This window comes from Notolepis coatsorum (assembly GCF_963971535.1).
Source record: "Notolepis coatsorum genome assembly, chromosome: 3".
Taxonomy (NCBI): domain Eukaryota; kingdom Metazoa; phylum Chordata; class Actinopteri; order Aulopiformes; family Paralepididae; genus Notolepis; species Notolepis coatsorum.
This window is the reverse complement of record NC_140167.1, coordinates 10671033-10815211: the sequence shown is the minus strand read 5'-3', so window position 1 is coordinate 10815211 and position 144179 is coordinate 10671033. Positions and strand designations below refer to the sequence as shown.

The 144179-nt window shown below is 43.8% G+C and overlaps 5 protein-coding genes across 5 annotated transcripts; 2 read left to right on the top strand and 3 right to left on the bottom strand.

Annotated features, from left to right (window-relative positions):
* The first annotated feature begins 261 nt into the window (after nt 1-261).
* On the top strand, nt 262-23488 carry LOC311225350 (guanine nucleotide-binding protein G(I)/G(S)/G(O) subunit gamma-2). The gene is made up of 3 exons (XM_084310599.1): nt 262-356; nt 18829-18953; nt 22213-23488. The coding sequence occupies exons 2-3, from the start codon at nt 18867-18869 to the stop codon at nt 22339-22341; spliced, it is 216 nt and encodes a 71-aa protein (XP_084166725.1). The 5' UTR covers nt 262-356; nt 18829-18866; the 3' UTR covers nt 22342-23488.
* A 6627-nt stretch (nt 23489-30115) lies between these two features.
* On the top strand, nt 30116-33850 carry dusp23b (dual specificity phosphatase 23b; the record flags this gene model as incomplete). Its single annotated transcript, XM_084310602.1, has 3 exons — nt 30116-30469; nt 32623-32909; nt 33665-33850. The coding sequence occupies exons 1-3, from the start codon at nt 30337-30339 to the stop codon at nt 33848-33850; spliced, it is 606 nt and encodes a 201-aa protein (XP_084166728.1). The 5' UTR covers nt 30116-30336.
* A 660-nt stretch (nt 33851-34510) lies between these two features.
* Nucleotides 34511-69204, bottom strand: afdnb (afadin, adherens junction formation factor b). Its single transcript, XM_084310601.1, has 23 exons — nt 69080-69204; nt 63775-63967; nt 62829-62923; nt 62048-62163; nt 61822-61931; nt 60523-60603; nt 57954-58147; nt 55386-55531; nt 54604-54698; nt 51102-51373; nt 50244-50387; nt 49051-49249; nt 48116-48207; nt 46179-46265; nt 45950-46015; nt 44740-44813; nt 44494-44612; nt 42186-42386; nt 41456-41529; nt 40605-40745; nt 40000-40247; nt 38694-39480; nt 34511-36311 (listed from the first exon to the last, which is right to left on the bottom strand). Exons 1-23 carry the CDS (start codon nt 69173-69175, stop codon nt 35970-35972), a joined length of 3972 nt encoding a protein of 1323 aa, XP_084166727.1. The 5' UTR covers nt 69176-69204; the 3' UTR covers nt 34511-35969.
* Nucleotides 69205-75575: 6371 nt separating this feature from the next.
* txlnbb (taxilin beta b) lies at nt 75576-116667 on the bottom strand (the record flags this gene model as incomplete). The annotated part of the gene is made up of 15 exons (XM_084311085.1): nt 116434-116667; nt 106488-106579; nt 104828-104887; nt 104441-104551; nt 101561-101755; nt 99802-99921; nt 95089-95163; nt 94223-94315; nt 93911-94006; nt 92499-93005; nt 86456-86583; nt 83389-83503; nt 79342-79464; nt 76746-76883; nt 75576-75683 (listed from the first exon to the last, which is right to left on the bottom strand). Exons 1-15 carry the CDS (start codon nt 116663-116665, stop codon nt 75576-75578), a joined length of 2193 nt encoding a protein of 730 aa, XP_084167211.1. The 5' UTR covers nt 116666-116667.
* A 9441-nt stretch (nt 116668-126108) lies between these two features.
* hivep2b (HIVEP zinc finger 2b) lies at nt 126109-139053 on the bottom strand (the record flags this gene model as incomplete). Its single annotated transcript, XM_084311084.1, has 7 exons — nt 126109-126579; nt 127727-128559; nt 128723-128821; nt 132881-133056; nt 134517-134674; nt 135166-138753; nt 138946-139053. The coding sequence occupies 7 exons, from the start codon at nt 139051-139053 to the stop codon at nt 126109-126111; spliced, it is 5433 nt and encodes a 1810-aa protein (XP_084167210.1).
* Nucleotides 139054-144179: the final 5126 nt, after the last annotated feature.

The window sequence follows — 144179 nt, the reverse complement described above, 5'->3', positions numbered from 1 at the left end:
CTGTACGCAGGCCGTGACATTCTGACACACAGTGATCAGATCAGAGGAGAGAGAGGCTACGCAGCACAGCAGGCCCTCGCTGTAATTTAGCTGGAATGCAGGAATGGAAGCGAGCAGAGCTTGTGCCTGTGTTCTCAATGGTCCGCCCTCTGCCTCTCTCTCTCTCTCTTCTCTCTCTCTCTCTCTCTCTCTCTCTCTCTCTCACACTCACACTCACACACACTCACTCACTCTCTTCCTCCCCGTTTGTCTCTCTCTTTCCACAGAGTGGGGAGGCAGACACAAAGTGCTGACTGACTGACTGAACTGCGGCACAGACACACCGGGGAAAGAGTGCAGGGGAGTGAGCAGACAAGGTAAGTACAGGCAGAGGGAGAGAGAGAGAGTAGGCAGCATGGCAGCGTGCACCATAATACATTGAGGGGGGGCATGGGGGCGAGTCTCTCACTTTGACAAGATAGATCACAATAACAAACAATGCACCACAACGCAGTGTGAGATCTCACCATTTCTTCTTTCAGACAGTGACAGTGTGTGTCATTTTGTTTAGTTTTTCTTTCTTTCTTTTTTTTTTACTCAGAAAGGTCGCTACAGAATCGCGTGGGGTTGAGAGATGACTATCTGGACCGTTTGGCGTGAGAGATTAAGAGACGGTAGCCCGCCGCAAAATAGTTGTTGACGGGACTCGGATTAGGCCTCTACGTCCGTAGTTTGAATTATAATAATTGATAATTGATGATCAATGATTGATTATGATAATTGTATATTATTATCAGCTCGAGTGTCACTTGTCATCGGCGCGTCGACTCCGCGTTCAACGTGTTGGGAGGTGATCTTTTTGGCAGCTGTCAGAAGAACAGGACAGGAAGCGTGGCGTCGCAGAGTCATGTGTTGCTTATTGTACACATCCTCCCCCCAGAACAGACTTCAAACGTTACTCCTGTGATGATCTGGGACGCGGTGAGACTGCCCCCAGAAGCTAAGTGGTTGTCACATGACTTAATTACTACCATCACTGGACATGCATTAATACTACAACTCTGTACATGCATCACCACCAGTATATTGTATAATATTACACTACTGCACTTTACTGTTACATTCACACTCACAGGTTGGATGCCAAACCTCTTTTCGTTTCGTACTGTACTTGTGCTGAATAATGACAATAAACGATTTTCAGTCAACGCTGAAATCGACGGGTCGTGACTGAATCGTGACATTTCTTTCCCCGGACGACTTCCTGAAGATACAGAGGCCACGTGTTCCTGTTCAGAAAACACACCCGGGTTCGAGCCCTGGACTTCCACGATAGGTGGCGAACATCTTACCGGTCAGCCAAAGAGGGTGACTCTCCCTGGCAAAAGGGAGATGTTCATCCTCCAGGCAGGCCGCTCTCTCCATTAGATGATGATAAGAATATCATTTTGTTGTAAAGGAAAAGAACAAGATACAATCTGAGTCCATGACGTCCGTTTCTTACTCTGTGTTTGAGGAAACGTCACGTATCTACTCTCATGCTTTCAGGATGATATCGATGGCATCTAAAACCAGACATTCTCTTGTGTTTCGTTTCGTTTTTTTCTTTTACATCCCAGTACTTTTCCTCTGTTGACGCAAGCACACAACACACACAGCTGAGTACCGAAAACACAAAGAATAAGGGCTTCTGGATGGCCAACAGTCATTAGAGAGACTGGTAGAATCGCTATAGACTTGCTAGCTTGTCCTAAATGGCTAATTTATTTGCAGCTGGTATGCAGCTGGTAGCATTAACAGCCAAGAATGACTCAGTTGGCAATCCGACGACACCGACGTGCCAACAGAAACGCAGAATCGACGCCGATGCACCGATGATGTAAATGCACTTTTCCTTTCATGTCACGGCATTCCGCTGAGCTTCAGTAAGTGGAGCACAAAAGTGTCGTCCACCTGCCCGTCTGGCCCTGCCGAAAACGTTTAGTCCACCTGCCCGTCTGGCCCTGCCGAAAACGTTTAGTCCACCTGCCCGTCTGGCCCTGCCGAAAACGTTTAGTCCACCTGCCCGTCTGGCCCTGCCGAAAACGTTTAGTCCACCTGCCCGTCTGGCCCTGCCGAAAAAGTGTCGTCCACCTGCCCGTCTGGCCCTGCCGAAAAAGTGTCGTCCACCTGCCCGCAGGGCCCTGCCGAAAAAGTGTCCGCTGGGCGGCACAATAACAACGATTAAGTGGAACGTACTGCAGGAACTGTTGATTCAGGTCTCAGACCCGTGTCTCAGCATGTCTTTGCGAATCCTCCCAGAATTGGCTTCTATTCACTTCCCAATTATGCGTCAGACTGCAGTAAATATCCATTTGACTCACAGATATACCTTTTTCAACCTGCTCACCTCTAATTCTAAAGGTTCACCACCAAGATCGATAAAATAACATTTGTTCTTCCTATGCTTTGTTAAACATAAAGTTCCTCTGTACTTAATCGTTATGCGTGCCCCCGTGTTAGTGACCTTATACTGGGGGGGGGGGTGACAGTGGCTATGGAGTGGTCGTCTGGTAATCAGAAGGTTCCCGGTTTGATTCCGGCTCCTCCCGAGCAGCGTGTCGAAGCGTCCTTGAGCAAGACACCTAATTGCTCCCGATGAGCAGGTTGGCACCTTGCATGGTCGCCTCCGCCGTGGGCTTGTGAGTGAATGGTTGAACGAGAGGCATAAGTTGTAAAGCGCTTGGGATGAAAGCTACTATATAAATGCAGTCCATTTGCCATTTATTTTGGCTACATTTCAACAAGCGTGACCTGACCTCTGACCCTGACCTGACCTCTGCATGCCGCGCCTCGCTGTGTACGCTGTTAGCAGCACCAAAAGGTGTCTCTGGGTGTTAGAACCATTCGTGTTTCCCAAAACACGAGCGTGCTAGATGTTCCCAGGCGCCCGGAGGGGTATGCAGGCGGGTTGTGGAGCGTGCGGATGATGAATCCAGCGTTGTAGCTCGGCCAACTGTGTGTTGACTGGGGCAGTGATTGAGCGGGGGAACGCACGCACGCGAGCACAACCAACCAGACAACAAACAAACAAATCGTCAGAGCACACATGCGCGGAGCCGCGGACACACAAAGAGCGCAATAGAGGTGGTCCGTCTGGGCACCTCGTAGTATACCTGCGCCAAGATCGAAGTCTGTTCTGAGTGGATTTTTCTTTTAACCTCATAACTCTTGTTACTTGGAAATGAAACACAACACAGTATGCCGTTAGTTACGATGCTCATTTCACGTTACAGTAACAATACCTGCAATGCTCTCCAACCGACTCTGAAGCTGAAGGTTCTTCCTTCTTTTGCTGCATTTAAAAGTATGATCTCCGACCACTGCGTGTCGACTTGTGACCGCCTTAGCTGATGTTTTATTGTCTATTCTTAATTATTGTGCCTAATGTGTATGAAATCGCTGATAAACTGTGTTTTGTTTCGTCCGCTCGTCGTCGCTGTGACATGAGGGTAACCTCAGTGTCTCACAAAGTTTGAAATGAAGATGTGAGCCCCCTGCGCGAAACATCGATTAAAATCGATTGTTTGCATCTCCTTGTCTGAGCGTTGTCTGTGAAGAGAGTGAAGTCCTATACTTTTCCTCTAGACACCCCAGAAACCTTAGACAGTGACATCCATCCCTATCAATATTTCTGGCGATTCAGTGGCCCGTTTTGTCGTCTCTCGTGGGAGAAGAACTTGATTATACTATACAAGATTTACCCATAAATATTTATTCCTACCATATATATACTGTATCTATCCACATCTGTCTGTACATACCTGCATATAATCCTTTCTACATATCTGTAGATAGTGATACTATATCTATAGCTGTCCATATCCCTTACCTACTCTTACTAGTTACACTGCCGGCCAGTATGACTTACTCTACCATAGTGTCTCTATACCTGTATCACATATTAATACTACAACTCTGTACATACATCTGATTAGCACTATTACTCAGTAGTACTCATTTGTATATTTTATACCCAGTTGAATCACCTGTACATTGTATATTACTATTGCACTTTACTGTTACATTTGCACTCTGGTTGGATGCCAAACCTCTTTTCATTGTGCTGTACTTGTGCTGAATAATGACAATACATTTGAATCTAATCTAAAGACCAAAAGAATCGCAAGACATACACAGACATACATACATTGACGTCAGAATAATCAGGGGCGTCCATTTGGTATGGCAAGGTATGGCACTCGCCATACCTTGGCAAATAAAAATGTAAATTTTTTTTTTTTTTTTTTTTTACAATTTTTTATGTTGATTTAGAATTCGAATGTCAACATTATGAACGAAGCTTCGAACTATTCGGTACAGCCCTAGCATGTTTTGATATTGTCAATTATCTCACTTTTACTAGGTGACTTTTACTGTGACTAACTGAAATATGCCCAAAAAAAAGGAAAATGGACATAGGGACGTTTTTTTTATCAAAGGGCAGCAGACACAAGTGATACAGGGACACAGGTAAGGTCTGGCTTAGTGATTATAATAGTGCAGTTCAGCATTCAGTAACCCATACTTTTTGTGAATGTGTTTTTGATACTACATTCTGTTGAACACACACCTCAAAACCGTACCTAAGGAAAATTGGCTCAATTGCAAGAAAAGTAATAGACAGTTATGATATTACATTCTGCATAATTCGTATGCAAAATATTGTGGTTCCCTGCTTTAGTCTGTTGACACATTTCTATACTAAATGCTTGTGTAGTCCTAGTCATACCTAAATGTCATATAACTGAATTGTATAGAAACAACTCACCAAAAGTGACTATTGCACAACTGATTTGACAAAAAAAATCTACCCCCCCCCCCCCCATACCTTGTCTTTTACTGAAAGGACGCCACTGCGTCAGATAGTAGATTCCAGGGAGATAGTGTATAGACACATGAAAGTGCATTGCACAGCTCTCATTAAAACACAATGTGAGGAGAGAGAGGAGCTAACATATGGCTTACGCAGAGGGGCACCATATTACAGCGGTCCCCCCCATGCCCACACACACACAAATATCAATACAATGGACCCTGTAATCCGCAGGAAGGGTTTATCGATCCTAAACTGAGGCACAGCTGATCAATCTACCCCAGATGCTTCACACTGGTGGGTCCGATCTCCCTCCAGGTCTGGGTGGTGTTCAAAGTCTCTCCTGGATCGTACAGTATTTAAGTGTTGCACCAAGGTAAACATTTATGTTTCAGGCATTTTAGCAGACCCTCTTATCCAGCGCAGCTGTAGAGTAAACTCCAGCAGGTCTAGTATCACCAGCCAAAGCAAGCAGCCAAGAATAAGAAAGGTACACAGTGGGCAAGTACACAGTGCCCAGTCAATAGCTTGAGAATAAGAGCTAATATATACAATGAATTTAAGTACACATTTAGTCCATAAACATTACTGTCGCTCATGTGCGTAGATTCCAGACAGAGCGGGGGTGACACTGAAGATGTAACTCGAAATGTTTGCCACACCTGTGATATATTTCTTTTTTTGTAGCCTCGATCTTCACTTAGATATTTTGTTAGCAGTATCAGGGTTATTTGTACTTGTTTCAGATAGTATTTCCAAATCATTTTAGTGTTTAACCTGCTCTTTACAAAACATGTTTTCATGGTATTTCCAAAAGATTATCAACATATTTATCCATTTTTGGTCACTGCTCCAAAATTTAACCAAGGGGATTAATAAAGGAATATCTTATTTTATAGTAGTGACTGGAAAATTATTGAAATACCATAACCACTGGAATCATGATTTAACTTGTATTATACTTGGAGTATACTGTAACTTGGAGTGTTATTTCAGTACAAACGTGGTACCATGATGATACATAACCTTTACCATGGCAATGGTACATTATTTATACAATGGCATGGTACCATGGTAAAACTGAAATTACCATCAAACTACAAGGCTGGAGTACTGGATGTTTGTAGTTTTTTCTTCCAACATGGCTGCCTGTAACCGTTGGTAACCGATTTTGAAAGAAAATGCCTATTTATGTGCAGTGGTAGAGTCGGTTAACCCTTTCACTACCACACTACAGAAGGTTAATCTTCTGTAGTGTGATAGTGAAAGAGTTTACCTTCTGTAGTGTGGTAGTGAACGGTTAACCTTCAGTGTGGTAGTGAAAGGTTAACCTTCTGTAGTGTGGTAGTGAAAGCGTTAACCCTTTGTAGTGTGGTAGTGAAAGCGTTAACCCTTTGTAGTGTGGTAGTGAAAGGGTTAAGCTAAACTGGAAAAGCATAGTACTGTTCCACTTGTTTATAAGATCCACTAATAAAAGACCAATTCATAAAATGTTTGTTGATATATTTCAGCCATCATTTTGTGAAAGGCCTCCATTGAGAAAGTGTACTGTAAATTGTCAATCACGAAAAAGGCATAGTAAATTGACAAAAAAATTGTTAAAACAGGCAAACCATTCCGAAGCTCATCGTAAGCTGTATTCTATGGCAAAACCCCCACCCACCTGGCACTCCGAGCAGATGAAATCAAACAGTAAGGATTATTTGCAAAACGATGGCCGAAGAACAAAACCTACTTTCTGAAAAATTCACATTCTTTAAGGATACCCAATACAATAAACAGTTTTTGGACTATATTACTATATTATGTGTCAACAATACCGACCGGTATTAGTGCCTCGCAAAGTGCAGATATGAGGTTTTTCCCCACACCTTTTTTTTGAGGCAGATAGTAGATTTTGTTCTTTGAATTGAATAAGGTCTGCCTGAACCAGATGTCACTACTGTATATATGGCCCTATAAGGTGAAACACGGGTGTGAGAACAACCAGGATCCCCAGATCTATCACTGTAAAACTGTGTTTATGTTACTGTGCCCTGTTGATACTGCGTCGTCTGCTGCATATAGTAAGTCCTCCTGGAGATATTATCACCTGGCTTCCACAGACACAGGTTCAACGTCTCCTGAGGACATGTCTCAGTTCTGTGGAGTGAGAAACAGGTTACCTGATTCTGTGCAAACCTGTGTGTTGTTGTTGATGTTGTTCCAATTACTTCACAATATTGCTTTGAATAATATACAGTATAGACATGTTAATAATAATGATGGCGGCTGGGTGGCGCAGCGGACATTGCGCTCGTCGCCAACGCAAGAGACACCGGTATCGAATCCGGCTGTCGGCGTTGCCTCCGGCTTGGGCCGGGCGTCACACTGGCTCAATTGGCAGAGTCAGCGAGGAGGAGAGTCGACGGGTGGTAATCTGGTCGTGGTAAACAGCGACTCCTACAGGTCGGTCAGGGCGCCTGCACAGCAGAGACAGGAAAATGGCGGGGGGCAGTGTGAGCCTCCTACACGTTACTCCTCGCCAATGAGAGTCCGCGCTGGCAGGTGAAAAAATGTGACTGGCTGCCTCCACATGTATCGGAGGGGACATGTGATGGGCTTCTATCCTCCCTACGACCGGCCAGTGGGGGGGCACATGCGAGCAACGATCAGGACAGGGGAGGGAGAATTGGCACGAGAGGTAAATTGGGATGGGAGAAAATCACAGAAAAAGGAGGAGAAAAAATAGAAAAAAAAAGACATGTTAATAATGCCAGTATCAGTAGATACACCATACAGATATTTTCCTCCAGTACTGAGAAGCAGGTAAATATGGGTGTAAACAAGATTAGGTTTACCGTCTTCTCCAGAGTCAGACAAGAAGATAGATACCAGTTTCCTCTCTGTGCGTTCAGTAGAAAGCTATCCGGCTGCGAGCTAGCCTAGCTTAGCACAAATTAATGGAAGCGGATACAGACCGCTAGCCTAGCTGTTGGTCAAAAACACTTGGTGGCCCATATCCGCTTGCTTCTATTGTAAGTCCTTGTATCAAGAGCTCAGTCGATCAACTACAGCAGGGCTATTCAACTGGCGGCCCCGATGATTCTGACCGGCCCGCCAAAGATTACATGATAATAAAAAAAAATAAAAAAAAATATATTTTTCTTTAATATTTTTTTCTTTTTTTTTTTATACTTTTTTCTTTTCATGTCAACGTTAACACGCACAATTGAGCCAAAAGTCACTCAATTAATGACAGATTTCATTGATAAATTGAGGGAAAACTTTGCAAGTCGATTTGATGAATGTCCAGAGAATTGATGCATTTTGTGAGCAACCCATTTGCCATTTTAGCTGTTATTTCCACAAAAGGACAAGAGTTCCTTGCATCACTTCACATTGATGGTCTCCTGCAACTTGAAATAATTGATATGCAAGCATCATCTGCTCTGAAGCAGGCACTTGAGAATGAATCCACCACAACATTTTGGATAAAGTGTATTCATGTCAAGACATTCACCAAAATAAAAACGCTGGCAATATCTGTGCTAACAATGTTTGGCTGAACATACACCTGTGAATCCAGTTTCTCTCACATGAATGCCATTAAAACAAGCAACCGTGCCTCCTTGACAAATGAGCATTTGCATCACTGTTTGCGGGTAGCCCTCACTTCCTATGAACCCTCTTTCTCTGCCATTGCCCAGTCAAAGAAGTGCAATCGCTCTCATTAGATGTGTGTATGTAGGCTAGGCCTGTCTGCCCCCCACCCCCCTGATGTTTGAGAGTTAAGAGTGGACAATAAGTGCTAATAAGATGCTGTGATTTGCTGTTGTTGCACAGACATGAAGCACTTTTTCATAAGCTCAGCTGCACTATAAATGTGTTTTTTTGTTCAAGTGTTGATCTTAGAATGTTCAGATGCACATCATGCACTTGTTTGTTTTTTATTTTATTTTTATATTGAAATGTTGAAGAGGAGATGTTGCAGTTGTTGCACAGTCATAAATGAAGCACTTTTTGCAGGAGATGTTGCAGATGTGGCACATAAATGAAGCACTTTTTTTGAAAAGTATACTACTTTTGCAATGTAGTTAAATAAAAGTTGTGAAAATGTGGTTGCGTGTTGTGTCAAGTGTACATATATTCATAGCACGGGGAGGCGCCGTGGCAGTCCGGCCCCTGGCCCCTTGGGTTTCTGACAATGTGGCCCCCTGAACAATTTAGTTGAATAGCCCTGAACTACAGTATAGAATGGCTGCTGGCGGGACAAAACCTCATAACTCCAAAAACCCAACTTTTCAGCAGATGAAAAAAACGAACACAGATTTGAGGGCGAATAGAGTTAGGAGGTTTAGACAGATGATCGGTTTAATGCTTTCCCATTGTTTAAACTTTGTAAAACCCACACACACATATGGAGGATGATCTACGGGGTTGATTTATATAAAAAAAAATTAAATGGAGTTATGAGGTTTTGTCCCGCCAGCAGCGCTCTGTTACATTTGGACAACTGACTGGACCTTTAACCCTTTCAGGTGTACAAATACAATCACACCTGTGATTTAAGAACTGAACATTCTAACGATGTCACAATCTAGTCTACTGTTCATCAGAATCTATTCGGGTCCGACGCCATGATGTATATTCATGTTCGGGGGCCAAACGCTCCTCTTCAGACAGAGGGGGATACTAGGAGCACATACCCCAAACTGTTTTTTATTACTCAGATCTATTCAAACAACAAGGGACAACAGCACCGAGTCGTGTTGAAAAGACCAGAGCCTCAGCCAACGCAGGAGGCTTGGCCCCGGAAACTGTTTATTGGAAGGTCGATACGTCACGACTTAACAGCCGAATAGGGTTCTAAGATTCGGAGGGAAATGTTCCACGGAAGAGTGTTAAATCATGAATGGAATCTCAAGAGTCCCCGGTGCTTATGATCAGAGCCAGACTAATAAATAAGGCAATCACTCCACAAGTGAAAAGGGAGATTAAAAAAAAGACTCCCTGAACTATCCCTGCAGGAATCAAGAACGTCGTACTGTTAGCTCACCATCTCTGACACTGCTGGGAGTCAGCGCAGGCCACATTCCACCTGTAATGGGAAATATTAAAGGGACAAACGATGAGCCGTTTACATTAATGATTCTGAGTCATTATTAATAATAATAGGAACGTTTATTTCATCCGTGGCCACAAATGAAAGATCCGTTTACAATCAGAGACAACATGTTAATACAGTAGTGTCTGACCATAGAATGATCAAGAACTCTGGTCAGACATACAATTAAATACATGAAAATGACGTAGAAGAAACAAAATGGCTGGTTAGAGACATTAATAATACGACTATATTATGGCTATGGCCTGGAAGCAAAACAGCTTCGTCTAACTGTTCCCATAACCTTGGGTTATGGCTCTGAAGAAACACTGGAAGCAACAACAAAAAGGTTATGGCTTGGGAGATATTAGTACATTGGAGTCTTCTTAAAGAGACATACACACATTAACCAGTCAAGCTGGTCACACTGAAAGTCAAGCTGTATAACATGATATCTCAACACAGATCTATAAGGACATGATAATATATTCCATGACACACCCTTTACCAACCACACACTAGACTGTCCTGATATTCATTACAGTAAAACGTTGATGTGGCGTTGCCCTACACAGGCTTGTTCTTGCCACTCACTCGTTGAAAACAACAAGAGCTGTAGTGAAGCTACCATTGTTCTTTGAGACCTTGTGCTTTGCCAAATTATGACAATTTCGGTTGTAGTGATTGTAAAATCAATTGACAATACAGTAAACGTCATGTCTAAGCCCTTTCTTTTAAGTTACAGTAATCGCAGTAGCTGAAAATAGCAACATCCCCGTTCATTTTGACAAGCTAACCCCCGTTTCCGTGAGATGTTCCGTCATACATGGCAATGGAATAGTGAAACTGGGCAAATCTTTATAAAGGAACACATCAACATTATGGGAAATGCGCTCACCGTCTTCTCCAGAGTCGGACAAGAAGATAGATACCAATGTCCTCTCTGTGCGTTCAGTAGAAAGATATCCGACTGCGAGCTAGCCTAGCTTAGCACAAATGAATGGAAGTGGATACGGATCAGCTAGCCTAGCTTAAAACTCCAGAAGAGGTGTTTTTGGCCGACAGGTATAGGCGAGCTAAACTACATTTACATTTACATTTAGTAATTTAGCTGAACGCTTTTATCCAAAGCGACTTACAAGTTCTGTACGACAAGTCATCAGGAAGGGCACAACTCTATCAGCTGAGTAACAATGTTCATCAAAGTGTTGAGTGCTACTACAGTGTAGGTTAGTTTATTAGGACAAGTGCATGACAAGGTTAGTTAGGGTTAGATTTTTTATTATTCTTTTCTTTTTCAGATAATGGTTGAAGAAGTGCGTCTTTAGTCGACGGCGAACGATTGGACGGGTTTCGGCTGTCCTAACTGGGGTGGGGTGGGTATAGTAGTTCATTCCACCATTGTGGGGGCAAGGACTGAGAAAAGGCAGTAGCTTACAGCCGGATAGCTTTCTACTGAACACACAGAGAGGAGATTGGTATCGATCTCCTTCATCTGACGCTGGAGAAGACGGCGAGCCGCGCATAAATCCCATACTTTTGGCGGTTCAAGCAGCTTGGGAAACAGGCTGTGACAGTATAGACTCCCCCGGTGATGACCGGCCTCGCGTTGTGTCCTCTCTTTGAGGCGCTCAGTGGGCACAGACGTGCGCCACCGCCGCGGGCCATCAATAACCCAGTGCCTCACTGAGATCAGTCTCTCACGCCCACTGACTCACACTGCAGTGCAAGCGGACGAGTCGTCGGGGGGCATGGATGGGATTAAGTGCCTGGGTGGGAGGAGACCGTTTTAGAAAGCAGCTCTCATAAGGTTGCTCTCTGTAGCCTGTTAACGGTTTGTTAAGACACACTATTAGAGGTTGGGTATTATGTGGAAATTGTTGCATTGAGGCTGTGAGTGTGTGTTGCCACTGTTTCAAGTTTCTTTAATAGTTGTCATACAGAAGTACAGAATACTTTCATACAAAATGCTTCTTACTGTTACGCTCCAGAGACTGTGCTAGACAAGATAGTATCAAATAACATAATATAGCATGTAATTTAGAAGTAGAAAATGAGGTCACAGTGTTCAGTATAGACATATGTACAATGTTCGATGCAGAATAGACGTAACTGAGTTACCATATAATTACCATATAATATACAATACTGTATAATGTATAATGTATGACATTATGTGACATAATGATGTGTTGCTTTGTTTGTTTTTTACTGGTGCTGCTTTTAATTATGTTGCATTAGTGATGATGCTTGAGCATAGAGGTTATTAAACAAGACATTATCAAAAGACCCATTAAGTTTTAAGTTTGTTTATTTATTTTTTTACCCAGGGACAGTGCACATTAACATCTTCAGTTTCCGCATCAATGTAAATGTGCCAGATTTGAGCTAATTAGCTAGCACTCGACTTAAGGATATCCCTAATTATTACTTATATATGCAGTACAAGAATGGTTTTTAATACACGTAAAGGCTGTTAATGCTCTATAATATCAACAACTAGATTTAGAATTAGCCCCCTTTTATTTTCCCAATTAAAGTTTTATGGAGGTTTTACTCTTCACTGAGGGTCGAGGTGAGGTGGTGTTGTTTCTTTTGTAAAGCACTGTAGGCCTGTGAACCTCTTTGAGTCATGCAACTGGGGAACTATGTTACTATTTCTTTCACTATTTGGGCACTTTTACACAATTCCTGTGAGTCTATGGAACACCTCTGTAATATATATATATTTTTTATTCATTGTTTTGTATTTCTAATCAAGTCCTCAAAAACTGCATTTTTCTACCTCAAGATCTCGAGCTGTTTTGAGCCTGGGCTCCTAAACCACTGTGCAGCGTAGTGTTCGCCTGAACATTAACATGCAGCAGTGTCTTTATGACATCACATATAGGCACATTTTCAAACGACTCAGTTCAGTGAGGGTGAATATTGTGAGAGGAGAATTGGAAGAATGCGCCAATATGAGAATTTTGAGACATAGATCATATTAATATAAGTTCACATAGCTAGGAAACAATGCTAAACACTCAAAAAGGCCATTTATAAGATAGTTCCCCTTTAAAGGAACACGTCGCCAACGTCATTGGAAATACGCTTACCGTCTTCTGCAGAGTCAGACAAGAAGATAGATACCAATTTCCTCTCGGGCTGCCAGCTAGCCTAGCTTAGACAAATTAGACAAATGAATGGAAGCGGATACGGATCAGCTAGCCTATAGCTTAAATCCCCGGGGGAAGGTGTTTTTCACCAACAGCTTGGCTAGCTGGTCCGTATCCGCTTCCATTCATTTGTGCTAAGCTAGGCTATCTTTCTACTGAACGCACAGAGGAAATTGGTATCTTATCTTGTCTGACTCTGGAGAAGACAGTAAGCGTATTTCCCATGTTTCCCATAAAATGTGATTAGTTTAGTTTATTTTATTTTTTCCGCACAGTATAAAAACAAGAAAAAGAAAAACACAATAACGACAACTATAAAGTACAAAACATATACAGTACAGGAAGAGGCAGAAAAGCCCAGAAGGCTTATAAGAAACCTCCACCTATAATAATAAATATAATTATATTACATATAGCAAGTTGGAAAACAAGATCAATGTAAGGACATGGGAGTATGTGAGAGTAAGAAGTATGTATAAGTGTGTGTGTGTGTGTGTGTGTGTGTGTGTGTGTGTGTGTGTGTGTGTGTGCGCGTGTGTGTGAAAGTGTAAGTTAAAACACAACACACTGATTACAATATAATAATCAGATGTTCCTTCAAACCTTTTTTGTACGTTCCATTGGTTATTCTTGTTTTGTTTTCTTACATATTATCTGTTCCATTATTCAAAATCCAATTAAATTCAAAAAGTTTGCAATTCAAGCAATTTTTTTTTTTTTTTAATAAATCCATGTCTAAACCCTGTCCGACGAGACGGGTCCTGGGTCTACTTCCTGGAATTTCTTAATGATGAGCGAGCAGCAAAATGGGGGTTGTATTACTGTAACGCCAGAAAGGCAAAGACAGTCTATTCATCTTACAGTTCAGCTTGCTTCAGACTCTTGCCTAGTTGCCAAGGACATTGATAAAGATGAACACGTGTGTTACAATGACATACAAACACACACACACAAATACACTCACGCACAAGGAACTGCTGAGGTTTTTTTTCTTTTACGTTTGCCGTCGGAGACAAGAGCAACTCCTCTGCCTCGTATCAAAGGCAGACTGCATCGATTTATTGATTTATCGTCCTTCACACTAAGCAGAGGCTGCTACTTTGCCTTTACGCAAACCTATAAATAAAGGCAAACCCTGTGACCTTGTGGCATTCAGAATATCCCTAGTCAGTGTGCAGCAAAGCAGTAGCTTCTTATTTTACACAAATAATGTTACATTTACATCGGTTTCATGCATGCAGTAGATTAGATTAGATTCAAATGTATTGTCATTATACAGTCATTATACAGCACAAGTACAGTACAACGAAAAGAAGGTTTGGCATCCAACCAGAGTGTAAATGTAACAGTAAAGTGCAATTACAGGATTTGTAATTAATTAATCTAATTAATCGCCTTTTAATCGCATAACAATTTTAGGCCTGATATTTTATATTCTATAATCAGATTTCAAATTGCATGTGTCCGGATGGCAGAATTCAGTACTGTATCTACAAAACCTTCTGTTTAATCATCTTCCCTTTATTCATTTGCTTAGATTTTTCAGGTCTGGTCAATTTTAGCATGGTGTTATTCACAGTATAAAAAAAAACAAAAAATCAAAATTTTATTGATATTCTCATTTGGTTCATTACAATTTACTCAAGCCTAGTAACAGACACCTCAATGGGGAGCGACGACGCCTCTCTCGCGGACAAACTCAACTCCTTCTACGCTCGGTTCGGTGTAGACAGTGTCGCCGCTAGCCCTCTGGCTAGTGACGTCACTGGCGCGCCGGCTGTTGTGGAGGGGGGGGGGGGGCAACCGCGGGGGCGCTCTCTCGTTGTCGGAACACAGTGTGAGAAGAGCATTTATGCAGGTGAACACCAGGAAGGCTGCTGGCCCAGATGGTATAACAGGACGCATACTTAAGTCCTGTGCCAACCAGCTTGCCCCCATATTTAATCAATCCCTGGCGGAGTCAGTGGTCCCTGCCTGCTTCAAGATGTCTACCATCATCCCTGTACCGAATAAACCCTCCCCAACATGTCCAAATGACTACAGACCGGTGGCACTCACCTCTGTGGTCATGAAATGTTTCGAGAGGCTGGTCAAGGACCACATTTGTGCCTCCCTCCCCAGTGATATGGACCCTATGCAATTTGCATACAGGACAAACAGGTCCACTGACGACGCGGTCTCCCAGGTACTGCACAGCACTCTCTCCCACCTTGACCGTCAGAAGGGGGGCTATGTGAGACTGTTGTTCATTGACTACAGTTCAGCGTTCAACACCATAGTCCCCACCAGACTGGTGGACAAGCTGATCGAGCTGGGTCTGAGCTCCGCCCTGAGCGCCTGGGTACTGGATTTTCTGAGTGAAAGACCCCAGGCGGTCAGGGTGGGGGGTCAGACCTCCAACACCATCACCCTGAGCATCGGGTCCCCCCAGGGCTGTGTTCTAAGCCCCCTGCTGTACTCACTCTACACACACGACTGTGTGGCCAAGTTCAGCTCCAACTCCATAGTGAAGTTCGCAGACGACACAGTGGTGGTGGGGCTGATCTCGGACAACGACGAGAAGGCCTACCGGGAGGAGGTTGAGGTACTGGAACGCTGGTGCCAGGACAACAGCCTGCTCCTGAACATTGGTAAAACCAAGGAGCTGATCGTGGATTATAGGAGAGGACAGCAGGAGACACACACACCACTGATGATTAACGGGGCTACCGTGGACAGGGTGAGCAGCTTTAAGTACCTGGGGGTCCACATCTCAGAGGATCTGACATGGTCAACACACATAGACACAGTAGTAATGAAAGCGAAGCAGCGCCTCTACCACCTGAGACAGTTAAGGAAGTTCAGAGTATCGGGGAAGATACTCCAGTCCTTCTACTCAGGAGCTGTAGAGAGCATCTTGACCGGAAACATCACTGCCTGGTATGGAAACAGCACGGCACAGGACAAGAAGGCCCTACAGAGAGTGGTGCGCTCAGCCGAGCGTACCACGGGTATTGCGCTACCTCCCCTGCAGGTTCTATACAACAAGAGGTGCAAATCCAGAGCCTGCAGAATAATGAAAGACCCCCACCACCCCAATAACAGCCTGTTCCAGCTGCTGAGGTCAGGCAGACGCCTGCGAACCCCAGCTACTAGGACAGAGAGGCTTAGGCTCAGCTTCTTCCCCCAGGCCATCAGAGCCTTGAACAATGAACATTGAGTGCCACAGAACACTGAACTATCCACACACAAGCACACACGAGCACACACACGACACGCACACTGTGCACGCTCACACACTAGCAGCCACTTTAACACGAGCGGGCACACACTCACGCCGCACACACGCACACTTATGGCCAAGAGGAAAGGCCACTTTAAACTAGTATAACAACAGGAACAGTGTATTGCACTACTAAAGCTACCTAGCATGTCCTATATTCTCTGTAAATACTATACGTACAGATACCGAGATGTCACACCATGTTACCTGTTTATTGCACAATGTTGTTTTTTTATTGGATTCTATTATATGTTGTACCACTGTTTTTTTATTGGATTCTATTATATGTTGTACCACTGTATTGCACATCGTCGCGGGCAAGACCACCCGCATTTCATTGTATACTTGTATGCCGTGACAATTAAAACTCTTGACTTGACTTGAGACACAGTATTTCTGACACTGGGAATACATTCCCTGAGATCCATAGATGTCCCTAGAATCAGATACCAAGAACATGCAAATGGACCATTTAAAAAAAAAGTGTGTAAATGTTTATTCTACGTTCTTATGGAATGAATGAGATAAAAAAAGAAAATAGATTTTTTTTAAATTAAATTCCCTTTTTTTTATTATAATTTTTTTGTAAATTTTCATAACGCAATAATTTGCTGTGTAATTAATTAATCAAATTAACGTGATAAACTGACAGCCCTAATATTAATATGTACAGTGATACAGGTGTAAAGACAATACAGTAGCAATGGACGTCCTATTGACCCCCCCCCCCCCCTCCTTCACTGTCATGTGCTGTCCAGCAACTGACACCATTGATTGATTGATTGATTGATTGAAAACTTTATTAACAGATTGCAGAATGGGTACAATACAGTACAGCTCAATACACACAATTGTTAAGGGGATGCAGACCAGAGAAAGACTTTCGTCTTGTTTCCACCAGGGTCCCCCATTTTCAATTCATCAGGACATATATGACATACATGACATACAGATAGTCAGTACTGCTACATCTATACATTTATGACATACCAGATTTGCAAATACAGTACTGTTTGTGATACAGAAGGAGTCAAGAAAAGGGAGTATATACATTTGACGTAGAAACTGTACATTGGAGGAGGTTGGGTGGGGGGGGTTGGGTACACTGGGATATTGACAACCATACTGGGTAATTTACATTGGAGGTGGTTGGGGGGGGGGGGGCACACTGTATAAGCAAGCAAAACTGTACATTGAGGGGGGGGAGACTCTGTACAAACAAACAAAATTGTACATTGGACTATTGACAAAACCATACTAGGTAAATGACTGTACATTGGAGGGGGTTGGGTTAAGATATTTACAGGGGCCAGTGTTGAATTGCAGTCTCCCGTAGGTGTCTCTTGAGAGAGGTTTTGAAAGTGGGTAGTGATCCACATTCCTTTACAGCTTTGGGTAGGGCGTTCCACATTGATGTGGCATAATTGCGAAACGTGTTTAGTCCCTTATTTGAGCCGAATCTGGGTTTAACATGATTTGTGGAGCTCCCTCTGGTGTTGTGATCGTGGTATTCACTGACCTTTGGGAAGTATTTTGCCATGTACATGGGTACCTTGGTCGTGTAGTGTATCTTGTAGACCAGGCCCATTGCAAGTTGCTGTACTCTGTCATCTACTCTAAGCCATCCTAGGTTGTCAAAGTGGGCAGGGGTGAGGTGGGTTCTAGGAGTAAGGTCAAGCAGTAGTCTGACCAGTTTGTTTTGAGATGTTTGTAATTTTGTTTTTAGCGCCTTTGAGGTGCTTTGGTACCATGAGGTGCAAGCATAGTCGTAGTACCCCTGAATGAGTGCTCCTGCCAGAGTCTTCAGGGTATTCTTGTTTACCAGAGAGGAGATCCGGTACAAGAATCGAGTTCGTTGGTTGACTTTTTTTATTACATTGGATGCCATTTTGTCACAGGAGAGATTAGCCTCTAGGATGGAACCCAGGTAGGTAATTTCATCTTTCCTTGTGACAATATTGTCACCCACTGTAACTGAGAAGCCGTCGGTCTTGCTGAGTTTGTTATTTGAACCGAAGAGAATGGACTCTGTTTTGCCCATGTGTAATGATAGTTTGTTATCAGCGAGCCATATGCAGATTCTGCCTAGTTCCGAGCTGAGGGTTTTTTCAACCTGTAACTTGTTCTTGTCAGAGACCAGCAGGGCTGAGTCGTCCGCAAACAGGAACAAGTTGCAGTCACAAGCTGACGACATGTCATTTGCATAAATTAGGAACAGTAGCGGTCCTAGTATGCTTCCTTGTGGAACACCACAGCTCACTGTGAGGGGGGGGGATAGGGTACCATAACCGATGTGGTTTGTGGTTTGCATGCGCGAGCGTGTGCGTGTGTGGGTTTGTGTGTGTATTCACACATTATGATGATGATGATAATGATGATGACGACGAACAGGACTGCCTGTTGCTTACTCACCGTCCCCTTTGTATAAGCTGATTCCCATGAATTTGAATATGTTGGATGTTGAAATCTCTCCTATCTTTTCTTTTAGAAACACGCTTTCACACGAGATCGAACCGACGAGCCTCGATGGCAAGCAATAACACAGCCAGCATCGCGCAGGCCAGGAAGCTGGTGGAGCAGCTGAAGATGGAGGCCAACATTGACAGGATAAAAGTAAGCTAACGTCAGCATGATGAAGCTTACATGGTTTTGAGGAGGAGGGGGGGGGGGTTTGTTTACATAATTTGCAGAGCCTGCAATTACTTTACAAAACATATCTACTACACGTGTAATTCTCTAAATCCTTTTGAGGCACTGTGAAACCAACATAAGCATAGAATATGTTTATAAACAATATTGTGGGCACTGCCTTTGTAAACAACAGTAAAATAGTAGGTTTCCATGTAGGTTTCTAGCTAAACCAAATTTACCTCTGAGAACAGTTTGTTTATTCAATTGTGAAAATATAGCATACTTTTATCCCACCACTTCTCTGTCTCTCCCAATTTCAAACCTTTATTTCAACTCGAAAGGCAAATGAGATTTCCCCCATTTACAGTCACGTCAAGTGTACAAACAGAAATGAGCACACAAAAAGGCATATCAAATTACACAGCATATAAAACAATAACAATAAGACAAGATGAGGCAAAAAGCGAGGCTAACAAATCAATTAAAACACGTACAACTTGATTGACAAAGGTTGGAGATCAATGTTTTAAACTGCAACAAAGGGGAGAATCTGATGAGTTAAGGACTGTTGGAGTTCATTCCGTGAGCTAGAGGGGCATCATAGCAAAATGCAGATTTACCCTGTTCAGAGCAAACTAGAGGGACCTTAACTCATTGGGGGCCATACCCAAGATAAGTCGGGTTATCTCACCATGCGTTGAGCGCCATACCCAAGATTTCTCGGGTTTTGATCCTTTGATATTTTTCCTTTGATCCCCGTTCTATACGGTCAGCCGGAGCCCTCTAGCTGTGCCTGACTCATCTGCCTACGTTGGAATTGCAATGACGATCGAATCTCACCAGGTGGCAGTATCGCCTACCTTTTGAACTCTGATAGTCTAGTTCAGACAGTGTCTGTCCTGATCCCTTTCTGTCCTGACTCGCTCTGAGGGGGAGGAGCTCTTGCAGAGCAATTGCTAGGAGATCTTCTCTCCTCAAAACCTATAGTTTCCCGTATACCAGCCAGTGCAGATGGGGAAAGCTGGTGGCGCTCAAAGAGTTAAGGACCAGCCAATCACTAGAACGGGTTCCATAGGTTCCAATATTCCATTCCAATAATGATGTAATATAAGGAGGTAGCTTACCAGTAAGGGCCTTAAAAATTAAATGAACAAATACCAGTGTTTGTTGCACCTCTTCATCAGAGGACCAATACAATGCACCATTAAATCTTTATGGAGGCAGGAATATACACTACACAGATACATGTCTCGTGAGACAAACCTGTGCCAGGATTGGCTCAGTATCCTCAGACTTCAACACGTTGAAATGCAATCGTTGGTAGTTTCAAAATGAAGTGATGATTTGTATTTTATTACTATCTCGAGGACTGAACTCTAATATCATCTATAAGTGGAAAAACATATCCCATACTATGCAGTACTTTATCCTTATTACTCCCAAATCCCATTACAGTGAGTCCTGCTGCGTTGAAGGGACCTGGGCTGGATGTTGTTCTTGGCTGTGTTAGGAAGGAAACCCTATTATAAGAATTCTGAGAAGAAGCTATCGGTCAAAACCTATAAATACAAAATACACTGATGACACATGCAGAGGTGCGTTGCTCATGGGACGGGGTTGCACGCCGGGCAACCAGCTTTTGTGAGCAGAAGCGCGTGCACGCACATGCACGGATGTGCGCGTGCATGCACGTGCACTCAAGAACGCGCTGCACTCAAGAACGCGCTGCACTCGACTCGTCGCGTGTACCTGGCTACCTTGCATAAGCATAACAATAGCGCATGGAATGCAACCCATTTCATGGCAATCACATTCACAGGTTTGGTGTGAACGGTGCTCTGCCTGAGTCAGACCATCGTTCACACCAAACCTGAGGGGAGGGGGCAGGGAGCTCTGTGTCTATTCCATCATATCCAACCATCCACTACACACTACACAGTAAAATACTTATGCACAAAAGTAATTCCATGCAGCACTGCAGAATGTGAAAGGGGATTCAGCGCCATGAATCAAATTATCACCCCAACCCGCTCACGGTTGGTTAATGGTTTCACTTTACTTTACTTTATCTTTGATGTTCATTAAAATAAACGGGCCACCTCGAAGGTTCTGGGATCCAACAACATACGTGACAACTTAAACTAGAAAAGTAAATACAAACTAAATTAACAATGTAAATACAATTACATTTAAAACCTTGTTTGTGTTTCCACCATATCTGTTGACAATATAATTTCTTTATATATTGAAGGCTACATCTTGTGCGCATGCGAGGGAACATTTATGCGCATGTGCACATGACGTCAATAAAACGTATAGTGCAACCAGCTTTGAAATCACCAACGCAACCCTGGACACATGGAACTGATTTTGCCCCAAATGAACTAGCAAAGGGGATGAATACTTACCCCATGTAAAGATGTCTGATGCGTTTGAAATTATTTATGTATTTTTTGTTTACATACATTTCTAGAATTGTATTTTCACTTTGATAGAGTGCAGTACTTTGGAAGGAACGTAAATAAACAAATGAAAGAATAACTTATACATGTATCTATATCTATATATATATCCACACCAGGGCTAGATCCACAAAGAATGGATTGCACGGTACTAATTGCACCCTTACTTACAATTCATTATGAATTGAAAATGGGGGACCCTGATGTAAACAAGACGAAAGTCTTTCTCTGGTCTGCATCCCCTTAACAATTGTGTGTATTGAGCCGTACTGTATTGTACCCATTCTGCAATCTGTTAATAAAATTTGAATTCAATCAATCATTGATTGAACATTTTCAATTCATAATGAATTGTAAGTAAGGGTGCAATTAGCACAGTGCAATCAATCCATTCTTTGTGGATCTAGCTAGTCTTATTAGTTATACCACTGGCTAGTATGGTTTACTACCATAGTGTATTCATACTTGTACCACTGTATATCATAATAATACAGTACATACATACATTAGTTTAGCATATTTACTCTGTACCATCTTCATATATACTCCACATGTTCACGTGTTACACTGTATACTGCTATGCACTTCACTGCTACTTCGCACTCTGATTAGATGCCAACTTCATTCCGTTGTGGAATCGAATCAAAACCTCATCTAATTAGTTTCAGCTGCGTGTATATCAGTGTATGGCCGTTATCAGCAGTATTTACTGGTGTCTAACTTCGTCTTTGTGTGTGTGTGTGTGTGTGTGTGTGTGTTTACATACATGATGATCACAGGTGTCAAAAGCAGCGGCAGACCTAATGTCGTACTGCGAAGCTCACGCCAAAGAGGACCCGCTGCTGTCACCGGTGCCTGCGTCAGATAATCCGTTCAGGGAGAAGAAATTCTTCTGCGCCATCCTGTAAAACACACTGTGTGGCCCTTTAGCAGCAGCCTGCTCGTTTTGTGGGACTTGAACGAGGACGTTCAAAAATAACGTAGAATTATTCTATAGTGCGAGGGCATGGCGATTGCCGCGCCCCATTCTCGAATAGCACCAACGGTGCAGTTAAAAAATAATAATAATAATAATACAAAAAAATTATAATACAAAGTAAAAATGTAACCATTTAAAGGGGTTTGATTGCTTTTGAGGGGTGTGTTGTTGCGGCATGTTGAAGGAGCTTAAGTTGTAGATGACGCGAGGGGTGAATGAGAAGAATGACGATGATGATGAACCAGAGACGTGATGGACAACCAATTAACCAACCAAGTCTTCAGGTTGTGATGTGTACAAAAAAGAAGAAAAAAAAAGGACAAAATGAAAATAAAAAAATATTTTGTGGTTCTTTCGGAACTTCCAAATGTTCTGTTAAATGGTTTGTTGGTGGGTCGAGCACAGTAGCTCCGAGAACACGACTGAGCCCATCACTAGACCCTATACCTGGTTATTGGAATGTTTTTATTTTATCGGTTGTTGTTTATTTTATGTTCATTTCAACTTTACCTATGACTTAGATAGCTTTCTATAACTATATGTGATTACTGAAATGGCTCTATTAACTTTTTTTTTTACACAGGTTAGTGAAAGCTTTTTTATTGAGAAGTTTGAACATTCGATTCTGTGATACTCTTTACATCTTTCTGAAAACAAGTCTCTGTGTATAAACATCTATCTGGCAAATGTGATACAGTTTGTCTCCTTCACATACAAACCCTCTTTCTACTATTTGTATAAAATGACTAGCAAGTAAACGGTGCCGTGCTGTGAGTTCTGAATGTTTGTGTTTGTATCATTAACTATTGCATGAAATGGACAAACAAGCTCTTCTTTTTTTTCTTTGACCTTTTTGTGGAGACTGTATGAAAATGGCCGCCTCCATATGGAAGTGCCAAAAATATTAAAAAAGAACAATGATTCAATATGGACTCAACAAGGGCATCTCTCGAATGCGAGGCTTTGGCTGGTGTCTATTTTAGGCTCTGTGCATTGTAGGCTATTCGTTTAGGTAGATAGGAGTTTGAAACAGCAGTTACTTGTGTTAATAATAAAGCATTAGCCTCACCTACATCATGTTGCAGACACTATCCACTTTTTTTAAGGGATTAAAGGGACAGTCCCATTTTTAAGAAGCCTGGACTTGGGAGTCAGTTCAGTTCATCTTAAAACCACTTGTTTGTGGTGAAGGCTAGGGGTAGGGGTTACGGCTTTATCCACATTTAAAGGAACACCCCAACATTTTGGGTAATAATGCCATCTTCCCCAGAATCAGATTGATTGAAATTTGTATTAACAGATTGCAGAATGGGTACAATACAGTACAGCGCAATACACACAATTGTTAAGGGGATGCAGACCAGAGAAAGACTTTCATCTTGTTTACATCAGGGTCCCCCATTTTCAATTCATCATAACATATATGACATACAGATAGACTACTGCTACATCTATACATTTATGACATACCAGATTTACAAATACAGTACTGTTTGTGATACAAAAAGAGTCTAAAAAAGAGAGTATATACATTTGACGAAGAAACTGTACATTGGAGGTTGGGTATAGGTGGGGGGGACTGTGTACATTGGAGGTGGTTGGGTGGGGGGGGGGGGGTAGGCGGGGTGCTGAGAATATGTATATGAATTTAATCTGTGTGCTAGTTTTGGAGTTGTTGGAAGTTGTATTTCTTCACTTTTGACGGAGCTATGCTACTGCTTCCAGTCCTTGTGCTAAGCTATAGGCTAGTTGCTCCCTACTGACTCCAGTCCTTGTGCTAAGCTAGGCTAGTTTCTCCCTACTGACTCCAGTCCTTGTGCTAAGCTAGTTGCTCCCTACTGACTCCAGTCCTTGTGCTAAGCTAGGCTAGTTTCTCCCTACTGACTCCAGTCCTTGTGCTAAGCTAGGCTAGTTTCTCCCTACTGATTCCAGTCCTTGTGCTACGCTAGTTGCTCCCTACTGCTTCCAGTCCTTGTGCTAAGCTAGGCTAGTTGCTCCCTACTGCTTCCAGTCCTTGTGCTAAGCTAGTTGCTCCCTACTGCTTGAATGAATGAATGAAAACTTTATTTAACAGATTGCAGAATGGGTACAATACAGCACGGCTCAATACACACAATTGTTAAGGGGATGCAGACCAGAGAAAGACGTTTGTCTTGTTTACATCAGGGTCCCCCATTTTCAATTCATAGTGACATTTATGACATACACAACATACATGACATTTATGGCATAGGGACATACATGACTGCTTCCTGTCCTTGTGCTAAGCTAGGCTAGCATGCACCTGGGTTTCTCTCTGGGGCTACTGGACACACAGAGATAAGGCTGATATCAATATTGTTGACTGACTCCTTTAAGCTAAGTGATATTCTTGCTTCATGCCTCCCATTGACTTCCACTAGTGTGCTTAGCATGATGTTAACTAGGCCTGACTGATATGGGAAAATATCATGATAATGTGATTTCTGCAGGGGTCTGTACTAACTAGCCCCTTTCGTGACTGTGCTTCACTAGGGTCTGTACCAAAAAATAAGAAAATAAAAAGATTACGTCTGCAGAATATGATTTGTAGACCTGGCATATCTGCACCACCACAGTACTTAATTTGGAATAGCATTTTCACACACATTTCAAATATAGCCTCCTGGGATTTGGATGTTGCACTATTGCAATATCTACTTCTACTAACATATTGCGATTTCAATAAAATGTCAATGTATTGTTCAGCCCTAATGTTAACACATGTCTGCTTCCAATAAACCTGTATTCTGTTGCTATTCTGTTGCCAGGGGAACAGCTGTGGTCCCGTTTATTTACTATAAACACTGACTCGGCAACTATATTAACAAACATTGCAATAGGAAATACAAAGGGGCCTATTTAGAATGTTTATGTTGTCTTGTCAAGTTAGAAAAGGTCTATTATCTCAAAAACCAACTCTGGTCTGCTGCAAGTGGACTGATTTTGTGACAAATATTGGCTTCTAGAAATGTGGACTGTCCCTAACGTTTACGTGAGAGTAGACCATCACCATCATGTTATCCTGCAAGTAGACCAACATCGTTTAGTAAGAATGTCCGTTTTAGTCATCTAAAAAGGTGTGTATATTTTCTGAACATCTATCTCCAATCAAAGGAGGCCTAACAGTTTGGCTACAGGACATAATGCACCCCCTACGGGCGTCCATGTGTAATGACAATGGGCACAGTATACTGTGAATTGACTTGATGCCATAGAATTATTATTATTATTATAATTATTTTGAATTGAATGATCCTGGAAATGCCAACCACTGTTGCTGCTGAGTACATTCTCTTGAGGAAACAGGGATGAAATTAAAACACACTAAAATATAAATGCATTATATATATTATAATATCTCACATGGATACGTCACTGGTGTATCATCACCCAAATGTGTTGGTGGATAACACTGGTTGTCAAGGATGAGGGGTGCATATATTGTGCTCATCAAAATGGATAAGTTCCACTGAAAGGCAGTAAATAGTCATTATTTTATGTAATATAGAAAAAATAAAAATGTTATGCGAGAAGTGGGATTCGAACCCACGCCTCCAGAGGAGACTGCAACTTGAACACAGTGCGACCACTCGGCCATCCTGACATAGGTCGAGCTTCACATTTTATATTATATTTATCTGAAATCATAACACGAATTTGTATTATAAATAATATATAATAGCATTTTGTTCTAAGCAATACATTACGTGAGAGTTCCACACCATCATTCTCATACGTAGCAATTACCTCTCAGAATTATGAAAGCTATGGAGTTCTAAAATGTTTACATGGCGTAATTTCACTTTGGCAAACTGCTGTTCTCAGATCAGATCATTTTGACCCATTACATGAAATCCCATAAACCCTCTCTTCTTGTACGTTCCCAAACTGATCCAGAAGCAGTCGCGAGGAGCCACGGAAGGCCCCATGTGACGTCACACACTAGTTTAGCACGAGTGCAGTCGCCGCCCACAGCAAGGTCACCAGGTGTCCCGGTGTGGCTAGAAGGCATCTGCATTTCGTTGATTATGTCACCTTAAAATTAGTTTATAAACTTAACCCGTAGCCTAACCCCAACCTCACTGGAGACATCACGCGCAACATTAACCTAAATAGAGATGGCATTTTACACCCTACGTGATCGTCGATGTGTTCAACCTAGGATGGCTTGGAGTAGACGACAGAGTACAGCAACTTGAATGGGCCTGGTCTACAAGATACACTACACGACCAAGGTACCCATGTACATGTCAAAATACTTCCCAAAGGTCAGTGAATACCACGATCACAACAGAGGGAGTTCCACAAATCATGTTAAATCCAGATTCGGCTCAAAGGGACTAAACACGTTTAGCAATTATGCCACATCAATGTGGAACGCCCTACCCAAAGCTGTAAAGGAATGTAAATCACTACCCACTTTCAAAACCACTCAAAAAACACCTACGGGAGACTACAATTCGAAACTGGACCCTACAAATGTCCTAACCTAGTTGTACAGTAAATGACCAAGTATGGCTTTGTCAGTATTGCAATGTACAGCCCCCCCCCCCCCCCACACCCAACCTCCTCCAATGTAGTTTCTACGTCAAATGTATATACACTCTTTTTCTGGACACTTTTTGTATCACAAACAGTACTGTATTTGCAAATCTGGTATGTCATAAATGTATAGATGTAGCAGTACTGTCTATCTGTATGTCGTGTGTGTCATATATGTTATGATGAATTGAAAATGGGGGACCCTGATGTAAACAAGACGAAAGTCTTTCTCTGGTCTCCATCCCCTTAACAATTGTGTGTATTGAGCTGTACTGTACCCATTCTGCAATCTGTTAATAAACTTTTCAATCAATCAATGTTATGATGATGCATGTCAACAAAAGGCGTGTGGTCAGGGTATCGGTCGGCAGAGGAGCCCCGCCCCTCTCTCTCTCCTGGGACAGTTGACCGCAGCTGACGGACCACTGCATTCACTCTATACACCTTTTTTGGAAAACTGTAAGTTTACGGTTTTACCTGAAACTGGCATTGCATGCGGGCAACACATAACTCTAGCTAGGTTATTATTACCAGCCACTCTGCTACATTACACCTCATTTAACTTAGCTGACGTTAGTAATACTGTCGACGTTAGTAATAGTTAAATAAGAACGATATTCCATTTGTTCCATCCAGTTTAATAATAAAGGAAGATAACTATATACAAACAAGTTTCGGACGACTGCAGGTGTATTTACAAATAGCGTCTCAGCTTCCTAAATGTCCTAACCCAACCCCCTCCAATGTACAGTAAATGATCCAAGTATGGTTGTCAATATTCCAATGTACAGTTTTGCTTGTACAGTTGTACAGTGCCCGCCCCACCCAACCTCCCCCAATGTACAGTTTTACATGAATGAATGAATGAATGAATGAAAACTTTATTAACAGATTGCAGAATGGGTACAGTGCAGTACAGCTCAATACATACAATTGTTAAGGGGATGCAGACCAGAGAAAGACTTTCGTCTTGTTTACACCAGGGTCCCCCATTTCCAATTCATCGTAACATATATGACATACATGACATACAGATAGACAGTACTGCTACATCTATACATTTATGACATACCAGATTTGCAATTACAGTACTGTATTTGTGATACAAAAAGAGTCCAGAAAGAAAAGAGTATATACATTAGGCGTAGAAACTGTACATTGGATTGGGTAGGTGGGGGTGGGACTGTACATTGGAGGTGGTTGGGGGGGGGGGGGGGGGGGGTTGGGTAGGAGTGGGGGGGGGGGGGGTTGGGTAGGAGGGGTGGGTGGGGACTGTACATTGGAGGTGGTTGGGTGGGGTGGGGGGGGGGGTGGGTAGGAGGGGTGGGTGGGGGACACTGTACAACTGTACAAACAACACTGTACATTGGATTATTGACAAGACCATACTTGGTAATTTACTGTACATTGGAGGGGGTTGTGTTCGGACATTTACAGGGGCCAGTTTCGAGTTGCAGTCTCCCTTAGGTGTTTTTTGAGAGTGTTTTTGAAAGTGGGTAGTGATTCACATTCCTTTACAGCTTTGGGTAGGGCGTTCCACATTGATGTGGCATAATTGCGAAACGTGTTTAGTCCCTTGTTTGAGCCGAATCTGGGTTTAACATGATTTGTGGAGCTCCCTCTGGTGTTGTGATCGTGGTATTCACTGACCTTTGGGAAGTATTTAGTCATGTACATGGGTACCTTGGTCGTGTAGTGTATCTTGTAGACCAGGCCCATTGCAAGTTGCTGTACTCTGTCGTCTACTCTAAGCCATCCTAGGTTGTCAAAGTGGGCAGGGGTGAGGTGGGTTCTAGGAGTAAGGTCAAGCAGTAGTCTGACCAGTTTGTTTTGAGATGTTTGTAATTTTGTTTTTAGCGCCTTTGAGGTGCTTTGGTACCATGAGGTGCAAGCATAGTCGTAGTACCCTTGAATGAGTGCTCCTGCTAGAGTCTTCAGGGTATTCTTGTTTACCAGTGAGGAGATCCGGTACAAGAAACGAGTTCGTTGGTTGACTTTTTTTATTACATTGGATGCCATTTTGTCACAGGAAAGATTTGCCTCTAGGATGGAACCCAGGTAGGTAATATCTTCTTTCCTTGTGACAATATTGTCACCCACTGTAACTGAGAAGCCGTCGGTCTTGCTGAGTTTGTTATTTGAACCGAATGTATATACTCTTTTCTGGACTCTTTTTGTATCACAATGGTTGTTGTCATAAATGTATAGATGTAGCAGTACTGTATATCTGTATGTCATATGTCCTGATGAATTGAAAATGGGGGACCCTGATGTAAACAAGACGAAAGTCTTTCTCTGGTCTGCATCCCCTTAACAATTGTGTGTATTGAGCCGTGCTGTATTGTACCCATTCTGCAATCTGTTAATAAAGTTTTCAATCAATCAATCAATCCTGTTCCGGCCGCTGCGGGAGGCGCTTCCGTCTTCTGCCAGGAAGATTGGCCATCAGGGCAGACCCTCGCGAAGTGATGCCGGCGGCCACACTTCCCACACGTTTTACCATGTGCGCGGCACTCGGCACGTCTGGTTTTCCACGTGGGTTGTTCGCCGTGGCCCACCTCGCCGCACTGGATGCACGCCCCTTTGGGCAGCTTGGCCTTGGGTTTCTCCTTGGCCTTCGGTTTCTCTAGCACGGCCCGTTGTCGCACCCGCGGTCGGTCCGAATTCCTGATCCTGCCCTTGTATCGCTTTGCAGACTCCTTAGCGTCGATATACTGGAACATGTCCTTCAGTGGCATGTTCTGGTTCTTCTCACCGAGCAGCACGAGCTGTATTTCGGTGTCTGCGATGCCACGGGCGATCACGTCGCGTAGGATCTCGTCCGTGAAGTCGTGGACGACTTGGTCGTCGCACCCCGTCCTGGTGCATACCATCTGGTAATTGCACGTGTCCGCCTGCTCCTCGCGCGTTCCGGCCAGTGCTATGGAGGGACGCTTTAGATTCTCCATTTTTACCATTTTCGCTAACACGTTAACAGTGTCCTGGTCCTTGCGAGATATCTATGCTTGCGACAAGGTGCCGTGTTTATTTACAAATAGCGTCTCAGCTTCCTGTTCCGGTCGCTATTCCCAAACTGATCCAGAAGCAGTCGCGAGGAGCCACGGAACGCCCCGTGTGACGTCACACACTAGTTCAGCACGAGCGCAGAGTCGCCGCCCACAGCAAGGTCACCGGCTTCCGGACGGTGTGGCTAGAAGGCATCGGCATGTCGTTGATTATGTCACCTTAAAATTAGTTTATAAACTTAACCCGTAGCCTAACCCCAACCCTAACCTCACTGGAGGCATCACGCGCAACATTAACCCAAATAGAGATGGCATTTTACACCCTACGTGATCGTCGATGTTCGATGTTATGATGCATGTCAACAAAAGGCGTGTTCCTTCTAAGCACGGTCAGGGTATCGGTCGGCAGAGGAGCCCCGCCTCTCTCTCTCTCCTCTGGGACAGCTGACGCACCACTTCATTCACTTTATACACCTTTTTTGGAAAACTGTAAGTTAAGTTTACGGTTTTACCTGAAACTGGCATTGCATGCGGGCAACACATAACTCTAGCTAATATTACCAGCCACTCGGCTACATTACACCTCATTTAGCTGACGTTAGTAATACTGTCGACGTTAGTAATAGTAGTACTGTCTACCTGTATGTCATAAATGTTATGATGAATTGAAAATGGGGGACCCTGATGTAAACAAGACGAAAGTCTTTCAGTGGTCTGCATCCCCTTAACAATTGTGTGTATTTGAGCTGTACTGTACCCATTCTGCAATCTGTTAATAAAATGTTCAATCAATTCAATCAATCAGCTTCTGGACTAGTGACGATAGTAAACTAGCTTCTGGACTAGTGACGTTAGTAAACTAGCTTCTGGACTAGTGACGTTAGTAAAGCTAGCTTCTGGACTAGTGACGTTAGTAAACTAGCTTCTAGACTAGTGACGTTAGTAAACTAGCTTCTGGACTAGTGACGTTAGTAAACTAGCTTCTGGACTACTAGTGACGTTAGTAAACGAGCTTCTGGACTAGTGACGTTAGTAAGCTAGTTTCTGGACTAGTGATGTTAGTAAACTAGCTTCTGGACTAGTGACGTTAGTAAACTAGCTTCTGGACTAGTGACGTTAGTAAACTAGCTTCTGGACTAGTGACGTTAGTAAGCTAGCTTCTGGACTAGTGACATTAGTAAGCTAGCTTCTGGACTAGTGAATGAATGAATGAATGAAAACTTTATTAACAGATTGCAGAATGGGTACAGTACAGTACAGCTCAATACATACAATTGTTAAGGGGATGCAGACCAGAGAAAGACTTTCGTCTTGTTTACATCAGGGTCCCCCATTTTCAATTCATCGTAACATATATGACATACATGACATACAGATAGACAGTACTGCTCCATCTATACATTTATGACATACCAGATTTGCAATTACAGTACTGTTTGTGATACAAAAAGAGTCCAGAAAGAAAAGAGTATATACATTAGGCGTGGAAACTGTACATTGGATTGGGTAGGTGGGGGTGGGGGGGGACTGTACATTGGAGGTGGTTGGGTGGGTGGGGGGGGGGGGGGGGTTGGTTAGGGGGGGGGGGGGGGGGGTTCGTTAGGAGTGGGGGGGGGGGGGGGTTGGGTAGGAGGGGTGGGTGGGGGACACTGTACAACTGTACAAACAACACTGTACATTGGATTATTGACAAGACCATACTTGGTGACGTCAAAGTGACGTTAGTAAGCTAGCTTCTGGACTAGTGACGTTAGTATAAGATAGCTTCTGGACTAGTGACGTTAGTATAAACTAGCTTCTGGACTAGTGACGTTAGTATAAGCTAGCTACTGGACTAGTGACGTTAGTATAAGCTAGCTTCTGGACTAGTGACGTTAGTATAAGCTAGCTTCTGGACTAGTGACACTAGTAAGCTAGCTTCTGGACTAGTGGCGTTAGTAAGCTAGCTTCTGGACTAGTGACGTTAGTAAACTAGCTTCTGGACTAGTGATGTTAGTAAGCTAGCTTCTGGACTAGTAACGTTAGTAAGCTAGCTTCTGGACTAGTGACGTTAGTAAGCTAGCTTCTGGACTAGTGACGTTAGTAAGCTAGCTTCTGGACTAGTGATGTTAGTAAGGCTAGCTTCTGGACTAGTGACGTTAGTAAGCTAGCTTCTGGACTAGTGACGTTAGTAAAGCTAGCTACTGGACTAGTGACGTTAGTAAAACTAGCTTCTGGACTAGTGACGTTAGTAAAGCTAGCTTCTGGACTAGTGACGTTAGTAAGCTAGCTTCTGGACTAGTGACGTTAGTAAAGCTAGCTTCTGGACTAGTGACGTTAGTAAACTAGCTTCTGGACTAGTGACGTTAGTAAGCTAGCTTCTGGACTAGTGACGTTAGTAAAACTAGCTTCTGGACTAGTGACGTTAGTAAGCTAGCTTCTGGACTAGTGACGTTAGTAAAGCTAGCTTCTGGACTAGTGACGTTAGTAAGCTAGCTTCTGGACTAGTGACGTTAGTAAAGCTAGCTTCTGGACTAGTGACGTTAGTAAGCTAGCTTCTGGACTAGTGACGTTAGCTCTGGGCTTTTCAAGGTGTAATATATTATTTATTTATCTATTTACTTTAGTGCTTTGCATGACGCAAACCTATTTTTCCTTCTCAGCTCGACAAAAGTACATCATGGCCTCTTCTGAACCGTCCAACTTTTCCTGGGTTGAACCAGGCAAGGTGGCTGGGTTGGCACTTCCGTGCTCTCCTGCTCACTACAGGTACCTACTGGACAATGGCATCCAACACCTGGTGTGTCTGTGCGAGAGGAAACCCAAAGACTATGACACCTGCCCAGACGTACAACTGCACCATATCAAGATTCCAGACTTCACTGCCCCATCTCCACAGCAAATTGACAAATTCTTATCCATTGTGGAGGAAGCCAATGCTAAGGGCGAGGTAAGGGCCCTTTAACACTTTAGTTTGATAGTCCCCTGCAAACTCTGTATGTCATGTATGTCATATATGTTATGATGAATTGAAAATGGGGGACCCTGATGTAAACAAGACGAAAGTCTTTCTCTGGTCTGCATCCCCTTAACAATTGTGTGTATTGAGCTGTACTGTTGTACCCATTCTGCAATCTGTTAATACAATTTTCAATCAATCAAAACTCTAAATCTTATCAATAGTGTGTCAACATGGTGTCATCACTTATTGCAAAGCAGTAACTTGTCATTTATCCTACAAAGTTGTTTAAGAACCTATCCCTATCCTATCCCTTAAAGGGGCACTTAACCAAATATCAATGCTGATTTATTTTTCACATAATTTCACACACATCCCAAAACTCTAAAACAGTTTTATTGGTTTGTATTTATTTGTTATTGAGAGTAAATTAGTTTCAATATGGCCAGCAGTGATATAGACATAGAATAATTGTGTTGTGTTGATTACAGCATCATGAAATTATGTAATTTTTTTTTTTTTTTAAAGATAGCAATACCATATGGTTATCCGCTACCTTATCGTTTCATTGAGCTGTAATTAACAAAACACAAGATTCAATGTCATCACTGGTGGCCATATTCTACATTGTTTTATTTTTTGAATAACAATGTATGAATGAAGTGCCCCTTTAACCCTAACCTTAAGTGTTACCTACAAATGTGTCTGTTAGAACAACCGAAACCAACGATTTCTTTCCTCTTCAGGGTGTAGCAACTCATTGCATGCATGGCCACGGGAGAACAGGGACCATGCTCGCCTGCTACCTGGTGAAGAGCAAGGAGATGTCCGGGATAGATGCCATCAACGAGATCCGGAGACTACGCACCGGCTCAATTGAAACTCACGAGCAAGAGAAAGCAGTGGTACAGTTTTATCAACGCACCAAATAACTCGTTTTCAGCGGGAACATATCGGCCGTGGCATTCTTTAAGGGTACACTATGTAGTTTTGGGACCCACAATTCTGTTTACAAACATATTCTATGCTTTGCAAATGTATACAAATCCCCCCCCCCCCTTGCATAGTGTACCTTTAAGGAGGAGGAAGTGACTATACCGTATGTCTTACAGTTCCCTCGATGTGGAGCAACATTGAGTGTTAAAGTTGTGCAATAAGAAAAAATATTTGAATGTGCCTCGATGAAACAAGCGTTATATATTTTATTATTTTCTTGTCGCCAAAAGGCAAGACAACAAAACAACAATAGAAGTACCTATAATCACAGTACTGTAACCAGTAAACGCACAACTACCCAGACAATATTCCTGCAATACTACCTTTTCTATGATGCCATGTCATTTAGCTACCATGTCATTTGCTACCATACACTGTATATAGCCTGTTAAATGATATATCGCTCCCTGTATCCTTTGAGGCTGTTGTTTACAAGGCATTCACTTTTATTGATGCAGTTGACACGGGAGAAAAGAGGCGCTGGCGCTCCTTAAATGTGAGGTTTTCAGGAGCGTGTCCTCTCTTGAATTTCTCCTGGTTTCTGTAAATAGATAATAAAAAAAAAAAATCAAACATAATAGTAACATTTCCATAAATACTTGGAATTTCATTGTTAGAGTTTCTGTTGACAAATATGCGAGTCTATGATTCTGAAACAAAATAGGATTTGTAGGGTGTTAGATTTATTTGTCGAGAGCTTTATTTGTTTTACTCTGGGATTTCTTTTATACACTTTTAAAATTGAATACACTCAATAATCTATTAAGGTGTGTCTTAAAACTGGAATCAGTTAGTTTGGCTTCTGTGTTTTTTAAGTGATCATCATGAGTTTAAAGGAACATGCCAACAGTGTGCAGAATGTGACTCCTCCAGAGCCAGACAAGACGATGGATGCCAATTTCCTCTCTGTACGTTCAGTAGAAAACTATCCGGTTGCAAGCTAGCCTAGCTTAGCACAAATGAATGGCAGCGAATACTAGGGATGGGTACCTTTCACATTTGAACCGATACCGGTACCGGTACCTGTGAATCGATACCGGTACCCAACGGTACCTTTTTTCGGTACTTTAGTCTCAAGAAATGTAATTTACCTACCTCAGTCGTAAAAAAAAAAATCCAAACTTCAAATAACTACAATTTCGACAGTTTTCGGCTTGTCATTGCTCCGACTGCTTTGTTGTTGAATCAAGTCAAATCCTAGGTAAGCATATATTGTGCGTGTGAACGTTGACATGAAAAAAAAAAAGTTAAAAAAAAAAAGATTTATTTTTTTCCCGGTTTCTCACTTCATTCGATACTCGGTAGTACCGACGTGTTTTGGTTCGGTGCCTCAAAAGTACCGAATTCGGTACCCATCCCTAGCGAATACGGACCACCAGGCTAGAGGTCAGTATCCACTTCCATTCATTTTGTGCTAAGCTAGGCTATCCTGCAGCCAGATATCTTTCTACTGAACACACAGAGGAAATAGGTATCCATCTTCTTGTCTGACTCTGGACAGTAAGCACATTTCACATAATAATGTTGTTGTTGTTAATGTTCCTTTAAACAGCCAAATAGTTTAAACTCACTCTTTTGATGCCAATTCATGAACATCTTCCTCAAAGGCACTTGACTTTTGATCTGTCAAAAACACAATTGGAAAAATGATCAGTAAAAATAAAATAATAATAGATAAGACTGCTACTTATTCTTTCTGAAGGAATTTCTAAATAAAAATTACTAGTACTTTTTAAAGGAACACGCCAACATGGGAAATGTGCTTAGCTTGTAGCCGGATAGCTTTCTACTGAACGCACAGAGAGGAAATTGGTATCCATCTTGTTGTCTGATTCCAGAGAAAACGGTAATCGCATTTCCCATAATATTGGCGTGTTCCTTTTTAATATTAGCTAATGCATTGTACATTTGCTGTCCTCAACTAAAGGAATTTTTTGTTGACTTAACGGTCTAATGCATTAGTTGATTAAACGGTCAAATCTGTAAATGTGTGTTTTCCCACATGCAATCATGGAGAAGGACATTCAGTGCCTACCAGAGATGTGCTTATAATTCTTAAGGGGGAAAAAGCATAAAAATCGGGGTAATCGACTTGAAGTCTTGGTGGACTAAGACCAAATCGACCAATTGACCCATCTCGAGCTCAGCCTTCTTTTCTTGATCCTCCAATCGCAACTGTTTCTTTCCTCGGACAAGAAAAGAGCTTCTACTTCTACTTAGTTTGAGATGGGTCGACCAATCAACTGAGAGGGGAGTGGGGACGGCCCTATGCGAGTGGGCCATGATACCTGAGGTTGTCTTTATCTTAACGTCCTCTTGGAGACGAGTTGTCGCCCCCGGCTCGTCTGGCCGCTTCACCTCACTGTTCTGTGTCCTGGAGCGTCCCTGGTCCTGTCGCTGGAAACAAAACCAGTCATTCAACAGAGGGGCAGATAACTGTTTCAATATACTGTATACTCACTCAGGGTTCCCACAGACATTGCAAAATGAAATTAAAGGACTTTCAAGTACTTTCCTAAGCACTATTTTTCATTTTAAAAGGGCATTCAAAAGGATACAATTCACTTTTAAATGCATTTTTTTTATAGAAAAGAAAATCGGATCCAATATTTATGGCTTAAAACCAATTTCCGACAATTAGTTACACTTTTGATCATGGATGAACAAAACTTTCAATGCGAATGGTTGATTTGAATTTCAAGGACTTTTTAGGCACCTTGTTAAAAAACGGGCTGTTTTCAAGGAATTCCAGGCCTTGACTTTCTTTTGTCAAAGATCAAGCACTTTAAGCACTTCAAGGACCGTGTGCGAACCCTGTATACTGCATTGTACAGTATGTATTGTCCACACGACTCCCCAATATATGTTAAAGATGTCATGTTTATGTCACACTGTACAGTAGTATTCCATTTATTTTTTCATTCAACCTTAATTTAAACTCGAGGGACACTGAGGTTTCCCTCATTTACAGTGATGTCTAGTATATACAACTAAAAGAGATGGAATAACACAAAAACGGGAAACAAGGAAGAGCAGACTAAAAGCAATTTACAGAATGACATACAATGGTTATTATTATTAATAAAAGACAAAAGTCCAAAGTTGGAAGAATATCAAACTTTAAAGTGTATTGAAGAGTATGGAGCACTAAAAGAGAAGGCAGCTGGATCACCAGGATTCCCAATTCAACATCATGGTATAAATGTAAGGGGGTTACCTCTATTATTCTATTATTAGAATTATTCTATTATTATTGTTGTGGTCGGGGGGGGCAGGCTGGCGCGCGTGGATATTTTCCCTAATGGGGTTGTACTTCCGCGTAGGGCTGGGCGATATGGAAAGAAATCATATCGCGATAACGATATGATAATGTTATCATATTTCTCGATATCGATAATTATCGAAATATATATATATATTTTTTTAAACAACAGATGTATGTTTATTTTGCAGCAATTCTTTGTCATTGCCGCCATCTTTAGTGTTACATCCCCTCACACTCCAGTTCTCAGGCTGCAGCTGGTTTAAAAGCGAAAGTAACCCGGCTTCTCTGCTGGCTGTGGCTCCAGGGGAGTTGAACAGTTCTGGCTCTGCTAGTTTATTTTCGATCTTTTGGCGCTTTTTTGGTGGACAAACCACAGCACATGTGCACTGTGACTCGTGACTGGAGTCTAGTTCTGCTAGCACACATAGCCTACTGTGTACAGACGGTTTCAAACTGTATTTTAAATTAGAAAGCAAACAAAATAAATGGACAAGAGAAAAATAAATCTCAATTTGGTCAGTATTGTCATTTGGACAAGCAAAGCCATTACTTTAAGTTGCAGGCAAGAAAGACAAGTCTGTCCACTGTCTCTGGGTTTAAAACTACCCTGTTGCAGGTCACAAAAAAAAATCGATTTTTTTATTTATTTCGATATTCGATATCGATTATTAAAATATATCGCGATATTTATCGTTATATCGCCCGGCTTGCGCGATCTGATTGGCCACTGACGTTTCTGGTCATGTGACATGTGCGCCAATCGTGTGACGCCTAGTTCTAACACCGGTTAAGCTTAGGCACTCGAAGTTGGTTAAGAGCAGGGCGATAGAACACCAGCCCTGATTCCAAACTCTAACCTTAACCAACTTCGAAAGAGTCGCCTAAGCTTAACCAGTGATAAACTAGGCGTTAGGTAGTTTGCAGGCTTTTATGCCGCGTTCACGTTACGTGGGAAGAAGCGGAAGAACCAGCTTCCGACTGGGAAAAAACATTCACGTCAGCCTCCTAGTGGTAATTCCTACTAGGACATATGGGATTTTTTTATAGACCCCGATATCTCCCACTTCGCGTCACGAATTGCGGAAGTATGGATGTGGGCGTTTCATCGAGTCAACGCGTGAAGGCTTCCTAGTTGTAGCAACGAGATGTCCTCTGGTTCTTCCGCTTCTTCCCACGTAACGTGAACGCGGCATAGAGCCGGAAATAGGCGCAGAACTAGGCGTCACACGATTGGCGCACATGTCACATGACCCGAAACGTCAGTGGCCAATCAGATTGCGCAAACCGAACGCGGAAGTACAACCCCATTAGGGAAAATCTTCACGCGGCTGGGGCGGGTAAAACACACAAACGTTTAGTAGCACAAAAGACTGCATACATGCCACCTCTGTTAATATACTAGTGTGTCAATGTGGGACATCTGATTTATGGTGAGCCAACACAAGTAAATCTGTAAGGGAAAAACAAGTATAATTGGGGTAAATTCACACTGGATGTAATCGCGGAGGGTTCACCTGTGCTCTCGTGTCCAACTGCTGTATGGTCATCATCATGTCCATGTCCTCGTCCTCTCCGTCGCCGCTCTGCTGGTACTCCTGCAGCCTCTTCTGGAACTGCCACTCCAGGCTCAGCTTGCGCAGCCTGACGTCCTCCTCCGCCGTGCGCCCCCCGGCGGCCTTCGCCCGCAGCTCCTCCACCTCCCGCTCCAGTAGGTCCACGACCTGGAGCCGCCGCTGCTCCTCCCGCTTCTCCCTGGCCTCCCTCCGCCAGGGGTCCGGGGACAGGCCGTCGCTGTCTGTCATGGCGAAGTACTGCGGGTCTTTTTGCCTGTCGGGCACCGCCTGCTGCTGCTGCTGCTGCTGCTCCTCGGAGGGCAGCTCCTGGAAGGAGACGTGCTTCGTTGGGGTGATGGTCACCTGAGGCTTGGTGGTCTCCTGGTCTTTACAGGTGATGGGTGCTTGCGGCGGCAGGGAGGGAGGCCTCTTGGCCGCGGACGCGGGACACGCGTAGATATGACGCGCCTGCAACTGGGAGGCAGGGTTTTGGACTTCCTGCGGCGTTTGTCTGCCACCTCTCGGGTGCTGGCTCAGCTTCACCGCCAGCAGAGCGGAGTTCTGCCTGAACGTGGTGAGCTGTGGGTTCGACTGGACGCCACCCGCCCGGGTCACCGGGATCATGTCTATGCGTATCGGCTGCACCGAAGGCGTCGCCGTGGGCGGGTTCAGCGAGACGGGGGCTCTCCAAAAACCCGGTCCACCGCCGCCTTTGCGTCCGTCCTGCTGCTGCCGCTTCGCCGGGGAGCTGCAGTCGGAGAGGATGTCGTTGGTGGAGGCGCAGGGGCACATGGAGGGAGAGTTGATTGATTGATTGAAAACTTTATTAACAGATTGCAGAATGGGTACAATACAGTACAGCTCAATACATACAATTGTTAAGGGGATGCAGACCAGAGAAAGACTTTCGTCTTGTTTACATCAGGGTCCCCCATTTTCAATTCATCATAACATATATGACATACACGACATACGGTGGGGGACACTGTACATTGGAATACTGACAAAGCCATACTTGGTCATTTACTGTACAACTGGGTTAGGACATTTGTGGGGGCCAGTTTCGAATTGCAGTCTCCCGTAGGTGTTCTTTGAGAGTGTTTTTGAAAGTGGGTAGGGATTCACATTCCTTTACAGCTTTGGGTAGGGAGTTCCACATTGATGTGGCGTAATTGCGAAACGTGTTTAGTCCCTTGTTTGAGCCGAATCTGGGTTTAACATGATTTGTGGAGCTCCCTCTGGTGTTGTGATCGTGGTATTCACTGACCTTTGGGAAGTATTTTGACAAGAGGAGTCGGAGAGGATGTCGTTGGTGGAGGCGCAGGGGCGCATGGGGGGAGAGGAGTCGGAGAGGATGTCGTTGGTGGAGGCGCAGGGGCGCATGGGGAAAGAGGAGTAGTTGCTCGCCCGCTGCTTTGCTCTCTGCTGCTCTTCCTGCTCCCACGCATTACCCGGTTTGTCCAGCAGAGGGCCTCGACTGTCCACGCACAGGTTCTCCTGTGAAAGGGCATGTCGCTGTAGGGGGAGGAATATGGGAGAGGTTTTCTTTTGTACAATTTAATTCAACTTGTGTTAGATAAAGGGCCACAATGTACTTTTGAATATATATAATTTATTTATTATTATCTATTTTTATTGAACCTTTATTTAACCAGGCAGGTCAATTAAGAACACGTTGTTATTTACAATGATGGCCTGGCGAGAGGACAAAAGGGACCTCCTCTCGAAGGGTAATGGGGAAAGGGGACAACAATTTTTTTTATAAAATGGAAAAGAGACAAATACATACATCACAGAGGTAAGGTACATAATTGAGATACACGTCAAACAATATATTTTAGTGTTCATAGTCATGATGTTCCTGTGTCCTACCATGAAGGTCCTCTTGTTTGTGCTCTGTCCATCTAAATGACTCAGAGACACTTTGAACATTTGTCGCTGGTCGTATTCTGATGAATTCTTCTTGTCCTGGGATCGAGGGGCCGGTAGCGTCAGGTACTCCCTTGGATAGGTCTGGATAGGAAGAGAAACACAGTGACTGCTCTTGTTTACATTTACATTTGGTTTAGCTGGCGTTTTTATCCAAAGTGACTATCAGAAGTGACACCAAGGCTTTTGATAAAATTGTGTTTTTTGGCATCGAGGGGCCCTAAAACACCAGCAGAGTTTTTTTTAAACGGTCCAGATGCCCAAAACACAATTACCTCTGACTTACCGTCATTAAGATTGAGGAAATTTAGGTCCATCCAAATCTTAATGTCAGCAAGAGCAGCTAGCAGAGGCTCAAGACAATCCTTGCACTCTACTTTCAGAGGAAGGTAGATTTGGACATCCGCATAGCAATGAAAAGAAACATTATGTTTACGTAAAATAGAACCTAAAGGCAGCATATATAAAGAAAATAACAAGGGGCCCAGGATGGAGCCTTGGGGAACACCACAGGTAAGAGGGGCCACATTTGAGGAGAATTCACCCAGATGAACAGAGAAACTCCTATCAGTCAGGTACGACTGAGGGTATGTAGGGTATGTAGTTAGAGACCATTGACCGGAGGTAGGAGGGAGCCCTCGCTGCACGTTATGCCAGGTCAAGGACCTTGACGCGGATTTGTACGGCAATGGGAAGCCAGTGCAGCTCTTTAATAAGTGGGTGTTGTGGTGTATCCTATTAAGTTACGGTACACATTTTCCATTAAGGTAAAGTATACAAGAAAAATAACTCACGTCAGTGCAAAGGTTGATGGTGGACACAGCAGGGAGCGGGTCCACAAGTTCTTCTCCGACTTCATAGACTGGCTCTGTAGAAGTGAGGGCGGGGGTTTGAATTGTTCTCATATGGCCTAAAGGTGCTGTAAGTGGTATTTTTTTGTTTGTTAAAATAAGTGGTCTACATATTAAAACAATAGCTCTACACTCCGACAGCCATCACTGATATAGAGTGTCTGGACAGTAACATGGGTCGGGGTCGCCCGCTCTGCAGTAAACAGAAAATACATTTCCTGGTATCCCGTTCCCACTTTATCCAAATCGGGAGAGAGATCACTACAAAAGTACGAAATAAAAACTAGTTTTAAGCCCATTGTGTCCTTGAAACAAGTAAAAAATGATCTACCAATGCAGTGAGCAAATGTGGGTTGGCAAGATCTCTTGAAATAACAAAAAATGATCTAGGGTTCTCTCTCCTGATTGGATGAAGTGGGAACAGGATACCAGAAGATGTATTTTCCATTTTCTGCAGAGCGGAGGGACTGGGAGACCCATGTTACTGACCAGACACTCTGTATCAGTGATGGCTGTTGGAATGTAGAGCTATTTAACACATATTTGAACAAAAAGAAAACGCCACTTACAGCACCTTTTAACCCTCGAGCGCTGAGCATATTTCACATTAAGACATTTATTAGCCCGGGGGGGGGCGAGAAGTGTTCCAGCGGCAGAACGGAGCTACACCCACCCGTCATGTTTGGGTTGGAACGATAGAGCTGTCTGTTTCGCATCATCGTCATCATCTGTTCCTTCCTCCTCCGGCCGCCGGCACCATGCTGCTTCTCCCATTGTTCTGCAGGACCGTGATCCGAGCCCTGGTGCAGAACCAGGGCCTTGCCGTTTGGCTTGGCGACACCAGGCCCGCTGTTGCTGCCAGGACCATTGTCACCTTGAAACGACAACAACAACAACAACAACACATAATTACATACTGAGGAACGAGAAGAATGCACTCAATAAGAGTGCAGACCTCTGCCAAGGCTAAACGCCGTCTTAAGTCACTCAAACATTTTACTGGTAGAAACAAACCCAGCCTGTAAATTCACTTACTACGGTCAGAGACCATACATATTTGGACATGGACACAATTTTCACAATTCTGGCTCTGTACACCACCACACCGGACTTGACATGATCTGATCAAGATGTACTTTCAGTGCAGACTTGCAGCTGTAATTTGAGGGTATTTTCAAATCAGGTGAACAGTGTAGGAATTACAGCAGTTTCTGCGTGTGCCCAAAACCCCCCTTTTCAAGGGACCAAAAAGCTGCTCAGCTATTCCATTGCCAGGTGTGTTATTCCCTCATTATTTTATTTTACGAGGAGCAGATAAAAGGTCTAGAGTTCATTTCAAGTGTGGTATTTGCATTTGGAATCTGCTGCTGTCAACTCTCGGTATGAGGTCCAAAGAGCTGTCACGATCAGTGAAGCAAGCCATCATTAGGCTGAAAAACAAAACAAAAAAACATCAGAGAGATAGCAAAAACATTAGGCGTGGCCAAATCAACTGTTTGGTACATTCTTTAAAAGAAAGAACGCACTAAAAGCACATCTTGTTTCATTTAAAATCCATTATGGTGTTGTACAGAGCCAAAATGATGAAAATTTTGTTGAAATAATTATGAACCTGACCTATGACTGACTGAGTCCATAGGTCCTTGTGGATAATGTGTTGCGTCTCTGGGTATCATTTTTGCAACTGTATGGCTAATGGGTCAGGTGATACGCTTACATTTAAAAACTGAGTTTGGCCCGATAGAGGGAAAACTCATGCGGTCACCAAAATCAAAAGGTTTCTTCCTCTAGGGTTCATGGATGTGCACAGCAATCTTGCCATAACATTTTGACAGATGTTGTTCACAAACGGACACCCAAACAGAACGCCTTGCGTTCAGTAGAAAGCTATCTGGCTGCACGTTAGCCTAGCTTAGCACAATGAATGGAAGCAGACATGAACGGTTAGCCTAGGCATTGTCCAACTAACACCTCTCACGAAGGCTAACCGGTCATGTCCGCTTCCATTCATTGTGCTAAGCTAGGCTAACATGCAGCCAGATAGCTTTCTAATGAACACAGAGAGAGGAAACTGGTATCTATCTTCTTGTCTCTCTCTGGGGAAGACGGTAAGCTAATTTCCCAAAATGTTGGCCTGTTCCTTTAACCCACTTGGCCGGAAGTAATAAAGCATGAAGAAACAATTATTAACTCATTCAGCGCCAGTCACGATGATAGTCGGGTTAACTCGCCATCGCTTGAGCGCCAATCACGAGTATAGTCGGGTTTTAATCGATATTTCTTTTATTAGCGATATCCATTCATTTTCATCCATCCAGCCTGATGTTATCGTTGGGAATGGGTCTGAGCTCGCAAAAGGGCAAATACTGCTGCCTACGCCTTCCAGCTGGTATTGCACTCCACTGGGAATGGTGTAGTTTCTTTTCTGGGACGAGCCGTGCGGGCGGGGTTTAAATACTCAGGCGAGGTAGGGCCAGGGCTCCTTTCATTCTTGCATGAGGAAGGATAATAATGATGATCTAGCGTTGATTTCAGGAAGATTCGATAATCAGGCGAAAAATTTCAACGTGTTTTGTGTATTCCACTAAAGGGCTATTATCGTGTCTTCCTGGGATTACTAGAAATCACAAACTATACTCTTATTCAAAACGGTATAAAACGGAAATGTACAGATGAAAAAACAATCCGTTTTGTACATGTTGACTGGAGGCATAATACAATCGACGAGTGTATTAGACCCATAGCTATAATTTAAGATATATTTTAAGCACTCGCTAATCTCGCAGTCGCCCCATTGATTAAAGCGGTGGCGTTTTCTAGCGCCATCTCGCGGATTAAGCTCCGGCGCTGAATGAGTTAAGAATGAAGTCCAGAATTCACGGTCACAAAAGGGAAGAGAAACTCCTCAAACTGTAAGATTCCAAAATGTCAACTTTCATACTCTGTATTGTTACGGTTTTGATTCCTTCTCTGCTTTCTACCTGTATTGGTGTCTGAAGGCGCGTGGCTCAGCAGCGCCTCCAGGCCGCGGTAGCACGCTCCGAGCTTCACCACCTGCAGAGTCACAACGGGTCCGGTTTGCATCATGATACCCGCGGCGCTAAATGAAGAGGAGATCAATGAGATGGATCGTTGTTCAGCCATCTCTTAATTAAAGTAAATTCATGCTTTCAATTACATGATCGATGATTTTTTTTTAAAAAGAAATCCGTGAACGTTCTTTCTACCTCTCTTGAGTGAGACCCACGAGGCTCTTCCCATCCACGCTCAGCAGCTGGTCCCCAGCAGTCAACCTGCCATCCTGAAATTAGATTAGATTCAAATGTATTGTCATTATACTGTAGCACAAGTACAGTACAACGAAAAAGGGGTTTGGCATCCAACCAGAGTGCAAATGTAACGGTAAAGTGCAATAGTAATATACAATGTACAGGTGATTAAACTGGGTATAAAATATATACACGAGTACTATATCAGATATATGTACAGAGTTGTATTATTCATATGTACATACTGATACAGTATGGTAGTAAGTCATACTGGCCAGCAGCATAACTAGTAAGAGTAGGTAAGGGATATGTACAGATATAGATATAGTACAGACATATCTACAGATATGTAAAAGGATTATGTACAGATGTGGATAGATAATATAGAATCAATATATATATATACAGCATTATTGTACATGCTATCATACAGAGTTATATGCAGGTCTATATATAAGTAGGTATATATGAAGGTATATTCAGACGGATATGGATAGAAATATATAAATGTATATATACTGTATATACAGTACTAGTAAGAGGGCGGCTAGGTGGTGTAGTGGGCAAGGCACTCGCCACCAGTGTGGAGACGCTAGGATTCGCGTGTTCGAATCCAGCTCTCCACATTGTTTTCAGTTTAGCTGGTCGTCCGCAGTAATACACATTGGCCGTATTACGGGGAGGGAAAACTGAAGGGTGGGGATCGAACGTTGTGAACAAGCGACTCCTACAAGTCGGTTGGTGCGCCTGCGCAGTAGAATCAGGAAGTGTCGGGGGCAGCGTGAGCCTCCCACGCGTTACTCCTCGCCACTGAGAGATCGAGCTGCGCAGGTGAAAAGATGCGACTGCTGTTACCTCAAGTACCGGAGGGGACTTGTGCTATGTATGACTTAGTCCACATTGCAGCCGGCTTGTGGGAGGCAAGAAACAGCGTTCGTGACAGGGGAGGGTTGAATTGGATGATACGAAATTGGGATGGGAGGAAATATAGAAAAATGGGAGAAAAAGTGGATAAAAAAAAATATACAGTACTAGTAAGAATACATCAACAAGGACACACGGGACACATCTGTTTCAGTCGGTCTCCTGTTATAAAGTGGTTTCAGAGAGATTTATCAATTTTTGTATTAATCCCAAACATCTCCAGGGCAGCTGTCTTCCATCTCACCAGTTCTGCCGGCCCTCCCGCGACAATAGATTTGACATAAATCCCCAGCTCGCCTTCCCCTGCAGCCTGTGGCACGAGACGGGGGAGAAAGAGATGATTTTAGCTGTTGGGGCAAATAGTGGCTCCGGGGGGTCGTGTGAAAGACGTCGGGGTAAGTCAAGGCATCAAGAGTGTGAAGAATATGGGTTGACGACGTCTTGTCTAAAGTTGAAGGTGTAAGCTGTTTTACCTTGGCAGCCACGATGCTCACTCCCATCCCACTGTTCAAGGGTTTCCTCAGCGTTATCATCAGCGTCTCTGGCTCCCCGCACGCCACCTGGGAGAGACGGAACACGTCTTCATGTCGGGGGTTGAGAATGTTACTTCTAAAATGGAAATCCTTTACTGAAACGATGCGCTTAAAATTGTAATCGGAAAACGTAAGTCAAATTGTGTGACCTTTGTGGGTTTTTTTTGGCGGCATTTAGCAGACGCCCTTCTCCGGAGTCACTTACAATTGACCTTGTTCAAACGGTGGCCATTTTCCTCTCATGTCATGCCATGTCATCATGTCACAGAAAGAAATCCCAACCTGAGCACAACATACAAGCAAAATGGCCGTCGTGTGAATATGGTCAATTGTGGGGTAAACTCAAATTCTAGTACAGTAATAGTCCCTTGTCGTTTGTGATTGACCTGATCTGCGATGCTAAGCTAGTTTTGGCTAGTGATTTCTTTCATTAAAAAAAATAAAAACTGCAGCTTAAAATTCGAAATCCCCCGCTTTATCAGAGAGGGAGACGTGTTTATTAGAAGGCTTTGTTCATGAGACCACAGCTGCATGAACCACAGACGAAGGAGCGTCTATTAATAGTCCATTCATTCTCCTAGAGCTGCAGCTAAGGCTGTCACCCGTGAGAGAGGTCTATAGATAGATCTATAGTGAGAGGTCTATAGAGAGAGGTCTATAGAGAGATCTATAGTGAGGTCTATAGAGAGAGGTCTATAGAGAGATCTATAGTGAGAGGTCTATAGTGAGAGGTCTATAGATAGATCTATAGTGAGAGGTCTATAGAGAGATCTATAGTGAGGTCTATAGTGAGAGGTCTATAGAGAGATCTATAGTGAGGTCTATAGAGAGAGGTCTATAGAGAGATCTATAGTGAGAGGTCTATAGATAGATCTACAGTATAGTGAGAGGTCTATAGTGAGAGGTCTATAGAGAGATCTATAGTGAGGTCTATAGAGAGATCTATAGAGAGGTCTATAGAGAGAGGTCTATAGAAAGATATATAGTGAGGTCTATAGAGAGATCTATAGTGAGAGGTCTATAGTGAGAGAGGTCTGTAGAGAGAGATCTATAGTGAGGTCTATAGAGAGATCTATAGTGAGAGGTCTATAGTGAGAGGTCTATAGAGAGATCTATAGTGAGGTCTATAGAGAGATCTATAGAGAGAGGTCTATAGAAAGATATATAGTGAGGTCTATAGAGAGATCTATAGTGAGAGGTCTATAGTGAGAGAGGTCTGTAGAGAGAGATCTATAGTGAGAGGTCTATAGTGAGGTGTCTATAGAGAGGTTTATAGTGAGAGGTCTATAGAGAGAGGTCTATAGTGAGATCTATAGTGAGAGAGGTCTATAGAGAGAAGTCTATAGAGAGGTGTATAGTGAGAGATCTATAGTGAGGTCTATAGTGAGAGGTCTATATAGAGAGATCTATAGTGAGAGATCTATAGAGAGAGGTCTATAGTCAGTGTGAGGTCTATAGAGAAATGTCTAGAGAGAGATCTATAGTGAGAGAGGTCTATAGAGAGAGGTCTATAGAGAGAAGTCTATAGAGAGGTGTATAGTGAGAGGTCTATAGAGAGAGGTCTAGTGAGATGTCTATAGAGAGAAGTCTATAGAGAGGTGTATAGTGAGAGGTCTATAGACAGATACTGGATACTTCACTTAGATTCATAATTGGAGGAGGACTTTAAACTTAAAATAATAAAAAAATAATAAAAAAAAAAATAATAATAATAATCACAAGAAAGAAAGGTATCTGTACCGAAGATTATAAACATGATTATGTATTAGTATATCTTTTCACGACCTCCCCCCAAAATCAGCTTGTGACCCCCTTGGGGGTCCTGACCCCTGGGTTGAGAACCGTTGCAGTACAACACGATACACCAGCTTGTTTACCACGTCTGTACTTCCTGTAGGGGGCGTTGTTTCACTGAAGAACACAGTCCAGCTGCCTTTGAAGTTGGGCTGGTTTATCAAAGTACACAGGCCTGGAAGAGCAGAAACTCTACATTACAAGTCATACTATGTATGTATATCACACAACATGCACATGCATACATATCAACATGGGCTGTTCCTTTATATATACACATATATATATATATATATGTGTTGTATTCAGTGTTCCAAACATTGTATCCATGGTGTATTTAAATAGGATTTCCAAACTATTAAGTTACTCCACATGAATATTAAAAAGCATATTGCTGTTGTTGGAACCAAAACCAAGAAACTTTTTTAAACTGAAGTTGGCATGATGGGCAGGGTATGTTTCATTACACAAGGACCTATGAAGCCCATTCAGCACCTAAGGTCATTATTTAGGAAATAGAACGAGTGTTGATCTGAACACGAGGGTGTTTTTCTTAATTCTAGAGAAACTAGATTTTCTGGTGTAGTGAGGGTTTCATCTGACAGCAGCAAAATACCGGTATGGGAAGATTACAGAATATAATTCAATATATAGTTCCTATAGATTACTCGTTACCTGCTGGAAATAGTAATTGCTAAAGTAATCCAATAGATCAACTCGGTAACCTAATCTGATTGCTTTCAATTACCTTTGGATTTGTTTTCGCTCCAAAATAGATAGAATAAAATACTTTTTTCTTTTTTTTATCCTTATTGAATTATTTGGATTGATATTGAATTGTATTTTTCACATTGAATCAAATTGAATTGGAATTAATTAACATGAATTCCAATCAAATTTGATTCAATATTTCTGTATCATTATTATCATCTACAACCACGATTAACAAATTATATAAATCGATAACCGTCATCCGTTACTTCCTGACCCATGTAATATATATATATATATTTAGTACCTTTGCAGCAGATTGGCTCCATGAACTCCCTCACCCCCGGAGGAACCCCTCTCGCCGTGTCACAGGAGTATCCTCCCTCGGGCAGCAGGAACGGCAGGCGGAGGTCAAGGCTCTGCTCCAGTTGGACACCGCGTCCTTCGCTCCGCACCAGGCTATCTGCAGCCATCTCCGCGGCCGCCACTACAATGTCAATCAAGCCCTGGAGGGTAGATAACACTCCGATGTAACACAGACGGAGGACGGACGATAGCGAAAAACAAGATCACTCAAATATCTGGATCGATGTCCCTCGTTCCTGCGTTCCGCTCCCGGGGCCCCCGCTGAGTGAAGGCCGTGAGTGTCGTTATCAAAATAGGTATCGTAGCTTCCTGTTAGGGCCGCTTCAGCCCAGAAAATAAAGAGTGACGGTAGGGCTTGAGTAAGGGTACTTGATGTGTACTGACAGGGTTATGTGTGACTCAAGGGCTCGGTTAAGGGTAATTGATGTGTACTTACAGGGATACACGTGGCTTAGGGCTGTCCCCGACTAAGGATTTGCATGGTCGACTATGATTGGCCAAAATTTGCCGTAAGTCGACTATTGGTCGACAAAAACAAAAAAAACGTATAATATAAAAAAATAAATCAATTATTTTGTTTATCATTCCATTTGGGCTGTGGGGGTGCTCAATGTCTGAAGGAGTCGACTGAAGGCTTCTTGTCCTCTGCAAAAGCATGCAATTGGCCCACTGATGGATACATCTTGATATTTGTCTAGTCTAGTGTGTTCATTAGACGGGTGAAATCCTCTTTCAGTGCCTCTGTGCCTGTTTTCTTAGGCAGTTAACCTCTGGTATGCGTGCCATTAGCGTTAGCCACGCTTCTAGGCCTCTTTTCTTTTGGAAAGAATGATAAAGAAAAAAAAGAATTATAATTTTTTTATTTTATTTTTATATATTCGACTAAGTCGACTACAGCTCCTTTCGACCGATTAATCGACTAATAGGGGTCAGCCCTAGCGTGGCTTAAGGGTAATTGTTGTGTACTTACAGGGGATATACGTGGCTTAAGGGTACTTGATGTATACTTACAGGGGGTATGCGTGGCTTAAGGGTAATTGTTGTGTACTTACAGGGGATACACGTGGCTTAAGGGTACTTGATGTATACTTACAGGGGGTATGCGTGGCTTAAGGGTACTTGATGTGTACTTACAGGGGGTATGCGTGGCTCATTGGTGGCATAGAGGTAGGTCGTCAGCAGTGTCTGCAGCTGCAGCGAGTTCATTTTGAAGCAGGCGTTCTGGATGTCCTTTGCATCTTGCATGGCGTACTTGTTCATGGTCAAGAGCATCGTTGCCTAGAAACAGCCAGGACTCGATTTTAATACCTTTTCCACTAATTGGAACACTGTATCGGAGGCCATCATGGATACATCTATTCTGTGCACATGTGAATCCTGAAACCTCTCAAGTATGTCATTTACTGTAAACACAAACACAAGCAGCCATTGTAAATGGTAAATGGTGCATTTATATATAGCGCTTTTATCCAAAGTGCTTTACAATTTTGTTCCTCACATTCACTCACACATTCATTCACACACCGACGTTGGAGGCGACCATGCAAGGTGCCATGCAAGGTGCCATCCTGCTCATTGGGAGCAATTAGGGGTTAAGTAAGTGTCTTGCTCTCAAGGACACTCCGACACGCTGCCCGGGAGGAGCGGGAATCGAACTAGGGAACCTTCCCGACTACCAGACGACCGCTCTACCTCCTGAGCCACTGTCTCTCCAGAAGTGTTTATACTGTAGAAGCTTTCAAACCGCCGTCTATAGCTGGATGCGGCCGGTATTGCACTTTGGCAATCTCAGACTCATTCCCCTATATGGTAACACCAAGGTCCCTGGATGAATAATGAATACAAATATCGAATAAAGGTATATACGACCAAAACCCGAGAAATCTCGGGTCTGGCGCCCAACCGCTGGCGAGTTAACCCGACTTATCTCGGGTTTAAACGGCCTCCATTGAGTTAAGATGGGGGAAGACCTTCTCCTACGGAAAAACCCACCTGGACGATGTGCCCCAGGTGGCAGTCGGCAGCGAGCTCCAGCCCTTGTCTCTCCGCCCAGGCCTCGATGGTGCTGAGCCTCTGGCGGAGAGCCGCTCCCCAGTAGTGGCAGCGCAGGCCCAGGGCGCCGGCCTCCGTGCCCATCAGCTGGTTGAAGAGCCAGGCGCTGATGAAGTGGAAGAGCTGGGAGAAGAGCTGGATGGTGAGGGCCGGGTTGACGCGACAGCGACGCAGCAGAGACATGGTGTTCATCAGGGTGTTCAGCACCCTCTCTGTTGGGGGGACGACAGCGTGGTGATAATGATAATAATAATACACTTTATTTGTATAGCACCTTTCATACAAGAATTGCAGCCCAAAGTGCTTCATAGCAGTAAAATAGACGTAACATGAGCATAAAATAGACAGAATAAAAAACAATCCAGAGAATAAGAAAAAGGGTAAAAGCAATGCAGGTAATATGTATTTCTGCCTGTTAGATGGTCATACCTGACAGTCTTTCTTCCCTGTTTGATACCCTCACAGTTTAAAACCTGACAGTCTTTCTTCCTGCTTGATACCCACACAGTTTAATACCTGACAGTCTTTCTTCCTGCTTGATACCATCACAGTTTAAAACCTGACAGTCTTTCTTCCCTGTTTGATGCCCACACAGTTTAAAACCTGACAGTCTTTCTTCCCTGTTTGATGCCCACACAGTTTTAAACCTGATAAGTCTTTCTTCCTGTTTGATACCCACACAGTTTAAAACCTGACAGTCTTTCTTCCTGTTTGATGCCCACACAGTTTAAAACCTGACAGTCTTTCTTCCCTGTTTGATGCCCACACAGTTTTAAACCTGATAAGTCTTTCTTATTGTTTGATGCCCACACAGTTTAAAACCTGATAAGTATTTCTTCCTGTTTGATACCCACACAGTTTAAAACCTGACAGTCTTTCTTCCCTGTTTGATACCCACACAGTTTTAAACCTGACAGTCTTTCTTCCTGTTTGATGCCCACACAGTTTAAAACCTGATAAGTCTTTCTTCCTGTTTGATGCCCACACAGTTTAAAACCTGATAAGTCTTTCTTCCTGTTTGATACCCACACAGTTTAAAACCTGACAGTCTTTCTTCCCTGTTTGATGCCCACACAGTTTAAAACCTGATAAGTAGGGATGTCCGATATTATCGGCCGACCGATATTATCGGCCGATATCGGCAGTAAAATGTGATATCGGAAAATATCGGTATCGGTTTAAAAAAAATAAAAAACAATAACAATATTTGTTATATATATATCCAGTGAAATTATTAGTTACCTGAAATTATTCAGTTTTTTGGACGGGGAAACCCTGCATATATCGGTATCGGTTGATATCGGTATCGGAAATTAAGAGTTGGACAATATCGGAATATCGGTATCGGTAAAAAAGCCAATATCGAGCATCCCTACTGATAAGTCTTTCTTCCTGTTTGATACCCACACAGTTTAAAACCTGACAGTCTTTCTTCCCTGTTTGATGCCCACACAGTTTTAAACCTGATAAGTCTTTCTTCCTGTTTGATACCCACACAGTTTAAAACCTGACAGTCTTTCTTCCCTGTTTGATACCCACACAGTTTTAAACCTGATAAGTCTTTCTTCCTGTTTGATACCCACACAGTTTAAAACCTGACAGTCTTTCTTCCTGTTTGATGCCCACACAGTTTAAAACCTGACAGTCTTTCTTCCTGTTTGATACCCACACAGTTTAAAACCTGACAGTCTTTCTTCCTGTTTGATACCCACACAGTTTAAAACCTGACAGTCTTTCTTCCCTGTTTGATACCCACACAGTTTAAAACCTGGCAGTCTTGCTTCCCTGTTTGATACCCACACAGTTTAAAACCTGACAGTCTTTCTTCCTGTTTGATACCCACACAGTTTAAAACCTGGCAGTCTTTCTTCTTGTTTGATACCCACACAGTTTAAAACCTGACAGTTTTTCTTCCTGTTTGATACCCACACAGTTTAAAACCTGGCAGTCTTTCTTCCTGTTTGATACCCACACAGTTTAAAACCTGACAGTCTTTCTTCCTGCTTGATACTTTTTTTAATTTGTTTATTTAAATGTGTTTACCCAGGGACAGTGCACATTAACACTTTCCCCGCCAATCACGTTGTACGACGTGTTTCAAGTTCATGCGAATTCTGTGATCATATTTCATATTTTCGCCATGGTATTCATATTTCACTCACAGAGCCTTGTCTGATGCAGTGGGACTCGGCACAACTCTGCAACGCTTCAATACTGCCCCCTGGTGGATGATCGGCGAGTTGCCAAACCGGAAATGCCTGTTGGATATCGGTGCGTCTCCTAAATACGTCCGGCCACTCGCATATCGTCGCAGGACTCTAGCCACACACCGTGGATATGGATCGCTGCCATAACTCAATAATCGACATGATTTGGGCGTGTATTAGTATTATACAAACCGGAAATGGATCTACTCGATCCCCATCAAATAACTGGGATCTTTTTGCTCCAGTCTCATCGCCCAACGGTAAGAGGCTGATGTCATTTTCAGCGTGAGTGTTTATTATTATCCATACAAACTGCTCTGATCTATATATCACCCATACTACATAGAGCATTTAACGACGATCACAGAATTATAAACGACCCCCCCCCCCCCCCCGTTCACCCGCGCATGATCAGTCATAACGTTTAGGACCATGTACAGTTGACATTTTTAATATAGTGTGGATCGGTAACAAGCGGCATTTGATAATCTATATATGCATTTATGCCTATATCTCACGTTCTAGGAATTACTGCAGAAAACGATAAAAACATATTTATATTCTAGACGGTATTTTCGTATGAATGTGTGAATGAAAAAGTAAAACGTTCCTACATCCTGAACGATAGATAATCGATGTTGAATGGGCCATAGTAATGTCAATTTAGCAATACAATTTAAAAAGTTATAGCCCTGCAAAGAAGGTGAACATCTCCATAGACTTACAGTGCTGGCAGAGAATGGTATAAGATGATCAAACTCCGTGGCAGTTAATGTGTTAATGAACATCTTCAGTTTCCACATCAATGTAAATGTGCCAGATTGTGAGCTAATGAGCTAGTTTCCATCTGTAGTCCCAGCCTACCATGCACGTCTTTATAGTGTGGGAGAAAACTGGAGTACCCAGAGGAAACGCATGCGAACACAGGGAGAACAAACTCCAAACTCCACACACAAAGGCCCCCCTACTGGGGTTCGGGTTGCTTGCTGTGAGGCAGAAGTGCTAACCACTGTGCCACCGTGCTACCCACACAGTTTAAAACCTGACAGTCTTTCTTCCCTGTTTGATACCCAATTTGGTAAGCCTCAGCACCTCATAGACCCCTGGTAACGTCAGTAACTTGGCCACTCACTCGCCAGCTCACAGGCATGGCACTTTGATGAACTCTTTGTATCTACGACACATTTGTGTCCTTGTTGGCGGCGGGGGAGGTCTAGTTCCCAGGCAGGCCCTACCTATTCCAGCGGGCAGCGGGCCATGTTGCTCTGGATCGATCAGAAACGTTGGCATGTGCTTTTTGAGCTCATTCTGCAGACATTGTAACAGGCACCTTGGGGAATGAAAGGTAAACATTTAGGTAGTCAAAAACAAAAGTCACGAATAAGAATAAAATACAGTTCGGGATATACATTTCTTATGTTATTATGTATATACATTCTAAAATATACAGTATACGGTAAGTAGTCAGTGTGACATTATTATTTTCTTTGCATCATGGGTGCACCCATGCTGGGTATTAAAAAGTCTTAAATTCTCAATTTAAGGCCTTAAAAGGTATTAAAAAGTCTTAAATTTAATTTACATTTTTGTCGGGAGATGAAATAATATTAAATATATGAAATGTTTTTATATTCAAGTAGTTTTTTGCAGGGCTACCGGGAGCTGGGTGCGTCTGGCTTGTATGGAACGCGCCAGTATTTAAATTGGCGCACAAGTGCAGCCACCCATTCAGTGTAGCTACCGGTATGTGTTTTTGCTAGTATAGTAAATTTCGCTGAGTAAATTTTACTCAAACTGAGTACAATTTTACTCACTTGGGCTCAAATGGACTCAGTTTGAGTAAAATCTACTCTGCGAAATTTACTATATGGTCTTGAAATTGGTATTGCTCCAAGTGGTATTAAAAAGTCTTAAATTGTAACTTATTGAAACCTGCAGATATACCCTAATCATAAAAGGTTTGCATTATTCACCCTTCCCTATGGGGTTCAACAACGCGGCGTTGTGCTCCTCTTACTTGAAGGCTCTGTGCACCAGGTGGGACAGGTCCTCCTGAGCCTGCTGCGTCAGAGGACACAGGTCCTGGTCCTGCTTGATGAAGTTCAGCAGCTCCGAGGTGTTGGCCATCCAGAAGGCAAGAGCACCGGCCATGGCCTGCTGCTTCTGAGAGAGAGACGCACCAAACAGCATCGCACAGACAACCCACCCGGTATAGTATGTTATTATTACACCATGTGCATTTAGTCTGGATTTATGATAAAAACACAAGATACTTGTGCCCTAATGATAAAGGATAAGCGCTCGATGAAGAAACCCACTCCCCTTGCCGGAAAGAAAGTCCAGCACGCCTATATACATACTTGGAATTGCACACTATGAATGTATTACATGGCCCAGAACGGCCCCCAAACAGCATTGCCAACTTCAACAGACCCTGAAATTCCTGAATCCTGCTGTTGCTTCATAGAGGGTGAATTCAGGAGGGGGGGGGGGGGATCATATATATATATATTAGGGCTGACCCCTATTAGTCGACTAATCGGTCGAAAGGAGCCGTAGTCGACTAGCCAACCTCTTAGTCGAATATATATATATATTTTTTTTTATAATATATATTTTTTATCATTCTTTCCAAAAGAAAAGAGGCCTAGAAGCGTGGCTAACGCTAATGGCACGCATACCAGAGGCTAACTGCCTACGAAAACAGGCACAGAGGCACTGAAAGAGGATTTCACCCGTCTAATGAACACACTAGACTAGACAAATATCAAGATGTATCCATCAGTGGACCAATTGCATGCTTTTGCAGAGGACAAGAAGCCTTCAGTCGACTCCTTCAGACATTAAGCACCCCCCACAGCCCAAATGGAATGATAAAAAAAATATATATATATTTTTTTTTAATATTATATATATATAATTTTTTATTTTTTTGACCAATAGTCGACTAACGGCACATTTTTGCCAATCATAGTCCACCATCCAAATCCTTAGTCGGGGACAGCCCTAATATATATATATATATATTTTTTTTTAATATGTTTTTGTAGATTTTGTATTGGTTTGTACTACCGGGCAGTCCGGTAGAGGGAGAGGAGGAAATGGGAGACGGAGCAGGGGAAGACATTCGGCAAAGGATGCCGGGGTCCGGGAGTCGAACCCGTGTCGGCCGTTTCGCGATGCAGCGCGTTACATGGTGTGCTACTAGAACGCCCAGGGGGGGGGATCATATTTAACGGGACACTTTATAACCTTTTTACGTATATATCTTTGATAAGTGAAAATAAACATTATTGGTGACAACGGGAGTCCTTCCTATATGCTTAGGCGATGGTAAATGGACTGCATTTATATAGCAATTTAAACAAAACTGCAACGGATCATAACCGACTGTTGCACCTGCTGACTGCCTCCCAATCGCACGCATCGCCCTCAGACTCTTCTCTCCTCCCCCTGAGCCCCCTCACCTAACTCTCTCCTTCTCCCCCTTTCTTCTCTCCCCCCCTCTGGTTCTCACTCTCCCTTTCTATTTCCCCCTCTCTTTCCTTCTCTCTCCCTTATTTATTGTAATTTTCCTTGTATACTATTGCTACTGTAATTCTTTTTTATTTACTTGTATGCATGTACATAACTTGCAACCCCCCCCCCCTTCCCTCAAAAGGTCTTTGCTTTTTGGTCAGGCTGCTTTTGTTTATAAGAATTTGTTCTTACTTGCTTGCCTGGGTAAATAAAGGTTAAATAAAAAAAATACCAGCTTTTATCCAAATCGCCTTTAAATCGTTATGCCTCACATTCACCTATTCACTCACATTCACACGCCGACGGCGGAGGCGACCGTGCGAAGGTGGGAGTGGTTATGGGTCAAGTGTCTCGCTCGGCTCAAGGACGCGCCGCCGCGACGAGACGGAAATCAACCGGGAACCTTCTGATTACCAGACGACCCGCTCTACCCACCGAGCCGCTGTCACTTATTCCTCAAGGCAACATCTCGAGGAATTCATAAATGTATCGGGATGTTGAGGGTTGAAAGGTCGATAAGGTCACAGGAGTCGCAAATACAAAAACATTTCCCTTCATGTATAGTTAAAAAAAAACTAAAAAAATAATTAAAGATGCATTATTTTAAGTTTCCTCTTATTTTACAGTGGCTCAGGAGGTAAAGCAGCACCCTTGGCAGCGTGTCGAAGTGTCCTTGAGCGAGACACTTAACCCCTAACTCCCCCCGACAGGCAGGTTGGCACCTCGCACGGCCGCCTCTGCTGTCAGCGTGTGAATGTGTGAGTGAATGTGAGGCACAAGTTGTAAAGTGCTTTAGATAAAAGCTGCTATATTATAAATGCAGTCCATTTACAGTAAAAACCTGGATATTACACCTGCTGCTAAATCCTTTACCCAACCCCCCCCCCCCTCCCCCACATGTCCATTTGTTGGTAAATCTTTTTGTTATTTTATTGTCTTGATACTTTATCGTGGCTGTGTATATATGTAAAGAAAAGAAATGTAATAAATATAGAAATATATACAAATTAGAACATTCACGTGGTGAAGCAGTAGGTCCAGAGAGGTTTAATAATAATCGACTTGCCCGCAGGACGGCCTCCGTCATGCCGGCCATCTTGTTTATGACAGAGGTGGTCTCTGAATGGCGGGAGCCGTGACTGCGGAGGCGCTGCAGAGAGAAGCGCGCCGCCGCGTACAGAGCGTAGGCAGGTGAGAGCCTGAAGTGAACTGTGGAGCTGTTGGTGTAATTTATGACCGCGGACAGGAAGGCGTCCTCAGCTGTAATTCAGGGAACACCGGGGAGAGGGAGGGAGGGAGGGAGGGAGGAGAATTAATGAATAACCTTTATTTATACTTTTTTTTTTTTGTAACTCTTTAGGGGCCACAAGAATAATGATTAAATACCTATAGAATAGAATATAAATTTTAAAAATACTTTTTGTTTATCCCGAGGGAAATTTGACACTACAGATCGCTCCCAGTAAACATTTAGGGAGTCAAAAACAAAAGTCACGAATAAGAATAAAATACGGTCCAGGATATACATTTTCTATGTTATGTATATATACAGTCAAAATATACAGAAATATACAGTAAGTGTACAGTAAAAAGTGTAAAATTATACAGTGTCGATTTATGAGTAAAGTAAAAGTCCAGGAAGATTTGATAGTACTGTCACCCTGTGCCCAGTGATGCTGTGATGCGTTAGAGTCTGATGGCTGTCTCTATGCACTAATGAGGATATGTTAATTAATAAACAATTTATTCATTCCTGAATGACTCAAAAAGAGTTCTAATATATACTGCATCTTTTTTAATGTATTCTTTTGACTAGATACATATTGACTGAGCCGTCCAGGCAAATTTCATTAAAAAAAAATAATTATCTGACCAGGCAGGTCAATTAAGAACAGATTCTTATTTACAATGACGGCCTGGCGAGAGGACAGAAGGGCCGCGGTAACAGGGAAAGGTTTTTAATTTAAATTTTTTATCTACTTTTTCTCCCGTTTTTCTATTTTTCTCCCGTCCCCAATTTCGTATCGTCCAATTCTACCCTCCCCTGTCTCGAACGTTGTTGGGCCATGCCTCCCACAAGCCGGCTGCAATGTGGACGAAGCCTGGCATCACGTGTCCCCTCCGGTACTCGAGGAGGCAGCCGTCGCATCTTTTCACCTGCACAGCGCGATCTCTCAGCGGCGTGGGTCTGCGTGGGAGGGACACGCCGCCCTCGTCGCTTCCTGATTCTACTGCGCAGGCGCACCAACCGACCTGTAGGAGTCGCTGTCCACAACGTCCGATCCCCACCCACCAGCTTCCCACCCCCTAATACTGCCAATTGTATTAGTATGAACGACCAGCCAAGCTGGTAGCAACGCCGAGAGCTGGGCTCGAACCCAGCATCTCCTGCGTTGGTGGCGAGCGCCTTGCCCACTGCGCCACCTAGCCGCCCCAGGGAAAGGGTTTATAAAATGAAATGGGAAAAGAGACAGACTATAGATATATCACAGAGATAAGGGAAATAATTAAAACACACATCAAACAAACAACCAAATCAAATTACAAGGTATGTAAGACATGAAGCAGAACAGACAAATTACAGTTAAAAGGCTGAGTGACAATTCTGCGATAGAGTCCTTATAAGTAGTGAGTGAGGGGGACCAATTTGTCAATTTTTTAAGTATTTTTCATCTCATTCCAACTGCTAGGAGCAGCAAATTGGAAGGAGGATTGACCAAAGGAAGTGTTAACACGGGGAACATCTAGAAAGATATGGTGAGCAGCTCTGGTGTTATAGGAAGTAGATGACAATTTTATTAACCATAATTTACTCAAGTCACTGACCTGATGTCTCTCAGTGCAGGGAAATCCTTCCCAAATGTCTCAAAAAGCGTTCTAATATAAACTGCATCTTGACCTCAACTTCACTTCTCAATGACACACTCAGTAAAGAACTCTCAAGTCCCCATTTCTACCTGCTTAGCCGTAATTCTAAAAGTGACATAATATTTCTAACATGTAGTTCCTCATTTCTTGTCATATTTCTATATTCAGATCTTTCTACTATTACCCTGCCCATACCTGCACATCCCCTCCCCCCTCCCCCATGCTGCTATGACGCCCCCATTTCCTCAAGGGGATCAATATAGGAATATCTTATCTTATCATCTATTATGTTATCTTATTGGTTACCTGGTGGTACTTGATCATTATTTGTGTCCCCCTAAAGTCAAGCGTTATCCATTTGTTTAAAGGGTAAGTTCAGAATTCTTTATTTCCAATAATGTTGTGGATCGATAGAATCCTTTCTTCACACTGGGTACCAGTGGTTCCAGCCAGTTAGCCACAACACTACCACAGAGTCAATGGGGCCACGCTCCAGAGTCAATGGGGCCATGCTCCAGTCTGCACAAGCCCCGAAATAAACACTGACACGTATTACCCAAAGTAGGTTTCAGCGTTTATTTCGGGGCTTGTACAGACTGGAGCGTGACCCCATTGACGTTGCATCCGTTTTACGGATAACTAGCCAGAGCTGCGGATATCTAGTATGAAGTACAGCGCTGAGAAAGAACTAGTGATCCACAACATCGTGGGTGAGCAGGAAACAGGGCTGGGGGTCCAAACTGATGAACTTACGCCTTAATACTTACAATTATGAGAGAATCTGATGACCATTGGAAGTCCTGGTTGTTCCAAGTCGTTAGTCTTGAGGCTTCCTGTGTAGACCTCCCCTGTATTCCAGTAAACACATCTTAAACAAGCAATCTCTCTTAATTAAAACATAATAATAATAAATACTATCCTTCATACTGACTTTTTCTATTATGCACTTTGCTGCTAAGGAATCTACCTTGCCTATATTACTACCTACTATGCTAATATGTCTGTACTACTACCTACTATGGTAATATGTCTCTACTACTACCTACTATGGTAATATGTCTGTACTACTACCTACTATGCTAATATGTCTCTACCCTACCTACTATGCTAATATGTCTCTACTACTACCTACTATGCTAATATGTCTCTACTACTACCTACTATGCTAATATGTCTCTACTACCTACTATGCTAATATGTCTATATTACTACCTACTATGCTAATATGTCTCTACTACTATGCACTCAAGACGCAGTTCAACATTGTGTTGATGAACAATCTTACTGACCCTTACCTGCCAGAGTTGTACCCTTCCTGCTGACTTGTTGTACAGAACTTGTAAGTCGCTTTGGATAAAAGCATCAGCTACAGTATATGACTAAATGTAAACGTGTGTTAGAAATAGTGAAAGTAGACTCCTACTCTTCATGATTTGTCATATACTCAAATTGATCAGCTCTATTTTTTATCTTTCAAAATGTTCAGTTGCTATCGCATGCACTTATCTGTGTTTCACTACACACATGAGTGCATGCTTACCAACTGTTCGCCTGTTTTACTGCAACACTACTATCACCGACATCTAAGAAGGGAGAGCCCCCCCTTGAATGGCCCTTCTAAGGTTTCTCTCCTCCACATTGCCTGTGGTGCATTTTTTCCTATTGCTAGGTTTTAGTGAGTTTTTACTTACCTTCGCGTGGAGTATGTCTGAGAGTGTTGCATTTATTTAGCATTTATTTAAAACATTTTGGACTTTATGTTACTTGGACTTGGACTTTCCTTTTTGTTTTGTTCTTGACTTATTGTGATGTTTCTTCTTGACTTGTTTAAAGAAAACGTGTCCGTCTTCATGTGTTGTCGGGCCTTACAAATTAATTTGATTTGATTTGATTTGATTTGATATAAAATACACTACTAACACCCTTAATCAGGCCCTTTGGTAAAATATGTACTTTAGTGGTGGTACTTTGGTTTGCGACCAAAAGGTCATGGGTTCGTACCCTATTCCGTTGTCCTGTGCCGTATCTACGCTGCACTTCCATGTCACAGTTTGCAGACGACCCACCTGTGTCCGACTGCCGTCGCTCCTGCTTCGCACTTTCCGTGGACCTCTGAGTCGTCTCCCTCCGCGAACCGCTGGTAACGTTGTTGTCGTTCGTCGGCTTTTCGTTTGACCTGGATATTTGTGTAAAATGGAAAGATGTTTTTCTCTTTCAGTTAGAGACGATTAGCTTCAAGACAAAAATCTGCGCAAAGGTTTTGAGTGAAGCGAAGGAGGGGGAACACTTTACCCGTCCTCGTCGCCGTGTTTGGTCTTGTTCTTCTCCTTCTTCTTCTCCTTTCTTGACAGCGTTCTCCTGAAGTTCTGTATCACACCTCCCCTCTCCTTCCTGTCATGGCAGTTCTCCTGTATTGTTCCCAGGACGAGCGAACATAACGCATAAAGAACAAGAGTGGGATAGTGAGCTACGGCAGCTACTCATAGCCATAGGAGACCTCATTAATGAATGAATGAATGAATGAATGAATGAATGAAAACGTTTATTTTTGGACATGTTATTCTCCATATTTCTCCAAACAACTCACGATATCTTGTTCCGTCGAACCAAACAATCATAGCAACAAATAAAAAAAACATTAAAAAAAGAAAAAAAGAAGGAATTATAAACAAAAGGTCAAGAGCAATGTGTTTGGTTAGCAGACATGTCCAAAAAAGGAGTAGAGGGAAGCTAAGCTTATTGATCCCTACCCCCTTACATTTATATTTGTTCTTCCATAAATGTTTACTAGATATAACATAATTTAGTGTATTACAATATAGAATATACTTTTACTTATATTAAAAGATTACAAGAGAAAAAAAAAAACTTGATTCACTTGACAGCAGTGAATATAGTACAGCACTACATACACAATATAACATAACTTTGTTTATCCTCAATACTCATTTCTGTATTTTTCCAATGTGTATTTTTTTAGCTGCTTTTTAAATTAACAAGCTGATCATTCACTAGGGACTCCCTGGTGTAAATATATGAAATATGTTCAGAGCGGGATGAATTGATGGGGCACCTGAGTCATGTCGCTCTTCAGGACAAAGTGGCCTTCTCTGCTGTTCCAGTTTAACTGCACAACCAGAGGTCTCTCACTCGGATCCAGTTTTCGTTCTGTTGTCGTGCGGCGCATATCAAGAAACGGGAAGAGATGGGTGTGAGTGACGCAGATCGATTGGGGAACACGGTGAAAACGTACAGAACCAAAACAAACAAAAACACAGAGCAGCTAATGTTGAACTCGTGCGAACAAAAGGGAAGCGGCGAAGAGGAAGCTTGGCGTCAATATACCGCTGCGCTCTGCTGCGCTCACTTACGTTTTTACTTACTTTTATTTTTTACTGTATGAAGCACACTCTCAGGGGCTCATACAGAACCAAGCATGTCACAGTAAAGTATGTGTATTTTATTGTGACAATTAATAAACAAACTTGAACTTGAAACATTACTGTACATGCAATAGTTGTATTCCTGATGGTGTGTAGAGTCTGGAGAAGACTCTCTGACCTTGACTCATGAAGCATTTGACATTGTGGATAAGTATTGTTTTATAACTTAATATTCGAGATATTGAAATAAACAAATAAAGCTACTTTTTAATTTACATGTAAAAGTGGGCGTGGCCGTTTTTCCACTAAGGAGTGGTTTCAGTACAAAATGAATGTTTGCAATCAATTCGGAATCATGAAAAAACCCTAGTTTGACACCTCGCAAGGTGCTTAATTAAGGCAAAAATAAACATTTAACATTTTTCACAGATAAGGTTCCGGGTACTCCAACTTTCAGCAGCTGTCACAGGTTTTCCTATGGGAGTTGAATTTAAATCTTTTTATGTGTGTTATTAGACACCTTTACAAACACATTGGTGAACGAATTTCTTGGTAAGGAATTTATTCCAAGATTTTTTTATATTTCCCTGACTAGAAGCTTAGCGTCAATATACCGCTGCGTTCTGCTGCGCTCACCCTCGTCCTTGTGGACTTCATGGAGGGAGTAGCATGTGGTCAACATCTTCATGTCCGGCCGGAACTTCTCTGCCAGAGTGTCGATGACCTCGCGGGTCGAGGATTTGCTGCAAACACGCAGACACTTGGTGGCAACGCTGGCGGCCGTGCGGTCCTCAAAGTAGAACCGCATCACACCGTGGAACTCTAGGTTCTGTTGGGGGATGAGACATTTATTAAAACACATTATTATTAAGTTACATAAATGGCAGGGCGGCTACGTGGCGTAGTGGGCAAGGCGCTCGCCACGAAATCTGGAGACGCTGGGCTCGCCTGTTCGAGCCCAGCGCTCCACATTTGCTTTTAGTTTAGCTGGTCGTCCGTACTAATGCACATTGGCCGTATTAGGGGGTGGGAAACTGATGGGTGGGGATCGGGCGTTGTGGACAGCGACTCCTACAGGTCGGTTGGTGCGCCTGCGCAGTGGAATCAGGAAGTGTTGGGGGCAGCGTGAGCCTCCCACGCGTTACTCCTCACCACTGAGAGATCGAGCTGCGCAGGTGAAAAGATGCGACTGCTGTTACCTCAAGTACCGGAGGGGACTTGTGCTATGTATGACTTAGTCCACATTGCAGCCGGCTTGTGGGAGGCAAGAAACAGCGTTCGTGACAGGGGAGGGTTGAATTGGATGATACGAAATTGCTATGGGAGAAAATATAGAAAATGGGAGAAAAAGTGGATAAAAAAAAAAGTTACATAAATGGCTGCTTTTATCCAAAGCGCTTTACAATTTGTTCCTCACATTTGACCCATTCACTCACACATTCACACACCGACGGCGGAGGCGTGACCATGCAAGGACACTTGAACACGCTGCCTGGGAGGAGCGGGAATCGAACCGGGAACCTCCGGATTTCCAGACGACTGCTCTACCTCCCGAGCCAGTGTCAACCCTATATTATTATTATTATTATGATCATTATTATTATTATCATCATTATTAACTCATTCACGGCCAACCACGTATATATAATTATGTGTTTGCTCGCCAACCGTTCAGCACCATAAACGTATATATACGTTTTTGGATCGTTATTTCTTTTATTAGATTTTCTTATTCATTTCAGGCACACAGACCTTGGGGTCCCCATAGGAAATCATTCTGAGATCGCTAGAGTGCAATACCGGCCGCATCCTGCTAGGTGGCAGTATCGCCCACCCTTTGAAACCTTTTTTCACACCGGGTGTTACATTTAATTCCCTCCGGGTGCTGAATTTAGATGGAGCCAAGTAAATCGCTTCATCCGACTTCGAAACGCATCTAGCACACTCTATCCATAAGTTGTGCCAAATTATGTCCGGGACCAGATGGACATCAATACTGGAAATCGCGATCAGACAATTGGAATATTCTTTTTGGAATAACCCCGATCAAAGGTAAGGACTATCTGACATCAATTTCACCTTGATCCTACAATGATTTCATATCGATCCAGCTGATCAGCGTGTGTGGTGTTCAAAACGAATGCCGTTACTGGCTATCAAAGCATCAAAAAACGACCCCTCCCTTTCATGCATTCATGATGAAACGTAATAATAATAATAACTTTATTTGTATAGCACTTTTCATACAGAAATTGCAGTTCAAAGTGCTTCACAACAGTAAAAAATACAGGCATAAGCGAGCATAAAAGATTTATTACAAAAAGATAGAGGTAGCAAGGTAAGGTAAATCAGTTTTTCAGTAATACAGATAATAAAATAGAATAGATTAGAGTAAAAAAGTGTGGTTTGATTCAGTTTAAAATAGGCTAAAAATTATAAAATAGAACGGATAGTAAAAAGTGTGATGAAATTGTTCAATAAAAAGCGCTTTACAAAGTACAGTTCCAAATGACCTTATAGAACAACAGAGCAGTGCGTCGCTCACAACAACAGAGCATCGCTCTAACATACAACAGAGCAGTGCATCGCTCTTAACACTGAGTTTCTTTACAGGGTATAGTTCTAAATTACCTTATAATTTAACAGAGCAGTGCATCGCTCTTAACTTTGAATTTCTTTACAAAGTTCAGTTTTTAATTACAACAGAGCAGTGCTCTTAAAATTACAGTGCCTAGGAGGTAGTGAGATAACATTAGCATAGAACCGACACGGGAATTTGATAGGAAGTGTATAAAAGTAGGTAGGGTAAGAATAGTGCAGGTAAAGTACAATTTGTGTCAGGATATCCCTGATGTTTAATTGTGTCCAGGCAAGAAACGCCAACGCTTATAGCAGAATTCACGTAGCGCCCTATAACTCCGCTTTTCAGGAATTAGCCCGGATCACTCCTAAACTATACAATATTCCATCACGGGATAACGCGCGAACGTATACGTGAAAAATTAGATATTTTTTTGCATGTTCGACGGAAGAAAGTGACTGTCAAATGACCATAGTATTGTCTCCATAGCTATAATGTAGAATATAGATATAGCTCTCCAAACATAGTGACGCACAGTGAAAGTAGGTCATGGAAACCTGGCGCTGATAAGGGTAATGGCTGGCGCTGAAAGTGTTAATACCGGCATTATTATTATTATTACATTTGATGATACCAAAGGCAGAATTAAGATTTTGGTTGGACAATGAAGGTGAATTGAATTGAATAATAAAAACATCAAAATCCAAATTATCTTTCTATTTATTAAAAAGGACAGTGGACACTCCATCCTCCTCGTGAATTTCATTACACTTCCACTTGAAGGTTGACAGGGAAGACGGAGGAAAGAGATATGACAGTACAACATTAAATCACACCTACCTGTCACAACAGGCTATAGGCATAACATAATGCATAACATAATCATACAAATTGACAGTATATGCTTTTGACTCAAGTATGTGCAATAAAAGCATCATGTTGATTTAGTATTTTTAAAGACTTTACATGGAAAGCAAGCAGAATGGATACCCTTCAACTGATCGACCACTGCACTTCCGCGTTACATGGAGTTCATGGGAGAGCGTGGCAGGATGAAATTAATGAATGTTGACGAGAGCCTTGACATAAGTGGTTGTAGCGTCGGCGGTGGGGATGCTGGAGACATGATCCAAAATACCTTTTTATATGCCTGAGTCTACTGAATATGGAGAGACCAATCGCAAGTCAATCGGCACCTTCTCGGTCGAGCTATAGTCTCTTTTCCGCACCTACTCACCAAAAAAGATTGGTCTCTCCGTGTTCAGGAGACTCAGGCGTATAAAAAAGTCTATTGGATCATGACTCCAGCACCCCCACAGCCGTAGCTACAACCACTCACATCAAGGCTTTAATCAACATTCATTCATTTCATCCCCCCGCTCTCTCCCATGAGCTGAACACACCGGAAGTGTTGCGGTCGTCTATATACTAACTCCCGAATTCACACACATAATACTAGACAATCCAATAATATTCCCCCCTCAGCCGCACCACTCATAGTCAGTTCTCCATTAAAGACAGAGGATCCCTACTCTGGAATTACACACATACACTATTGCCCACTCATCATCTGCTCTCTCATTTCAAACATAGATTCAGCCTGATGAATCAACCATCAACCTGCCTCCATAATGTAACCCTGCTCCCACATAGTGTTACACACACACACACACACACACACACACACACACACACACACACACACACACACACACACAGGCACACTCATACACACACACATACACACAGGCACACTCATACTCACACACACACAGAGGCACACTCACACACACATACACACACACACACACACACACTCATATACACACACACACACTCATACACACACACACACACTCATACACACACACACACACACTCATACACACACACACTCATACACACACACACACTCATACACACACACACACAGGCACACTCATACGCACGCACACACACACAGAGGCACACACACACATACACACACGCACACACAGGCACACTCATACGCACACACACACTCATACACTGATGAATCAACCATCAACCTGCCTCCATAATATAACCCTGCTCCCACATAGTGTCACACACACACAGATACACACACTCATACACACACAGGCACACTCATACGCACGCACACACACAGAGGCACACTCACACACTCATACACACATGTACACACACACAGGCACACTCATACGCACACACACACTCATACACTGATGAATCAACCATCAACTTGCCTCCACCGTAATGTAACCCTGCTCCCACATAGTGTCACACACACACGCATGCACACATACACACACAGGCACACTCGCATACACACACACATACACACACAGGCACACTCACATACACACACACGCACGCACACATACACACAGGCACACTCGCACACACACACTCATACAAGCGTGCTCACATACATTATTGTTTGTCTTGTTTTGTGATTGACTTAGCAATATTATGTTTATCTCACTTACTTATGTTTTATGGCCAGGTCTTGCTAGAAAAAGAGATCTTTGATCTCAAGTGACTACCTGGTAAAATAAAGGTTAAATAAAAATATACATACTGTACATGATATGTGTGTGAGGACTTTGTAAATCAGCCCTGTAGGGTTTCCTTCCTCACCTGCACATCACATCTCATCTTTTTTTGTTATTGGTACTTTTGATTCGCTTTTGTTGTGCAAATAACCTTAACCTTAACCACCAAAACCTGCACGGACAACGTATGGCGTATATCGGGCCAGTTAGGGTACCTTGTGTATACTGTTTACTTTTACTCTTACTCATAGTATATTCACATTCAAATTCTTTATTGCCTATATTTATTGTAAGTTAACGTATAATATAACCGATATGGCATACAGACCTGCCTCTGAACCTTTGTAATTTTCTTTTCTCATATTTTTATATTCAGATCTAATGTTATTGCCTATATTTGTGTCTTTCTAATACTACCCTGCCCATACCTGTACCTCCCCTCCCCCATACTGCTAGGATGCCGGAGTTTCCCCAAGGGGATCAATAAAGGAATATCTTATCTTATCTCATCATAAAACAAAACAAACTAAAAACAGAGGTTTGATTTCACTATTATTCCATTGACTAAAAGTCGGCCCAATGAGAGAGAGAGAGTATAACAATGAAGTTTCACTCTCTCCACTGTCATCTCCTTAACTACACTCTAAATCTTATCCGACAACAGAAATCTCCTCAGATTGGGGGTCCCTTCGACAAAACCCTATCAAGCGGGGGGGGGGGGGGGGGGGGGGGGGTCCGCAGCCGAACGCGTAACCAGCTTGGGGGTCAAACCGCCGGTCGAAGCTCCCTGTGTTTCCTCACTCACCTTATCGGGCCGACTGATCTCAAACAAGTCCAGCCTGTTGTTGTTCCATCGGTGGATAACGGAGCTCAGCTTCTCTCGTTCCTCCTCTTCAGGCATTTCGACTAATTAACCCCCCGGAATATTTAACCGTTTCACCGACGATCCACAGTAGAGAGAGGTCACAAAGGTCCACACAGAGAGAGAGAGAGAGAGAGAGAGAGAGGTCACAAAGGTCCACGAAGGTCCACAGAGAGAGAGAGAGAGGAAGAGGAAGGGGACATCCAACACACACGCCAGGTCTCGGTGGTGTATCGTGATCACCAGATCTCCACCCCTCGTCCACGGGGCTTCTCCTCATTAGCCCCCACTCCTCCTACAGTGGAGTAAAATACATAATCATCTCTCGATGCCACGCCGCCCCCTCTGCCTCGCTTAGTGACGGGTCACCGGCTGCCCGTTATGTGAGGCCAGTGGTGTTTATTAGAGATTATTTTAATGACTTCCGCTTCATTAGACGGCACACACGGCGGAGGGGGACGGATGGGGGGGACCGAGGGAGCGGCTCAGGGGACGTGAGGTTCACGAGTCGGACTCGAACCGGCGACGCGGCACCGCCGCACATGCACCCCCCCCCCCAACCCCCCCGCTGAGCTGCAAACAGTGCTTGAATCAAATATCAGTCATGTGACTTCATAATAACTTATTTTTTTAACTACATTTTATTGTATATTAAGATATTCTTTTATTAATCACCTTGGGGAAATTCAGGCATCATAGCAGCATGGGGGAGGGGAGGTACAGGTAGTAGGAGACAGGTCATAGAATTATAGTACAGTGGATAAGTAACATTTTTAATTGAATACAAAAAAAAATAGGCAGTGTAATCAATATAACAATATAATTAACTCTGGACATGCACAACAAGGTGCAAGATGAGGGTATGTATGCCCTCTCAGTTATATTATTTGCCCTCCAATAAATATAGTTACAATATATAATCTAATATCTAATCTAATATATAATCTAAAAATGCTAAATATATGCTCTGATAAAGTGTACAGTATACACATAAGGTGCAGTATGCATAAGGTATGTCCGTATATCACGTTATACGTATATTGTCCTTTTGGGTAGGAGGCAGACACTCAGTGATGGAGGTTCCTAGTAGCTGGATGTCTGGCAGCAGTCCCTGCTCACTGTTGTGGAGCCTGATGGCCGCTGGTATGAAGGACTGGCCGAGGCGGTTAGTTGAGTGTCGGGGCGGGGGGGTATGAGTCTGTAACTGAACGTGCTTCTCATCTTGACTAGCTTGTCGTAGAGGGGGTGGGAGGGATTCTCCAGGATAGCAGCCAGCTTCCTTCTCATCCCCCTCTCTGCCACCACCTCTAGTCTGACCAGCTCGACTCCCACCACGGAGCTAGCCTTCCTCACCATTACTGTATATTATTGGCTGTATATTTTAGAATGTATATCCCTGACTGTATTTGTATTCTTATTTGTGATTTTTGACTACCTAAATGTTTATTGTGTGAGCGATCTGTGGTGCTGAATTTCCCTCGGGATCAATAGATTTAGATTCAGATTCCTTTATTGGCACGTCATTCAGTACCTTACAGCAACAACATAGTGAAATTCACTTTCTTGTGGTTCCTCCAATATATTATCAAATAAAATAAAAATAGAATAAAATAAGATAAAATAACAGCAAGATGACTATATAGTACAGTTCTAAAAAAAAAGTGTACAGTGTGAGATATTACACTATATCAAATATAAATAACAAAATGGCTATGTACCGTTCCAACAGGAAAAATGTATGCTATGTGATGTGCAACGAGCGATAAAGTACTTCTGTTCTCTTCTATTCCTCAACGCACACCAGGGGCCTTGGGAGTCTCGGTCTTCACCCCCGCTGCCCTCGCCGAGCGGTGCCACGACGGCATTCCATTCCATCCTCTCCTCCTCTTCCAGCGTCACGGATATTTGCGCTTCAGTGAGTTCCACTTCTCATGCATATCAGTGATCTTCCCCCAACGATCGATGTTCTTCCCATACAGGGCGGCTCCGTTTATGTGGGGCAGCTTTTGTTAAATGGGCACAGGGGCTCTCTGGGTAGAACTTAACAAAAGAAACCAATTAGATAAACAGTATACAAAAAAAAGAAGAACACGGACAATCCAGTCTATTGTTGTCTGGATGTTGGAAGAACACATTGTTTTAAAGTCCCTCCCATGTACCATTTTAGTAACAAATAACGATGCCTATCAAAACAGTACTATGTAATATATACATATATATATATATATTATTATTATATATATATATAATGTGAAGCACCTCATAGACCTGCAATGTCACTAATTACTTAATTGATTAATTAATGGAGTCAGTCAGGCACTAACGACCTGTGAATGAGAAAAAAACAGTGCTACTTTATAGCTGTCACTGCTACTGATGTGCACACATTCTCGAAGTCAACTTCCTGTCTGTTGTTGCTAGGCAACTGCGGCGTGGGGGAAACATGCACGCCGCGTACATTGTGTACGGTTCATTTAGTGCAGAAACGGATCGGAAAAGCGGCAAATTAAACACAATCAAGGGTAATTTTCTTCAGTGCATCACAATGCCAAAGAGCTGCTGTGTTACGCTTTGTACTAGTAATAACATACCGTAATCAAAAATCCAAATCGAAAGTTTTATATAATACCAGTTGAGGCATCACGGATAGCTGGCGGCTATCAAGAGGGCACAGACGGGAGAGTCGATCAAAGCAGACCCTGGCCCCCAAGTCAAATCATACGTATGTCTGCTCTACCCATTTCATAACAGGTGAGAATAAGGAACAAATATGTATATCGTAAATTAAGTTTTATTGGCTGTGAGGCTGTAAACAGCAGAAAAATGTTAGCTGCTAGCTACTTCACCATATAACGTTAGTCCATTCTCTTCAAGTAGCCTACATGCCTTTTTTTCGCCTTAGAATCACCAGAAAGGCTTTCGAAATAGTGAAATGCCATGTTGGCCTCAATATTTTCAAAACAAATTATATGAAAAGGTTATGAAATGAACAAGAATGTGATAAAATATGTTATAAAAACTGAGCTCAACGCATACATTTGATCGTAGAAATCCGTTTGTTTTCCACCATACCAAGATGGCGGCGGTCTCGTGACATCAGAGTGTCTTCGAGAATTACTGACTTGCACACATTACTGACTTGCACACATTACTGACTTGTACACATTACTGACCTGCACACATTACTGACCTGCACATACACTTGATTTATTTTGCACACATTACTGACTTGCACACATTACTGTGTGTTCACATCTGAAAGTCCAGGGATAGTCCGGACTTTCTAATTTGTTTACAAATTAGATCCGCACCAAATGTGAAAATGATACATTGTTTAATTTTGGTCTGCGTTCACACTACCCTGTTTGGAGAGAGAGAGAGAGAGAGAGAGAGAGAGAGAGAGAGAAGTTTTTTTTTTCTTTATCTGAGAGAATGTCCGCGAATGTCCTCCTCACGCAGGAGAAAGTTGGGGGGTCCGCGCGCGGCGCGAGTCTAGAGTAGAGAGCAGTGTCGGCGCCATGGGGGGTCATTCGCGGGCCATGCCCCCCCAGATGGCGCACTGTGCCCCTCCAAACGTCATGGGCAATTGTTATAAAAAAATAAAATAATTAAACATAATTTTTTTTTATTATAGTAAAAGTCTGATGTTTTCCTTTATAAATAGGCTATTTAGCCTATTATTAAACGAAATTAAACAAAAAAAGTATTAAAAGAAGTGTATGTTTGAGCGCACGCTGATTGGTGTGTGTGTTTGAATTTGTTATTGCGTTATTGGTCACGTTGAGTTGATGGGTTGGGTAGTCAGAGCGCGACTGCGTGACTTGAGTGAGCGTGAAAAGTACAATAGAGTCAGTGGGTAAAATATAACACTTGGAGACGGACATAAAATGGATATATACGAAAATGGTTGCATGCCATGCATGGTGGGGCAGGGGGGGCACCTAAGGCTTCTTCACGGCCTCCTCCCTGGTGACGGTCCTCCAACATCTAACGCTGAAGAGCTTTCGGTAAGTTAGGCGTCATGAAGACGAAGTCTGGCCAAGAAGCGCCCGGTGCTGCCGCTGCAGGTGCATCTGTCACAGCTAGCGTGGTCTATAATCATAATATGTCATAATAATAATAATGGATAATATAATGGATCGCCTATAAAATTGAGGCAGAGTTTGAAGTTGCAAAAGACCTCACGCGAAAGTGGGACACCGTCCTGAGGAGATTCAGTGCCACGACTCGCCGCCTCCAACTCTTCTCATGGGTAAGTCCTACGACTCATACTGTTTAATTTAAGCCGCCGTGCCCCTTGTTATTATTAATAATACTTTCACTTGTTAATGAATTTAAGCCCAGCCTCGGGCTATTTCATACTGTTTAATTTGTGTGTGTGAGACGCGAGTGTGTTTGTGACGTGAGAGAGAGAAAAAGAGAGAGAGAGACTGTCTTATCCCTTATGCGCACTCATGTTTTGAAATGTGTGTTGGTTCGCGGGAAATTCGTTTTCTGAAGCCTATATTTTATTTATGTATGCCCCCCCGCTGTTACAATATGCCCTCCCGTTAAGTTGGGTCTGGCGCCGACTCTGGTAGAGAGTAGGGTGACCAGGTGTCCCCCTTTTGGTTGTACTGTCCCACCATTTGACCAAATGTCCCGCGTCCCTCATATTGAGAGGATGTCCCTCTTTTCGAAGCCAAAAAAAAACATGCGTCTAAAAGCCCCTGACTGAGACTGAGTCATGACGCTACCTCATATCGCAGATCTGATTGGTTATAGTAATTTAGCGCACTGCTCTGCTCGTGAGAGTTGAACTTGTGACGCTACCTCATATCGCAAATCTGATTGGTAAAAAAAAACACAACAACATTACAAGCGAACTAGTTCAATATGGAAAGCAGTAAAAAGAAACGGACCTGCAGTTACAACCAAGACTGGCAAACGACACATGCCTGGGTGAGGCCGATGTCAGGCAATCCGCAGCAGGCTTTCTGTGTTTTGTGTCATAGTTCGTTTTAAATTGCGCATGGAGGAGAATACGACTTGAAGCGCCACAGTGGACGTGAGTCTTACTTGAAAGTGGCTCACCAAAAAGAAACATCCAGATCTATGGATACACTTCTTTTTAAACCAAACAATGATAGCCAGACGGACAAGGTCACTGCAGCTGAGATAACAAGCGTCTATCACACAGTACAACACTCCCATTCATACAGGTCAGCCGACTGTGGTAACCTTTAACCTTTGATTTAAATCTATTCGGTGAAGACCATGGCAGTTATTCTAATATAGAAACACAATTTATTTGTATTATTATTTTTGTATTATACTACACTGTTTTCCCTAGTTCTGTGTTAACAGGGAATATCAAACACAAGACATTCCTGTCAAGTGATGACGTTTGAATATTTAAAACAGATGTTAGGTGGTATTTAATTTGTATTTATTTTGATTTAACCTTTAACCTTTGATTTAAATCTATTCAGTGAAGACCATGGCAGTTATTCTAATAAAAAAAATTACATTATCTATCTGTCCCACTTTGTCCCACCAAAATCTTACTGTTGTCCCACTTTGTCCCACCAAAATCTTACTGTTGTCCCACTTTTGGACTTTTTGCATCTGGTCACCCTAGTAGAGAGAGAGAGAGGAAGAGAGAGACTGCGTCTAGAGAGGAGAGAGGAGAGAGAGAGAGAGAGGGAGGAAGAGAGAGACTGTCCGCGTGTGGCGCCAGTCTAGAGAGGATACTTTGCTTCCTGGATTAGGTACTATAGTTCGATTGAAACGAACCGAGTCCCAACTTTTCAAGAGGACCATGGTTCGGTTGTTTGGTCCTCATTATAGTTCGGTTTGCGTTCATACCTGTACAAACCAAACGGACTATCGATCTAAAGGGACCATGGTCCACTTAAAGGGACCATGGTCCACTTAAAGTGGACCAAACAGAGTAGGTGTGAACGCGCCCTTATTGTCCTATACACTTAGCTTTGCTAAAATACAGGAAAGATCATGTCCACAAAACAAGCAGGATTTGCTGCACGCTTTAATAACTCTTAAGACAGACCTGTTTCAGTTACTTTTCTTTTATTCATATTTAGCGAGTATTAAAAACATCAGAGCAAATGAGCATTGCTTCAGGTTCGCTCATGCATTAGTAGCACGGTCATCTCTAGGCTATAATGGTAAATGGTGCATTTATATAGCGCTTTTATAGAAAAAGCGCTTTACAATTTGTTCCTCACATTTTACCCATTCACTCACACATTCACACACACCGACGGCGGAGGCGACCATGCAAGGTGCCAACCTGCTCATCTGGAGCAATTAGGGGTTAAGTGTCTTGCTCAAGGACACTTCGACACGCTGCCCGGCCGGGGAGGAGCGGGAATCGAACTGGAAACCTCCGGATTACCAGACAACTGCTCTACCTCCCGAGCCACTTGATCGTGCGGCCTCAGCACGCGGCCAGTAGGTCCTCCACCGAGGGCCTGTCTATGGGGCTCTGGCAGCGGTGAGAGAACAGCACCCTCCCATGTTCATCCAGGACGAAGTCTCCTCCCAGCTGAGAAACACAGGGGGAATCAATAACAACTATTAACTGAATATTAGGGATGCTCGATATTGGCTTTTTTACCGATACCGATATACCGATATTGTCCAACTCTTAATTTCCGATACCGATATCAACCGATACCGATATATGCAGGGTTTCCCCCCCAAAAACGGAATAATTTCAGGTAATTAACATTACATATCTCTTGTTGTGGAATTAATACAACATTATGCATACTTTTGACAATAAATAAAATCAGAATTTGTTCTTACTTGCTTGCCTGGGTAAATAAAAACTATAGAAATGTAAAAAAAAAATAGTTATTCTTTTTTAAAACCGATACAGATATTTTCCGATATCACATTTGAATGCCAATATCGGACATCCCTTGTGAACATCTATTACTAGTTAACTAAATCAAGGGCGTTGGTTTTGTTTCAACATGGGGGAGGGGGCACTTTAAGGAAGGTGTCTGCTGGTCCTCCCCCACGAGATTTTGAGTGTCAAACACTTTTAATTTCCTGCATTCTGGTGAACTTTTATGCACCACTTTGTGCTTTTTCTGCATCAAGACAACATTCAGGTACCCGCTGACACAAATGTAATGGAATATAATGCAGTAAGGCGTCAAATATTTCTCTTTCATATTCGCTATATTTTTGGGGGGGGGGGGTCAAATTGACCTCTTCTCAATATTGAGGGGGACATGTCCCCTGCAACCCCCCCTAAAACTATGCCCTAAATACAATTGTAAGAGTTACATAAAATCACATAGAATGATAACATTGTGACATTGGACTTAATCTTAAAGTAAATTAAGAATATATTATTTGATTGGTGGGTGAAGATACAACAATCGTAACATAACTGAGTAATGAGTATGGATACCTTGGCTATAACAGGCAGAGGTGTAACTTAATATATATACAGTATATATATATATTTTTTTTTTAAATAATTTTCACCAAACATCACTGTCAAAAGTATGATTTCTCTCATCCTCTCTCTCTCTCTCCCTATCTCTCTCTCCCCCTCTCCCTCTCCCCCCCCCCCCCCCCCCCCCCACCCCACCTGGAACATATCGTCCTGGACGGACGGGTGGTCTCTGGGGAACTCCAGGTCCGCTGCCACGTACTCGGCGTAGAGCAGCATGTTGCTGAAGTTCAGCACCTTCTTCAGAGACGCTTCCAGGCCCAGCGTGGCGTAGAGCTGCAATCATCCACATGTTTATTCAGCCACCGCCTCAGGTAGACGTGTCAGGAGAGATAACTGTGTTACTTTCAGGAGAGAGATAACTGTGTTACTTTCACTGCCACGGTGTTGTCAGAGCAGAGTGTTGATTAGACTCCGCAGGAGTGCGTTAACTTTCAACACAAGCTGGGAGTATTCAAATGTATGTTTGACTCTGTGATGCTGGTATGATGGTCTTTGAATTAGAGTATTATTTACCACTAGAACGGGGTACCTATGAAACACGTTCTAATGACTGGCTGGTCCTTAAAGTCCCCAGAGATTGCTCGGAACAAGGTCAATCTGCATTTCGCTGTCAGAATCAGAATCAGAATCAGAAATAGCTTTATTGCCAAGTAGTTTACACATACAAGGAATTTGATTTGGTAATTTGCTGTGACATTAACGGACAGACAATTACGGTACAATAAAATAAAAGGTGGAATAAGATAAAATGGAATATAAACTAAATTAAAATAGAAGTAGAATAGAGTAGAATTGTAAAATAAAATAGGCCAGGGCCGTACAATTGTGCATGATGTGGTCGAGTATAAACACTAATTAGAATACAAATGGTTGTGCAATTGAGTAGTAATGTGCAAAAAGAATGAACCGTGAAGTATGAATGTATGAAGTGTATATACAAATATATAGTCCAGTAAGGGTGTATTAATGTATGATGCCCCTCTAGCTCATGGAATGAACTCCCAACAGTCCTTAACTCATTCTGCGCCACCGCTTTAATCAATGGGGGGACTGGAGATTTGCGAGTGCTTAAAATATATCTTATATTATAGCTATGGGTCTAATACACCCGTCGATTATCAGTGAGTTGCGTCCAGTCAACATGTACAAAACGGATTGTTTTTTCATCCGTACATTTCCGTTTTATACCATTTTGAATATGAATATAGTTTTGGTGATTCTTAGTAATCCCAGGAAAAGACGCGATAATAGCCCTTTAGTGGAATACACTAAACACATTGTAATTTTTCGCCTGATTATCTAATCATCCTGAAATCAACGCTAGATCATCGTTATTATCCTTCCTCATGCAAGAATGAAAAGGGCCTCGTAGTGCGAGGCTCCCCCAGTCCCCTCCTGCACCCAACGGCACACAGCCACACACAGACACACACAGACAGCCACGATCGCGGTAGAAAGAAATATCAGATCAATGCAAGATTTTATATATAGAGTATTATCTGATACTCTATATTATCTGATGTAATGCAAAAGAAATAATCCAATTATCTGATCGCCATTCCAAATACTGCTCGTGGAGGTTCGTCCCACATTACCGAGCGTTACACATGGGCGGGCGAGCGGGGTTACTGTTCCATGCCATCGTTGTATAGGCCTACCTCGCCTGAGTATTGAAACCCCGCCCGCACGGCTCGGATCGTCCCAGAAAAGAAACGACACCATTTATAATGGAGTGCAATACCAGCTGGAAGGCGTAGGCGGCGGTATTTGCCCTTTTACGAGCTCAGACCCATTCCCAATGATAACATCAGGCTGGATGGATGAAAATGAATGGATATCGCTAATAAAAGAAATAACGATTAAAACCCGACTATACTCGTGATTGGCGCTGAACGGTCGGCGAGTAGGTAAAGTTTATTTATATAGCACTTTTCACAGACCAGGGTCACAAAGTGCTTCACATAGCAAAAACATCAATAAAATGCAAAAAGATAGCAGCATGGTAAAAGAAAATAAGTAAAAACGTGAAAGATCAGGAAAACCAAAACGGATCAAAAAGACATACAAAAGATTTACACAGAGCATAATTCGCCAAACGCCTGCTTAAACAGCACAGTCTTTAGCTGCTTTTTAAAAGTGTTTACAGAGACCACAGATCTAAGGTCGTTAACCCGACTATCATCGGGTCTGGCGTTGAATGAGTTAAAACTTGAAATTCTCCCCTCTGTTGCAGTTTAAAACCTTGATCTCCAACCTTTGTCAATCAAGTTGTACGTGTTTTAATTGATTTGTTATCCTTGCTTTTTGCCTCATTGCCTTATTGTTATGATTTTATATGCTGTGTGATTTTATATGCTTTTTTCTTTTGCTTATTTCTGTATGTACACTCGACGTGACTGTAAATAAAGGCTTGAAATTAAATGTAACACTAGCTTGGTGCGTATTTGTGTAATTAGAGTATTTAATACTAGCTTGGTGCATAATTTGCATAATTAGAGTATATTTAACACAGGTTTGGTGTGTATTTGCATAATTAGAGTATATTTAACACTGCCTTGATGTGTATTTGTGTAATTAGAGTATATTTAATACTAGCTTGGTGCATATTTGTGTAATAATTACAGTATATTTAAACACTGGCTTGGTGTGTATTTGGCTCCGACATTTCAAATGGACTCTCACAGAGTCAAATACACACTGGGATTGTTGAGCTCTGGCATTGAACCCTGACCTTTCTCTGCGGGTCCAACAGCATGTCAAACTGACAGCCTGTCTCCTCCAGCCAATGGGACGCCCCCTCCTGACACCCGAACGACACCACCAACACGCGCACGGAACGTGCCTCCAGTGCACTCTGCAAGAGAGGGGCTGACTGAGCAAAGAGGTGGCAACACACAAGGTATTATACCGATGATTTATCAATGCATTATAGGTGTGGTTATTCATTAGTATTAGGGCTGTAACTTTGATTTTTTTTTAAATAATAATACCCTCTGTGCCTCAAATAGATCCGCTATCAGGTCTATCTTTAATCTTTCAAAATGTTCAGTTGCTATCGCTATCAGCTCTATCTTAAATTTTTCTAAATGTTCAGTTGCTATTGCATGCACTCATCTGCGTTTCACTACACACATGAGTGCATGCTTACCAACTGTTAGTCTGCAACACTATTGTCACCGACATCTAAGAAGGGAGATCCCCCCTTGAATGGCCCTTCTAAGGTTTCTCTCCTCCACACTGCCTGTGGTGCATTTTTTCCTATTGTTAGGTTTTAGTGAATTTTTCCTTACCTTTGCGTGGAGTATGTCTGGGAGTGCTTGCATTCATTCATTTATTTTGCATTTATTTTAAATTTGTTGGACCTTATGGTGTTCTTGTTTTGTTTCTTGACTTATTGTGATGTTTCTTCTTGACTTGTTTAAAGAAGATGTGTCCGGCCCATGGGGACATTAACGTGTGTTGTCGGGCCTTACAAATACATTTGATTTGATTTGATTTGATTTAATACTTTGAGAAAATAATGTATGGTAATGTATCAAAACGTAAAACTGTATTATCCTCTGTCTCTTCCCTCTCATTTCCCCCTGTTTGTTGTATAAATCAGCCTGCATCCTAACAGCAACGACTAACCTTTGTACTGTCTTTTACTAGTATGCACACACTAAGGACTCCACCTTGCCTATATTACTACCTACTATGCTAATTATGTCTATACTACTATGCACTAAATACTGTAGCACTCAAGTTCAACACTGTTTGACGAACAATCTTACTTAGCTGCCAGAGTTGTACCCTTCCTGCTCACTTGTTGTACAGAACTTCTAAGTCACTTTGGATAAAAGCGTTTCTGCTAAATGACTTAAGTAAATGTAACACTGGATACGTATAATATATATAAGTAGAGCTCTGTATTGTGAGGAATAAAATATCTAAATCCAAAAAGTCACTTCGAAATCTGTTTTATCCATCAGTAAAAAAATACTTGAGTTAGAGCCACGTTGGGACGGTAACGGGAGAATAAAAGGTTGTTGCTGTTGTGTCTTGTTGCGCTGCACTCACTTCCATCTTGAAAAGTCATCTTCTATTTATTCCAAACAAACCACTGTTGCAGCTGGTGACTGATAAAACGCATCACTTCCTGTACGCCAGACAATTTCCCCAGGAATGTCCTACCAGACACCAGCGTTTAGAACAGGTGTTCTCAAAGTGTGGCCCGCGGGTCGATGACGGCCCCTTGGAAAACGTTTCCTGGCGGCCCCCGTGATGAGTCGTTAAGGTGTTAAACGCATGATGAGTCGTTAAGGTGTAAACACATGATGAGTCGTTAAGGTGTAAACACATGATGAGTCGTTAAGGTGTTAAACGCATGATGAGTCGTTAAGGTGTAAACACATGATGAGTCGTTAAGGTGTTAAACACATGATGAGTCGTTAAGGTGTTAAACGCATGATGAGTCGTTGAGGTGTAAACACATGATGAGTCGTTAAGGTGTAAACACATGATGAGTCGTTAAGGTGTAAACACATGATGAGTCGTTAAGGTGTAAACACATGATGAGTCGTTAAGGTGTAAACGCATGATGAGTCGTTAACACATTGAGTGCCATGCTCCTTCCGGGAAGTGCATCTGGCCTTGCCGTCCATTAACCCCATGTAATCGCTCACCTTGTTTGTAGAGCTAAACCTATATTTTATATTATAGCTATGGGTCTAATAACGCCGTCGATTGTCAGTGAGTTGCTTCCAGTCAACGTGCAAAAAACAGATTACTTTTTCATCCGTACATTTCCATTTTATACCGTTTTGAATATGAATATAGTTTGGGGGGCGGCTGGGTGGCGCAGCGGTCTAAGCGCTCGTCACCAGCGCAAGAGACACCGGTATCGAATCCGGCTGTCAGCGTTGCCTCCGGCTTGGCCGGCCGTCATACTGGCTCAATTGGCAGAGTCAGCGGGGGGGAAGCCGGTGGGGTGGTATTCTGGTCGTTGTAAACAGCGACTCCTACAGGTCGGTCAGGGCGCCTGCACAGCAAAGAAGGGATATGTTGAAGGTAGTGTGACCTCCCACGCTTCACCAATGAGAGTCCGCGCTGGCAGGTGAAAAGAGGTTGCTGGCTGTCTCCTATGTGACGGAGGAAGCATCTGTTAGACTTCAGGACTCCCTAGACCGACCAGTGGGGGGCACATGCGAGCAACAACCAGGAAGGGGAGGGGGGAATTGGCATAACGACGAAATTGGGATGGGAGAAAATCTGAGAAAATCTGAGAAAAACAGGAGAAAAAGTGGATAAAAAAAATGAATATAGTTTGGGTGCTTCTGAGTAATTCCAGGAAAAAGACGCGAAAATAGCGTTTTTGTGTAATTCACTTATCACGTTGTAATTTTTCGCCTGATTATCGAATCTTCCTGAAATCAACGCTAGATTATCATTATTATGTCTCCTCGTGCATACATGAAATGGGCCCTGGAGCGCATTTTCTATTTTTCTCCCATCCCAATTTTGTATTGTCCAATTCTACCCTCCCCTGTCTCGAACGTTGTTAGACCATGCCTCCCACTGGTCGGCTGCAATGTGGACGAAGCCTTGCATCACGTGTCCCCTCCGGTACACGAGGAGGCAGCCGTCGCATCTTTTCACCTGCACAGCGCGATCTCTCAGTGGCGAGGAGTAACGCGTGGGAGGCTCACACTGCCCCCGATACTTCCTGATTCTGCTGTACAGGCGCACCAACCGACCTGTAGGAGTCGCTGTCCACAACGTCCGATCCCCACCCACCGGCTTTCCCACCCCCTAATACTGCCAATTGTATTAGTATGAACGACCAGCCAAGCCGGAAGCAACGCCGAGAGCTGGGCTCGAACCCAGCATCTCCTGCGTTAGTGGCGAGCGCCTTGCCCACTGCGCCACTTAGCCGCCCCTAAATACATGAGTTGTTAAGGTGTAAACACATGATGAGTTGTTACGGTGTGTAAACACATGATGAGTTGTTAAGGTGTAAACACATGATGAGTTGTTAAGGTGTAAACACATGATGAGTTGTTAAGGTGTAAACACATGATGAGTTGTTAAGGTGTGTAAACACATGATGAGTTGTTACGGTGTGTAAACACATGATGAGTTGTTAAGGTGTGTAAACACATGATGAGTTGTTACGGTGTGTAAACACATGATGAGTTGTTACGGTGTAAACACATGATGAGTTGTTAAGGTGTAAACACATGATGAGTTGTTAAGGTGTGTAAACACATGATGAGTTGTTACGGTGTGTAAACACATGATGAGTTGTTACGGTGTAAACACATGCGTTATATTTGGTCCAGTTCCAATACAGTTTTAAACCAACCTACAACATGTTGCTTTTTAAGAAGGTAAAACTGTGCCCCCTGGGCTACGCTGTCAAGTTAGGAATGAGTTGCTAGGCTACTGGTTGCATAGCAACTAGGCATCTCGTGAGTCGTGTATGACTTGTGTATACCCGCCAGACAGATTGTGTCACCTTTGCAGGTACGTTAGCTAGCGATTTCAGTGAGTACCATTTTTTGCGGCATTGAGAGATTGACATTCGACAATCCAACATTGGGTCCCTAAATTGGCCCTCAGTCGTCAAAACTTTGAGAACTATAAAACCTATAGAACTTGAGAACCCCCCCCCCCCCCTGGTTTAGAACAACCAATGTAAAAGCATCCCTGCACTGGATATAGGTGGCATGACCAGATTCTACCTTTAAGCCATCACCAGAGTGGAATCGAACCCGCGAGCAGCGGGTCCTCACGGTACCTTGTTGGCCTGCAGGTCCTTCAGGTGCAGGCGGCAGAGGAGGCAGGAGAACTGACGGATCAACACCAGCAGAATCTTCTCCTCTCTCCCGAGGTACCTCCCCAAGGTCAGAGCTCTGGACGACACACAGCAAAGCCATCAGGCCCAATGAGAAACACGGCCTCTGCTTACTATGCTGCACTCCGAGTGAAGCACTAGAGCTTGGCACAGTTAAAGACAAAACAATCCCACTTATCCTTGACCGCCGAGGTGGAGCCCCTCTGTTGGAACACAATTTGTAAATCGCTTTGGATTGGAAGTGTCGGCTACCTGACTTTAATATAAATTTAACATGGGCGGCTACGTGGCGTAGTGGGCAAGGCGCTCTAGAAAATATAGAAAATGGGAGAAAAAGTGGATAAAAAAAAATATATATATAAATGTAACATGTTCAGAAATAGTAACAGTAATAGTAACGCTTTTGGTAACATAGGGAGGCACAATAATATATATATATATATATATTTTTTTTTAGGGAATTTTGTCCTTCATTGTGGATAGGACAGTCAGAGAGGAAATTGGGTTGAAGAGATGGGGGAGGACATGCAACACATGTCCTGGGCCGGATTCAAACCCAGGACGTTTTTGATCGCACAGTATACATATTTAACCCTTTCACTGCCACACGACAGAAGGTTAACCCTTTACTATCACACAACCGACGGTCGTGTGGTTAACCGGCTGTCGTGTGGCAGTGAAAGGGTTAACCTTCTGTGTCTTGTCGCAGTGAAAGGGTTAACCGTTTGGTAGTGCGGCGGTGAAAGGGTTAACGTGGCGCGGCACCAGGGCGCCCCCTTAACAATAATAATATTTACTGAGTAATAATAATAACTACTGAGAAACGAATGGTATTTAACTGGTGGTTTTAGTGAACGTGTCATTGGGACGTGAGTTAGAAGCCATTCTGGGAGGATTTCCCTGCACTGAGATATGAGTTCTTCTTGAGCAACTGATGGTTAATCAACGGTTAATCATTATTATTATTAGTGTGCCCTAAACAGAGGCTACATTAACTTCACACTGCAAGCCTTGGCGCTCAGTTCTGGTTGGTTGGATGGATGTAAAAGATTGTGACAAATGTCAATCTAGAGTCAAGTAAAAGTCGCTGTTCAGACTGAGGTCACATTGCAAAAGGTCAGAACTGTATCTGATTTTGGATCACATTATGAAAGTGGCCCGAATCAGAATTGAAAAGATCAAGAGTCCATGTGATTTGTGCCGTTCACACCGTCGTGAAAGAATCAAATCTGATCTCACATTATATGAGCGAAGAAATCAGATTTGGGCCACTTTCGACTACCGCCTGAAGTAGTACCTCAGTAGTAAAGTACCTTGGTGAGCCGGTAAAGCCACACACATCCCTGGTCGTGTCGTGATTGTTTTTTAAATTTGATTGTAGTTTTTATGACTTTGTGTGTTTACTGTATTTTGTATTTATTTTAGTATTTCTGTTTTTGTATTGTGTACAGCACTTTGGTACAACTTCGGTTGATTTTATATAAATAAAGTTGACCTTGACCGTGACCTAGTTCAGGTGACGGTTGTAACAACGTGTCACTGGAGCGGTTACCCTCCTCTTTATCCTTTTCAACACCACAGTTTACAGCAACTAAAGAGCGTCAAAACGTGAGCTTCTTGAAATGAATAGTAGTAAGACCAAAACAAGGTGCTCTTCGGCAGAGGGTACGGACGTCACTCCTGAAGGACATCAATCCTGAAGGACGTCACTCCTGAGGATGGAGGACAAACATCACTCCTGACGTCACTCCTGAGGATGGAGGACAAACATCACTCCTGAGGATGGAGGACAAACATCACTCCTGACGTCACTCCTGAGGATGGAGGACAAACATCACTCCTGAGGATGGAGGACAAACATCACTCCTGAGGATGGAGGACAAACATCACTCCTGAGGATGGAGGACAAACGCCACTCCTGAGGATGGAGGACAAACATCACTCCTGAGGATGGAGGACAAACATCACTCCTGAGGATGGAGGACAAACATCACTCCTGAGGATGGAGGACAAACGCCACTCCTGAGGATGGAGGACAAACATCACTCCTGAGGATGGAGGACAAACATCACTCCTGAGGATGGAGGACAAACATCACCCCTGACAATCACTCCTGAAGATGGAGGACAAACATCACTCCTGACATCACTCCTGAGGATGGAGGACAAACATCACTCCTGACATCACTCCTGAGGATGGAGGACAAACATCACTCCTGAGGATGGAGGACAAACATCACTCCTGAGGATGGAGGACAACCATCACTTCTGAGGATGGAGGACAAACATCACTCCTGAGGATGGAGGACAAACATCACTCCTGAGGATGGAGGACAAACAACACTCCTGAGGATGGAGGACAAACAACACTCCTGAGGATGGAGGACAAACATCACTCCTGAGGACAACATCACTCCTGAGGATGGAGGACAAACATCACTCCTGAGGATGGAGGACAAACATCACTCCTGAGGATGGAGGACAAACATCACTCCTGAGGATGGAGGACAAACATCACTCCTGAGGATGGAGGACAAACATCACTCCTGAGGATGGAGGACAAACATCACTCCTGAGGATGGAGGACAAACATCACTCCTGAGGATGGAGGACAAACATCACTCCTGACATCACTCCTGAAGATGGAGGACAAACATCACTCCTGAAGATGGAGGACAAACATCACTCCTGACATCACTCCTGAAGATGGAGGACATCACTCCTGAGGATGGAGGACATCACTCCTGAGGATGGAGGACATCACTCCTGAAGATGGAGGACATCACTCCTGAAGGATGGAGGACATCACTCCTGAAGGACGTCACTCCTGAGGATGGAGGACGTCTCGCCTCCATCAGGTAAAAGCAATGTTTTAATCACATTCTGTTTTATAGAACCGGCCAATGAAATAAAGGCGTTTTATCCTTTCCTCACTAAAAGCCTCGGCTTCCCTCCCCCCCCCCCCCCTCCTCCCCGTTCGAGGCAGAGAAGAAGAAACTATTTAAACTCACTCTCCGGTCCTGGCGTCGGCGAGAGGCGTATCAGCAGAAACACATCTCGCTCTGTGCTGTTGATCCGGTGATTTATGGCTCAGACGCAGCCCGTCGTCCAGCCGCTGCAGGAAGGCGTCCCACTGCACCTGTTATGTGTTATATTGAGCGGAACGGGGAATCAGGATTCAAGATCCCAGGGGTTTATTTGTCACATACATACATACCAGGAGGGCATACAGTGAAATGCGGGAATCGGGAACCAGAGGATGAGTCTGGAGTGAGAAAACGGTCATATTGAAATGATCGCATAAAAAAAAACAATACAACGAATGATCAAATAATTATGCCCTTGTTATCAGAATCAGAATCAGAAAGGTCTTTATTGCCAAGTCGTTTTTTCCACACACAAGGAATTTGATTCGGTCGTTTTTTCGGTGCGACATTGACGGACAGACATTTACGGTAGAATAAAATAAAAAGGTGGAATAAAATAAAATGGGATATATAAACTAAATTAAAATGGAAGCACAATAAAATTTAATAGAATAGAATTATAAAATAAAAATAGGCCAGCAGGGCTGTACAATTGTGCATGATGTGGTCAAGTATATACACACTAATTAGAATAAGAATAACAATACAGTGGGATGGAATATTTAGCAGGGCTGTGCGATTGAGCAGTAATGTGCAAAGAGTATGAACAGTATGAACCTATGCCCTTGTTATAACACCCTATATATATCATAACTAGGGATGCTCGATATTGGCTTTTTTACCGATACCGATATACCGATATTGTCCAACTCTTAATTTCCGATACCGATATCAACCGATACCGATATATGCAGGGTTTCCCCCCCCCCAAAAATGGAATAATTTCAGGTAATTAACATTACATATCTCTTGTTGTGGAATTAACACAACATTATGCATACTTTTGACAATAAATAAAATCAGAATTTGTTCTTACTTGCTTGCCTGGGTAAATAAAGGTTATAGAAATGTTAAAAAATTTAAATACAAATTGAAAACCGATACCGATATTTTCCGATATCACATTTTAATGCCGATATCGGCCGATAATATCGGACATCCCTAAACATAACGGATATAAACAACTCACTCCCAGCTGCAGAAACTCCTCCACAGCATCCCGCAAAACGGCACACCTAGAATAGTGATGCGCAACAAAGGTGTTAGGATGTATAATAAACTGAATAAAACAAACCTAATAGGTCTGGTATGTGTAAGTGATAAGTAATGGTTGATGATGATGATTATGATGATGATGATGATGATGATGATGATGATGATGGCCTACTATAGGTACCGTTTTGCAAATCGAAAGAAATGTGCAGAATAATAATCATCGATGTGATCGTACCGGTAACCTCGGCTCCACAGGTCCTCTGCGTCTTTCTTCTTCTTAACGGAGAGACTGTTAAAATAAATAATAAATAAAGTGACAAATTTGTCCCCCCGACGTGCTAAAAGTGGATCCGTGGCGCTATTAAAGCCCATCTCCATATAAATGAATTTTCATGACAGTTCTTTTTCTCTGTAGGCCTTATAACCTAATAATCCTTATCAATATTCATGCAGAGTATCTTCCATTAACCTCTTGTACAGCGCAGCGCCGGCCTGGATCAGGCCCAGTAATGACTGGTTCTGTCCAACGCGAATTCTCCTCCTGATGAAGTCTTCCAGAGATCCTGTCGGATAAAACCCATTATTAGACACAACTCTGTACGACTCACGGTCTCACGCTGACCATTTAGTTTGGGTCTCGTTCTCTTTTTTTGTCAAATATTGTAAAACATATATTTTTTTAAGACAAAAAGAGACACAAAAACAAGGATTGGGGCTTTTAAGTAACAACATTAGTTGAGTCCTTTCACTTCTAAAGATTCTCTCTTTTTCAACATCACCCTGATTACAGCATTTGGACATAGAACACACATTGCATATAGTGTACATAGGTACCGTACATACATACATACATACATACATACATACATACATACATACATACATACATACATACATACATACATACATACATACATACATACATACATACATACATACATACATACATACATACATACATACATACAGTACAGTACATACATACATACATACATACATACATACAGTACATACATACATACATACATACATACATACATACATACATACATACATACATACATACATACATACATACATACATACATACAGTACAGTACATACATACATACATACATACAGTACAGTACATACATACATACATACATACATACATACATACATACATACATACATACATACATACAGTACAGTACATACATACATACATACATACATACATACATACATACATACATACATACATACATACATACATACATACATACATACATACATACATACATACATACATACATACATACACGCATACATACAGTACATACATACATACATACATACATACATACATACATACATACATACATACATACATACATACATACATACATACATACATACATACATACATACACGCATACATACAGTACATACATACATACATACATACATACATACATACATACATACATACATACATACATACATACATACATACATACATACATACATACAGTACATACGTACGTACGTACATACATACATACATACATACATACATACATACATACATACATACATACATACATACATACATACATACATACATACATACATACATACATACATACATACATACATACATACATACATACATACATACATACATACATACATAGCATGTCTTCATTAAGAACACTAAGTGATTTAAGAGTGCCCTGCAGTTTATTCCACCTTTTGCGGGGCATAAAACCTAAAAGCACTTTCTCCTGCCTTGGCGTTCACTCGAGGAGCATCAAGGCGAACGAGAGCTTGTGAGCGAGTATGTTGTTCCATGACCCTATAAGTCAGCAGTGAGCACCGGCACTGGGGGAGTTTACCAGACAAAGCTTTATAAACAAATAAAAGAGAGTGTTGTTCTCTCCTTGTAGCAAGGGAAGGCCACCCCACCTTCTCATATAAAATACAGTGGTGGGTCAGAAACCCTTCATTGGTGATAAAAACGAAGCGCGCTGTGGTAAATAACGTCTCTAGGGGCTTCAAGGGTGCATCATGCATGTAGAGAACATCCCCATACTTAATTTGGGAACACGAACAAAATCTCGAGGATGTTCTAAAGCGTGTCTCCTCGCTCGTGCGCAGCAGGCTCTGTCACTCGCACCTTATGTTTCTACTTTATTTATCTTTTTTTATTAAGATTCTTTATTTTATTAGCATTAAATATTTTCTTAATATTTTTATTTCAGTTTAAGTCTATATTTTGTTATTTCGTCTGAAGGGTGGACTAACAAAGTGAGATTGTCATTGTACGGTGTAACTGTGCATAATATCACAAATAAACATCTTGAATCTTGAATAACATCTTTAATGATTGACAGACTCCCTCCCCCTCCTCCTCTCCCTCCCCCTCCTCCTCCCCCTCCTCCTACCCCTCCTCCTACCCCTCCTCCTCCTCCCCCTCATCCCCCCCCCCCCCCCTCCTCCACACCACTGCTCCGCGCACACGGACAACGGCAAAATGACAAGCCAACTGTTGAACACGTGTGGTGCGTCTATTTTTACACAAGTTTCTCTGGATTTGCAGAGTGTCTGTGTGGCAACCTACCCTCCTCGCTCTCCTTCTTGGCCACGTCCAGCAGAGAGCTTCCATTTTCTACAAAAGCGCAGAGAGCTTCGGCGCAAGATAGCGCAACGGCACTGTCAAGTCCGTCACTCATTTCTCCTCTGAGCAAAGATCTGTAATGAATACATGAGATAGACTTCTTATCAGTGTCGTTCAGAGAGAGAGAGAGAGAGAGAGAGAGCGAGAGAGAGAGAGAGAGAGAGAGAGAGAGAGCGAGAGAGAGAGAGAGACTCTGCTTCATCCGAGTCCAGTCCACCTCAGGCAAATGGTGGAAATACTATTATATAATAATATAATATTGGAGTCCAATATCACTATGTTGAAGGGCTATTACAAAAAGGGATACTGATCTGTCTTCTAGGCCATTTTGAACCACTAAGCAGTGTATCTGGCTGTGTGTGGCAAACATAATCACAGTTTACTTTGAAGCAAGTGCATAATAAAATGCATACTAACAAAGAGAAAACCTTTATTTAAAATATATATCTTTATTTTATATATATATATGTAACGGTATCATGAAGCGCAGTCAAGAAGGGCTGGGGTGAGTAGCAGTGCTATGGGTTAAACTCACTCTCACATCCTCAAAAGACAGATAGACACGTTACAAAGTAGTGAATTCACCTCTTGGTATAGCGGTCTGTGTTGTTGCCTGCGACGTGGGAGACCGGGGTTCGACTCCCACTCGGGGCATCGAAGTTTAAGGTGACGTTGTCACAACCGTTACATATATATGGAGTATTGTTTATTGTTATTTGCACTTACAAACATACATTCTGGAATAAATTAAGTAAAAAAAGAACAGTTAAAATGTGCAGGAAAGGTCAAAAAGCCCAAGGGCTTATAAGTGACCTCCCTTTTTAAACCTAAATGATAACTACACAGAAAATCCCCCTATTTAAATATGCCTATTTAACAAGGTTTTGATGTATTATTGTGTACATCACCGGCCTAATGACTGTCCTGTCCAGTATAAATTTGTTAATGCAAGGATCATACTTGAATCTGATTGGTCTCTATCCCATATTGACCCACACGTGAGAGAAAGGATGTTTTGAGCATTCGGGGCGATCCACTGGTTGAGCCGTAATGAGATGAAGACGGTATATTATGCATTATTTGTGAATAAAGGTGAGTTACTTTGGTTGGAAACTAGAGATGAGAATTCAGAGAAAGAATGTTCCATTTCTATTTGCGGTCAGTGTGTGTTGGACTGTTGGTCTCAGATTAATGAGCGTCCAGCTTGTAAACGTGGTTGGTTTTTGTTGCCTTTATTGCTGGACAGTGAAGGACACTGTCTTAGGCCTTTCTATAAAACCTGTGTGTGTGAGTGCTTATGTGTTTATGTGTGTGTTTGTGTGTACGTGCATGCTTATGTGTTTGTGTGTACGAGCATGCTTTAGATGTGTTTGTGTGTACGTGCGTGCTTACTGTATGTGTGTGTTTGTGTGTATGTGCGTGCTTGTTTGTGTGTACATGCGTGCTTATGTGTGTTTGTGTGTACGTGCGTGCTTATGTGCATGTTTGTGTGTATGTGCGTGCTTATGTGTGTGTTTGTGTGTACGTGCGTGCTTGCGTCTGTGTTTGTGTGTACGTGCGTGCTTATGTGCATGCTTGTGTGTATGTGCATGCTTATGTGTGTGTTTGTGTGTACGTGCGTGCTTGCGTCTGTGTTTGTGTGTATGTGCATGCTTGCATCTGTGTTTGTGTGTATGTGCCTGCTTATGTCTGTGTTTGTGTGTACGTGCGTGCTTTTGTGTGTATGTGCGGGCTTACATGTGCATTTGTGTGTATGTGCCTGCTTATGTCTGTGTTTGTGTGTACGTGTGTGCTTGCATCTGTGTTTGTGTGTATGTGCCTGCTTATGTCTGTGTTTGTGTGTATGTGCCTGCTTATGTCTGTGTTTGTGTGTATGTGCCTGCTTATGTCTGTGTTTGTGTGTATGTGCCTGCTTATGTCTGTGTTTGTGTGTATGTGCCTGCTTATGTCTGTGTTTGTGTGTATGTGCATGCTTATGTGTGTGTTTGTGTGTATGTGCATGCTTACGCGTGCGTCTGTGTGTATGTGTGCGTTTGTGTGTGTATGTGCATGCTTATGTGTGTATGTGCGTGCGTGCTTATGTATGTGTTCATGTTATCCCTGTGGACAGTGGAACAGACACCGACGACAAAGAACAATTTATTATCTTTATTGACATTGATATGTTTCTAAGAAATGATGATGATGATGATGACGACGACGACATTGCCCTTCATCCCCGCGGCGGCGGTGGTTTCCACGCTAATCAACCGTCTCCATTTCCAGATCCCTCTCGGCCTGGTCGCCCTCCACCTGGGGGCAGGTCTCCTGGGCCTGGGGGCCGTCACTCCCCTCTATGTGGTGGTCCTCGCCACTGAGTCCGTGTGACGGGGGGCCGCCTCCCGCCTCCTCCTCCCCCTCCTCCTCCTCCTCCGCAGGTATCATGTGGGAGATCGTAAACGCAGACTCGATCTCCCGCAGGCGAGACTGCTGGGCTTTCAGTTTGGCCAGCTCCCTGGTCAGCGGGGTCGCGGCGGGGGGGGCGACCACGGGGGCAGCGGGGGTCTTCTTCGCCTCCTCCTGCTCCTCCTTGGGCTTCTCGTCGCCGGGGGTCTCCGTCGATGGCGCGGGGCTCTCGTTCACCTTTGTCTCGGTGACGCCGGCCCCCTGGAGCTTGTCGGCGAGGGTCTTCCGCTCCTCCTGCAGCGCCCGGCACAGCTTCTCCAGCTTCATGTTCTTCAGGCTGAACAGCTCAAACTCCTTCTCCTTCAGGGTTTTCTGGAGGAGGATTCAAACGGTGAATGGGCCGCATTTACATAGCGGCTTTTATCAAAAGCGCTTTACAACTTATGCCTCACACACACACACGCACACACGCACACACGCACACACACACACACACACACACACACACACACACACAGAGAGGCGACCATGCAAGGTGCCAACCCGCTCATCGGGAGCAGTTAGGGGTTTAAAAGTGTCTTGCTCAAGGACACTTCGACGCACTACAGGGAGGAGGAGGAGGAGACGGAATCGAAACCGGGAACCTTCCGATTACCGGACGACCAGCTCTCTACCTCCTGAGCCACACTGTCGCCCCCCCAAAATGCATTGCACTTATCGGCTTAACGGGATACCGAACATTTCAAACGTCAGTGTGTCAAATAGAATGCAAAAAAAAAGAAGCTTCTAGGGAAACTGAAGGACGAACGCGGAACCTTTTTTTCTTCCTCCATATCATTGCATTATTGCATTGTCTTCCAACATTGCCAACTATAGGTAAAAAAAGAAGTAGGCATACCATTCCAAACATTCTGTAACAGGCCTACTACTAGTACCCTGCCCATACCTGTACCCCCCCTCCCCCCACTGCTGCTATGACGCCCGAATAATCCCCAAGGGGATCAATAAAGGAATATCTCATCTTATCTCATCTCATTTTATCTCATCTCATCTTATTGTATCTTAAAGGAATATCTTATCGTATCTTATCTTAAAGGAATATCTTATCGTATCTTATCTTAAAGGAATATCTTATCTCATCCTATCTTATCTTATAGGGAATATCTCATCCTATCATATCCTATCTCATCTTATCTCATCTTATCTCATTTTATCTTGTCTTCCAGTTTCGATCAATAAATAAATCGTTGAAAGGGTTAAAAGGGGAGGTTCCTTACATCTCCCACCATCTCCACCAGGGCCTTGTTGCAGCTGTCGAAGCGGGTCTTCCAGGAGACGCACTCCTTCTCCAGCTTCTTCATCTTCTTTGACATCTACCAGACAAAATCCCATTAGAGCAAACGTCAATCACAACCACTTCTGAAATTATCTGCCACGGGCGCAGGGTAGGATAAATCAGTGGATTCGTGTCGGTGAAGTCGGGGGGGGGGGGGGGGGGGGGGTTGCGCGCAGTGTTTTAACCGATGATAGATGGAGGTACTTTGGTTAAATGTGCCGTGTTGTAGATGATGAGTACTGTCAGTACTGACCTTCTCCATGTCCATCTTGAAGCCCGCATAGATGCCGTTGCTTGCTGATACAGTGCCCTTGAATTCGTCGAACTTCTCGGAGTATACGCCGAGCTGGGTTGGGAGAGAGATGTTATTCAAGATGATATTTATTTGGTAAATGGTGCATTTATAGCAAACAGCTTTTATCCAAAGCGCTTCACAATATTATGTGCCTCACATTCACCCATTCACTCACTGATGGTGGAGGCGACCACGCAAGGTGCCAACCTGCTCATGGGGAGCAGTTAGGGGGTTAAGTGTTTTGCTCAAAGGACACTTCGACACGCTGCCCGGGAGGAGCGGGAATCGAACTGGGAACCTCCGGATTACCAGACGACTGCTCTACCTCCTGAGCCATTTTATTTTATATTATTTATTATATTAATCCGGAGGTATATATATCTTACTTTGCTAGTCCACCCTTCAAACAAAATCACAAAATATAGACTTAAACTGAAATAAAAAAAAATTTAACCATCAACGTACATACATTCACATACATTCTGAGTTTGATCTGCAGATGGAAAATGTGTTTTTTGGAACTTAACACATTTTGAATCAGAATATAGGTGTTTCCAAACGTCACCAACCACAGAATACAACAAATACAATTTAAAAAAACTCACATTTACCAGTTGTCTAATGTTAGTCCTCGTATCAAATCCTCATTGAAACAACTAGAGAATGAAGACATACATGTCTATATGTTCTTATTTCTTGTTTTTTTGGTGGTGGGGTTATCCATTTGTTTACATTTGGATCACTGATTGATCTTTTAAAGAAAATTAAATCTTCTAGTAGTTAGTAATGAGTTACTTTCCACCGCTGTAGTTTAGTTTACGTACCTGGACCTTCATGTCGGTCTCCACTTCCTTCATCATCTTCACCTGCACTTTGCTCTCTGCCGTCTTCCTTATAAGCTGTGGAAGATTGATTGATTGATTGATTGATTGATTTATTGATTGATTGATTGATTGATTGATTGAAAATTGTATTAACAGATTGCAGAATGGGTACAATACAGTACGGCTCAATACACACAATTGTTAAGGGGATGCAGACCAGAGAAAGACTTTCGTCTTGTTTACATCAGGGTCCCCCATTTTCAATTCATAATCACATTTATGACATACACGACGATACAGATAGACAGTACTGTTACATCCAGACATTTATGACATACAAGATATACAAATATACAGTACTGTTTATTTCGAGACAGAGTTTCTAAAAGAGAACAATATACATTTGAGGGGGAAGAAACTGTACATTGAAGAACACGGCATCGTCAGCAAACACCGTGACACAGCATAATGTAATGTCGGCATGTTCCTGGCGTGTCGTATCTTTCAGAGAACCTCCCTCAGTCCGAGGGAAGCATTGCAATTGGAGGATCAAGAAAAAAGAGGGCGGGGCACAAGATACTCTGTTCAGAAATCCAATTGAACTTGTTTCAAGACGTTTCTAATGACCTGTAGGCAGTGCCTAGCCTGGATCCTGCGACCCCGAATCACCCACTACTTCCTGATAATAGTTCAACGATTCAGTTCATGCAATTCAGAATCGCTTGAATTGAATGATATCATTATGGAAATTGGAAAAGGTCCAGAAGCTGTAGATTCAGGGGGCTTGATCCTGGTGAGGTCAGTCCGTCTGTATCAAGATCATTTTACTTGTTTGCGGAAAATCCTTGAAACTAGCTCATTTTCAGTGCAACAAATTCAACCGTCTCACGCTATTGGCCGATGTTTCCACTGTTTCATCTGCGACCAGCAGCTCTATACTGTAGCTTGGTCGGTCCACAAAGTTTGGCAGGGTGGTCCAGTGATACTGTGTGATGGTATGGGTGTGTGTGTTCATACCAATAGAAATAATAATCATAACTACCTATCTCGTACTATTATAGTCTACCCATATAACTGTATGATAGCATGTACAATAGTGCTGTATATACCGTATATATACATTTATATTTAACAAATATATTGAGATATATCTATATTACAGCATATAATATCTATATTACAGCATTACATATACATATATATTACTGCATATAATATCTATATAATATTATATATTACTGCATGTAATATATATATTACTGCATATAATATCTATATCTATATATATATATATATATATATATATTACCATATAGGATATATATCTATATTACCGCACATAATATCTATATATCTATATTACAGCATATAATATCTATATGTATATATATATTACAGCATTACACATTACATACTATATATATCTATTAACACATATAATATAATATATAATTGGCTAAAAGAGGGCATGGCAATGGGAGTGGCCTATTGCAAACAAGGCGCATAACTTTAAAGCAGATTCACAGACTCGCAGAAGAGTTTATGGAAGGGTTGGCCATGAGCCAAAGGACGGCTGATTAACTGTTTGTGCCAATTGGCAAAAAGGGGGAGTGGGAGTGGCCTATAACTAAAGGAAGCATAACTTCTACACAGATTCACGTAACATGGCATGACTTTGTGGAAAGCTTGATGGGGCAAGGACACACACACACATAGACACATGCACACATAAACACACACACACATATAGACACACAGACGCATACACACACACACATAGACATGCACACATAGACACACATAGACACACACACATAGACACAGACACATACACATAGACACACGCACACATAAACACACACGCACACATAGACACACGTACACACTGGCACCATTTTGGCACGTCCCCTTTTTATAACTCATGAAGTGTCTCGTAAACACTTGGGAGGCATCCTTGGTCTCAGCAGAGGGTTCCTTTTTCATCAGTGACAGTTTCCACCCACCCCCCCTCCCCCTATACTTAGCCCCGCCCCCTTTCATAACTCACGCACCGCACCGTTTGTCCTACACTCTTGTGGGAGGCACCGTTGCACTCAGCAGAGAGTTCCTTTTTCATTGGTGGAGGTTAGCCCCGCCCCCTATACTGCACTGTTGCGGAGGCTGAAATGTGGCATGGCGGTCAAGTGCAAGTTATTATAGTATAGCTTATTATAGTTTTGTGTTTTTCATTATAATATATTTTTTTAGTTTTCAATTCAGTTTAGTTTCCAGAGTGGGTTTGCTTGTTTTTATTGTTTAATTTTTAATTAGTTTCAGTATTATTTTTAGATATTTTTTTTTTAATCTTATTATAATATAACATTTCTAAATGGTACAAACACATCACTTTCTGAACGCAGTAGACGTCCCGGGCGCGTGTATATTTTCCCTAACGGAGTTGCACTTCCGCGTTCGGTTTGCGCAATCTGATTGGCCACTGACGTTTTTTTCAGCGCCAATCGCGTTACTCCTAACAATCGCGTTACTCCTAACAATCGCGCCAGCAGGCTGTTACCCTAACCTTAACCAACTAACCCTAACCTTAACCCTAACCTTAACCAACTAACCCTAACCTTAACCCTAACCTTAACCAACTTCGAAAGAGAGCGACTTCGAAAGAGTCGCCAAGCTTAACCAATTTGTTAGGAGTAACACGATTGGCGCTGAGAAAAACGTCAGTGGCCAATCAGATTGTGCAAACCGAACGCGGAAGTGCAACTCCGTTGGGGAAAATATACATATATACACAATATAATTTCAGTTACATTACATCTACAGTATTAATGTTCTTTGGACACTTTTGTTTACACTTTGTTTACGTACTTTTGACTTTTTATTTGATACTTTATCTATTTTTATCTAGCACACTCTCAGGAGCATGACAGAAAAAAGCATTTCATATAAAAGTATTCTGTATTTTTGTATGACAACTAATAAAGAAACTTGAAACTATTTTTGTTTTTTTAGTTTAGTTTTACTGACTGACTATAATAACCTTAGTGTGTGTGTGTGTGTGTGTGTGTGTGTGTGTGTGTGTGTGTGTGTGTGTGTGTGTGTGTGTGTGTGTGTGTGTGTGTGTGTGTGTGTGTGTGTGTGTGTGTGTGTGTGTGTGTGTGTGTGTGTGTGTGTGTGTGTGTGTGTGTGTGTGTGTGTGTGTGTGTGTGTGTGTGTGTGTGTGTGTGTGTGTGTGTGTGTGTGTGTGTGTGTGTGTGTGTGTGTGTGTGTGTGTGTGCGTGCGAGCGAGTGAGTGAGTGAAAACTTTATTTAACAGATTGCAGAATGGGTACAATACAGTACGGCTCAATACACACAATTGTTAAGGGGATGCAGACCTGAGAAAGACGTTTGTCTTGTTTACATCAGGGTCCCCCATTTTCAATTCATATAGACATTTATGACATACACAACATACATGACATTTATGGCATAGGGACATATAGGTATTTAGTACTGATACATTTGTGACATAAACGGTATTCAAATATACAGTACTGTTACCCCTAGATGCTGGCAGAGTATATACATATGATGGGGAGGGGACTGTACATTAGGAGGGGGTGGGTGGGTGGGAGAGAAATATACATATGGCAGGGAGGGAATATATACATGCGGTGGGGAGGAGACTGTCTATTAGGAGGTGGTGGGGGTTTTGGGCATTTACGGTGGCCAGTTTCGAATTGCAGCCTCCCGTAGGGGCTCTTTAAGAGCGGTTTTGAATGTGGGTAGGGATTCACATTCCTTTACAGCTTTGGGTAGGGCGTTCCACATTGATGTGGCATAATTGCGAAACGTGTTTAGTCCCTTGTTTGAGCCGAATCTGGGTTTAACATGATTTGTTGAGCTTCCTCTGGTGTAGTGGTTGTGGTATTCACTGACCTTTGGGAAGTATTTTGACATGTACATGGGTACCTTAGTCGTATAGTGTATCTTGTAGACCAGGCCCATTGCAAGTTGCTGTACTTTGTCGTCTACTCTAAGCCATCCTAGGTTGTCAAAGTGGGCAGGGGTGAGGTGGGTTCTGGGGGTAAGGTCAAGTAGTAGTCTGACCAGTTTGTTTTGTGATGTTTGTAATCTTGTTTTAAGCGCCTTTGAGGTGCTTTGGTACCATGAGGTGCACGCATAGTCGTAGTACCCTTGAATGAGTGCTCCTGCCAGAGTCTTCAGGGTATTCTTGTTTACCAGAGAGGAGATCCGGTACAAGAATCTAGTTCGTTGGTTGACTGTTTTTATTACATTGGATGCCATTTTGTCACAGGAAAGATTTGCCTCTAGGATGGAACCCAGGTAGGTAATTTCGTCTTTCCTTGTGACAATATTGTCACCCACTGTAACTGAGAAGCCGTCGGTCTTGCTGAGTTTGTTATTTGAACCGAAGAGAATGGACTCTGTTTTGCCCATGTGTAATGATAGTTTGTTATCAGCGAGCCATATGCAGTGTGTGTGTGTGTGTGTGTGTGTGTGTGTGTGTGTGTGTGTGTGTGTGTGCGTGCGTGCGGAATCACGCTTGTTTGTATAACATATGAACTCTACAAGATAAAATGATGTTAAAATGTAGACATCCTTTTAGTTTTTGCAGGGTCGACACTTTGGGGTTATGCCAACATGAGTTTGGAACTTCTGTAAAACCAAAAACAAACGAGTCAAAACAAAACAAAATCAATGAACTAAACTTACAAGTTCTCTTTCCCGCTTGTGCTTGTCCTCTGCCTCCTTCAGAAACACGTTCGCCTGCGCAAGTTTGGTTTCCAGCAGCTTCTCCTTCAGATCTCTGTGTTTAAAGACCTTATCCAGGTTCTGCGAGGTAGAAAACACTCTGCATGAAGTCATTTCCACCTGGAATGTCTTGACACAATAGACTTTAACTATATAATATATCTACTGTATGTTAAAAAAATATTGCCTTTCTATATTTTTCTCCCATCCCCCAATTTAGTTGTTATGCCAATTCCCTTCCTGGTCATTGCACGCATTGCCCTACTGTCAGTCTGGGGAGGGTGTAGAGACTATCACATGCTGCCTTACTGTCAGTCTGGGGAGGGTGTAGAGACTATCACATGCTGCCTTACTGTCAGTCTGGGGAGGGTGTAGAGACTATCACATGCTGCCTTACTGTCAGTCTGGGGAGGGTGTAGAGACTATCACATGCTGCCTTACTGTCAGTCTGGGGAGGGTGTAGAGACTATCACATGCTGCCCTACTGTCAGTCTGGGGAGGGTGTGTAGAACTACCACATGCTGCCCTCCTGTCAGTCTGGGGAGGGTGTAGACTCACATCACATGCCTCCTCCGATACATGTGGAGTCGCCAGCCTCTTCTTTTCACCTGACAGCGAGGAGTTTCACTGGGGGAACGTAACGCGCGCAGAGGTTCACGCCATCTCCCCCCAGATCCCCTCCCTGCTGAACAGGCGACCCGACCGACCAGTAGGAGTCGCTGTTCGCAATGACCAGGACTCATACCCCACCGGCTTCCCACCCGCGAACACTGACAATCTGTGTACGTGGGGACGAGTCTCAGCTATGTAATATTTATTAACATAATCAGTTTTATCACATTATCATCGCACTACGCACTGAGCAGATGGCAACACAGCGGTTCTCAACCCATGTTATGCTGCAGCATCACTCATGACAACGATATCCCAGGAGGTGCACCTGATAATTGCTTGTAAATGTCATATAAAATGTATAACGATCATTCAAAAGGAGGGGAGCATCCATAAGAAGCTGCCCGGCCAAGGAGCGAAATAGATCAACTTTATTGACTGATATTGTTATATTTTAATGAAGAATATGTGGTCGTTTTGGCTACGTTCACGCTGCAAGCCTTAGTGCTCAATTTAGATTTATTGCTTAGATCTGATTTATTCTTGTTTGGCTGTTCACATTTACATTTTGCCATTAAAAGCTGACACTTTTATCCAAAGCTACTTACAAGTTTTGTACGACAAGTCATCAGGAAGGGTACAACTCTATCAGCTGAGTAACAATGTTCATCAATGTGTTGAGTGCTACAGTGTAGGTTAGTATATTAGGATTATTAATTTTTGTATATATATATTTTGTATATATATACATTATATATATATATGTGGCCAAGATCAGATTCCAGTGTGAACTGGTCACGCTCCTGACATACGCAAATTAAAACAATGATGATGGACGTAAACATGGAGAAAAGAAATCTGACCTGTATCTGATTTAGGACCACATCGTGAAAAGATCGAATTCCATGTGATTTGTGCTGTTCACTGAAAAAACAGATCTGAGCTAAATAAATCCGATTTGGGCCACTTTTAACCTGCAGTGGGAACGTAGCCTTTGTGTCCTTTACATTTCAGCTAAATATGTCACCTGAACTGGCATCACAGCACCACCGGTTGAGAACCACTGATTATAAACACGTCAATCAAACATAACGACATCGCTCCCTACCGACTCCCTCTGGTCATATTGCGTAATGAGCCCCTTGAGCTTCTCCGCCAGGCCACTGTTCTCCTGGCACAGCTTGGTGTTCCGACTGCTGTGCTCCTCGATCTGGACCTGGATGTCGGTGAGCGTGCCCTGGAAGTGGGTGGTGATCTCCTTCCTCTTCAGGTCGTCCTCCCTGCACCTCTGCAGCGTCTCCTCCTGCGTTCACAAGGGGCACGTTGATTAGAATCGGGAATTCACAACTCCTAGATTAGCCCTAACCTTCTCCAATCCTTGTTGGTGCAACCCGCTAAGTAGAGAACTGGTTTAAACTGTCCATAGGTCAGCAGAGAACTGGTTTAAACTGCCCATAGGTCAGCAGAGAACTGGTTTAAACTGCCCATAGGTCAGCAGAGAACTGGTTTAAACTGCCCATAGGTCAGCAGAGAACTGGTTTAAACTGCCCATAGGTCAGCAGAGAACTGGTTTAAACTGCCTATAGGTCAACAGAGAACTGGTTTAAACTGCCCAAAGGTCAGCAGAGAACTGGTTTAAACTGTCTATAGGTCAACAGAGAACTGGTTTAAACTGTATAGAACTGATTTAAACTGTCTATACTGTAGGTCAACAGAGAACTGGTTTAAACTGCCCATAGGTCAGCAGATAACTGGTTTAAACTGCCCATAGGTCAGCAGATAACTGGTTTAAACTGTCTATGGGTCAGCAGAGAACTGGTTTAAACTGCCCATAGGTCAGCAGCGAACTGGTTTAAACTATCTATACTGTAGGTCAACAGAGAACTGGTTTAAACTGCCCATAGGTCAGCAGATAACTGGTTTAAACTGCCCATAGGTCAGCAGATAACTGGTTTAAACTGTCTATGGGTCAGCAGAGAACTGGTTTAAACTGCCCAAAGGTCAGCAGAGAACTGGTTTAAGGTCAGCAGAGAACTGGTTTAAACTGCCCAAAGGTCAGCAGAGAACTGGTTTAAACTGTCTACTGTAGGTCAGCAGAGAACTGGTTTAAACTGTCTATACTGTAGGTCAGCAGAGAACTGGTTTAAACTTCCCAAAGGTCAGCAGAGAACTGGTTTAAACTGCCCAAAGGTCAGCAGAGAACTGGTTTAAACTGCCCAAAGGTCAGCAGAGAACTGGTTTAAACTGTCTACTGTAGGTCAGCAGAGGACTGGTTTAAACTGTCTATACTGTAGGTCAGCAGAGAACTGGTTTAAACTCTCTATACTGTAGGTCAGCAGAGAACTGGTTTAAACTGTCTATACAGTAGGTCAGCAGAGAACTGGTTTAAACTGCCCAAAGGTCAGCAGAGAACTGATTTTCAGTGTGTTGAAGATCGTTCCAAGAAGTTAGTGCACTGAAATAAAAGGCTGACATTCCATGTTCAGACTGTGCTCCGGGGACCTTAAGCATACGCCAGTCATTTGAGCGAGTTAGGGTCCAAATTTCCAATCTGCCATCACTGCAATAATAAGGCGGTAGCTTTCCGGTAATGGCCTTATAGATAAACAAATACCAACGATCATTAAGCTCCTCTGCTCCAGAGAAGAGCAACCCACCTTGTCATAGAGGACACAGCGGTGAGCGTCATAACTATCACCAGTCGTAAATCTGAGGGCAGGATAATAGACCGTGTCCGGGGGACGTTGGTCTTGCGACCTGGAATTCTAGCGACCATTTGACCCGGTGGGTTACAAGCACTAAATCCCCAGCGTTAGTAGCGACCGAGCGGGGTTTGCAGACACTTCGCTCAAACCGTCCGCTTCGCTCGGCAGAGGGCAGGTCACCAGCGGCAGCAGCTGCTGCTCTAATCAAAACCGGTTCGTTCCGATCTGAACAGTATGCGGTGGTGGTTATATCAAAGCCCACAAAATCCAAGTTGTTTTTGGGTTTGTTTGACAAATCAAATTTTTTTGTAGATTTATATACAGTATGTCGTTGAGGAGTATGACTTGTGGATGGAAAATATTCTTTTTTGGAATTCTCTCAACGCGTCGTAACTCACAATTACCACCAGTCTGTCTCTCAATCCAGCGTTTTACAAACGTTCCACATGTGAGCAAAGCTTTTACAGCTACACAGTAAAGGTTCGGCTTTAAACGTCAAGTCCTGTCAGTTTGAGGGATAGGAAATTCCTTCAATGCCACATTTCGGTCTTTACTGGTGGGGCTGGGTTCTGGTGGGGCAATCCTTTGGATTGAGGATTGAGCCTTTAACGAAACTGACACTGGACCCCTTCCTATCGGCTATGTTAGAATAAACCAATCAATAAATAACTCACACTTTCACCTTTCTTCAGTGAGAGAGTCTGGTTAGGGACTGGTGTTAGGCAGCCACTCTGGAAGGGTGGGGGGGGGGGGGGGGGATTCCCTATTGGCTGACTGGTAGATGTTTGGTTTCCCATACAGGGGATCTGGTTAGAGCCGGGCGACGTAGCCAAAATATCATATTACAATATTTAAATACATTTGGGCAGCATAAGAGTATTTGACATTATTTAATTTTCCAGTACAAATTATGATTATTTTTTTAAAGATTTTTGTAAATGTCTTCATCAATTGTCCTGGTGCTTTTTCATTCAAAATAGTATTTATTTTTTTACTTAAAATATTACCGTATTTAAAAAATATATATATATTATTATTATTATATATATATTTTTTTTTACAATAGGATACAAATCCAGGGGATGGTATAGCTTCATATTTCATATATACCTCCCCAGCCCTGATCTGGGGTCAGATTCAGGTATAGGGCTTCACTGGGCGTACCTACCTTCAAGGTCTTGTTGTGCCTCTGCAGCTCTCTGCACAGCACCTCCAGCTATATACCTCCCCAGCCCTGATCTGGGGTCAGATTCAGGTATACAGGCTTCACTGGGCGTACCTACCTTCAAGGTCTTGTTGTGCCTCTGCAGCTCTCTGCACAGCCCCTCCAGCTTGCTGCGGGCCAGGACGGCCCGGCTGTGTTCACTCTGCAGCTGGTCCTTCTCCTTCAGGATCTAGGGGTAACAGTACTGTATATTTGAATACCGTTTATGTCACAAATGTATCAGTACTAAATACCTGTATGTCCCTATGCCATAAATGTCATGTATGTTGTGTATGTCATAAATGTCAATATGAATTGAAAATGGGGGACCCTGATGTAAACAAGACGAAAGTCTTTCTCTGGTCTGCATCCCCATAACAATTGTGTGTATTGAGCCGTACTGTATTGTACCCATTCTGCAATCTGTTAAATAAAGTTTTCATTCATTCATTCATTCATTCAGCACCTGCAGCAGCTTCTTCTGGAGCATCTTCAGCTGCTTCTGATCCCCCCGATGCTCCTCCAGCTGCACACACAGGGGCAGACGGGGTTATAATAATAATAATAATAATAATAATAATAATAATAATAATAATAATAATAATAATGCAGGACCTGTTCAGAGGTCTTTAATTGGCATGCAATTATCCTCAATGTTTAGCGGTTAGCACACACGGTTAGCACACACACAGGGGCGTAGCTGGGGGGGGGGTAGCTTAGGATGATTCCAAGGGCCCAGCACTGGGGGGGGCCCAAAAAAAAATAAATAAAAAATAAATAAAATAATTTCTTTTTTTACTGGACATCTCTCAGGTGTATTATTGATGCTCTCATTGATACTATGTCTGTTTCTGAAGTGTGTGTGTGTGTGTGTGTGTGAGATATATAGAGAGAGAGGGGGGGCTTTGGTAGACTATTGCATTGGTCCATTCATTGAAGATGAACGCAATGCGACATCCTTTACTAGGCTCACCCACCAACAGTGCAGGTGCTGAACTGCTGATCCGAATGTATAGGTAAAAACCATATTATGCGTTTTCATAAAAAAAAATTGCCAAAAAAAATTCCGCTCGCGCGCTTACGCGCGCTCGCATTCACTGGGGGCCTACAAATACATTCTTTCATGGGGCCCAGAATCGGGAGCTACACCCCTGCACACACACACACCGGAACACACACGCCGATGCGATTCGTCTCTGCGATTAACCCATCCCGTCGTCCTTCCCCCCAAGGGCAGCCGGGAGCAGACAGGCGTCTGCGAGGGCCGCGCCCGGGGACCAATCCAAGTGCTCCTGCCCGTCTTCGTCAAGGACGCCACAGTGTTAGCGATCTGTTGTTGTGCATGTTTTTCCATTGGGTTTATCTTATCGGGGGGGGGGGGGGAACCCTTGCGAGCACGGGGAGAACATGCAAACTCAACACAGAAAGGCCCGGGAGATACCCCACCTGGGTACCTGGCATCATGGAAACCTGGTCCCCAAGCGGGAATCGAGCCCTGGACCTTCTTGCTGTGAGGCGACAGTGTTAACCACTACACCACCGTGCTCAGGTTCACACGAGGTCCTTGAAGTGCTTAACCCGTTCACTGCCACACGACAGAAGGTTAACCCTTTACTATCACACAACTGACAGTCGCCGTTGTGTGGCAGTGAAAGGGTTAACCCTCTGTGTCTTGTCGCAGTGAAAAGGGTTAACCGTTTTGGTAGTGCAGCAGTGAAAGGGTTAAAGTGCTTGATTTTTTTTTACCCAGTTTAGCTATAGCGGGTACCTGAATGTCGTATTTTCCTTTTAAGTAAATAAAGACATTTCCACCATGAATTGATGCAGAAAAAGCACAAATTGGTGCAGAAAAGTACACCAGAATGTGTTTGACGCTCAGAGTGGTCCCCCCCCAATGTTGAAACCAAACCTACGCCCTTATACACACACACATTCACATAAACACACAATGAACTAACAAATAAAGAATCATGTCCCTAAATACATGTCCAGTCCCCTGTGTACTTCTACTGACAACTACATTTTGGTACAACTTTTAACACTTCCTGTGAAACTTTTACATCTGATTTGCTGCGACGTGCAGCTTTGATACGGCAAAACGTCCGATGACTGAGTCGTTAACTCACCAGCTCGGCGTGCTTCTTGATGATGGCCTCCAGTTTCAGCTCTGGAGAACGAAGTTTGTTTAAACTCTGCATCAACAGCATGCCTTCCTTCCCTGAGAGGAAAACAACACAGAGAGCATGAGTTACAACAACAACACAGAGAGCATGAGTTACAACAACACAGAGAGCAGGGCGGCTAGGTCTCAACATTGACGGCTGCTCCATCTCCCCATCCCCTAAGGTCCGCAACCTGGGCGTTATCCTGGACTCCACCCTTTCCTATCAATCCCATGTCAATTCCCTCACCAAATCCGCCTTCTTTCACCTCAGAAACATTTCCAGACTCCGACCATCACTTTCTGACACCACAGCTGAGACCCTCATCCACGCCTTCGTCACCTCCCGCCTGGACTACTGCAACGGCGTCCTGTCCGGGGTCCCAAGCAAAACCCTGGACAGGCTCCAGTATGTTCAAAACTCAGCTGCCAGGCCAACCCGCACCAAACCCTGGCAGCACATCACCCCCACCCTCATCCACCTCCACTGGCTCCCCATCAAATCCCACATCACCTACAAAACCCTCCTGCTCACCTACAAATCCCTTCACGCTCTGGCACCTCAGTACCTCACTGACCTCCTCCACCCCTACACTCAGTCACGGTCCCTGCGATCCACGGACACTGGTCAGCTCTCCATCCCCCGAACCAGACTGCGGCCCTTCGGGGACAGAGCTTTCAGTGTGGCAGCTCCCACCCTCTTGAACTCCCTCCCCGCAGAACTCTGCACCGCCCCAACTCTGGACTCATTTAAAAAACTGCTCAAAACCCACCTCTTCAACTTGGCCTTTAACCCCTAACTTTCTCACTTTATATGTCGTGTCTGTCCACTATGTTTGTTAATTTGTCATCTCTCCCCCCCCCCCCCCTTATGTAAAGTGACCTTGGGTCCTCTGAAAGGCGCTATATAAATATCAACGCTGGAGACGCTGGGTTCGAATCCAGCTCTCGGCGTTGCTATCAGCTTGGCTGGTCGTTCATACTAACACAATTGGCAGTGTTAGGGGTGGGAAAGCTGATGGGTGGGTCCTGGGCGTTGTGGACAGCGACCCCTACAGTTCGGTCGGGGCGCCTGCACAGCGAGGGTAGGATCTGGAGAGAGGTAGTGTGACCTTCCACACGTTACACTCTCCCAGTGAGAATCTGCGCTGCCAGGCTGGCTGCCGGCTGGCTGCACATGTGTCGGAGGAAAGCATGTGACAGTAGGGCGGGCCATACTTTTTTTTTTTTGGAAAATCAATCGAGTGGGGTGTCTAAAATATGTGTTTTTTTGTGGGGAATTCAAATACGGGATTATTTTTCTAATCGGATAACTCCTACCTACATTGTTTTGGATTTCAAAATGGCCGATTTGACCATTTTTCACCCCTTGGCCATACATGGATGCCAACATGAATCTGAAGGAAATCCTAACATGCAAGGTGTCTAAATGATGTGTTTCTTAATGGGGAATTCAAATATGAGTTCATTTTTGGGATAGGATAACTCTAACCTACATCATTTTGGATTTCAAAATGGCCGATTTTACCATTTTTCACCCCTTGGCCATACATGGATGCCAACATGTATCTGAAGGAAATCCTAACATGCAAGGTGTCTAAATGATGTGTTTCTTAATGGGGAATTCAAATATGAGGTCATTTTTGGGATAGGATAAATATAACCTGCATAATTTTGGATTTCAAAATGGCTGATTTTACCATTTGAACCCATTGGTATTGTATTACAAAATTGCAAAGATAAAAAATATATGGGAAATCATTTATAATGACAAAGCCATCAAATTTATTAACAAGTTAACTGTATATAACTGGATACAACTCCAAAGACCAATAATAATAATACTAACAATAATAAATTGTATTTGTAATGCACACAAACACCTAAGTGCTAAATCTCGATTTCCTGACTTCTTGAACTTTGCCAGATTCCAATATCTTGATTGGACTCATTCTTGGATGGCAAGATCTCCTACTGTACTGCTTTAGCCACCAACCTACAAACACAAACTTAAAGTCAACGTCAGCCATAAATAGGTGAGCTCTTTCCAGAACTACTCAGCAGAAACCTCTGTAACCATTTTAACAAACGTCTCAATGTATTGAGAAAATCCATGGGGCTCCATCAATCCTCTATCTTCTTAAAACATTGGAAAGGCAGGGGATGGAAAAGAAGGCAGAGAAAAGGAGAAGGGCAAAGAAGAAAGCTTTGCAGCAGCAGACAAGGTTGCCAGGAAGGATGTTGAGAGCTTCCTTACAGTCCCTGAAGTTGAGCTCATTCCTGAAACTGACCCTGCAGCTTCAGCAAAGCTACGGAAAAATTATGATGAGATTCCAAACATCGCCCTTGCTAGTGTAAGGTATGGCATAGGTCTAAGGCCAACTGCAGCTATAGCAACTGCAGCTCTGATTGATGCAGGACTCATCTTAGAAGATGACACAAGTAAAGTGATTGATAAGAACAAGGTTAAGAGAGCACAAGAAAAGTTGATGCAAGAGCTGGGGGAAGAGTTTGAGGAGAAGTGCAGGGAGGAGGGGGGGATCTCCTGTATCCTCTTTGATGGCCGGATTGACATGACCAATGTGATGATGGAAGCTGAGGGCAGTGACCAATCTTTTCCTGCAAAGATCAAGGAAGAACACTATAGTGTTGCTAGTGAGCCTGGCAGCAACTATCTGTTCCACTTTACACCAGAGAAAGCAACTAAAGAGGAGTCCCATGCAGAGAAGATTGCTAAGGTCCTGTTTGCCTGGCTGAAAGAGAGAGGTTCTGATAAGACCTTGTGGGCCATTGGAGGCGACTCGACCAATGTCAACACTGGAGTGAAGGCAGGTGTAATGCGGAAGCTGGAGCTGCACCTGGGGAGAAAGCTGGTCTGGTTGGTGTGCAACCTGCACACTGGTGAACTTCCACTGCGCCGTCTCTTTGTTGAAGTTGATGGGGCTACTCTGTCAGACAACAAATTGTCTGGGCCAATAGGACAGCTCCTTGATTCTGTTACAGACTTGGAGATCAATCCTAACTTCACCAGGATCTTTCTTGGCCCTCCGCTGATCAAGCTGCCTGAGAAGATCATTCAAGATCTCTCAACTGATCAACACTATGGCTATAAGCTGGTCTGTGCAATCAGGGATGGAGTGCTTTCTGCAAGGCTGGCTCTGCTGGAGATTGGATTGGTAAACCACAGCCGCTGGCTCACCACAGCAAACAGACTCCTCAGGCTCTGGGTTTCAAAGCATCAACTTAAAAGAAAGAACCTGAATAATCTACAATGCATTGTGGAATTCATCATTGGAGTGTATTATCCATGTTGGTTCAACATGAAGGTCAAGCACTCCTGGATCGAAGGGCCTAGGCACATCCTGTTTCAGCTGGACTGCCTCAAGTCTCAGAGGAAGGAGGTTGTGATGCCAACTGTGAGAAGATCTGCTTGGTATGCCCACAGTGAAGCCATCCTCCAAACACTGCTGTGCTCTGAGGATCAAAAAGAGAGAATTGAGGGGGTGGAGAGAATCCTGGCCATCAGGGGAGAGGGGGATCCAGACACTCAAGCTGGGAGACTCCTGTGTCAGGATCAGAAGAACACCTCACATCAATAGTGACGCTTCCAGCATTGGTGGCTTAATCAGCTGGTCAGAAGATTTGTCAGAGCCACCTCTCACCTGCTCCCTAAGCACCTCCGAGGTGAAGAACTTAATCAACACCCCCATGGAGGTTCTCGACTGGCCTTGCCACACACAAAGCATCGAGAGGGTTGTTAAAATGGTGACTGAGGCCTCTGCTAAGTACTTTTCACAAGAAAAAAGGGATGGAGGGATCAGGGCTCAGGAGACCAGCAGGAGGCTGATGTCCAAGAATGAATCCAAGCAGGACTTGTGCAACCTGATCAAATTTAAGAAGATAGAGGATTGATGGAGCCCCATGGATTTTCTCAATACATTGAGACGTTTGTTAAAATGGTTACAGAGGTTTCTGCTGAGTAGTTCTGGAAAGAGCTCACCTATTTATGGCTGACGTTGACTTTAAGTTTGTGTTTGTAGGTTGGTGGCTAAAGCAGTACAGTAGGAGATCTTGCCATCCAAGAATGAGTCCAATCAAGATATTGGAACCTGGCAAAGTTCAAGAAGTCAGGAGATCGAGATTTAGCACTTAGGTGTTTGTGTGCATTACAAATACAATTTATTATTGTTAGTATTATTATTATTGATCTTTGGAGTTGTATCCAGTTATATACAGTTCACTTGTTAATAAATTTGATGGCTTTGTCATTATAAATTATTTCCCATATATTTTTTATCTTTGCAAATTTGTAATACAATACCAATGGGTTCAAATGGTAAAATCAGCCATTTTGAAATCCAAAATTATGCAGGTTATATTTATCCTATCCCAAAAATTACCTCATATTTGAATTCCCCATTAAGAAACACATCATTTAGACACCTTGCATGTTAGGATTTCCTTCAGGTTCATGTTGGCATCCATGTATGGCCAAGGGGTGAAAAATGGTAAAATCGGCCATTTTGAAATCCAAAATGATGTAGGTTAGAGTTATCCTATGCCAAAAATGAACTCATATTTGAATTCCCCATTAAGAAACGCATCATTTAGACACCTTGCATGTTAGGATTTCCTTCAGATTCATGTTGGCATCCATGTATGGCCAAGGGGTGAAAAATGGTCAGATCGGCCATTTTGAAATCCAAAACAATGTAGGTAGGAGTTATCCGATTAGAAAAATAATCCCATATTTGAATTCCCCACAAGAAAACACATATTTTAGACACCCCACTCCATTGATTTTCCAAAAAAAAAAAAGTATGGCCCGCCCTAATGTGACAGTCTCCGGCCTCTCGGACCAACAGTAGGGGGGAGTGCGCAACAACCAGGAAGGGGGTTGGGACTTGGCATAATGACTAACAGTAGGATGGGAGAAAAATCGGAAAAAGGAGGGGGGGAAAAGATAATAAAAAAAAAATAAAAAAAATAAACACAGAGCATGAGTTACAACAACAACACAGAGAGCATGAGTTACAACAACAACAACAACAACAACACAGATAACATGAGTTACAACAACAACAACACAGAGAGCATGAGTTACAACAACAACAACACAGAGATCATGAGTTACAACAACAACAACACAGATAACATGAGTTACAACAACAACAACAACAACAACAACAACAACACAGATAACATGAGTTACAACAACAACAACAACAACAACAACAACAACACAGAGAGCATGAGTTACAACAACAACACAGAGAACATGAGTTACAACAACAACAACACAGAGATCATGAGTTACAACAACAACAACACAGAGAGCATGAGTTACAACAACAACAACACAGAGAGCATGAGTTACAACAACAACAACACAGAGAGCATGAGTTACAACAACAACACAGAGAGCATGAGTTACAACAACAACAACACAGAGAGCATGAGTTACAACAACAACAACAACACAGAGAGCATGAGTTACAACAACAACACAGAGAGCATGAGTTACAACAACAACAACACAGAGAGCATGAGTTACAACAACAACAACAACACAGAGAGCATGAGTTACAACAACAACAACACAGAGAGCATGAGTTACAACAACAACAACAACACAGAGAGCATGAGTTACAACAACAACAACACAGAGAGCATGAGTTACAACAACAACACAGAGAGCATGAGTTACAACAACAACAACAACAACACAGAGAGCATGAGTTACAACAACAACACAGAGAGCATGAGTTACAACAACAACACAGAGAGCATGAGTTACAACAACAACAACACAGAGAGCATGAGTTACAACAACAACACAGAGAGCATGAGTTACAACAACAACAACAACACAGAGAGCATGAGTTACAACAACAACAACACAGAGAGCATGAGTTACAACAACAACACAGAGAGCATGAGTTACAACAACAACAACAACAACACAGAGAGCATGAGTTACAACAACAACACAGAGAGCATGAGTTACAACAACAACACAGAGAGCATGAGTTACAACAACAACAACAACACAGAGAGCATGAGTTACAACAACAACAACAACACAGAGAGCATGAGTTACAACAACAACACAGAGAGCATGAGTTACAACAACAACAACAACAACACAGAGAGCATGAGTTACAACAACAACAACATCACAGAGAGCATGAGTTACAACAACAACACAGAGAGCATGAGTTACAACAACAACAACAACACAGAGAGCATGAGTTACAACAACAACAACAACACAGAGAGCATGAGTTACAACAACAACACAGAGAGCATGAGTTACAACAACAACAACAACAACACAGAGAGCATGAGTTACAACAACAACAACAACACAGAGAGCATGAGTTACAACAACAACAACACAGAGAGCATGAGTTACAACAACAACAACAACACAGAGAGCATGAGTTACAACAACAACAACAACACAGAGAGCATGAGTTACAACAACAACAACAACACAGAGAGCATGAGTTACAACAACAACAACAACACAGAGAGCATGAGTTACAACAACAACAACAACACAGAGAGCATGAGTTACAACAACAACAACAACACAGAGAGCATGAGTTACAACAACAACAACACAGAGAGCATGAGTTACAACAACAACACAGAGAGCATGAGTTACAACAACAACAACACAGAGAGCATGAGTTACAACAACAACAACAACACAGAGAGCATGAGTTACAACAACAACAACACAGAGAGCATGAGTTACAACAACAACACAGAGAACATGAGTTACAACAACAACACAGAGAACATGAGTTACAACAACAACAACAACAACAACAACAACAACAACACAGAGAGCATGAGTTACAACAACAACAACAACAACAACAACAACAACAACAACAACAACAACAACACAGAGCTTGAGAGCAGAGAGCAGGTCCATCATATCTCACAATTAACTGGAAATGTCTGTACACGCCTTTATTTCATCCAGACTCGACTATTGCAACTCACTCTTCATCTGCCTAAATAAAACATCCGTGGATCAACTTCAGTTGGTCCAAAATGCTGCTGCCAGGCTACTCACTGGGTCAAAAGAATCATGTCACATCCACAGAACGACACGAGAGGCTTATGGCGGGGAGTACGAACGATAACTGATTATAAAGTCAGTCCCCCCTCAATAGTGAGTACCGACTCCTCTCGCGGATGAACTAAACTCCTTTTACGGCAGGTTTGGAGCGAGCAGTGGCGACGTTAGCTCACCGGCTAATGACGTCACTGACGCGCCGGCTGCCGCGGGAAGGGGGGGCTCATCCACAAGGGGGGGGGACACTCTCTCATTGACGGAACACAGCGTGAGATTGATGTTTAAGGGTATAAATACTCGGAAAACGGCTGGCCCAGATGGGATAACAGGACGAATACTTAAGTCCTGTGCAAACCAGCTGGCCCCAGTATTTACATCCATATTCAATATATCTCTGGCTGAGTCCATGGTCCCTGCCTGCTTCAAGATGTCAACCATAATCCCTGTGCCAAAAAACTCCTCTCCAACAAGCCTGAATGACTACAGACCGGTGGCACTCACCTCTGTGGTCATGAAATGCTTTGAGAGGCTGGTCAAGGATTACATCTGTGCCTCCCTCCCTAGTAACATGGACCCACTGCAGTTTGCATACAGGGCAAACAGGTCCACTGACGATGCGGTCTCCCAAGTACTGCACAACACACTATCTCACCTTGACAGTCAGAAGGGGGGCTATGTGAGATTGCTGTTCATTGACTATAGTTCAGCTTTCAACACCATAGTCCCCACCAGACTGGTTGACAAGCTGATCGATCTGGGTCTGAGCTCCGCCATGAGCGCCTGGATCCTGGACTTTCTAAGTGACAGGCCCCAGGCGGTCAGGGTGGGGGGGGGTCATACCTCCAGCAAAATCACCCTGAGTATCGGGTCCCCCCAGGGCTGCGTTCTGAGCCCCCTGCTGTACTCACTGTACACACATGACTGTGTGGCCAGGTTTAGCTCCAACTCCATAGTGAAGTTTGCGGATGACGCGGTGGTGGTGGGGCTGATCTCTAAACAATGACGAGAAGGCCTACCGGGAGGAGGTTGATGAACTGGCACGCTGGTGCCGGGACAACAGCCTGCTCCTGAACATTGGTAAAACCAAAGAGCTGATCATGGATTTTAGGTGAGTACAGCAGGGGACACACACACCGTTGTGGATAAATGGGACAGGGTGAGCAGTTTCAAGTACCTGGGAGTCCACATCACAGAGGACCTGACATGGTCTACACACATAGATTCTGTGGTGAAAAAGGCGAAACAGCGCCTCTATCACCTGAGACAGCTAAGGAAGTTCAGTGTATCGGGGAAGATACTCCACTCCTTCTACTCCGGGGCTGTAGAGAGCATTCTGACTGGAAACATCACTGCCTGGTTTGGAAACAGCACGGCACAGGACAGGAAAGCACTCCAGAGAGTGGTGCGCTCAGCTGAGCGTACTACGGGTATTGCACTACCACCCCTGCAGGACTTATATAACAGGAGGTGCAAATCCAGAGCCTGCAGAATTATGAAAGACCCTCACCACCCCAACAACAGCCTGTTTAAGCTGCTGCGGTCAGGCAAGTGCCTACGGTCACACGCTGCAAGAACAGAGAGACTCCGACTCAGCTTCTTCCCCCAGACCATCAGAACACTGAACTCTCCACCCACAAATACACATGAGCACACACAGACACACACACACATTAGCAAGCTCATCCATCCACTTTCCTCCAGCCGGTCACTGCGGTCATCCGACCAGGACCTCCTGGTGGTGTCCAGGACCAGGCTCAAAACAAAAGGGGGCTGAGCGTTCATGGTGACAGCCCCAAGGCCCTGGAACGCCCTCCTACCCCTAAACCTGAAAACCGCTTCCTCAGAGCTCATTTTTAAAAGGCAGCTTTTTTTGGTCTATTCTGTTGTTTTAGCTCATTTTAATGTTTTATTCTTTTCTTCAAATTATTTTCTCGTGCTGAGAAGGGCGCTATATAAATAAAGTTTTACTTACTTACTTTACTTACAACAACACAGAGAGCATTGTGTTACAGATCAGACAGGTCTTCATTGCCAAGTAGTTTGCACACACAAGGAATTTGATTTGGCTGTTTGGTGCGACATTAACGGACAGACAATTAAGGTAGAATAAAAGAAAAGGTAGAATAGAATAAGATGGAATATAAACCAAATTTAAATAAAGGTACAATACAATAGAATTTTTAAATAAGATAGAAATAGGCCAGGGCTGTACAATTGCGCACGTACACACTATAAAAACATATAGACCCATAAATATACGCAACCTAGCATGTATTTTTTATTTATTTTTTATCCACTTTTTCTCCCCATTTTCTATTTTTCTCCCATCCCAATTTCGTATTATCCAATTCTTCCCTCCCCTGTCTTGAACGTTGCTAGACCATGCCTCCCACTGGTCGGTTGTAGTGAGGGCAGAAGCCTTGCATCACGTGTCCCCTCCGGTACACGAGGAGGCAGCCTGTCGCATCTTTTCACCGCAGCAGCTCGAACTCTCAGTGGCGAGGAGTAACGTGTGGGAGGCTCACGCTGCCCCCGCTACTTCCTGCTTCCGCCGCACCGGTGTCACCAAACCGACCTGTAGGAATCGCTGTCCACAACGTCCAATCCCCACCCACCGGCTTTCCCACCCTCTAACACTTGCCAATTGTGTTAGTATGAACGACCGGCCAGCCGGTAGCAACGCCGAGAGCTGGGCTCGAACCCAGCGTCTCCTGTGTTAGAGGCGAGTGCCTTGCCCACTGCGCCAATCAGCCACCCGCAACCTAGCATGTATTTGACACATCTTTTACAGCTTCATAATAATTCCTCTTCCGCTCACCCAGGCCCTTCAGCATCTTCTTCTCCGTCTTCTGGTCCTTGGCGGACGACCCCTCCTTGCCGGCGGTGACCTCCTCCCCCTCCTCGGCCTCGTCCTCCGCGGCCTGGTACGTGTTAAGGATGTCCTGCAGCTGCTTGGCCAGGTCCTCTGTCATGTCCACCTGCAGACCTTTGACCTGCGGCCCTGCCGGAGGCTCCACCTGTGCGGGGTTGTTGACCTGGCAAGTCTCCATTGTTGCTGCTGCGTGCGTGGGGAAACGGTGTGTTTTAGACGGAGCAGGAAGAAGATTCTCTCTCTCTCACGCTATTCTGGACATATTACTGTCCAGAAGATGAGTTTATTTTTATTGTGATTAAGATATTGACAGTGGTGGAAGAAGTACACAGTTCCTTTACTTAAGTAAAAGTAGAAATACCCAGATAAATGTGTACCCTGGTCAAAGTAAAAGTCCTCCATTCAAAAGTAAAAGTAAGTAAATAAAGCAAATTTCCCCTTGAGGGACAATAAAGTCTGAACTGAACTTAAGTATCTAAAGTAAAAGTATGCATTCTACATGATGTTTGTGTATTCCGGTGCTTGGGAGCGTTCAATCCTCGATCTATTGACCTCTATAGGTTATGATGAATTGAAAATGGGGGACCCTGATGTAAACAAGACGAAAGTCTTTCTCTGGTCTGCATCCCCTTAACAATTGTATGTATTGAGCTGTACTGTACTGTACCCATTCTGCAATCTGTTAATAAACTTTTCAATCAATCAATCAATCAATCATACCCCATTTTAACTCTGGCTGATGCTGAAACCCTAATTCATGCTTTTGTCTCATCACGTCTAGACTACTGTAATGCACTTTTTACAGGCCTACCTAATTCAAGCATCAAAAATCTTCAACTCGTGCAAAATGCGGCTGCACGGATACTAACTAAAACTAGAAAATGTGATCACATCACACCAGTTTTGTCCGCCCTATACTGGCTTCCTATTCAAGCCCGATCTGACTTTAAAGTGCTACTCCTCACCTACAAAATTTTAAATGGGCTTGCACCGCTCTATCTATCCGATCTCATCTCTCGATACTCGCCCGCTCGTCCTCTGCGCTCACAAAATGCGGGGCTTCTATCGATTCCTAGGGTTAAAAAGAAATCCGCCGGCCACAGAGCCTTTGTGTACCGCGCACCCTACCTGTGGAACCAATTACCTGCCGTCCTTCAGGGGCGCCTGCTCTGTCGAAGCTTTTAAATCCCTGCTTAAGACCCATCTTTTCTCTCTCTCCTTCAACCTACCCTGATCTCACCTGGTCGGGGACTGACCCTTAGATTAATCTGTCTAGTTTAGTTAGGATGTCTATTCGCTCCCATGTCTGCTCTTCTGCAGACATGGGAGAACCTTTTTAACCTCTGTCTCTGTCTCAACCGGTCCCATGGAACAGCTTCATACCGCCTTCTGTCTGAACCTTCTGAGTGGCTTCTCCTGCCCCCACGGGGCATACGACCCTGGGCTATTGTCTTGTATCTCATCCTGTATCCATACGCTTGCAGTAGTTCTATCTATTACTCAATTTCACAATTTTCTTATATACTATGATTCTACTGTCACCATGTATGCATATGCTCACTACATGTATTTATTGCTCCATCTCTGCCCACTACAAACATGGGAACTCGTCCCAATCTCTGTGAGTGGTTGTCTCGTAGTGCTGACCAAGGTGGTGGATGTCTCGGGGTCTTGGCCAAGATTGCAGTGACTGTTCTACGTGCACCACGAGGCCATGGATCAGCTTCTTACCGTCTTCTGTCCGTGGTCTGTCAACGTGGTTTAGACGTGGAGTTCATTGCTGGGTTAAGTACTTCTATTCTATTCACATAATATGCTTACTACATATATCTATTCTATTCACATATATGCTTACCACTTGTATCTATTGCTATGTCCGCCCATCACAATCACGCGAACTGTCTAACGCCTGTCCCGTCTCCCTGTCTCCCTGTGAGTGGCTGTCTCGGAGTGATGACTCTATCTTTAATCTTTCAAAATGTTCAGTTGCTATCGCATGCACTTATCTGTGTTTCACTACACATATGAGTGCATGCTTACCAACTGTTCGCCTGTTTTACTGCAACACTACTATCACCGACATCTAAGAAGGGCGATCCCCTCTTGAACGGCCCTTCTAAGGTTTCTCTCCTCCACATTGCCTCTGGTGCATTTTTTCCTATTGCTAGGTTTTAGTGAGTTTGTCCTTACCTTCGCGTGGGGTATGTCTGGGAGTGTTGCATTTATTTAAAAAAAAATTGGACTTTATGGTGTTCTTGTTTTGTTCTTGACTTATTGTGATGTTGTGATTTGATTTGATGTTAAAGTGGTATGTGGTCCAGTTATGCGGCTCTGATTATGTCCTCTTGATGTTGACAGGCTTCAAATGTGAAAGTATATAGTATATATATGCCGTATTTTCTATGCAAAATCTTTTTCTTCAAAGTAACTAGTAACTGATGGGTTCAGATAAACGTAGTGGAGTAAAAAAGTGCAATATTTCCTTTGAAATGTAGTGGAGTAAAAGTATAAAGTTCCCTCAAATGAAAATACTCAAGTAGCTTGTACAGCAAAAATACTTTAATACTACTCCAGCACTGGTTATTGATACACTCAAGGGGCTAAACCCGCGTTGCAGTAGTGCATGTAAGGAGGTGCAAAAAAACTAAACGCTAACCTTCTTACTGTCTTCTACTATCATGCACTCTTCCTACTATACTAATATGTCTTTACTACTATGCACTGCAGCATCCAAGTTTCAACACTGTTTGATGAACATTGTCACTCAGCTGAAAGAGTCGTACCCTTCCTGCTGACATGTCGTGCAGAACTTGTAAGTTGCTTTGGATAAAAGCATCAGCTAAATGACTAAAATGGAAAATGTAATGTAAATGCCCATTCATACAAATGTATTATTTGGAAACGCGGAAGCATCTATCCACAAAGTAAGTCTATACTGCTGTGTCTCACAATTCATGTTCACCGTACGACAATTGCTACGATAGAACGGTGTGCTGGAACCGAACTCGTCAATTATGTTGTAGACGGATCTTCATAATCAATATAGGTTCAACCCTTTCACTACCACACTACAGAAGGTTAACCTTTCACTACCACACTACAGATGGTTAACCTTGTGGTAATGAAAGGGTTAACCTTCTGTATGGTCGCAGTGAAAGGGTTAATAGTAAACATGCATATCTACAAGGTACATGTTAAATGAGCTTTGCTGAGGGAGAGAAGAGGATACTCTTAGCTTAAGAGTAGAGAGGGGTGGGAGGCTGTGACCCTTTGGTTCTCACCAAGGTGTGAGATGTAAATTATTGTTTGGGGGGCGACCAAAAGGGATTCCTCGACAACATATACAGCATGTAGTACCCGTGGGTCTTTTCGGTGGCATCTACAAGGCATTATACTTCCTTTCGTTGTACGGTACTCGTGCCGTATAATGACGATACATTTTAATAATCTACTCCAATCTGTCACATCCCTTTGCTCCCCCAGTGTTTGTGTTTGTCTCCATCTTGTTTCCTCCCTTCAGTCAAAACCCCGTCATCCTGGTCATCCTTTCAATCAACCGATAGTTATGTCACAGCCCTTTTACCCTTAGACCTCAGCTGGGTCGTAAAACACACAATCTAATATACTTATTTCACAAAATGCCAAAAGAACCATCGACGACGCGATGAATCGAATATCTCGCAAAGCGGACGCATTGTATGATCATATCACAGAGAGAGAGAGAGAGAGAGAGAGAGAGAGAGAGAGAGAGAGAGAGAGAGAGAGAGAGAGAGAGAGAGAGAGAGAGAGAGAGAGAGAGAGAGAGTGTACAAGTGGAGGCCCTGAATGTCAGGTATATATCCTTGTACACACACCATAAGACGAGGTTTGTCTCTGGGTCTCTCGGTGTGCCTGGCTGAGGCCCTGTTTACGTGCATAAAATTAGCCATCTGTGCCGCAGCGCTTCACGCTCCCTCTTTCACAAGCAGAGCACATGGCACCTGTTCCTGCTCCAGGGGCTATTTTTAGGAACTTCTTAATATGGTCAAGTTATTTATTTATTTCTAATCCACTCTTTATTTATGTAATTGTCAGTGGTTCTACTCTACTCTAATTAGTCGCAATTACGACTAATGACGGACGGGGAAAAAGACGGCCTATAACCGGCCTCCCCGTCTGTATTCGGCGTCTTCAAAGGAGACGGTTAGTTAAAGGAACACACACACACACACACACACACACACACACACACACACACACACACACACACACAAAAAAGTAATTATATATTTGAAATAAATCATTGCCGGGGGGTAAAAGGCGACTCCGACCGCGTTTCATTTCTCTCAGTGAACTAGAAACCTCCACTGGCTTTGCTTTCCCCAAGGAAATCAAGCTGTCACTGAAGAAGACAAAGTTGTTGTCTATTCCAAGAGAAAATCAATCACCCTGAACTGTTACTTCACACAAGGACAGAGCAGGCTCAGGCTAAGCTAACCTCTAAATCACGTAGCTATTATCTTATGTCCACGCCGTGTGCGCATGGCAAAACGTCAAAATCACACAGGAAAGACATCTAATAAATTCCAATAAGGGCGCGCATCTTGAAGCGTTCTTAAGAATAAATATAAACAGTGGCCTGTCAAATCTATACATAAACCATACAAAAAATTATCCTTTCTACCGATTTTTTTTTTTAACGCCATTCCAAGACATGCATCTCTTAACCCAGCAGAGTAATGAGTAAGTGGAAGAGGCTCTTACCAGGACCAGGGGCTTGAGGGGAAAAGAAGAAGTGGAGAGGAACTCTGAGAGCCTGGCCACCACGGATACAACAGCTGTGATAAGAACACCTCAAAATAAACTGGAGGGGCACAGCTCACTCCAACACAGAAGAGAGAGAGGGAGAGGGAGAGAGAGAGAGAGGGGACAGAGATATGTCCCTGTCCTAGACATACCAACGGAAAGAAACCACTAACACTTTACTTTAGGGGCGGTGGAGATAATGGTTGAAGTACCACCAGAACTAGTCAGGAATACGGGGTTAACTAATGAGGAATACGAGGTTAACTAATGAGGAATATGGGGTTAACTAATGAGGAATATGGGGGTTAACTAATGAGGAATATGTGGTTAACTAGTTAGGAATATGGGGTTAACTAATGACGAATGAGGTTAACTAATGAGGAATATGGGGTTAACTAATTAGGAATATGGGGTTAACTAATGAGGAATATGAGGTTAACAAACCGATGATTAACCATCAGTTACTATGGTCTCAGGCCTGATTCAGGTCTCAGGCCTTCCAGAATGGCTTCTACCATCACTTCCCAAAAAAGGACTGTCCATTTCACACTCAAATCCACATTTCTACCTGAATGAATGAATGAATGAATGAATGAATGAACCTGCTTACTACTTCTAATTCTAAATGTTATCAGTTAAATACTATTTGTTCTGACTCTTTAACATGTAGTTGCTAGTTACTTTATTCTCATTACATAACTCATTATTTGGGCCTCCTAAAACAGCAAAACAAAACTCTTGTTGAGCAGACATGTTGAGCATATGTAAGACTTCATACAGAAACGTCCCTCTCAGAGAGCATTTGGTTTGTTCTTTTGTTGCATTTCGGTGTTATTTTAGCATCATTAAAATGCATCAGGATACCCATCAAAATAGAGGGGACCCTTTTTAAAGTAGACCCATTACTCCTCCCATTCAGAGGTGTGGTGGTGCCCTTTTGTCGCTCGAGTCCCTGACACCTAAAAAGGGCCTGTGCCCTTGTTGAGAATTCACCACAAAGCTATAGAATACTTGTGAGGTACAGTGAGCAGTGTTGGTTCTCAAGGGATGCCTGTTTGCACTCCCCCCGCCCCCCCTCCCCCCAAACATGTTTGAGTGCGGACAAAATGGTGACCTTTGACACCAAAGAATGATTTCTATTCTCCCCTAGATTAATAATTGGATACTTCAAATGTTCCTTAGAAAGCACTGCTAAACCAAAGATTCCAATATGATAATGTATTTGTATGTTTTTTTCATAACCCCCCCGCCCCCAGGTTGCATTAAATTTTCCAGTAGCTTATCTGTGAACATTTCATGGAGCCATTTTGTGCCGAGACCTCTGCTGCTTTAAATCAAGTGAATGAATGAATGAATGAATGAATGAATGAATGGATGAATGAATGAAAACTTTATTCAACAGATTGCAGAATGGGTACAATACAGTACGGCTCAATACACACAATTGTTAAGGGGATGCAGACCAGAGAAAGACGTTTGTCTTGTTTACATCAGGGTCCCCCATTTTCAATTCATAGTGTAGTAATTGGTAGTTTTATTTTAAGACAGGATGCTGGTTAACAGCCATGTAATTATTCCAACAAATGGACCTGACAGGCCTAGTGACTGAGAGAGGAAAAAAAGAAAAACAACCTCACGGTCTCTCTGATTGGTCAGAATTAGAAGAGACCCCCACCCCCCCCCCCCCCCCTCAGTATAGAAGAACCAGTAGGAGGAGTAAGGCTTGCTTACAGTTCTCCCATGGGAACTGATGCACAATGAAGAAGTGAGACGGCTCAGATGAAGATCTGAAACGGTTCAATATTAGTCACAAGGTAACGACTATTTTTGGAATAATTTATTTCCTTCTTTCTTCTCCCCTCCCTCCCCCCTCCTCCTCCTCCTCCTCCTCCATACTCCCATCTGCAGTGAGGATTTCTCACCAGCGGGTGTCAGTGTTATGAGTCTCGTTTAAACACATCCATTCTGCACAGAGCCACCCCTCCGGATAAGATGTGAATGATTTTTATCTGAAAACCCTTCTGGACTTGCTCTAATTTAACAATAGTGAATTATGCAAGAGGAAAGGTATGAGGAGGGGGCAGCCATTTTGAACAATCCCCAAAAAGCAGAGAGCGAGTCGGAACACATGACACAGGGTGTGGAATAATGAAATAAGCTGCAACACACGTTCTTGGGTTAGAAGAAGTATATTCCTTTTTTTTTCTTTTTTTGTTAAACAATTTTTTTTCAATTTAATCTTAAAAAGTAGAGCACCAAACAATAGATTCCCTCATAGCATAAAAGAGGCACTCCGTCCTGACCATCCAGTTTCAATGCAAAATAGCTGAACAACAAAGGGATTGGCTACTACTGAGGGGTTTTCTTTTTTATTATATCCTCGCGAATCTTAGCTGAGAGGTATAAATGATTTCTCCTCTGTGTGTTGAACAGGGAATTTCCATAGACGTGAGAGAAGAGGCACAACGCTGCTCGGTAAAATATGAAACGACGATAAAAACAAAACAAACAAAAACTAAAAAAAACAAAACACAAAAAACACAATCTGAATTCCAGATGCGAAAAGCAAATAATAAAAAAGGCTTCAGTTTCCCTTCACATTTTATAAGCATTCTACACCGTTATCACGACAAAGAAAAGTACAGTCATGAAATCATAGAATTACAGGTACGTTCCTTGTAAAAAAAAAAAAAAAAAAAGGAGAACACAAATTAAAGCAGTGCACCTGTAAAATGTTCTTTTTGTATGTAAACATGAGTGAATAAAGTGTTTTCTTTTCTGTTTTTGAAATGCGTTCTCGAACCATTTGAAGAAGGGAACTCTACTACTTTTCTTGCTAAACGATGAGACGACAACCGTGTCACTGATCGACAGGTGTCACTGATAAGACACCGTGCCACCGATCGACACCGTGCCACCGATCGACACTGTGCCATTTATCACCTTCTCGAAATAAAAGCTCCGCTACATCAACCGCAGACATTTTGACCTCCCGGGAGACATAAACGATGCGCGTAAAAATATATCAGAGTTCAACACTGCAAAAATAGTTTAAATCATAATAAAAAATAAAAATACACATGTATATATATATACAGAGAGAAGTAATGCATTTGGTGAATGATTAATTACATTTTGAGCTGAAGCATAGCGCGATAGTAGACCAACCCACACTCTTAACATCAATACATTAGAATTACAGTAAGTGATAAATGATTCATCCAGTTACAGTTGAAATGCAGAAAATAAAAAGATACTACCAACTGATTATCATAGCCCCTTCAATTTGTGTGCCACACTTTTTTTTTTTTTCTTCACACGAGAAACATATTCAGTTGAAAAATAACTGGAATGTTTCAACTCGACAATAGAACGTAATAAATGTTTTTTACTCCTCCCAACCGACCATTAGTCATTTAGTTATCAAAGATGAAAGGATGAAAGTGCATTGTCAAACTCATAAAATGCTTATGGTCATCTGTATATAAGAAACATCAACAACAACAACAACAACAAACAAAACAAAAAAAATTCTACCAAATCTTTTTTCTTCTTCAACAAAAGCCATGACGTGAGAAACCAAAGCAATGACGTGTGGCTCACTGCATGTTTGTAACTGCTGCATAAGTACCAGATATACCATATAAATAGTAGTCAAATATTTACCAGTATCAATAAGTGCTTATGTTCTAATATATAAATACATCTTACAGTATACATAATTACATAATAACTTTCTCTATTTTTGTGCAATAGCAAATTCCATGCATTTTTATCAAGATAAAAACCACAACATTAAGAAAATGCAACATAGGAAATATCTTTAAGATTGTTTTTACATTAAATCAAGCTGCGTCTAACAGCGCTTCTTTACCGATTCGACTGCGGTCGATTGAAAAAACGAAAAGCTACGCTTTTGAGAGAGAGCGAGCCTCCTCTCGACGCCGACACACACTCCCCCGAATCTCTTGACAACTCTTCAATAAAAGTACCTCGCAAAACCGCGACCTTCGACACGCACGCTTTTCTGAACACAAAGTGATAAAGCAAAGTAAAGGCACAGACCGTTGCTGCTCGATCAGAAGCACCAAACCGCACAAGAAGCAAGTCTACTCAAAAATTTGGTCAGACTGTTTTGTAATACACATACTCCCCCCCCCCCCCCTCCCCTCCCCCACCCCCTTATAATAACTCTTCATTCACTTGAACTACAGTTTCACACCTCGATATGGTTACATTAAACAACAGTCTATATTTCAAAGTACACGTAAAATACACTTGTTTGTATGCTTCTAAAGAAGGAGTATACGTTAGGGATATTTGTACAGAATTCATAAATAGATTTTTATGTGCAATTGTATGCAAACTACTATGTCAAACAAAGGCATATTAGCTTAAATATCTTTCCATATTGCACCTGCACCCAGTAATAACTTCGCTGCTTCGCCCACCGCGACCCCCCCCCGTGACCTTCCCGCTTCTCGCTGATCCGATCGTCTCAAAAAAAGCGGTCTCTCTCTGAAGAGGGGAGCACATGTGAAGGTTTTGATCTTCGGTCCAGATAGAGAAGAAAAAAAAAGTCGTCTGTCTGGAATATATACGTGATAGACACACTGCCGACCAGAGGAAGCGTTATTTAGAGTTGCTCTAATGGGATGAGGTTATGTGCCTGCTGCCGGTCTGGGGACGATACGGTTGCAAGTGGGGGGTGGGGGTGGGGGTGGGAGGGGGTGTTGGGGGAGGGGGGTGAGCTGCACTCTTGGGACATAACTGTTCCTGGGCCTCTTCAGCGAAAAAGAGAGAGAGAGAGAGAGAGAGAGAGAGAGACTGCGAGTCTTAGTGAGGGTCCTCGGCGGTGATCGTCAGGGAGGCGATGGCTGTCACGCAGGTCTGGAGGACGCTCTCCTCCTGCTTAATGTCCCCGGCGGGCTGGTTCCCCTGAGAGTCGCGGGCCGTCAGATGGGAGGAGGAGGAGGAGGAGGAGAAGGACGGCGGGTCCTGACCTCTGGACTCCTCTCCTCCTCCTCCTCCTCCTCCTCCCGTCTCCGGCCCGCGAGCGGATCCCTCCGCCCCGTAGCCGCCGCTGCCACCGGTGCGGTGCGGCGTCGGGGAGAGGCTGACATCATCGTCGTCGTCGTCGTTGGCGCCGGGCGAGGAAGGGGGCGGGGGGGAGTGCAGCGTCCGGACGCCCCCGACGGGGTTGATGGGGAGGAGGCTGCGCGCCTGCAGCTGGGAGTGGAGCGGGAGGTGGTGGCTGAGCACGTCCAGGTGGGGGGAGGAGCTGGAGGCCAAGGCGGCCCTTTGGTCCTGGAACAACACGTTTGGCAAGACGTTAGGTGACGTTAGGTGACGTTAGGTGGGGCAGCGGGTTCCTTTAACAGTGACAACAACAACAACTACTAACCTTCTTATCATGCACTCTTCCACTAATGAATCTCCCATGTCTATATTACTACCTACTATACTAATATGTATCTACTATACTAATAATATGTATTTACTACTATGCACTCTTCCACTAATGAATCTTCCTTGTCTATATTACTATCTAGTACTATACTTATGTGTATTTACTACTATGATAGATAGATAGATAGATAGATAGATAGATAGATAGATAGATAGATAGATAGATAGATAGATAGATAGATAGATAGATAGATAGATAGATAGATACTTTATTCATCCCCTTGGGGAAATTCAGGGCACTCTTCCACTAATTCTCTTCCACTAATTAATCTTCCTTGTCTATATTTACTACCTACTATACTAATATGTATTTACTACTTCCTGCTGACTTGCCGTACAGAACTTGTAAGTCGCTTTGGATAAAAGCGTCAGCTAAATTACTAAATGTAAATAAAATGTATAGAACTAAGAAATAAAACAAGGTCATCAACGTACAGTATGTGACGTTGTGTTGATGCGAAATTATAAGAAACCAATTACACAAAATAAACACAGGGTATCTGCAGGTTTCAACAAGTTCAATTTGAGACATTTTAAGACCTTTTTAATATCACGTAGAGCTAAATTTAATACCAATTTCACGACTATACTAGCAAAGAAAAACTAAAAACACACAGCGACACTGAACCGGCGTTGACACCAATTTAAATTCTCACACGTTCCATACAAGCTCTCGCCAGACACATCAAGCTCCCAGTAGCCTCGCAAAAAATAAAAGAAAACGACTTGAATACAAAAACATTTTATATATTTAATATTATCACCTGACAGCTGGGCCCCCCCCCCCCCCCCCCAAATGTAACACCTGTGCAAATAAAATGTAAGACTTTTTAATACCTTTTAAGACCTTAAATTGAGAACTATGAATTTAATACTTTTTTTAAAGACTTTTTAATACCCCACAGAAAGATACCCTGGATTATACAAAATAAACAGTTGATGGAGAATGCGGAACAGGGTGTAAGTGCGCTGCCAGACCACATACCAGTTCCATCTCAAACGGCCCGTGCTGTTGGACCGGCTCCACCTTGGCCTGCAGCCGGGCCTTGTCTCCGGCGGCGCCCCTGTGCTGGTGCGACCCGCGGCGCGGCGACACGGCCCGGAGCACCACCCTCTGCCTCCCCCGGGCCGAGGGCTTCCCCCCCGCCAGGTCCGCGCCGGGGGACAGCGGCCTCTCCATGGACACCGGGGAGAGGTGCTGGATGGGCACGAAGCTGGGCGAGCTGGGCCTCAGCGGGGAGGTCTCCCACCTGGGGGAGGAGCGACCCCGGGGCGAGATCTCCCTCCTGGGGGAGGGGTAGCGCAGGCGGGAGGGAGAGGGCTCCCGGATCGGCGACTCCCAGCCGGGGGACAGGAGGCAGGAGGAGTAGGGGTCGAAGAGGAAGCAGCTCTGGTCCGGAGAGAGCGCCGTCAGGGAGTCCTCGTCCGCCGACCTCTCCCGCTGCTCGGGGTCGACGCCGGCGGCGGTGAGCGCGGACCTCCGGTCGGGACCCGTCCGCCTGCCGCCGCCGCCGGCCTGGTGGCGGACCTCGATGCTGGGCAGGTAGGCGAGGGAGCAGCCGTGGACGTCCGAGGCGGACATGCCGTGGAGGGCGGCGGTGGCCGTGACGGACAGGGAGGTGACTCCTCCGCACGCCTGCGGGCTGGTGCTCCGGGAGCGCAGCTTGGGCGTGGAGTCGCCCTCGTAGTCGTCGTCCTCGTCGTCCTCGTCGTCCATGTCGTCCATGTCCTCGTCCATCCCGTCGGAGTCCTCGGCGTCGGAGAACTGGTGTTTGGCTGAGCTCACCACCCCCGCCTTGGAGTCCGTCTGGATGTCGTCTTCAGCGACGAGAAAATAGAAAATAAACATTAATAGATTTATCATGTTATTATTTGTTATAGCACTATTTATTTGTATTTAAAAAAAAATATTATTATTATGAAAGTTACAAAGTGCTTTACAATCATAAAAATAAATAGTTAATAGATTTTCTTTTTTTACCAGTTTCCTGTATCTCCGTGTCATCCACCGTAACCGACACGCCCAGTTCAAGACATTTCTTCATGTGCGCCTTGGATTTCATATGTTTAGTCAGGTTTCCTGTAGATAGATAAATAAAGCCATATAATAATTATTATAATTTAGGACCTGCTCAGAGGTCATCAATCGGCACACATGCGATGCATGCATGCAATTCGTATCTGCGATTAACCCATCCCGTCGTCCTTCCCCCCCAAGGGCAGCCGGGAGCAGACAGGCGTCAACGTGAGCCGCGCCAGGGGACCAATCCAAGTGCTCCTGTCCGTCTTCGTCAAGGACGCCACAGCGTTAGCGATCTATTGTTGTGCATGTTTTTCCATTGGGTTTATCTTATCGGGGGGGAAACCCTTGCGAGCACGGGGAGAACATGCAAACTCCACACAGAAAGGCCTGGGAGATACCCCACCTGGGTAACTGGCATCATGGAAACCTGGTCCCCAAGCGGGAATCGAACCCTGGACCTTCTTGCTGTGAGGCGACAGTGTTAACCACTACACCACCGTGCCGCTATCCATAATACAACTAGGGATGAACCAATACCGATACTTTATACTGTATTAGATATCGGACAGAGGGAAAACTGAGTTTCCATTGGGGAAATCATTTTCAGTTGGAAAAAAGGCAATAAATTGCAATACTATCCTACCGTGACTAGTATCGTGATAACATTGTATCATGACTCTAGTATCGTGACAACACTGTATCGTGACTCTAGTATCGAGATAACACTGCACCGTGACTCTAGTATTGTGATACCATCGTATCATGATGACTAGTATTGTGATAACATTGTATCATGACTCTAGTATCGTGATAACATTGTATCATGACTCTAGTATCGTGATAACATTGTATCATGACGCTAGTATCGTGATAACATTCTATCATGACTAGTATCGTGATAACATTGTATCATGACTCTAGTATCGTGATAACATTGTATCATGACTCTAGCATCGTGATAACATTGTATCATGACTCTAGTATCGTGATAACATCGTATCATGACTCTAGTATTGTGATAGCATTGTATCATGACTAGTATCGTGATAACATTGGTATCATGACTCTAGTACCGTGATAACATTGTATCATGACTCTAGTATCGTGATAACATTGTATCACGACTCTAGTATCGTGATAACATTGTATCATGACTAGTATCATGATAACATCGTATCATGACTAGTATCATGATAACATTGTATCATGACTAGTATCGTGATAACATCGTATCATGACTAGTATCATGATAACATTGTATCATGACTAGTATCGTGATAACATCGTATCATGACTAGTATCATGATAACATTGTATCATGACTAGTATCGTGATAACATCGTATCATGACTAGTATCGTGATAACATCGTATCATGACTAGTATCATGATAACATTGTATCATGACTAGTATCGTGATAACATCGTATCATGACTAGTATCATGATAACATTGTATCATGACTAGTATCGTGATAACATCGTATCATGACTAGTATCATGATAACATTGTATCATGACTAGTATCGTGATAACATCGTATCATGACTAGTATCGTGATAACATTGTATCATGACTAGTATTGTGATAACATTGTATCGTGACAAGATTGTATCGGGACTCTAGTATTGTGGTAACATTGTATCATGACTCTAGTATTGTGATAACATTGTATCATGACTCTAGTATCGTGATAACATTGTATCATGACGCTAGTATCGTGATAACATTCTATCATGACTAGTATCGTGATAACATTGTATCATGACTCTAGTATCGTGATAACATTGTATCATGACTCTAGCATCGTGATAACATTGTATCATGACTCTAGTATCGTGATAACATCGTATCATGACTCTAGTATTGTGATAGCATTGTATCATGACTAGTATCGTGATAACATTGGTATCATGACTCTAGTACCGTGATAACATTGTATCATGACTCTAGTATCGTGATAACATTGTATCACGACTCTAGTATCGTGATAACATTGTATCATGACTAGTATCATGATAACATCGTATCATGACTAGTATCATGATAACATTGTATCATGACTAGTATCGTGATAACATCGTATCATGACTAGTATCATGATAACATTGTATCATGACTAGTATCGTGATAACATCGTATCATGACTAGTATCATGATAACATTGTATCATGACTAGTATCGTGATAACATCGTATCATGACTAGTATCATGATAACATCGTATCATGACTAGTATCATGATAACATTGTATCATGACTAGTATCGTGATAACATCGTATCATGACTAGTATCATGATAACATCGTATCATGACTAGTATCGTGATAACATTGTATCGTGACAAGATTGTATCGGGACTCTAGTATCGTGATAACATTGTATCGTGACAAGATTGTATCGGGACTCTAGTATTGTGATAACATTGTATCGTGACAAGATTGTATCGGGACTCTAGTATTGTGATAACATTGTATCGTGGGGCCTCTGGGGATTCCCACCACTAGCACATAGTACTGTAGGTAGGTTAAACTCCACTAGTGGACAGAAATGGATTCTTCCCTCCATCTTTTTTGTCCAATGCCCCCCAAACTAAAGTCCTCTCTAACCTTTATTTAAACTCAAAAGGCAACTGAGGTTTCCCTCATTTACAGTCACGTCGAGTGTACATACAGAAATCAGCACACAAAAAAAGGCATTTAAATCACACAGCATATAAAATCATAACAATAAGACCGTAAGTAAAGATAGCAAATCAATTAAAACACGTACAACTTGAATGACAAAGGTTGGAGATCAAGGTTATAAACTCTGCGACGGAGGGGAGAATCTCAAGCTTTAAGGACTGTTGGAGTTCATTCCATGAGCTAGAGGGGCATCGTATAGCTAAATGCAGATTCACCCTGTTCAGAGCAAACTCTGGGGACCGCTCAGTAAAAGCAACGTAGCTATCGGTATCACTATGAGATTGCTAAAAAGGAACGGAGCTTCCCACGGACTCCATCATTGCAAAACTGTAATAGGCTGCCAAACGGTCTTACACGACCTTCAGGAGGAGGACGAGCATCCTCAGGACGAGGTGGTAATAATAATAATAATTCATTACATTTATATCACGCTTTTCTCAGACTCAAAGCGCTTTACAAAGGAAGGGAAATTGCCTCCTTCACCACCACTGGTAGCACCCAACCTTGGGCTACGCAGGCTCAATGGCTACCAGACACTGGCACCCGGCACTACATCACACTACTACACAATGGCTGAACGCCAACGGCTCAGGAGACAGGGATTGATATCAGCCAATTAAGGGGAAGGGATTATTAGGTGGGCTTGATGTCAGAGACCGGATTGGGAATTTGGCCAGGAACGTCGGGGAACCCCCTACTCTTTGCGATAGGCGTCCTGGGTTCTTTAATAACGACCGAGATTCAGTCAGGACCTCGGTTTAGCGTCTCATCCGAAGGACGGCACTCGCAGCTGTACGGTGTCCCTATCGCGTCTATGCTTTAGGCAAGTGGCTTGTCCTTCCGCATTCCCGTTTTGCGCTCTGATTGGCCACGCACGTTTCTGGTCATGTGACATGTGCGCCAATCGTGGGACGGCAAGTTCTGCGCCTATTTCCGGGTCTAACAGCCTGCAAACTACCTAACGCCTAGTTTATCACTGGTTAAGCTTAGGCGACTCTTTCGCAGTTGGTTAAGGTTAGAGTTTGGAATCAGGCCAGGCGTTCTATCGCCATGGACAAACTCTAACCTTAACCAACTTCGAAAGAACGCCTAAGCTTAACCGTCCAAAAAATGTGCCGTCCCACGATTGGCGCACATGTCACATGACCAGAAATGTGCGTGGCCAATCAGAGCGCAAAACGGGAACGCGGAAGGACAAGCCACTTGCCTAAAGTATAGAGGCGTCCCTATCACCGTAACAAGGGCATTGTTACTGACTAGTACAGAGGACAGAGTGCCCCCTGCTGGACAACAACACCACTTTCCGACAGCAGCCTTGACCGGGGGCTCGAACCAGAGCTCTACTCATATAGCCACGCTGCCGGTCTCATCTGGTAGCGGCCAGATGAGACAGGGGGACGGACGGTACGAGAGGGAGGAACTTAAGGCTCACCTTTAGTCTTGAAGGCGAAGTTGCAGACCCGGCAGATGTAGGGCCGCACGTCGGTGTGCGTGCGGATGTGCTTCTTCAGCATGCTGGGCTTCTTGCAGCGGATGCCGCACTCCTCGCAGATGTACTTCCCCCGGCCGCGGCCGCGCACGTACACATAGTCCTCGTTGGACTTGTACCTGACGGACGGGACGGGCGGCGTGTCAGTTAGCAACGACGAGTGTAAAACAACAACAAACTGTTGCAAAGTCTCATGAAGATGAGAAAATGAGAAAATGTCATATTCCATTTGGGTACTGCTTTTTTACCTAAAGGCTAAATCTATTTAACCTATTTAGAATGTATTTGTGCCACGTTCAAAAAGCCTACTTAACAAGTAGGATAGAAATTTGGTCACAACTTACACGGGACAGTGCAATATAAAAGGGCTGCGCAATACAAAATAACCTTGGACTCTATTGTATTTTTATTATAATTTTGTTTATATATATTCCATTTAATTGTATTCTACTTTAATTGTCTGTTAATGTTGATGCACCAAACGGCCAAGACGAATTCCTTGTATGTGCAAGCTTACTTGACAATAAAGACCTTTCTGATTTCTGATCATCAAATGAATAACGTTGGTTGGGAGGGAAGGAAGGGGTTAAGGCTCTCTGATGTCTCATCTGTCTCTGCCGTAACATGGTTGTCTTATGTTTAAAAAAAATTGTAACGCAGTATTGTTTGATCTGACACAAAACAAATGTCTGTATCAACAGACAATAAAGATTTATCTCATCTTATCTTAACACCAGTATAGGACTGTCCTGCTTAGTCCATAAGCCGACTAGCATTAAAAGAACGCCTCTCCCGAAGGCTAACCGGCACTGTCCGCTTCCATTCATTGTGCTAAGCTAGGCTAACGTGCAGCCAGATAGCTTTCTACTGAACACACAGAGAGGAAACTGGTATCCATCTTCTTGTCGCTCTCTGGAGAAGACAGTAAGCAAATTTCCCAAAATGTTGGCGTGTAATAATTTCTTGAATAAATGGACTATTAGATTAGTCGACACAATCTCGCAACTATGGCTACATTCACATGGCAGGCCTGAGTGCTCAATTCTGATTTATTGCTCAGATCAGATCATTCTTTTGGTTTGTTTGACTGTTCACATTATCTTTTAAATGTGGCCAATATCAGATTCCAGTGTGAACTGGTCACGCTCCTGAACTGACCCGCATGTGCAAATGAACAATAAAGAAATGGGCGTAAAAGAGAATTGTGACAAAATGTCAATCTAGCGTGAAGTAAAAGTCACGTTGCAAAACAAAATCAGACCTGTATCTGATTTAGGACCATTGTGAAAGTGGCCCAAAATCTGAATTGAAAAGATCAGATTCCATGTGATTTGTGCTGTTCACACTGTTGTGCTAAAAATAGATCTGAGTCACAAAAAAAAAAAAAAAAAAAAAGATTTGGGCCACTCTTCGCCTGCAGTGTGAACATAGCCTATGAGTCAACAAGAATTGAGTTCATAGTTCACTCGGCAAGAGGAGTTCACTCATTCGATGAGGACAGCCCTAATAAACCGTAACAACATAACCAATGCATTTTCCTGCAACGACAGATGGTGTACATTATATTAACGCGACTCACCCTCCCTCGAAGATCTTGATGCGCGTGGGCACCGCCTGGGTGGCGGACGGCTCCCGCTCCTTCCAGTCATCCTTCACGCTCTTCCCTCGGCTGCTGGCGTCTTTCACCTTCTTCCCATAGGTGATCTCCACCTCCTTGAGCTCCGGTTTCCTCTGCAGCTGAGCCAGACGAACAGACGGACACCCTGTTTAACATGCAGCTCTGAGCACACGGGGGCAGGGGGGGTATCGACGTGGTAAAGCCGACGATACTGTCATGTTATACACGGGTGTGTGGACTGCGAGCATCCTACGTATGTGCATTATAGACACTGAATCAAATGACGGGACACTCTTTGTTGTTTAACATGCAGCTCTAAAGCACACAGCCATGGTAATGTGACGCTTTTGACGATACCGTCGTGTTGTACACACTGTGTTTTTTACGTGGAGTGGTACTACAAGCATCCGTATGTGCATTATAGACACTAAATCGGGAGGAGCGGACGCTCTTGTTAACATGCAGTTGACGCGAGCTGACGGGATATCAACAAGGTAACGTGATGCTTTTGATAAATAAACACTGTTATATTAGACGTGGCGGTGAGTGATGGGACAAGCGTGGTGGCAGTGCATTGCGGGGGGAATCGTGGACAGAAGGGTCGTCTCACCTGTTCCATCTTTTGTCTCCACAGGAGCAAGGAGGAGACCAGCTTCCCCGTGCCGGGTTCACACATGGCCGCCACGGTGTATATGACCTTCTCCCCCCTCTGCCGGGACCGCAGGAGGGCCAGGGCGCTGCCGGTGCTCAGGTTGGGGGGGTTGGGGTTGTGGGAGCTCACGCACCAGGCGGTGTAGACGGAGGCGTAGGGGCTGCTGCTGTGCGTGCAGTTTGGCTTGGTGTAACTGAGATAGCACCAGCTCACGCCCGTCGTGGTGCGGAGACTGGGGAACTGTGAGAACGCCCTGGGGTGGCGCTCGGCGTCCGAGGCGTCTCGTCTGGCCACCACCAGCTGCCCCGTCGCGTCCATCGGCACCTTCTCGTCCTCCGTGCCGATATCCTCCGCCTCGCCGGCCGACCGCATGGGGTACGACGGCGCGGGGGCGCTGCTGCTGCTGTCCATGGCCGATTCGGCGCCGTCCTCCTGAGCGTGAGTCAGATAGCATTTCCCCAGCTCCACCGCGCTCAGCTCCTCCACGATCTGACCGAACATCCTCTCCTCCTTCACGCGCTTCTGCTGCCGCACCTCCATGAAGACGTCCACGCTGCCGCCCGGCGACAGCATGCGCTTGTTCGAGCTGGACGCGTTGGTGGTCGAGATGGTCCTGGAGGTCAAGGACAGCGGGATGCCCGTCTTGAGCTTCGCCGACGAGAGGTCCACGGCCTCCACTTTGAGCGTGTGCATCCTCGTGTGACCTTGCGCGTCGGTGTTCGTGCACAGGCGGGCGGTTAGGCTCTGCGAGGTGACCGTGGTGGAGCCCACGCCGTAATACGGACGGTCCATTAACTGCGACACCGTGGTGTACGTCATGCTGCCGTAGGAGGGCACGTAGGTCTGGAGCCTGACAGGCACCAACAGACTCGGGTGTGGCTGCAGGAGGCACGCGTTTCCCGTGGCGAATATCGGCAGGGCCTGCGGCAGCGCCGCCGTCGGCGTGAACGGGGCGGCGGCGTTGCTGAGGTAATGGGGGAACATTTGCGGGGGAGGAGCCTGCGGGAATTCGGCGTCCATATTCAGCGACTCCTGGCGCACCAGGTTACCCCTCCTCCTCTCCTTCATGACGGCAGGGTGACCGGTGGTGCTGAGCTCCGCGTATCTAACCTTGGATGTGGGGGAGAGGCTGCCGTAGTCGAACGATATGCTGCGTGCCTCCGGGAACTCCTTGCGCAAGTTGCAGGGCGCCTGCTCCGACGCGGAGCGTCTCATCTCGTGCTGCTGCCGCTGGCTGAGCACGGAGAGGGAGTGCCCGCTGCCCGGCACGGCGAGCAGCTCCAGGGGTTTGCCGAATTCGTCCTGTCTGGCCGGGGACGGCGACTTGAAGCTCTCCTCCCGGTCGAAGGAGAAGGTGGAGCAGTACGATAGGTTGCTGTCTTGGCTCGGGCTGCGGGAGAGGCTGGTGCAGGCCGACTCGAAACTCGACTCGCCCGAGGAGTGCTCCATGTCGGCCAAGCGGAGCCTCTTCTTCTTCGGCGGGAGCTTTTCCGGGGGGAACTGGGATAGGGTTTCGCTCCTTTGTGGCCACTGGAACTCCTCCACCACGTGCTTCTCGGGCTCCTTCACCTGGGCCTCCGCCAGGGCTCCTTTCTCCGGGCTGTCGGGCTCCACCGTCACCCTGATCTCCGGGACCTGGATGTTGGACTGACGGACCAGCTTGGGGGCCAGTTGAAAGGACTGCCCCAGCAGCCTGCCGTCGCCCCTTTCCATCTCGTACGCCTCGCTCGCCTCCATGGTGGCGTGAAATGAGATGTTCTCCTGCCTCTGGCCGTGATACTTGTTGTAGGCTTCCGTGTGCTCGGACGGGGGTCTCGTCAGCGAGTTGGTGTGCTGGATGACAGAGATGACATTCCCTAAGGTTTTCCTAACAGCGGTTTCGGAGCTCATCGATACCTCCATGTCACACCTGTCCAGCTGTGCGTGCATACTTTGAGAGTGCCCGTGCGCTAACGCTATAATACCCATGGCCCCTTGGATCGCCTGTTTCGACTCGTAGTCCTTGGTCGAGTCGAACATCTCCTCGCACTGTTCGCGGTGCGTCTCGTACTGACCCGCCGAGTCCTCCTCCTCCCTCTTCTCTTTCCGCCGCTTCCGAGTCGCCAGCTCCATGGCGTGCCTCTGGTGGCTCGCGTTGGCCAGCGCCGTGGCCAGGTAGTTCTCCGTCTCCGACGGCGGGAGGGCGCCCTCCGGGATCCTGCTGTGGTGGTCGGGGTCGGCGTGTGGCGAGTGTTCGAACGCCGCCTGCCTCCGGAGTCTCCTCATGCCCCCGGAGCTCGACCTCTCGTCGAAAGAGTGGCTGCCCCTGAGGCCCTGCGGCATGCTGAGGCAAACCGCGGAGGACGTGGGCATGGAGTTGCTCCTCGTCAAGGGCCCCTGGTCGGCGCCGCAGTCCGACTGCACCTCCTTGGTCTCCTCCCGCGCGAACGACTTGGTGTTTATCTTGATACATTCGCCGATGTCCTTCTCCTGCGTGAAGACGCGGGAGACGCCCCTCTCCGAACGGCCGCCGCCGGTGTACTCGCTGGGGTCCGCGCCGCCGCCGCCGTCCTCGTCGTCCGCCTCGAAGGCGCTCATCTGCTTCGGGCTCGGCCGGTAGCACTTGCCGAACATGATCTCCTGATAGGACTTGGCGTTGGTGTTCGGCGGGCCCACCTGGTGCTCGGCGCTCTCGGAGCGCGAGAAGTAGCCGGAGTCGGTGCTGCCTTTGCTGGACTGGCTGGGCAGCGAGAGGTTCTGCTCCGTGTCGCCGCTCCGCTTCTCGGAGAGCCGCAGCGCCAGCCTCTGTTTGACGGCGGCGGAGGATTGAATCGCTGCGCGGCTCGCCTGGACGGCGGCGGGCGGCGCGTTGATTTCCCGCGGCTGTTGGGGCGCACCGTCCTGCACCACCGACATCGACGCGACTCCCTGTTTCTGAGCGACGAGACTCAACACCTTCACGGCGGCGGCGCTGTCCGACGATCCCTCGACCGGCGAGTCGGACAGGAGGAGGAGCGGGTCGCTGAGCGGGGCGTCGTCGTCCGTATCCGTGCTCTGCTCGCCGTCCGAGTACAGCTCCTCCCCTTCCCCCTCGAAGGAGCCCTGGTCCGCGTTGGCGTTGTACGACGAGCCGAGCTCCGAGAACGGCACCGTTCCGGCCTTGACGGAGTGAGCGTGAGACTTTCTGTGTTTGTACAGGTTGCTCTTGGTCTTGAAGGAGAAGCCGCACGGCACGCAGGGATAGGGCCGCTCCCCGGTGTGCGAGCGAATGTGTTTCTTCAGCACACTGGGTTTGGCACAAGCTCGTCCGCAATAATCACAAACATACTTCCCGGGCTTTTGCGGTTTCTGTTCCATCTTGCACACGTTCTCCGATAGCTGATCCATCCCTGAATGGGAGCACTGTTGGAGGGCCTCTGGTAAACAGGGAGACTTCCGCTGACAGGCGGGGGGTCCTCCTCCCCCTCCTCCTCCTCCTCCTCCTCCGCAGCAGCCGCCCGGGGACTCTGCCGCGCAGGCCGAGTGACCTACAGCCTTCTGTCTTCCGAAGGGGAAGGACTCGGCCCCCTGCGGCGGGTACGGGGACCGGCGTTCGTAGTCGTGTTGTCGAGACTGCTGATCTTCTAATTGCTGCGATTTCCCCGAGTCAGGCGTTTCCGTCGAACCGCACGTGTTGTCTCTGCCGCCGCTCTGACCTTCCCGCGGGTGGTGGTGGTGGTGGTGGTGGTGGTGCCATCCCGGCCTGCCCTCCGACTCCACAGAGGGGCTTCTTTTAGTGGTGAGCGGCGGCTCTTCTGGGGGCGTGCGCTGCTCCTCCTCCTCCCGCGCGGCGTTTCTGCCATGACCCTCCGTCTCGAGTGACTCCATGTCGCCGTCTCTCGCCGGGCGCGGGGGGGGGGGGGGGCCGGGGGTTTGATTTCTCAAGGGCGATTTCTCGTTATGTAACCGTGGCGATAGTATCATTCATGTGAATTGATCGCAGGGAGCGGGGTCATCTGAAAGGAAATCACAGGTAGACAGAATCGACAGATTAGTGGAATTGGGATCGTCCCGATGAAGGACTCAATTATCAATCATCTCATTCTATTTGTGTTTTGATAATAAAAAAATACAAATAAAAAGGCCTCGTGAAAAGTGACTGAACATTAGGAAGGAGCTCCTCTAGAATAGGAACAGACTAAACATACACAAGAAGAAGAGTAGCAGGGGGAACAAGAAGAAGAGTAGTAGCAGGGGGAACAAGAAGAAGAGTAGCAGGGGGAACAAGAAGAAGAGTAGCAGGGGGAACAAGAAGAAGAGTAGTAGCAGGGGGAACAAGAAGAAGAGTAGTAGCAGGGGGAACAAGAAGAAGAATAGTAGCAGGGGGAACAAGAAGAAGAGTAGTAGCAGGGGGAACAAGAAGAAGAGTAGTAGCAGGGGGAACAAGAAGAAGAATAGTAGCAGGGGGAACAAGAAGAAGAGTAGCAGGGGGAACAAGAAGAAGAGTAGTAGTAGGGGGAACAAGAAGAAGAGTAGCAGGGGGAACGAGAAGAAGAGTAGTAGCAGGGGGAACAAGAAGAAGAGTAGCAGGGCGAACAAGAAGAAGAGTAGTAGCAGGGGGAACAAGAAGAAGAGTAGCAGGGGGAACAAGAAGAAGAGTAGCAGGGGGAACGAGAAGAAGAGTAGCAGGGGGAACAAGAAGAAGAGTAGCAGGGGGAACGAGAAGAAGAGTAGCAGGGGGAACAAGAAGAAGAGTAGCAGGGGGAACAAGAAGAAGAGTAGCAGGGGGAACGAGAAGAAGAGTAGCAGGGGGAACGAGAAGAAGAGTAGCAGGGGGAACGAGAAGAAGAGTAGCAGGGGGAACAAGAAGAAGAGTAGCAGGGGGAACAAGAAGAAGAGTAGCAGGGGGAACAAGAAGAAGAGTAGCAGGGGGAACGAGAAGAAGAGTAGTAGCAGGGGGAACAAGAAGAAGAGTAGCAGGGGGAACGAGAAGAAGAGAAGTAGCAGGGGGAACAAGAAGAAGAGTAGTAGCAGGGGGAACAAGAAGAAGAGTAGTAGCAGGGGGAACAAGAAGAAGAGTAGCAGCAGGGGGAACCAGAAGAAGAGTAGCAGCAGGGGGAACAAGAAGAAGAGTAGTAGCAGGGGGAACAAGAAGAGTAGTAGCAGGGGGAACGAGAAGAAGAGTAGCAGGGGGAACAAGAGGAAGAGTAGTAGCAGGGGGAACAAGAAGAAGAGTAGTAGCAGGGGGAACAAGAAGAAGAGTAGTAGCAGGGGGAACAAGAAGAAGAGTAGTAGCAGGGGGAACAAGAAGAGTAGCAGGGGGAACAAGAAGAAGAGTAGTAGCAGGGGGAACAAGAAGAAGAGTAGTAGCAGGGGGAACAAGAAGAAGAGTAGTAGCAGGGGGAACAAGAAGAGTAGCAGGGGGAACAAGAAGAAGAGTAGTAGCAGGGGGAACAAGAAGAGTAGCAGGGGGAACAAGAAGAAGAGTAGCAGGGGGAACAAGAAGAAGAGTAGTAGCAGGGGGAACAAGAAGAGTAGTAGCAGGGGGAACAAGAAGAAGAGTAGTAGCAGGGGGAACAAGAAGAAGAGTAGTAGCAGGGGGAACAAGAAGAAGAGTAGTAGCAGGGGGAACAAGAAGAAGAGTAGTAGCAGGGGGAACAAGAAGAAGAGTAGTAGCAGGGGGAACAAGAAGAAGAGTAGTAGCAGGGGGAACAAGAAGAAGAGTAGTAGGGGGAACAAGAAGAAGAGTAGCAGGGGGAACAAGAAGAAGAGTAGTAGCAGGGGGAACAAGAAGAGTAGTAGCAGGGGGAACAAGAAGAAGAGTAGTAGCAGGGGGAACAAGAAGAAGAGTAGTAGCAGGGGGAACAAGAAGAAGAGTAGTAGCAGGGGGAACAAGAAGAAGAGTAGTAGCAGGGGGAACAAGAAGAGTAGTAGTAGCAGGGGGAACAAGAAGAAGAGTAGCAGGGGGAACAAGAAGAAGAGTAGCAGCAGGGGGAACAAGAAGAGTAGTAGCAGGGGGAACAAGAAGAAGAGTAGTAGCAGGGGGACCAGACGAGGAAAAACAAAGTCGACCATAAGTGATTCCACAGCTAAATAAGAGTGCAACTCCACTCCTCCTCAAAAAAAAAAAAAAAAAAAAAAAAGAAGAAGCTTGGCCTATTCCACGCTCTCTTTCCCAAAAGTCCCTCAAATAAAAAGCTTGGCCTATTCAACATCGTTTTCCCAAAAGTCCCTGAAATAAAAGTGGAGGATAAAATTCATAATGAGCAGCGTTCACAGCGGGAATGGAAAATATCACGCTTTACCAGCCTGTGAATTACCCACAGTACCTCATCTTACCCCTGGCTCGTGCCCCGCGTTTTACTGGAGACATGTGTGTTTGTTTGTGTGTGTGTGTGTGCGTTTGACTGTTTGCACACGCGTGTAGATACAGTATGTATATGTTTGTTCACATGTGTGTGTGTGTGTGTGTGATTAGGGAAGGATACTCCCGAGCGGACAGGAATCTGACAGGAATCTAATCTAATCCGTGTCCACACAGACACAGTGCTTTCTTCTTGTCCACAGCTCTGAGGAGAACTAAAAATGAACGCTGTGGTTTCTTTTCATAACCCACTCTTATTAATGTGATCTTGTGTTGTAAACGTTTGATGATGAGTAGAGAGAAAGTGGTATAACAGTGGCAGCAGCAAGCAACAACACAGTATTGGCACTACATACTGTAATGGACCTCGCAATGTGTGTGTGTGTGTGTGTGTGTGTGTGTGTGTGTGTGTGTGTGTGTGTGTGTGTGTGTGTGTGTGTGTGTGTGTGTGTGTGTGTGTGTGTGTGTGTGTGTGTGTGACTGTGTGTGTGTGTGTGTGTGTGTGTGTGTGTGTGTGTGTGTGTGTGTGTGTGTGTGTGTGGTATATTATGTACAGTACATGCCAGTGCATTGTGTGGTGTGTACTTGTGGGCCTACATCCGAGCATACTAGACCAGTACAAGAGTCAAATAAATGTGATAGAAAAAGAAAAAGGAATAAATAAAAAAAAGGACGGTCCTAGTTTAAACATAAATAAATAAATACCTCCCGACAGTGGCTCGGGAGGTAGAATAGTCGTCTGGCAATCCGGAGGTTCCCGGTTCGATTCCCGCTCCTCCCAGGCAGCGTGTCGATGTGTCCTTGAGCAAGACACTTAACCCCTAATTGCTCCCGATGAGCAGGTTGGCACCTTGCGGTTGCCTCCGCCGTCGGTGTGTGAATGTGTGAGTGAATGGGTCAAATGTGAGGAACAAATTGTAAAGCGCTTTGGATAAAAGCGCTATATAAAAAAGCAGCCATTTAAATAAAAATAAAGGACATTTTATCAGAGTGAAAGTCATTTTACACCTCTACTATTAAATGCCCAAGGCCGTGTTGGATGGAGAATAGTCGTAGATGATGGCCTATGCTCCATTGGGAGCGATGGGCCTAAGTAAGTAAGTAAATAAGTACTATTAAATGCCCACTATTAATTCATTTACACTCATCGCCCTCATAGAATCGGTGAAGCCACACTGCCATATTACACTTTAGCTCTCTACCGTAAAGTACAGTATGTGAATCGGTGAAGCCACACTGCCATATTACACTTTAGCTCTGTACCGTAAAGTACAGTATGTGAATCGGTGAAGCCATACTGCCATATTACACTTTAGCTCTCTACCGTAGAGTACAGTATGTGAATCGCTGAAGCCACACTGCCATATTACACTTTAGCTCTCTACCGTAAAGTACAGTATGTGAATCGCTGAAGCCACACTGCTATATTACACTTTAGCTCTCTACCGTAAAGTACAGTATGTGAATCGCTGAAGCCACACTGCCATATTACACTTTAGCTCTCTACCGTAAAGTACAGTATGTGAATCGCTGAAGCCACACTGCCATATTACACTTTAGTTCTCTACCGTAAAGTACAGTATGTGAATCTGTGAAGCCATACTGCCATATTACACTTTAGCTCTCTACCGTAAAGTACAGTATGTGAATCGCTGAAGCCACACTGCCATATTACACTTTAGCTCTCTACCGTAAAGTACAGTATGTGAATCGCTGAAGCCACACTGCTATATTACACTTTAGCTCTCTACCGTAAAGTACAGTATGTGAATCGCTGAAGCCACACTGCCATATTACACTTTAGCTCTCTACCGTAAAGTACAGTATGTGAATCGCTGAAGCCACACTGCCATATTACACTTTAGTTCTCTACCGTAAAGTACAGTATGTGAATCTGTGAAGCCATACTGCCATATTACACTTTAGCTCTCTACCGTAAAGTACAGTATGTGAATCGGTGAAGCCACACTGCCATATTATTACACTTTAGCTCTCTATCGTAAAGTACAGTATGTGAATCTGTGAAGCCACACTGCCATATTATTACACTTTAGCTCTCTACCGTAAAGTACAGTATGTGAATCGGTGAAGCCACACTGCCATATTATTACACTTTAGCTCTCTACCGTAAAGTACAGTATGTGAATCGCTGAAGCCACACTGCCATATTATTACACTTTAGCTCTCTACCGTAAAGTACAGTATGTGAATCGCTGAAGCCACACTGCCATATTATTACACTTTAGCTCTCTACCGTAAAGTACAGTATGTGAATCGGTGAAGCCACACTGCCATATTATTACACTTTAGTTCTGTACCGTGGGGCTGAGTCTCTGAGGGAACGTCATTTCTATCTTCTCAGTATCAAAGGCTGTGTGCTCTCTAACGAGGTTATGTAAGATTATCTGGTTCAAACCCTCTGAGTTCCCCTTAATTAGGACATCCTCCGACTCTCTCTCTCTCTCTCTCTCTCTCTCTCTCTCCCTCCCTCCCTCTGTCTCGAACTCTATCCCTCTCCCTCGCTTTCTCTGTTACAGCAGCGCTCGACACACGCGCACACACGCACACACACACACTAACGAGGCATAAACCGGATAGAAATACCAAGGTGACTCTGAAGATGCTGGGAAGAGATACGTAAAGCAGCTGT

What these genes read in the sequence shown, in the direction of transcription:
- afdnb (XM_084310601.1), bottom strand. Translation starts at nt 69,175, where the DNA reads ATGCCTGAAGAGGAGGAACGAGAGAAGCTGAGCTCCGTTATCCACCGA. An exon ending in AGATCAGTCGGCCCGATAAG is followed by an intron (nt 63,968 to 69,079) that starts GTGAGTGAGGAA and finishes ATCCCCCAACAG; the next exon opens with AACCTAGAGTTCCACGGTGT. An exon ending in CATCAGATTCTCTCATAATT is followed by an intron (nt 58,148 to 60,522) that starts GTAAGTATTAAG and finishes CCTGAATTACAG; the next exon opens with CTGAGGACGCCTTCCTGTCC.
- LOC311225350 (XM_084310599.1), top strand. Translation starts at nt 18,867, where the DNA reads ATGGCAAGCAATAACACAGCCAGCATCGCGCAGGCCAGGAAGCTGGTG. An exon ending in CCAACATTGACAGGATAAAA is followed by an intron (nt 18,954 to 22,212) that starts GTAAGCTAACGT and finishes TGATGATCACAG; the next exon opens with GTGTCAAAAGCAGCGGCAGA.